At 43.4% G+C, this 144,179-nt stretch overlaps 1 protein-coding gene across 1 annotated transcript; it reads left to right on the plus strand.

Moving 5' to 3' along the window:
* The first annotated feature begins 4,071 nt into the window (after window positions 1-4,071).
* On the plus strand, window positions 4,072-67,748 carry MKX (mohawk homeobox). The gene is made up of 6 exons (XM_012769817.3): window positions 4,072-4,329; window positions 5,780-5,939; window positions 13,195-13,348; window positions 13,782-14,117; window positions 64,574-64,607; window positions 64,713-67,748. The coding sequence occupies exons 1-6, from the start codon at window positions 4,142-4,144 to the stop codon at window positions 64,897-64,899; spliced, it is 1,059 nt and encodes a 352-aa protein (XP_012625271.1). The 5' UTR covers window positions 4,072-4,141; the 3' UTR covers window positions 64,900-67,748.
* Window positions 67,749-144,179: the final 76,431 nt, after the last annotated feature.

Genomic DNA, 144,179 nt, shown 5'->3' on the forward strand with positions numbered 1-144,179 from the left:
AAGGATACTCCCCACCATTTCATTTCTAGAATAAATCTTCCATTGTTCTTTCATTTTAAAATGGACTCTAATTATTAAACCATAGGCTAAAGTAATTATTATATATTAATTTTTCAGGGATTTAACCTGAGATTTACCAACTCAGGTGTAATTACTGTATCAAATGAAATTATTTTTGCTATATATCATATTTCAGACTTTAGTAAAACAAATTTTACATGTAAATGTATCTTAAATCAAAGTCCTCTAAATGCATTTTAAAATTGTGTAAATTTTTCATACAGTTAAGTATGAAAACAACAAAATTTATTTGTCCTGTACTAGCATATACTACAGCATGCAGCTCAATAAATCAGCAGAATATTGTGAAACTGCGAGCAACTACATACATGCCTGTTGCTTTACCTGGGACGGCTGACCAAAAAATGTCAGAGGCGTGTGTTACAGCTGACTGCATTGTAATGTCTGGTGACCAACATCACTCATAGAGACCAGATAAGAGAACGCGACTCTTTCCTCCAATGAAATACCAATTAGATCTGCTTCTGCTGTGAAACGCACTCGCTGAAAATCGGTGGCTGGAGCCGCGTGGTGGATCCGCACACGGAAGCCTGCAGTGAGCCCGCAGCCACGCGCAGCGCCAAGGACACGATGTGAGCCCCGCAAAGGCAAGTTACATAATCAGAGACAGCCGAGGCCATGGGGAAAGGCGATCAAAGGATAGTGCGTACCTGCCTGGTGCGCAGATGTAAACCTGCATTCCTCTCGGCTTTAGATTGTACCATCACCTGGTTTGCTACGCGCATTTTGGGAGATAACATATCTGAAAACTCGAGGGTGTGATTAGTCTTGGAAATAATAGCTCTAGCATGTATATATATATTAACCATTTCTAGGCCACATAAAAGGAAGATGCTTAGGTGGGCCGCTGCCCCGGCACTGGCCAGCCACCTTTAGAGAGAAAAAGGACAAATGATGCTATAGCTTAGGGCTTGGGGAACCCTAAAATCACTCTTTAAAAAAGATGAAAGGTCGCTGGGGCGGCAGGGCCCGGCTTGGTGCCCGGCGCTTTAGGGAGAAGCTCTGCGCTTCCGTTGCACCAAACCTCGGCTTTCGCTTCTCTAATATTTAGGGGGAGCAAAGCATCATCGATAAGAATCTGGCTGTCTCCTCGCACGGGGCCCAGCTCGGGATTCTTCCAAGTTCCGTCCCCTTCGCTGCGTGCAGATCCCTGGCTCTGGGCGCGCCGTCGCTGCCACACCTGGGTTACGGTGGGCTGGGCACCTGGGCTCACCTCGCTCCATTCTTGCCTTCACCCATCCCTATGCCCGGCAGGAAAGCTGCCTCGCCAGCGCCTGCCCGGGAGGAGAGTGTGTGCCTGGCCTTGACTGCGACCCGCAGGACCTCAGAAGCCCAGTGACACCTAAAACGAGGCTCCCAGGCGCAAGCACCTCCCGCAAAACGCTCCGGCGTTGTCGGCGCAAACCCGAGCTCTCACTAACTTCACTCCAGCTAATCGCCAGGAAAGCGTAGGGCGCGCCACAGCGGCCTCTCCCGCCTCGCCCCGCGTGCTGAAACTCCCCGCACTCGGGCCAGCTGGGACGCGGGGCTAGCGCCGCAGCCTCTGAGCTCCCGGAGCCGAGCCGAGCGCTCCCCGCGGCCTCTCCGACTTCTCCCCTAAGGGCGAGGAAACGGCCCCTGCGGCTCCGCGCCGGCGAGGCCAGCGGCTCCGGGCGCCGCGCCGGGCTGGGAGGGCGAGCGGGCCGGGGCTGCCCGGCGAGGGTTAATGGCAGCCCCCGCGGCCCGGTGGGCGCGGACGCTTCCTCTGCGGCGGCCCGGGAACGTGGATGCGGCGCCCGCAGGATGTTCGCCGGCTGGGCCCGGCAGCCAGGAAACATGAGAAGGCCGCGGCATTCCTGTTCCCGGGCCGCGCGCGCCGGGCTGGGTAAATAAAGCCGGGACGGCGGCGGCGGGCGGGGAGCGCGCCGGAGCCCGCGCGGAGAGCATGCGGCGGGGATGGGAGTGCGCCTAGCCTCGACGCGGGACAGCCAGCCGCCGCCCGCCCCGCCGCCGCAGGTACAGCCGCGCGTCGCGCGGACCCCGCGGCCAGGGAGGCTCGGTCTGGCCCCCGCGCCGCACCTTCCTTCTGCCCCGGGCGGCTCGGCTCCCCCGCCCTTCCCCCACCCCGCCGAGGTCCGGTAAGGACGCGCGGGTGGCGGCCAAGGCTGGCCCCAGGGTCCGCGAGGAGCCTGGGAGCCCACCTGGCCGCGCCTCCTTCGCGTTAAAATTACTCGCGGGCGCTGGGCGGCTCAGTTCCGCAGCGAGTGGGCTCCCCGGCCAGTCTGGAGTGAACCGGGTAAGTGGCTCGGGAAGAGGGGCGGGGGACCACGCGCGGGCGCCCCGGGAGCGGTAAGAGCTGCGGTTCACATGTCCCCAGACCTCTTGCGACAGGCTCGCGCTCTCGGACCTTTGCCACCGTCTGCCACTGCGCCTGCTGCCCCAGACTGTGCCTAGTGTCGGCAGTGCGAGCTCGGTGGGTTCGGCACAGCCGGGGGAGGGTCCGAGCCGGCAAACCTCGGCGTGGCTTTCGCTGGGAAACGCGTTGTCGCACGTAGAACTGCGCCGGGTCGGGGCAGAAACGGGCTGGGAAGGGCGTCTGGCGCAACCAACGCGGCGCGAATGCACATCTCCAAGCGCGCTGACTTAAGAAGCAAACGCGGCGGCCTGGCTGCAGAACAGGGCCGAGAGCACGGAAACTGCTCGGCCACTTCCCGCCGGGCTGTGCGCACACCCCGCACGTACCTGTCCGCGCGCGGCACGCAGTCCTAGGGGACACTCGGCGGCCAACAGAGGTCCGACTTCCCTACCCCACGAATCACTGACGGTAGCGTGGTTTATTAGCATCGGCCACAGTCCTAATGTCGCGCGTGGCCGCTGCGGCGGTGGCCGGAGGGCGGGGCGAGTGGGGCGCTTGTCTAGGCGCGCGTGTGTGCGGTGGGGGGCGGCCCGCGCTGTGCGGGCCGGGCGGGGACGCGCTGGCGGCGACCGAGGCCGCTCGGAGGAAACGGGAGACGGGGCGGGGGAGGTGGCCGCCCCGGGGCGGTAACTGGGCGGCTGGGGGCGGCGCGGACTTGCTCCCCACGCCCGCGCGTGGTGGGCACAGGCCTCTGGCCGCCGCGCCCCTGGAGGTGAGCTGCAGGGTCTCTGGGACGGTGGCAGCCGCTGGCCGGGAGGTGGGCGGACCGCGCTGCCCCTGCCGGACCTTCCGCTTCCGACATCTCTACAGACCCCGAAATGTCGCTGGAGCCCCCAGAGAGGGGCCGGTGTGCAGGGATTCGAGCTCGTGTCTGGCCCCCGCGCTGCAGAAGAGCACAAGCTCGGCCGCAGGCTCCGGCGGCCTGGGTCCCAGCGCCTTGGACCCGCCGGATCCTGCGCGTCCCAGGGCGGGCGGATAATGGGAAAACTTGGGGAGAGAAGAGGGAAATGTGGGGCATTTGTCCTGATGCCACTTAACTTTCCTTGTCCTCAGCCCCACTCCAATCCCGGGGCATCTTAGCCGAAAGAAGATGCAGGGGTTTCGGCCAAACCATCCAGGATCTAGGAAACATGAAAATTCCCAAAATCCCGGTATGGCCCAGGACTCATTACTGGGCCTCCGGGTGCGGTAGTTCACAACCCCAAATCTTCCCTTCCGCCCGTGCCCTCCCGGCGCCCCGAGTGAGGGCTCCGAGAGCCTTTAATCCTCTGATGTGACTGAAGGACCACGCCTGCCCGCTCCGCTACCCCAGTCCGCGCCCAGGTTCAAAGCCAGACTCGTGGGGTCATTTGGGAATTTCTTTCCTTCGCTTTCGGGGTGAATCATTACCAGTTGAAGATCTTGGGGCGGGGCTGGAGGACCGGGCTGCATCGCGGGGACCAGAACGAGGGCAGGTGCCTGTCCCGGGAGTGTGCCCGGAGGCGCGAAGCGGCGAAACTTCTCTCCCCTGCTTGGCAGCGGGCGCGGGCCCGGAGCGGGGACGCAGGTCCGAGTTGTGCGGGCGAGTGAGTAACGTGCTGCGCTTTCCTCCCTAGAACCCGAGCCCTGCCGCGGAGCTCCGGGCGGCCCGGGCCCCAGGCGCGCGCGCCGCCGCCAGCCGGCAGCATGAACACCATCGTCTTCAACAAGCTCGGCGGCGCCGTGCTCTTTGAGGACCGAGGCGCTCCGGAGCGGGAGCGGGGCGGCCGGCCCTACGGCGGCGTCCTGGACGGTCCCCACGCCCGCCCCGAAGTGGGCATTCCCGACGGGCCGCCCCTCAAGGACAACCTCGGCCTGAGACACCGGAGGACCGGGTATGCACACGCCTGGGCCCGCCCGAGCGGTGGGGGCGGCGAGCGGCGTGGGGTCAAGTGCACCGGCCGCCGGGGTCAGGGGCACGGACTGCCGAGCGCGGGTCTGCGCCTCCAGGGCTCGCGCGCGTTCTCGGTTTAAGGATCCGTTTATCAAAACACGAGGGGTCAGTTCGTCAGGACGGCTCCAGAAAGGCTGATTGCAAGCCGAGGGCACGGGTACTGCCCCTCGGTCCCCGCTACCTGGAGCCCTGCGGGTCGCGGGCGAGGGCGAGGCCGAAGGACTGACCCGGGTGCGGAGAGACCGGGCAAGGCCAAGCAGTCGGGGCTTCCCGGGTCGGGCCCCGCGACCTTCCCCTTTGTCACTAGAGCCCTCGCCGCCACCGGCTGCTCGCCAGGCCCGGCCCAAGGTGTCGGGGAGGTCGGCTCCCCGCGGGTGTCCCCGGCGCGCGGCTCCGCGGGGCCGGCCGCTGTCGGTTTATGGAGGGGCCGGGCGGGAACTCGCGGGGGCAGCGTCTGCCCGGCCTGTCCCGGCGGCTGCCGGAGCGCCCCACCGGGACGGCTGCGTCAGCCGCTCGCTCCGCGGCGTGCGCTCGGCAAGCCGAGCCGAGGCTTCGTCCCCGCGGCGCTCGGCCGGCCCGGGCGGGACCGCACCTCGCAGCGGTCAGAGGCGGAAGCCCCGCAGGCTCCGGCGCAGGCGCGTGGGCCTCCCGAGCGGCGCGGGCGGCAGCGCGGCGACACCTCCCGGAGCCGCGGGGGAGCGCACCGCGCGCCGCCCGCCCTGCGAGCGAGCTTCCCGCTTCCCGGAGGGCGTCTCGGTGCACCTGACGGGGCGCGGCGCCCTAACCCCCAGTCGGAAACTGCGCCCGCAGCGCTCTCGGGGTTGGCATCTTTCGTCCGCAACCCTGTGGCAGTCTCCCCCCTTTTCTAGAAGAGCCGCGGACACGGCTGCCGCTTTGCTTTGCTCCCGCTGTCCAGGGGCAGCCTGCCCTTTGACACAGGCCACGGGAACCAGGTGACGGGCAGGAGCTCCCCGGGAGGAAGCCCAGGGCCGGCGGCAGACCCGCCTGGGGTCCCGCCACTCCCGGGAGGGACGGTGTCAGCGGGCAGGGGGAGGGTAACCAGTTAGCGCTGCCCGCATCTGCAGCTACCTTAGCAGTTCCCCTCAAATAGCCGTCCCCTCCTAGACCTCTCTCCTGGGGTTACGGGGTTCAGGTGTCCCCCTTTCAGGATGAGCCAGCGTCCTGCAATGCCACGTGGCGCCCCGCGACAAGCAGGCCTTTGCAAGGAGGCGCCGAAAGCGCTGTCCCCACCCAGAAACCGGGCTTCCACCGCTGTGTCGCCCCACCTCGGGGCTCCCGGAGCGAGGGCGCACGCGGGGCTGGTGCGGCGGCTCGGCCCACGTGCAGGCCCCCGACGGCGCGGCTCAGGGCCCCTCTCTCCCGCGTCCCAGGGCCCGGCAGAACGGCGGGAAGGTGCGGCACAAGCGGCAGGCCCTGCAGGACATGGCGCGGCCCCTCAAGCAGTGGCTTTACAAGCACCGCGACAACCCGTACCCCACCAAGACCGAGAAGATCCTCCTGGCCCTCGGCTCGCAGATGACGCTGGTGCAGGTAACCGGCCGCGAGGCCCGACCCGCCGGGGAGGCCGAGGGGCGCGCACCTGGCGCGGGTGGGCCCGCCCGCGGGGAGGGTGGGCCAGCGCGGAAGAGAGTTCCCGAGTTCCTCTCACCCTCAGCTGTCGCTTCGGTGCAGCTGCAGAGTTTGGGAAGAAGGTAGCTGGCAGTTGGACTCAGGAGCCTTCATTGATGCCTCGAGGGTGCCACGGCCGCGATTTTCAAACTTAGCATCAGCATCGCCTGCAGGGTTTCTTAAAGCGCTGATTGCTGGGCCCCACGACCCGAGTTTCTGATTCAGTGGACTGGGGTGGGGCTGATAATTTACCTTTCCCGCAGGTTCCCAAGTGATGCCTAAACTGCAGGACCCCACTTTGAGAACCACACCGCGTGGCGTCCCATGTTAGGGCCCCTTACAAAGCTCAGGTCTAGGGTAACTTTCAAAGTCACCTTTACAGACAGCGCTAGAAGTGGGGAGTAGAAAGGCAGTGAGTGGCTTTGGATACTTTCTGTTTTTAATAGGAGCATCATGGGCATTACCTGGAACCACAGCACTTTGTTGGTACTTTCCTGAAGGTCGTACGGGGAAGAGGCAGATTTCCGATGGTTGGGTTGCTTTGCCAAGTGCAGAGAAACGGTGCAAGTTTGTTCTCTAGTGAACACACCACGACTTCATATTTGACTAGCTTTTCCAAACATAATCTTATTTGCTATTTGCAAGAACACGATGATGTGGAGCAGTTATTATCAGCATTTTACATAGGACATAACCAAGGCACGCGGAAGTGTCAGTAAGAGGCAGAAGCAGGCCTGGAAATAAAAATAACGTAATTCCAGATCAAATGCCCTTTTCATCACACCAGAATCTTCTTTAATAAATATGGCGGCATGAACTTTTATACATTCCAACCGGCAAATTTATTCAGAAAGAAGAGGAGGACATGGAGCTAGATCAGCTAAAATGTAATTTTATACATTACAGTGGCACCACATAACTGCTTTGGGGAAAATTTGGCCATTCCATTAAAGTTACAGTAAGGGGAACCCCAAAATTTAAAAATTAGATAAAATGAAAATTGCTTTCCAGAATATTTTAAATTGTTCTTTGGGAATTACTGGAAAGTTTGACAAAGCATGAAAGTTGACTTGTAGTCAGGCTTATCAAAACTCTAATATGTATTTTCTGCTGATTTTCAGAATACAATTATAGGGGAAAATATGTGTTTTCTTTCATATTCTCAGGCAATAGTATTAATAGTGATTTGTTGCAGCACTGGATGGGAAAAGTAATTTAATGTTTTTGGCTTGATACCTGTTTAACATAAAATGACGGACCTTTAAGTAATTTACCAAAATAGTTTCTCAATAAATTATTCCAGTCAGAAAAACTTGACTTGTGAAAATGAATGCATATGTTCAAATTTCAGTTTAAACACATATCCTGTTTATTTTGAAAATACATTAATTTATAGTTATTTGAATATTTCATAGTGATGTCAGTGACAAAACAGTAGATTATTTTGGTGGATTATATAGCTTCATATTCAGTGGTGGACATTCATACAGAAGGCAAAAAACATTTTTGACATATTTTTAAACATCTTTTAATTATGAAAAGTAGGACTTGTCATTAGGAGAGCCACTTAAACTTTCTCATGCAGTAGTTTTGTTGAGCTACAATACAAATAGTTATCATTTTAAGTTTTTTTACCCGTAATGAAGTTAAAGTACAAATAATAATCCTTTTTGCACTTATATCTTGGTAAGACTATTACTTTTTTTTTAAATTTACATGAAATTTTCATTGAAAACCCTTTTTTTCTTACACTAGTCCTCAGAAAATAAAAATGCAAAAACTATGTAATTTTTAAATGGGGTAGAGATAGTTATTTATAATAATAAGTGATACCTATATAATGATTTTCTAATTTTACTATAACTGAGGTTGGTTTCTGGAACTTTAAAATGATAAATGGAAAAAATCAAAATGTATAGAATTACCTAGGGACCTTCTATAATCCATTTTGAGGCCAGTTATTTTCGATTAGGCACAAAGGGTTATCTATGTAAAATATGTGTGTATATATGTATACTCACACACATATCTATCTATATGTTTTTACATATGGGGGTTTGTATAAGTCAGACTTAGACATCCAAAGCAGTTTGAGTCTATGGGAAACCAAACTAATATGTAAATACTTTACACTTGTGGGGGGAAAAAATATAAAGCTGAGATTTGAATAAAGTTGTTGGTCCCTGCAACTTGGATCCCTGTGTAATGAGTCAGATTCTCTCCGTGGAGAATTTCTCCTGTGGAGTCAGGCCTCCTGAGAAGTGATCGTGTCTTACTCATCTTCATGTGCCATATCACCCCTGACAGGGCTTTCCAAATAGTAAACTATCTGGACATGTTTTTAGAGTGAATAGGTTCCTTCTGGGAAATAACACTGTGATCATGTGGCTTTCCAAAATACCTTTCTGACAACAAGAGAATGTCTTGACATCTAAGATGTTCTCATTTTAACATCTATACCATCGTAGGAAGTATACAGAGGGCAGCTTGTTATCTTTAATGCAGTATGATTGTTATGCAAATGCAAGTATAACTCATTTTATTATTTCAGAATGTCCTAAAATGTCATATATTAGTGTCTATAGACAAATATGGAGTGTTTCCCTTATTTCTGTCCAAAGTCCTTTTTCTTATTCATTGTGATACTGTCCCTTATGTCTCATGGTTTATATTAACAAGTGGTCAGCATAACTGTTTTATTCCTTACCTACAAGAATGTCTTATATTTTGAGAATTTCTTACACCCTTCACATTTTCATTTTGGTTGTATGTCAGACTTTTCATACAAAGTGATTTTACCTTCTTTTGCTACTGTTAAATTGATAAGGAAGGTGCAAAACCCATAGTCAGCAATCTCCCTTGAAGCCTAAAAATAAAAAGCTGAAACTTTAATGGAGGAAATATTTTTTTAAGACCTCAAAAGGTACTTTTTCTGATGAATAGAAACTCTGAGGACATTGATCAGCTCCAACATTTTTTTCATCCCTGAAAAATGAAGCAAAAAATTATTTATGCAACTTTCATTTATTTCTGTTCAGTAAACTAGGCAACTTGTGTAACTGTGTTTGACTCATTTCCATTATTAATCTGGCATCTTCCTAATGAGATACAAACACTTTTTATTTTTACAGGGAGATGATTGTGCGTGTGTGTGTGTGTGTGTGTGTGCGCTTTGATTTTTAACCAAGCAAAATATTCTTCTGTGCTTGATTCCTCTGGCTGATCATTGTTCAAATATTATAAAAATGTACTCTGTATTCTCCTTATTGTGGAGTGATGTAAAACGTGGTATGTGCTTGGGGTTTGTGTTCTTGAAGGATTTGGAGCTTACCAAGAAATAATGATTGGATGTTAATGCTTCTAATAGAAATCTCAAATGCCTGTGATATGTCCACTTACCATTGGTTAAAACTGCTATGTTGCAAGATTCTGCCCCCTGTGTTGACGAAGCTAGCTCTGTTTTTGGTTGGTATTGAGTGCTTCTGCTGAGATATGTATACCATTATCAACTACAAAGCTTAGAGCAACTGTTCAGTATTCAACTACAAAGCTTATAGCAACTGTTAAATGTTCGACAGACTCGCAGATTGGTCCTTTACAGTATTCCAAGTGTTACACTACATGGCATGGAAATAAGGTGCTCAGTATTTCAGTTGAATAACTCAGAATAAGTTTGTTAATTCAGTATGTTCAAAGGTGGACAGATGCCAGTTTATCCCTTTGGGTTTACTCTAATGATTGCTCTGTCAATATGATGAATGTAAACACCTCCATTAGAGTAGGATGAAAATTTAGTTTTCTCTTCCAGCTTCTAGATATTTGATTCTCTAAGCCTTCACTATAAAATATGGGTTATATATATAATAAAGCACTGAGTTTGACATTAAAATGTTGTTCCAAAACCTACCTTGGTAAGGAGGCCTGTTCCATGTAAAATACAATTTAAAGATAACATAAATGACAGCCTGAAGGGATCTGTAGTAGGTTAAAGGTAGAAAACTTGAACTGGTATTTTTGCCTTCAGTGAAACAGATGGAGTTTGCATGAATTCATCAAGAAAAAATTGCAAAAAAATTTATGCAAATTCATTAACCAGCTATTTGTCTGCTGTTTGCAGGACTTAACTGCAAATAGATATTAAATACCTCACACTGAGTCCAGCTGTTTGGTTGTACTGTAAATTTCTGGGAATAAAATACTGGCAGGGTAAATATTTTAGCAGACTGGTGGCCAGTCAAAATTATGAAATCAGTTTAGAAACGGCCTATATTAGACATCAGCAAACCTTTCTGGAAAATCTCTTAATGTGTAACTATTATAATATGATAAAAACTGTGAGTATATAAAACATAAAAAAGGATATGACTTCTTTACATGAAAAGCTAGCTAATTCTCCATGACATATAAAGGTTGCCCATTCTTTTCTGTTAGAATTATAGTGTATTTTTTTAAAATAGAAAGCCATTGCATTTTTATTACATGAAGAGTTTTGTGAGAATTGGATTTTACACTATACTATGTGGCTGTTGTGTTAAGCTTTAAAGTTAGTTAAGATTTAAGGTTAGTCTGAATTATATGCTGTTTAAGTAAAGAAGGTAACACAGAAAAGTTTTGGGGTTGAATTCTAATAGATACGGGTGCTATAGGGGAAGTTGCAGGCTGTGAGCAGAGCAGTGTGAGCAGAGCAGAGAATTGGTTGCTAGAGAGAGTACCAGCCAAGGGCAAAAAAGAGATTAATACCGACTAGAAAGGAAATTAACGTTGTTGTAGGGGAGTTTGGGCTGTATCCACAGATCTTAGCTTTTAGAGTGGGCAGGCATATTAGGAGCCACCAAATCCATTTTATAGATGAAGGATTTGAGGTTCAGAAAAGTTGAATGACTTATCCACATTCCCACAGCATGTTTTTGGGAAATTCAGAAGAGGAAACCAGGTCCCTCTCCATTCTACCATAGTTCCAAGATAACAGGACATTTATGAGGCTTTGAAAAAGTGGGGTGATTAAATCAAAATGGTGCATCAACAGCTGAAATTGATGATGGTGGTTATGAACCATTTAAGAGGACAGAATGGAAGAGAGGGATGTTAGAAAAATGTTCTAAAGTTCCTAGTTGGTGGTAATGGTTGGCCAAAGTAGTTGGACGAAAACGTTGTTGGTGAGTTGTAGAATCAGAGGGAGGTTTCAGAGATGTAATGAAGAAAGGGCCAGGCACTCTATGCTTCCATGGAGCAGTGGTCCCCAGACTTTTTGGCACCAGGGACTGTTTTCATGGAAGACAATTTTTCCACGGACCAGGCTGGGGGTAGGGGGTTGGTTCCAGGATGATTCAAGTGCATTACATTTATTGTGTACTTTATTTCTATTACTATTCCATTGTGATATATAATGAAATAATTATATAACTCACCGTAGGTTGGAGACCCCTGCCATGGCGAACAGGTACCTGGGTATCCCAGTGAATCATGTCTACTGCTTCACTGCTAGTGCACTTAGCACTTAATACCATGGCCGAAGTATAATAGCTACGCAATAATATTTGTACATTATTTGTATGAATGGTCCTAGAAATTGTCTGTCTGTAGGGAATGGAAAAGACTGAGAATGTGAAGTCAGACCGAATCACAATAATGGTAGCACAGCTTGACAGGAAGAGAAATTGATGAGACTAAGACTATGAAATGCCGGTGAGATAATACACATCATTGCGCATAAATTTGAAAGGATAATTATCATTGCTCAAGGCACAAAGGAGATAATATTGAATATATATGGAAAACTCACCATGTGTTTTCCCATGGCGACAAGGAGGAAAAAAATGTTATTTTGAGTTTTTTTAAAGTAGAATTTACCACAGTTCCATCCGATAATTAGGGCTTGAGCAATGTGCAAAAACATGTGTATTTATAGTATAAATCTAAAAAAAAAAAAAAAAGAAACTTCCAGTGCAAACATTGCCACACAAACCATTATAGTAATGTGGGGGTCATGTTCTGGAGCAAATTCGCAGAAAAGACTTAATTCTCTTCTCATGTTTCATTCTTTTAAAGGCAAATATCGCCCTTTCAGGTTTTAAAAAATCTATATATTGATAGCCTTATATTTTGGAAGAAATTTCAAGTACCATTTTAGCCTCCAGGAATCCAATAATAGCTTTACAAAATGGAAGTAACTTTTCTTTGTTTTGGAATGTTCGTTTCTTTGCCTTTATCTATTTGCCTAAGAAACCCTTGACTTTCTGCTTAAAGCAGGGCGTCTTTTGGCTTTTTTCCTCCCCCCTTGTCTGATTGCTCTACCCCTGATTGTTTTGCTGGCTCCTCTTCTTATGGACCTAGCTCTTTCATCACTGGTAGTTTCCAAAGCTTGGTCCTTCACCTGTTTTAATTCTGCCCACTCTCACATCTCCCGCTACACCCCCGTGCATTTGCTTTTGAACCTGATCTTCCCCTCCCTGAGGTCTCAAATAGCACTTTATTTTCTTGCCAGTTATCTCCTCTGTATGCTTTTCTAGTACCTCGAACGAGACAGTCCTCAAACCAAACATCATTTCATCCTCAAAAAGTTATGCTGTCTTTTTCAAAATGGCACTACCCTTCTCTTGGTCGCACAGGTTTGATAATTCAAGGTCATCTTTAACTCTTCCTTCCTCCACACTGCCTCCCAGTGTTTCTGGAATGTGACTTGGATTTGTTCCCATGTCCTTCTTACTGGGAATACACTGCCCTTCCCACTCTACCTGACATAGTCTGGCCTTCCTTCGAAGCCTAGCCGAGCTTGAATTCTCATGAATTCATGAAGTCTTGAGTCACATACGAAGTAACACCTCTTTCCTTTGGACTCTTGTATTACTTTATTTTAGTGTCTTGTATGCCATGTGTCTTATATTAGTTATTTCTTAATATACACTTTTCTACCTGTCTTACTAGACTTTTCTCTTACTGAATTGTTTCTTGATGGCAAAGCCGCTTCATTTTTCTTATTCCCAGAACACAATAATTACCCAATCTCTGTGGTAAGGGCTGAGCATGTTTGTCGAATAAATGAATGTGCCATACTCATACATCCTGAGAATATTTAGTGATCAGAGCTGAGAAAGGCTGAGATCCTTTGTGAGAAAGTAATTGCACAACGGCTAATGTTTTTTAATGTTTTGCTAATTGAAAAATAATGCTGTTTTAGGTGTCAAATTGGTTTGCTAATGCAAGACGTCGGCTTAAGAATACTGTTCGACAGCCAGATTTAAGCTGGGCTTTAAGAATAAAGTTATACAACAAGTATGTTCAAGGAAACGCTGAGCGGCTCAGCGTAAGCAGTGATGATTCGTGTTCCGAAGGTTTGTTAATATTTTTATTTTGTTTTCTTTTCCTCTGCAATAAGTTTACCTCAATTGCTATCTTAAGGTTGGTCCCACAAAATATGATGGTGCCATAACGGTTCTTTTTTATTCCATGAGGTAACTTTATGTTTACAATACTATAAATGACCAACAGAATTAGGGCTGTTTCCTCTCATTCATAGATTTGTCATGTGTCAAAATAATATTTTCAGTGAAATTCATTAAAATTAAAATACCATAAGCAAGAGATTACATAAATCCCTGCTTTCTTTTGCCTAAAAATTAATCTTGAATATATAATTGCCTAATGTATAATTTTATACACTCTAAATATTCTTCCTTTACGTATATTTTTATTATTAAATATAACAGTTGGGCGGTTGGGAGAAAGTATGCATAAATACTACTCAGTGCTGTTTTTCCCTCTTAGATGGAGAAAACCCTCCAAGAAACCACATGAATGAAGGAAGCTATAATACTCCAGTTCACCATCCTGTGATTAAAAGTGAGAGCTCCGTCATAAAAGCTGGAGTGAGGCCAGAGTCACAGGCCAGCGAGGACTACGTGTCACCCCCCAAGTACAAGAGCAGCTTGTTGAACCGTTACCTTAACGACTCTTTGCGACATGTTATGGCCACAAACACTGCCATGATGGGGAAAACCAGGCAAAGAAACCATTCGGGATCTTTTAGCTCCAATGAGTTTGAGGAAGAACTGGTGTCTCCGTCGTCGTCAGAAACCGAAGGCAACTTCGTCTACCGCACAGGTAAGCCTGTGCGTTTTGCAGTAGTGACCATGATACCTTGTGTAAAGCAGAATTAAAACTGCAGCAGAGGAGTTTATTTTGACGGGTCTAAAGGCATCAGACTATTTATGTGCTGCCTATAATTCAGTTTTAACGGCTTTTGTTTTGTTTTTAATTGCCAGCTGATAAATTTGTTGGTAGATGATGGTCTTACAGATTACTGAGAAATTTTCAATTTTAATATTAAGAATAAGAATTTTCATTCTTAACAATAATTTTAATCTCGATGATGATAATAAAGGAGGTATATATATTGGCCTTTATGAATAATTTATAATGGAGGAATATGCTAGGTTACAGCCCGTTGTACAAATACTTTGTACTCCATCTTTTCTCTTAAATGCTTCGATTGCTAAGTTATGGGAAAGGAACACAAATGAACGTGGGTGCCAAGCTTTCGAGAAGGAAAAGCATAGGTCTGGTTTCAATTGCTTTGGAAATTTTGCTATCATTCCAGGAAAGCACAGATAGGGCTGATGAACAGCTTTGACAATTTTACTTCCATTCCAGAAATAGTGAATCGATTTCTACCTGTCCAAGTCTTTCAGATGTAATGGTAGGTTTGGTAGAATTTTCTATATGGACTTCAGTTCCCAGAGAGATTTGTTCTTAAGGAGTGTTGGAGCAGGTCACTTTGGAACAAGGGATATCTGTGACCTAATCTGGTATAAGTAGAGCCTGATCCTGAAAAGGCCAACAGATGAGATTTAGAATGTTAGGGCTGGAAATAACCTCAGAAAGCATCTAGTCTGGCCACATTGTGTCACAGACAAGAAATCTCAGGCCAAGAGCACATAGTAGTTATTCTTCTCCAGACCAGTAGTAGAGCTCAGGCTGCACAAGAGGTAGCAAGAGCATCACTACTACTAACCAACTATTACTATTGTTGTACCTACGACCAACAGTCATCTATGGAGTACCCTGGGCCCTATGATAAATACTGTATAAATGTTACTGCATCCAGTATTTATAGTATTGAGGATTTTGATATGTGTAGGGCTTTATACAGGAATCTAAATTTGTTTTGTGTAATATACCATTCAGATCATTTAGCCAGAAATCTGATTTTTCAAGTGCCTGCAAATGTGCACAAGATATATGATCCAAGAGGATTTGAGACAATTATCAATACATTTTTAAAGACTTAAATCAACTTTATTTTCTGTTTGCATCTCCAACTGCAACAATAAAAACAAATTCCAGATACTCAGAAATAGTCTTGTAAGGAATAATTGGGTCTAGGAAGAAGTGCAAGTAAAAGGCTATTTAGCCAATAATTAAAATGAAGAAACTACATATTAACATCTAACTAATGTGACCAGAGCAGAACTTGAAAGTATTTCAGAGCTTTATGAGTGTTGATTTTCACAGAAAGGAAAAGAAATCAAGTCATTCAAATATAGATAATTGAAAAACATAAGAATAAAACAAAAAAAAGGTAAAATGGAAAGCTGGAAAAAGATAAATAAGAGTTGACTCTTTGAAAGCAATAATAAAATAGGCAAAAAATTAAACAAATTAAAGTTGAAAATCACAAAGGAGATGTAGCAATCAATGCAGTTATTAAACAAATAAGATTTTAAAAATTATGATAAAGTACTACATATGTTTGATAATATACTGGGTGTAATGTGTTTGTGAAATGATATTATCCACATTCATTAAATTATAAATTTATAAATAAAAGTTTTTAATGACTAATAACTCAGGAAAAATTAAGATTTTTAGTAAACACATGATTTGATAGATCCATTTTTTTCAAATTTTGAATAAATCATTCATTCCCATGTTTTATACATTTTTCTGGAACATAGAAAAATATGGGAAGTATCTCAGTTTTTAAAAATGTAAATGTTATCCTAATCCCAAATCTAATTAAGAGAACATAAAAGTCAAAGTTTTTCTATAATATTGATAATGACTTTGAAACATGAGAAATATTTATCATGTTAATATTGAATGAAAAGCAATTCAAAATTGTAGAAACATCAAATACAATTATGACAGTACAAATGTGCATAGACGAAAACAAACGATTTTTGGAAAAATGAAATTAACTTTAATGAGACAGAGTGATTGGTAATTGGTAATCTGTTAAAAAGAATTTTTTCTTATAAATTTTTTCATATTGCCTAATAAAAGCAGCATCTTATGCCTATGAAATTTATCCGGTATGGTGAGTCTTCTGAAAATGCATGCTTTTTTCAAAGGTGACAAAATAACAGCTCAGAAGGAAAAGCGTGCCTGTATAGTTGATTTTTTTCATAGTTAAATATCTTGGCTGTTTATTTTTATTAAAGCATTCCAAATGCACTTGGTCCACTTTAAAGACTATTCATTTGCCAAGTTATATTTTTAAATAAAAGTATATATATATATATATTATTTTTTTCTTTAGTTATCCAAGCAGTGAGAAACCAACCTAGGTGTGTAAACTTCTGGTTTTTCATGCACGTGTGTAAATGTAAAAAGAGCAGACTACATTTTGTTGCTTTTATGGATGGAGAATTAAGAAAGACAGGTGGCCTAAGGCTGATCTGCGAGGTCGCAGATCAGACAGTACATGGCTGTATCTGTGGGAACGCAGGACAGTGTTGCTGCAGCCGTAGCGGGTTACCATGCGTGTGTTAATGGTAGAACAGGGGATTTCAAGAAATACTTTCAGAGCAACTGCTATGGTTTTCTCTGGCATACAGGCTTATTCTAAATTCCTTCCATTCCATCTGGTTGTATCTTTCTTTCCTCACCTAAATAGACATTTTCTAAGTCTGCTATTAACACTCCCTCCCCCGGGGCTACAGTAGTGAAAAGACTTTTTTAACTTTCAAATTTTTCTCCATGATACCTTTAAATACAATTTATTGGTTTATCTCTGCTAAGGCATTTTATCCATTTATCCATCATCCATTTTTGTTCAAGAGTGGCTGTCTCATGATGCATTTTATTAAATATATGGACTCAAAAAGCCAAATGAAAGTTGGTATGTGGAAGGATAATGTATCACTGAATTTTATTTCTCTTATTCGTACTAAATTCTAAGAGGGAGAAGCCTTTTAGATTATGAAGTATTATAGTAATCCTAATTGAAGCTATTCCTAGAAACCATCAAAGCAAATACAAGATGTTTTCACTGATTTTTATATAGGCATTATTTCTCTGCAATATCTGCAGTCTTTGGCATCATGCCAGGGCATAGTAGTCTCTCAATAAATACTGATTGAAACAGCTCTAACAGCAGTAGTCATGCCATTACAACTGATCAGAACTATTAAGTAATACTCAAAGGAAATTTAGTCAGTCAGTGTGATCTGTTGAATTAAGTCATCTAAATTAAAATTATAATCCAATTTCATCATATCAGATTAACAAATGGTAATTTGCAGATGTTTGATGGAGTGAATTCCCATCACGAACTGAAATCCAGGCCTCTAGCCCCTAGGGGGTGTCTGCTCCCTGCACTGTCTGATAAGGACGTCTCCATGCTCTCGAATCAGGGCTCATATTCTCCAGATGGGACCATTTTGCCACCTTACAGAGTGCGTCCTCACTGGAATCTTAACTAACTCGAATTAGTTTGACTTCACCCTCAAAACCAAGCCTATTGAATTTCTGTCTCCCTTCAAGGAGGGAAGAGAGGTTGCTAAGTATACTCGACAAGGGGACACCAGGCAAGTCTTGACCTAAAATGCATGAACTTCCCCTATGCTCAGCTTGAGAGAAAGTTCCTATCACATTTTTTCTTTTCACAGCTCACACATGAACAATTATAAATGCCCAGGACCTTCAGATGGTTGCTGTCTGAGCCCCACTGCTCTGTCAGTGTGTAATTCATAAATTTATCCTGCTCCCAAGAGGCTGAATGTTGAAACTTCATTTTGTTAAACTCTCTAAAATCCCTCTTAATTAGACACATCTGGTGTAGCCACAACATCTAGGCGATGAGTCTTTTCTATGTTATGTGACTTAATCAGGCTGAATATCCAAGAAGAAATGAAGATTTTGATGGAGAGAAAAAAGGAGATTTGGTGCATGGGAGACTCTGCCTGGGAGGTAGGGTTTGTAGGGTTCGTTTGGATGGCCTGCCACAGTTGGACAATTGGAACAAGATGAGAGAACAAGGCTTTTCGGTTACTAAGGAAAGAGGAACCTAGACATAGAAAGGTTGAGAGGATGACAGGTCAGCTGCCATCTCCAAACCTTTTTTATGGACTAAGAATGACCCTCAAGGAGAGAACATGTTTTTATTGTCTTTTTTTCTCTCTCTTCCTACACACTGTGCTCTTTAGCATTTAAGCTTGTATCAGCAGCAAAATCTAGATGTGCTCACGACTTCAGTAAACCATGGGACCAGCCTGGGATTTCACCTTAGTTTACAGCGAGTTCCCTTGTAGAAACGCACTCTCAGCTCCAGACACGGATGCAACCAGTATTCCCCCGGGACACAGTCCGAGTGTAGGGGAGGCGCTCCCGCGGGCCTGCATGCCTGCAGCCTACACACACGTGTGTGTGAGGAGCCGCTCCATGCAGCCCCTCCCGTGTTCGGCTCATCGGAGCCCTGTGCTGTGTGCGAGGCCACTTGTCAGTGAGACCATATTCAGATGAACCAGAAGAAAGATGTCAAGAGATGTCTTGGCGGGTCTTTGAGAACGGTGGATAATCACCCTTGATATATCTGTTTCATCGATTTCAGGTTTTGTATTTGGGCAGCCCAGAGAAAGCCTCGGAGCAGCCAGGATGGGGCCACATGGAGGGCCGTGTGCCTGTAAGCGTGTGCACTCACAGTGCACAAGTGGCACCTGCACACATGCCAGGCTCCTCTTTGGGGTCTTGTTGACCAGTAAATCTACCTCGGACACCTTTTTCTTATTTTATTTCCCTTTTTGTGCTGTCACTTTCTTGTTTTCAGTGAAAGAATTCAGCCTTGCCATTTTGGATTATTCCAGACATTCTTTTCCTGGCATGCAAATGACTGTTGATGGGCTCCAGCAGAGAATAATAAAACCCTCTGTCACCAGTCCAGCCAGTGACATTTAAAGGATACTTGAAAGGTTATCCAATTTCTTGTCTTGTACCTCACCTAACAAAGGCCATCTGGGAATGAGGTATTTCACATAAGTCATATTTCCAGATAGCAAAAAGTTAAGTCCTAATTAAAAAAATAGAGAATATTCTGTTCTCCTACACTGATAACATTAAGCACAGCTTCTAGGGTGGTGCTTTAACAATCATCTCTTCTCTAAACTTCCTCCTCCTTCTTACTTGCTATTCCTCATCTTTAAATCAATAACCTTAGGGTAACCAGATCTTCGAAAACTTGCTCCTAATTCCTTTGCATAAGGAACAATTGTCTTTCTGATAGCCTTTTTAAAAAGGGAACTTTCCTAATTACTTATTTCAAAGCAGTAATCTGTTAAATGAGATTTATACAAAAGCTGACCTTTGGGTACTCCGGGACTACTATAGAATTGCAAAAACTCGAGCACTAATCTGAACACCACAGGTCCTTAATAATTATTTGTCAGTAATGATGATGGTAGAACACATTTATACAGATTATTTCTGAAGTTCAAATTAATTTGATTTTTGAAAATTACATTTTCTGTATGGATTCACTTGCAACATTAAATGAAATTGCACCAGTGTCCGACCCTCCCATAAAAAAGAAAGAAAGAAAAAGAGCATTGGCAACATGGGAAGTTTGCTGTCTCCTTCAGTGGTGGCCTTTCGTTCAATTTTCTTTGTTATTTGCTGTCACATGAGAGCCTGCAAAAGCCTAAACGTACACAAATGCTCAGACTTGCAGCCCTGTACAACATGGCCTACAAACAAATCGAAAGTATGAGGCAGCTTAGTTAGGAAACTGCAGACTTTTTAGGGTTGTGTTTGATCCAAACATCCTTGTCCTTGTACATTGTGGTACCTAAAAAGATAACAACACTGATTTCATATTTGTTTGAATGTAGGAAACCTGTTTTCTGAAGTGCAGCCACATGCAACCTCTTCCTTAGTACTGATGGTCAGTGCCTTGTATGTACTAAGAACTCCTTGAGGCCTAGAAATGGCATGGTTCGCCTAGCACTGGTACAGTGTCTTTCACATATTTGCTCCATAAATGTTTCTTAAATGAATGAGTTTTTTAGTGATTTAGTCTGTCTGCTCCTTAAATCATAAAAGACATTTTAATCTGCATATGTTGATCTGTGTCTGTGAACTGTATAAAAGAAAAACAAAAAGAAAAATGATCCTAAATAAGTTTAAATTGGTTAAAAAAATTTTTTTAAAGAAGAAAAAATGTAAAATAAAAGAAGAGGAAAAAAATTAAACAAAATGAAGCTTAAGACAACTAAATGTTTAAGAGATGCAAAATAAAAATGTAGAAAGTATAAAATGAAACTAAATCGATTTTCAAATAGAGTGACTTCCAGGGAAATGCAAGGATGAAAAGTGGAAAAGTTTAGGTAGTCTAGAGAAAATCCGCCAAAGAATAAAAGGCATAGCAGATAGACAAGTAAAACCAAATGGCGTTTTAACAAATTTGACTTCACTAAGTAATGGCGTTTATTGTTTACCGATTGTAGATAGACTTAAGAAACAAAGCACAGATGTAGACCCACTCATTTAAACTCTTCTGCCACACTGGCAAGAACCCTGAGCCAAAGCTGTCACTTTTTAAGAATGATTATTTTTTAATCACATGTAGCATAAGAGAAAGTCTATGCAGAGATTTTACATTTTCTTCTTCTTCCATGTGTAAGAATAAAGACCCATACATGTTTTGTATTTTCCTGTTAAAAACCAGCTTACCAACATGAAATTTTGATTCCGTCGAGGCATTCTCTATATTTTGGCATTACTGTTCTACTGGACTTTATCAGCAAATCAGTCGTAATTGACTTTCTGATTCTCAGTGCACTTCAGACTTGCTACAGTGGTCGGTCACATCGTGGTGCAGCTCCATAGAAGTGCTTGTTCATGTCACTATATTTAAGACTGTGTCAGTATTTCCATTAAGAGACTTTTTCATTCCCTGGGGCTTCTAAATAAGTCATAAAAAATCAAGCCAAACTCAAAGCTGGCATTAAAGGGTCTTTTTTTTTTCTTCTCCTATGTACAAGCACTATAAGTGCATAACTCCCACTAGTTCTAATTTTAGTTAGGTTTGTAAACTCTTCACACTGAGGAGACCAAATAAGATCCATGAACACCCTTCTGTAGCCTGAGACTAAAGAGGATGTTAAACAGTTTTTTACTGTCTGTGAAAGTAACAAGACATTCTATTTAATGAATATGGAAGCAGTTTCTTTTCTTTCTTTTTCTTCTTCTTTTTTTTTCCTTTTTTCGTTAGTTGCAGTTAGTTTTTCCCTTCTGCCTCCCTACTTTGTTTCTAAAATAAAACAGGTATTTTTCTATGTCAAAATCTGTCTTGTTGATGTAACAGAATTTTTACTCAGGATAAATATGTGTTTTCTTCCAGTCAAAAATTTTGGTGCTTTCAAATTTTGGAAGCCTGTGTTCTTGTTTTCTATTATAAATGACATCATTTATAATTGTGAGTTTTGAGGAAGCAAAGAAGAGTAATAATAAACTTGTTCACCTTGCCCAATTTTTTTCACAAAATTTGATTTTTTTTCTTGGTTTTCAGTTTAAATGAAGGATGGCTTGTTTAAGTAACAGTTGCATAAGGAACCTTTTCTCTCTTTCCTCGTTGACAGTTTTGTTACCCAGTTTCTCTCAGTTTCATTGTACTAAACAGGTAATAGTCAGGGATTTTTGTAAATCCAGTAGTCAACGTTGAAAGGGTCCTCCAGTTCAATCTCTTACTTTGCAGATTAGGAAACTGCTTTAGGTGCTACAGAAGGCACTGAAAGTGTTCGCTTTTTGGATGTGAGTTGCTCTGTTGCTTAGAGATGTGATCCTGGTCCTTTATGCAGCAACTCTAATTGCTTTTGGCGATTTCAGGTACTTAATTGACTTTCACTTAAAAAATACTTAAATCATTAGCATTGAACTTTTGAGAACTTGGGGTAGGGATGTGTGCATTTCTGAAAATTTCTCTGTTTTCATGGCTACAGTGGAAAAGTTTATACACATGTGGATATTATAAATTGGGGGGTTGTTGTAGCCATGCAGGACCTAGGGATCATCCTTTGGTTATTAAGGAAAATGGGAATGGTTGGCAGAAGATCCCTAACAGTTAATGCTCATGGCCAGAGGTCTCTGGGGTGTGTGTGTGTGTGTGTGTGTGTGTGTGTGTGTGTATGTGTGTGTGTCAGTAGCAGTAACAAATTGAACTTAGTTGGAAAAACAGAGTAGCTTTTGGAAATGACTGGTAGCGTCTTCCCTCTGCCTTGCGCATACACTGGAGACATTGAAGTCATTACCAGGAAGTGGTCAGAAAAATCTGAGTGATAATAACCCAATTGGAAAGTGGTTTGGGGAGATGGATTAGTCTCAGCTTTAAGCAACACCACCACTCATCTCCTTCCAACAGTTTTGAGTCTTCCCAGTCAAGAAAGTGAGTCATGAGCTATGTTTCCCAGCCCAGTAGGAGGTGCTGCAGGGTGGAATTCACTAACATTTCCTCGGGTCAGGCACCTAGAAAAACCAAAATTGAAATTTAAACTTCACAGTCTCACAGATTTGGGCAGCACCTTAGCGACTGGCACAGGGGCCTTGATGCTCTTAAGTGCAATTCATGTCTCCAAAATCTCTAGGCTGCAAATAGGGGTGAAAACTGCCTCTTGTTTGCACCCCTATTTGCAATGCTCCAGAATATCTTTGATACAGCGATCAAGATGTACATCTTCAACAGAAAGAATGTGCTCCTTTCTGGTGCTGTCATACACACACACACACACACACACACACACACACTGCACATAAATTTTCCCTTTGATCAGTTTTCACTGAAATAAAGAGAACAAAAATTTTTACAATAGCGATTTAGAGAGGAATATTTTGGAAATATAAAATGAAAATGGAAAAAACAACTCAGATGAAAACGAAATCTTTTAAAACACTGAAAGGTGGTCAGAGATAACCATTCATAAAGTGAGATTTCCGAGAAACGATTTGCTCTTTACGTTTCCACATAGTTGCCTGTGTATTAAGAACGGAGAGTACCTTCGGTCGTGCCAGACTCAGGTGATGGGGGACAGATCTCTCGGTATGGCAGAGACATTTCAAGTAAGAATCCCTTGTCCTGCCAAGATTGTCATTACGATACTAAAATGTACCCTTTTGCTAAGGGCCAGGATTAGAGTCTCTCCTCCCAGTTTCTACACTGATGTAGGCAACAGATGCACGAAAAGGCAAAGTGGTATGTCATATGGCTTCGGGGCAAGAGGATGGTGTCTGGCAAAGGAGAGAATTCCTGAAATGTTACTGGGTCTTACATTTCTAAACGTAAAATCCCCGGCCAGAAGCTGTATGGTGCCAAGTGCCTTTGCCGTGATGCCCGAGCCCAGCACGAAGCTGGATGGGCGCAATACCGTGGCCGCCGGAGAAGCCACACGGCCTTTGCTCATTTGCAGCCGAGGCTGAGTGACATTGTTGTTTTCCTTTTCTCTTATCGTTGTTTTGGTTGCATCTGTTCTTGCCATATTTTTTTTTATCTCCTAGAATTCTCTTCTGACCACTAAGTCTAGCCAGCTGTATCAAGGAGTTTTTTCATAACCTTGTCAGTAGTGCAGTTGTGGTCTTGTTTGAGTTTTTATTGTGTCTCCGGGGTTCCCTTACTGTAGACCTTTTCAGAAATATGGCACCAGTTCATATTTGCTCAGTAACCCATGGGCCGCCAGCTTATCTAACCTGTGTACATTTTTCTTTCAGAAGATTTTTTATGTATATTTTTTCTTAAAATGTGCTTGGAGAAGTATAAACATAAATCATCTGGAATAGTAATTCTCAACTATCTTGAAAGGTGTTCGAGGACTATTTCATGGTTACTATGATTGAGGCAGTAAAATTTAGTTTATAGTTACAATAACTTTCCTCTCATTAGGAAAATATAAAAAAGCTCAACTTTATGATTTCATGACATATTACCAACCCCCAAATTCCATTCCTAATCCCCACCCACTAACACACACAGACTCGGTGAAATGCTAATAGAAAGCTCAGGAAGAACCAGAGAGGCACGTGATCTGTCTGTGCCGTATTTGACCTCACTGTGTCTCTCAGCTGCTTTCATTAAAATGATAGTATAAAGGTCTTGGTGGAGGCTGGGTTGAAGCAATACACATCTAATCTATATTTTGACTATAGTTTAATTCCTACTGCTTCAGCTGTGCTTTAGAAAACGACTTTGCTGGGCTCCAATTTTTTCTCTAGTCAGCCTCTTTACCTGGCATGAAATTACCCACCTGTAGGTGAGGCCGCAGGAAGTTATGATGTGCAACAGAGCAGAGAGCAGTGCCTGAGAAATCAGGAGCTGTGTATTCAGCCACATCTGCTAGCAGTTGAGCATGTGTTCTAAGGCAAGTCCCATTTTAAAATCATGGCTTTGATTCCTTTAGTGGTAAAATGAATGTGTGTGATAAGATAATCCATAAGCACCTTGCACCTCTGACGATCTGCCACTCTGTGTAATGCATAGGGAGAGAAGGAAGCCCACGGTTTACAGGAAGTCACAGTTAAATGCATTTTGTGATATCTCTATTAGAAACAGAACTTGAGCTCCGAGCAACAGGATGGGAATATTCCCAAGGCACACTAGGGACCATGGCAAGAGTAAACCTCCCTGGTGACAGATAAAGGATTCTGCCCAGGGTGGGTGTTGGGCCCTGTGGTATGGCGGAGGAGGCCAAGGGGGTAGATGGGTGTGGTTAAATCTGTCATTGTAGTATTCATGTTGTATGTCGTTTTTAGGAAGACCTGTGCCAAGATTATAGAAGTATGCTTCTATATTTTTTCTAATATTTTTATTATCTTTATTATATATTTATGATATACCTACAGTTATAAATTGTCTATTTCTAAACTCTATTGTATTTCATCAAACTTAAAAAATTTTTTTAAATTTTTTATATTAATAGTATACCGTTTTCATGACTGTAGTTGCATTTTGACATATGGCAGGGTATGTCCACTTTCAGTTTTTTTAAAATATTCTCATCCATGCTCTTAAATTTACTTTTCCAGTTGAACTTAGAATAAGTTTGAAAAGTTTCATTTTTAAAAATCCTGTTATATACAGAACAAGTGGGGTTAAAAAGAAAGTTCATGCCTAAGTCAAAAAGACAGAAAGATCACAAATCAACAACCTAATGTTACACCTCAAGGAACTAGAAAAAGAACAAACCAAACCCAAAGCTACCTGAAGAAAAGAAATAACAAAGAACACAACAGAACTAGATGAAATTGAAACAAACAAAAATGCAAAGGATCAATGTAATGAAAAGTTGGTTCTTTGAAAAGATAAGCAAAATCATAGACTACTTGATTAACCAGATTAACCAGGAATAAAAGAGAAAGGATTCAAATAAGCTCAATCAGAAATGAAAAAGGAGATATTGTAACTGATACCACAGAAATAGAAAGTATCATCCAAGACTAATAAGAAAACCTCTATGCATGCAAACTAAAAGATCGAGGAAATCAATAAATCTTTGGAAACACACAACCTCCCAAGCTTGAATCAGGAAGAAGTAGAAATTGTGACCAGATCAATAATGAGTAGCAAGATTGAAACAGTAATAAACATCTCCCAACAAAAAAAGCACAGGACCAGATAGATTCACAGCCAAGTTCTGTCGGACCTACAGTGAAGAACTTGTATCTATCCTACTGAAACTGTTCCAGGGCAGTTGAGAAGGAGGGAATTGCCCCTAACTCATTTTACAAAGCTAGTATCACCCTGATACCAAAACCAGGAAAGGTCACAACAACAACAAAAAACTATAGACCAATATCCCTTATGAACATAGATGTAAAAATTCTCAACAAAATACTGGCAAACTGAATCAAAAAGGACAACAAAAAGATAATGCACCATGATCAAGTGGGTTTCATCCCGAGGATGCAAGGATGGTTCAACATATGCAAATCAATAAATGTGATTCACCACATAGAATTAAAAACAGAAACCATATGGTCATCTCAACAGATGCAACAAAAGCATTTGGTAAAATATGGCACCCCTTTATGATAAAACCCCCAACAAACTAGGCATAGAAGGAATATACCTCAAAATAATAAAAGCCATATATGACAGATCCACAGCTAACATACTGAATGGGACAAAGTTGAAAATATTCCCCATAAGAACTGGAACAAGACAATGATGCCCATGGTCACAACTTCTATTCAACATAGTACTGGAAGTCCTAGCCAGAGCAGTCAGGCAAGAGAAAGAAGTAAAAGGGCTTCCAAATCAAAAAAGAGGTGGTCGGACTATACGTATACTATTTGCTGAAGATATGATCTTATAGCTAGAATATGCTATAGATGCCTCCAGAAGATTCCTAGAATTGATAAATAAATTCAATAAAGTCTCAGGTTACAAAATTAATGTACACAAATCAGAAGAATTTCTGTACACTAATAACAGGCAAGCTGAGAGTGAAATCAAGAACTCAGTACCATTTACAATAGCTACAAAGAAAATAAAATACCTAAGAATACACTTAATGAAGGAGGTAAAAAATCTCCACAAGGAGAACTATAAAACACTGATGAAAGAAATCATGGAAGACAAATAAATGGGAAAATGTCCCATGCTCATGGATTGTAAGAATCATTATCTCTAAAATGTCCATACTGACCAAAGTGATTTACAGATTCAATGCAATTCCTATGAAAATACCAATGTCATTTCTCACAGAACTAGAAAAAAACCATCCTAAATTTTATATGAAATCAAAAAAGAGCCCAAACAGCCAAAACAATCCTAAGCAAAAAGAACAAATCTGGAGGCATCACATTACGAGACTTCAGATTAATACAAGTCTTTAATAGGAACCCAAACAGCATGGTATTGGTATAAAGGTAGACACATAGATCAATGGAACAGAATAGAGAACACAGAAATAAAACCATATAGCTACAACCAACTGATTTTCAACAAAGCAGACAAAAACATACACTGGGGAAAGGGCACCCTTATTCAATAAATGGTGCTAGGAAAACTGGATAGCCATATTCAAGAAGAATGAAACTGGATCCCTGTCTCTCACCACATATAAAAATTAACTCAAGAGGGATTAAAGATTTAAATGTTAAGACCTAACACCATAGAAGAAAACACAGGAAAACCTATACATTGGCCTAGGCAAAGAATTTATGACTAAGATCTCAAAAGCAAATACAGCATCAACAAAAATAAGTAAATGCGACTTAATTAAACTAAAAAGTTTCTGCACAGCAAAAGAAATAATAAACAGAGTAAGTAGACAACCTACAGAATGGGAGACAATATTTGCAAACTATACGTCTGACAGACAGTCGACTAATATCCAGAATCTACAAAGAACTCAAAACAAATCAGCAAGAAAAAAACAAATAACTCCATTAAAAAGTGGGCAAAAGACATGAACAGATTTTTTTCAAAAGAAGATATATAAATGGCCAAAAAACATGAAAAAATACTCAACATCTCTAATCATAAGGGAAATGCAAATTAAAACCACGATGAGATACTACCTTACCCCTATCAGAATGACCTTTATTAATAAATCTAAAAACAATCAATGTTGGCACAGATGCAGTGAAAAGGGGATGCTTATACACTGTTGGTGGGAATATAAATTAGTATAACCTCTACGGAAAACATCATGGAGATTTCTCAAAGAACTAAAAGTAGACCTACCATTCAATCCAGCAATCACACTACTGGGTCTCTACCTAAAGAAAAAGAAGTATTTTTTATCAAAAAGACACCTGTACTTGAATGCTTACTGCAGCACAATTCACAATTACAAAGATATGGAATCAACCTAAGTGCCCATCAGCTGATGAGTGGATAAAGAAAATGTGGTGCATATAAACCATGGAGTACTACTCAGCCATAAAAAGGAATGAGATAACATCTTTTATAGCACCTTGGATGGAACTGGAGACTATTATCCTAAGTGAAGTATCCCAGGAATGGAAAACCAAATACCACGTGTTCTCACTTGTAAGTGGGAGCTAAACGAGGGGTGTGTATGGTGGTAAAGTGGTGTAGTGCAGCAGTCCCCAACCTTTTTGGCACCAAGGACCAGTTTCATGGAAGACAGTTTTTCCACGGGTGGGGGAGGCGGAGCTCAGGCAGTGATGCAGGGATTGGGGAGCAACTGTAAATGAAGCTTCACTCACTCGCCTGCTGCTCACCTCCTGCTGTGCACCCCCCAAATTACATGGAAGACAATTTTTCCATGGGGTGGGGGAGGCAGCAGTGGCAGGGAGGAGTATGGCAGCAGAGCTCTGCGGCCAGGTCCTTAGCAGGCTATGGACCAGGGGTTGGGGACTGCAGGTGTAGGAGACATTGGAAACTAAGAAGGGGAGAGAGGGTAGAGTGTGTGAGGTATAAAATTTACCTGTTGGGTACAAGGTAGACTATTCAGGTGACGGGTACACTAAAAGTCCTAATGTCTGCATTATACATTTCATCCATGTAAGAAAAAACATTTGTATCCTCTAAATCTATTGAAATGTTAAAAAAAAAAAACCCTGTTAGAAATTAATTTAGTGGGGAGGCTGGGCATGATGGCTCACACCTATAGTCCCAACAGTTTGGGAGGCTGAGGTGGGAGGATTGCTTGAGGCCAGGAGTTCAAGACCAGCCTGAGCAACATAGCAAGACCCCCCCCATCTCTACTAAAAATTTTAAAAATTGACCAGGCGTGGTGGTGCATGCCTATAGTTACAGCTGCTGGGGAGGCTGAGGCAGGAGGATCACTTGAGTCCAGAAGTTCAGTGTTGCAGTGAGCTGTGATGATGCCACTGTACTCCAGCCTGGACAACAGAGCGAGACCCTGTCTCAGAAACAAAAACAAGCAAGCAAACAAAAAACAAATAAATTTGGGATTATTTGTATATTACTTTGGGGCAAATATTTTTGTCCTTATTATATCAGGACAAAAATATTTCCCACTCAGGAACATGGTAGATTTCTCCATTTATTCTGGTCATCTGTCATCACTTTTAATAAGTTTTTATAGTTTTATAGTTTTCTTTATATAGGGCTTATATTTTTCTCATTAAGTTAATTACTATTTTATTTGTTCTTATTGCATCTTTTGTGGATGAGTTCTTATGAATTACATATTATAATTGGTTTCACTGATGATAGGAAAGCTGTTGCCTTTTGTACATTTTTCTTGTATCCATTTAGACTGTCAAAGTACACGAGTGTATCATCTTCAGATAGTAACAGTTTTGTGTATTTGTTCTCATTCTCTTTCCCTTCCTTCCTCCATTTATTGCATCATATTTGCCAGTTTCTACAAAAGGACATTGAATAATAGCGGTGAGAGCAAACATTAAAGAGAATTTCTTGTATTTTCCCATTAAGGATAATGTTTGTAGACAGTTTCTGGTGTAATCACTTTATCAGCTTAAGGGATTCCCCTTCTAGTCCTAGATTATTTAATCAGAGATCTCCCCCAACAAATACATACATAACTGAATAGGTTATTGCATTTATAAAATGCTATTTTAGTAATTTTTAAGATTATTGTCTAGTCCACTTTTAGTCTATTTATGCAGTGATTCACATAAGTAGATTTCCTATTTACATAAGTAGATTAACTCTCCTTGAATTCTTGAGAGAAATTTTATTCCATCCCAATATATCATTCTTTTAATATATTTCTGGATTCTCTTTACTAATATTTAGTAGTTTTACATCAAAATCCTAAAGATTTGTCTTTAATTTTCTTTTTTTCTAATTCTTTCCTTGTACTTATTTAGTATTAGTTATGCTGGTCTTGTAGAATGAGCTGGAAAGTATTTCATCTTTTCTAGTCTGGAAAAATTTAAATGAAATAAGGAGCACCTCTTCCCGATACCTTGAAAGTTTGAAAGAATTCACCTGTGCAATGATCTTGGCCTGGGCCTGCTTGGTTCTCCACTTGTCTCTTCTCTCTCTTCCATGCTGTGAACGGTTTCCTCAACTTTACCTTCCAGATTACTAGTGTGCTCTTCAAATTCTCCCCATCCATTCTATCAGTCAACTTTTCTATTGAGGTTTTTCTAAGTCTGGCACCTTGTTTTTATTCTCCAAGATTTTCTTTTTACCTTATTGCTCCCTTTGCAGCCATGATCCCTGCAGAGACGAGAAGTGACCTGAGTCTCACCTCTGCATCCCTTTAGCCCTCACGCCTCTGCGAGGAGCCCTCCTTAAACAGGTCCCCCAGCTGTTTGAAGAGCATTTTTAGCAGCTTTGTTAGATGACGAAGGCTCCCCACACTCAGGGGGGAAGGAAGTGTGTGGCCTGGCTCCGTGGTGGCCGTCCTTTCACCAGTAACCGTCATCATCCCCCTCACGCCGCATGTTCCCTCTGACTGTGAGCTGCTGGCTTGGAAAGCCAGCCTTCTGTGCCCGGCCCGGAGAAACCACTCGCGCTCCGCCATGGCCTTGCCCTCCACCTGTTTCCAGTTGTGGTTCTCTGTTTAGATTTCTCCACCAACCTGATGCCATCTGTGTTTCGTCTTTAGTGAATTTCTCAACTTTCGTGATCTGGCCGTGGTACCCTTCATTGTTTCTGAGCGCTGTTATGCATGTATTTGTTTGCAGATTTACATTCTGTAGTTTTAATGGGATTTTGAGAGAAAAACAAATAAAGCGTATTCAGTGCACCATCTTAAAGGGTAACTCTGTAAATATAGACTTCTAGTAAATGATTTTATCATAAAGGATGTTTCCCTTGTTTTTAATAGTTTTTAGTGAGAATTTGCACATATTCAAAATTATGCGTAGAGATATATGTAACCTAAACCTTTGTATGCCCGTTAAATGCTGAAATTAAAAAAAAATTATACATAGATTCCGAATATCAAGGAATAATAGAGTAACTGTACAAAGAATGGAGCGGTAGGAACTCCTGCAAAATTCCTGATAGCATTTATGTACGTAAACATGACACGTTATGGTAGGTAAGACTTCCTAAACTCCAGTGCTTGAAATAAAGAGCTGAATATAATTTAATTAAATAAAAATACTTATAACTATAATAATATGACATAGTATTACTTGGCAGCTGTACACCTAATAAATACTGTACTTTTGAAATGTGACTGGAACCCAAATGGATGATGCTATTTTTATTCCATAGTTAAGCACGTAGCGGGGCATGCTAGAACTTTTCTTTTTGTCTTTCCAGTGGAAAATGTAGGTTCTTTGTTCAAGTGAGTACCATTGGGAATTTTTTAGTAAAAACAAGAAGCTAAGAATTCCACTCCTCTTTGCCAGTCTTCCCTTCAAGCAAAATTATTGATTAATGGAGCATTAAATATCGTATGCTTCATTTTTTTTTACCCTTTTGTACTTGGGTTACTTTAATAATTTTTAGCTAGTGCTACAAATGTAGTGGATTAAAACTATACATCAAAATAAAAAGAAACTATGGGAAGGGAAAGATTGTCATATTTTAAAAACATTATAATAAAATTTACATATTTGCCTTATTTTGAAAATGTTAAAATATCTTTGCTTTTCCCTAATCATCATTTGCTTCCTCTTCTTCGTCTTCCTTCTTCCTTATTCTCCTCCTCCTCCTCTTCCTCCTCCTTTGCCACAGTAACGTGCATTGTCTTTGCTTAAGTCACTCCTGGTCAGACTCTTCCTTGGTTTATTGGACTGTGGCTGAGCTGACTGAATATTTCACCATACTTCTATGTCCTTGGGCAGTGGTGGAATGACCACAGAATATTTTTCTGTGAGTTTTCTCTCTTCCTTCAGGAATAAGCTCGAGGGTCCATCTGTCAACAGGTGGAAACTGGGCTGCTTATAACAGTCGTAAATTTAAAATAGGCCACTGTTCCCTAGATCTTTCCAAGAGCACCAGTCTTTTTTATTGGAACAACTAACATTTCTAGACTCTTTTGCTTACAGTGAATTCATTGTCATTGTGTTAGGCAGTATCTGTTATATTGGTTGCATCTTTCCCTGGATTATATAGCTAATGCTTTGGTACATCCTTTACTAGAATCAGTCTGATGAGGTCAAGGGATTTACATATTATTACATAGTATATAGCTGATGTCACCATTGGGCAGAAAGCGTAAACAGTAAGTCTGCAGACCTAATTATTAGCTAACAACACAGTATGCCCCTCTGCAAGGCTTTCCACGGGAACACGGGGATTCCCATACGGGCAGCAGCATATCGAAGTACTTATTCTAAGAGAATATTAAGTGAAGCCCCGGCAACTAAGAAGGGCAAGAGAAGTCCAGCAGTCCAGTCTGAGATCATGGCCACACATTGCCAGGATCAGCTTGTGTGCCGCAGTCAGGAGTGCAGTATGTTGTTTTTGAATTCTGTATCAGTGTCAGGCTCAGAATCGATGACTATAGTTACAAATCAAAGAACAGTTTTATGCATATGGATTAGTCTTCTCTTGCTGCATAACCACAAATCTCATAGCTTGAAATAGACCTGTTTATTTTCTCACAGTACTGGAGGTCAGAAGTTTCTGGTCCTGGAGGTCAGAAGTTTCTGGCACGGCACAGCCAGGGTCTCGCTAGGCTGCAGGTGTCTGTCTCCCAGGGCTCTTACCTGGCAGCAGTGGGAGAGAACCACATATAAGCTTATTCAGGCAGTTGGCATAACTCATTTCCTTGTGGTTATAGGACCGAGGTCCTCATTTTCTTGCCTCCCGCCTCGCAGAGGCTGCCCCGTCCCTTCTCTCTGGCCCTGGCAATTTCCACAGCAACTGAATTTTTCAGATGTTTAAATCTCTCTGGCTTTTCCCTCTGCCTTCAACCAGGAGAAAGCTCTGCATTTAAGGGCTCCTGTAATTACATTAAACTCACCCAGATAATCTAGGATAATGTCCCTATTTTAAGGTCAGCGGACTGGTAATCTTAAATACACTTGCAAAGTCCCTTTTAACTGGTAACATAACATATTCACACGTGTCACGCCAGGGGGAAAAGTCAGGGGGCAAAAATCTGCCTACCCCAGCGCAGATCTGGTAGCAGGGGCGTTGGGGTAAGGTTTTACCCACTCAACCTCAAATGTTTACATAATAAATATCATCATTAGTGTGATCTTTTAATTATAAAGTATAAAATAGGTACTGCTTAAATGCTTTTGGTATTGATAAGCTATACACTGAGTAATCAAACCCTGTCTAAATAAGTTGGTCGAAATTTACAGTTATTTACACATAGGCACAAAAAGCACACGTGTCTTCTCTTTATACATTCAGTGAATCTGACTTTCCTCAGGGTTACAGATATTTTATCTCGTGACACAAAGCAGGCATCTTAACATGGAGACAAGCCTCGGGACTGCTGGTGTACTTCTAAGGCTGCTGGCTAGATGGCTCCCAGCGGTGTGGCGACTGTTCACCGCACACGCTGCACTTCCTGTGTGCCTGGCATTGTGCTCAGTGCTTTGCCTGCATGTGTTACTTTATTTGGTCCTTGCAATAGCTCTGTGATGTGCGTGTTACAGCCCTTACTGTAAGGATGAGACGACAGACCAGCAGAATGTGGCCACATAAGCTATGATGTTGTACAGCCACGATTCAAACTCAGATCTGTTTGACTCTAAAACCTTGCTCTTGGCCACAATCATTTACTTTTTCCCTGGCAAAAATTATGAAGATGGTAGCTTATCTTCGAGAGACCCTTTCACCACCTCCTTTTCTAGGTCTTCCTCTCCCTCCTAGCTCTGTCCCCTGTGTCCTTACGTGATGCTCAATGGCCAGCCCGTCACCACAGGTCCCTGTCTGCCCTGCCGCCCCCAGAGTCCCTGGTTATCCACGTACCAGTCAAGAACTGCCGGTCCTCGCCTCAGGCCGGCCGGGGTCAGCGAGGCTTGAGAACAGCACCGTCACAGCGGCTCACACGAGGGGCCACAGCGACAGGAATCGCCGGTAAGCACTGAGCACTGCAGTGCAGGCGCTGTGCTAGACACTTCACGCATTTTCTAGCCCAGTCCTCACAACATACCCCATGAAGTAGCTCCCGTTATTACCCTCGTCTCCCACAGGGTATTTCCAGAGCAGAACTCAGAGATCTCTGGAGGATTAACTGTGAGAGAGTTTGAAGAGGGACTCGCTGGCTACTCTGGGCCAAAACTATCCTTTCCTCATTCCGGAAGAGTAGGATCAGCCACGCGGCCCCTCATTTGGTAACAACCTTCAGTCTAAGACTTATTCCATCCCTCCTCTGTCTGACTTCAGACCCTGTCTTTCCGAGTCCCACTGTGAGCATTTGACACTGGAGATGAGACCCTTAGGACCGGGCCTTCCCTGTAGGACAGGCCAGTGGTGCTCTGGTCGTGGAATCCCAGGAGGGGCACGCAGCATCTCTGCAGAGAGGACAGGGGTTCCGGGGACGTGACACAGTGGCCGAGACGCGTCTGTAAATCCACAGAAAACAAAATTGTGCCTTGATTTCAGAATAGATGTATTCCAAAAGCATAAAATTTGAACCGAATCAAGTTTTAAGGATAGCACAGACACTTGGTGTTTAAAAATAATCATGCAATGAATCCTTTTGTTGGAGAAACAGTTTAACTCCACTTTTGTGTTTCATAAGTTTAGATTCTAAGATAGAGGATTTTTCTTACATTTCAGGTTACCCAACACTATCAACTGCCTTTTGTTAAGTCAGTCATTGTATCAGCAGGAACGCCTATTAAAATATTGCATTCTGGTCGTAAAATGTAACTGAAATCACTGGAAAATATAATACTAAGTGGATGACTGTGAATATCATAGTTTGAAAACCACAAAAATGTTGCCTTTATGTGTGAGTGCATACTCTCAGTTTTTGATCTTCCTATATTAATGAAGATTGTTACTAAGAGAAGAATTCCTTTTTTAAAAAATTTCAAATTCTTTCCTCCAACAGTGTGACTCAACAGCATTCCTTTAAACAACTTTCACTTTTAATCTATAATTAAAACCCAAGTTTTCTTTAAATTTTAAAAGCTTGTCCTTGAACTAAAATAACACGGAACATTTTAAAACATGGCTCCAAGCTGCTATAGATACATTTTATTTAAACCACAGAGACTGCAGTTAGATTTCTCAGTGCCAGACAGACTACAAATTATAACTGCTGCAAAAGTGACTGTGAATTTCAGGATGTTGTAGTACCAGCAAGGCTGGTTGTTTTTTGGAGCTATTCCTCCCTTTGGGCTCTACTCATGAATGACTTAATCCCTGTGTAAGATCAAATGTCACGCCAGTTACCATGCAGAGAGAAAGCGAGCAAAGCCTCTTTTGCCTTTGCACAAATGCCATGCACTCGCGTACAGAGAGGGTGACAGGCAGGAAAAGTCACAAAATAGAAGTTGTAAGGCGAGGCTAGACCACAGTGAAACTCCAAATGTTGGACGCACAATAAAAATATCATTTAAAGCAGAATGCCATTGTTTATTATGGCAAGAAACAGAGGGTAATGTCCATGATTGAATTGTAAAAATATTTCTACTAAGCTCCTTTTTTTTAACTTACTATTCTGGTATTAGATTAGCAAATCTAATGCCAGATTAGATCTAATAATATATTATATTGTGTTATAGTATATACTGTAGAAAGTACGTGAACATCTGTTATTTTATTTCATCCTCATTACGACTCTGTGAGGCAAAAATAAGAATAATTATTCCTGCGTTCACGCAGGGTGGCAGGAGTGACCCTCGCCTGCACAGCTACTAGTGGCAGAGCCAGAAAGAAAAGTTAAGTCCTTCAGCTCCTGGTTTAGTCTCTTTCCACTCGCTTTTACAGTGCTTTCCATCTTGGTTAAGTGTACTCAAAATAAAAAATCATTTACAGCAGCAGTCCCCAACCATTTTGGCGCCAGGGACTGGTTTCATGGAAGGCAGCTCTTCCGCGCGCTGGCGGGCGTTGGGGAGTTGGGGGAGGCGGAGCCGGGCGGTGATGCCAGCCTGGGGAGCAGCTGCAAGCACAGAGCAAGCTTCCCTCGCCCACCCGTCTCCTCCCACCCCTAAGGTCCATGGAAGACAACTTTTCCGTGGACCGGATGGTGGAGGGAGGTGGGGGTGGCAGAGCTCTGCAGCCTGGTCCCCAATAGGCCTCGGCTGGCCCCAGACCCCAGCCCGGGCTTGGCGAACAGATTTACAGAACAGAACTCGCTAAAGCAGTGACTCTTAACTATTGAGAGCTGTTCCTCCTTTTGTACACAGACTGCTTTAAAAATTGGCTAAAACGCTTGGGATCCTTCTCCAGAAAAATGCTCATCTCTGCCCCCAGCACGCACACATTTTTGCATAACCGAGATGGCAGTAAGGGTATCTGTGACCCTTTAGCTCTAAACAGGATTCCCTTGGATACTACATTGCATGTTGTGGAAGTCAGGCGCTTCCGAAGATTTCCGCGGACGCGGGGGGGGGGGGGGGGGGGGGGCTCAGTCTTCAGCACGTCCCAGGGCGCGTGCACGTCCCAGGGCGCGTGCACGTCCCAGGGCGCGTGCAACGCAGGGGTTGTGTCGCCTGTCCACACACGTGCTCCCTGCTTTGTGTCGCTTTGATTCAGATATGAAATGCACTCCCTCCCTCAAATGCTGAAGACACCCCCAGCCCGCACACTCTCAGAGAGCCAGTGTGCGCGGCAGACCAGGTGGAAAATTCGCAGGGACTGAGGAGGGCCTTCCATCGCGGCACCTCGCGTGACCTCACACGGGGCGCCACTTGTCCTTGTTCTTCGCCCTGGAGCCACCCCGGGCTGGACTCTTCCCTGCCTGCCCCCCCCCCCCCCGACGTGGCCCCAGCCTCACGGCATCCCCCGCCCCCTCCCCACCTCCGCGCTTTCCTGGCGCCTCCTGGTCTCTCCTGCCTCGAATCTCCCAGTTCCTCCCGCAGTGGGTGTCACCGGCGCTCTGCTCCAGCTCCCAAACTGCTCCAGGGCCACCTGTGCGAGCTCCAGCCACCTGCCAGGATGCCGAGAGAACCCTAAGGGCCTCGTGGTTCAGAGCCTTCGCTGCCCTATAAGGCATTTGTGACATTAAGTGGTAGTTTATTTTCTTCGTCTACACCTGTTCATAATTTTGAAAGCCTCAGGGATTCCCTAAAGCATCACCCCCAACCGCACACCAGTTTTAGAACTGTACTTGGAGATAGCACTGGGGTTCTGGGTCTCCTTGTGTCTGTGTGAGTTTAGGACTGTTCGGGTTCCTCTGTGGGGCAGAGTGGATGATTAGGGACAGAGCACTCTTGACCGTGCCAGGGTTGCGTGCGAATTAGGACAGCTGGTGTGAGGTCCACGGAGGCCCATGCTCATGAACTGGCCCATTCCCTTCACCGGGCCAGTCTAGAAATGGGATGGTATGGAAGCTTCTAGACAAAAAGAAAAATCAATTAATCCAACAAAAACAACTTTGGTTCATGCTTCTCAGTCTACCTGGTTCTTGTCCCTTATAGAAATGATACATGCATTATAAGAAATAATGAACAACATGATATAAGAATAGATCAGGGCATAAAATGGTACAAAAAGTGGATGGTACTTTTAGGAAAAGGAGCCTTTAAAGTAATCTCTTCAGTGTGATTCAAATTTGAAACTACATTATCCTGAGAGATGCATTCTTTTCCCCCGTGATGGGGCTTCTCTCCTAGGTGCTACTCTGTGATCTCAAAGCACTATTGCCTGGCTCCATCTCTGTTTCCAGGGTATTCCAGCACATGTTGTTTTGTTCTTACCTGGGATTAGACAGTAGAGAAAGATTATTGTCATCTTACTTAAAAAATCAGTGTTATGCTTGGGCTAAAACCTATCACATTTCTGAAGGAACTCCATTCAGTCCCATGTGTGACTTAGAAATATCACTGGAAAGCACAGATGTTTCTGAGCAGAAGTGAGGATGATTTTCCTGAGGTTACAGGTTACATCACCAAGGCTGGATGGAAACTGGCATCTCTGTACTTTCAAAGCTTCCTCCGAATTCACTGTGTCGCTGTGAGACTTAAGGAGCGAGAGCCCTTAGGGCTGTGCTGTCCAGCGTGGTAGCTGATCGCCACAGGAGGCCACTGAGCGCTGGAAATATCACCAGCCCGACCTGAAATGCGCTTACACACATGGCAAAAGAAAGCATGGACAATATCTCATTGATAATTTTTATATTGATTACATGTGAAAATGATAATAGTTTGGATATGTTGGGTTAAAAAATAATAAAAATAATTTTGCCTTTTTTGTCCCTACTTTAAGTGCATCCACTAGACAATTTTCAATTCCTGATGTGGCTTACATGTGGCTCACATTATGATCCTGTTGGACAGCACTGCCTTGGAGAAACGGGGCCCCCAAAACAGTGGTCGTGGGAAGTGATAACGGGAAGAGCTCCCGTTGCAACTCACAGATGTGGAAGAAGAGGTATCGAGGAGAGTGAAGTCAGAGTTTCACATGGCTGAAAACAGGAAGCGTGGGTTCAGTCCCACTGCAGGGAAGCACAGAATCTTAATCGTAAGGAAGCTGTGCTGTGTCCATGGCCGTTCGTGCATGCGGCATAGACCCACGTCTTGGTATCAGCCCACTGCTGTTTTGTTATTGTTCCCAGACCTACAAGAAATCAGTGTGAGGAAAAGAACTAGTTTGATGCCCTCGTTAGATTACGACTCCCCTATGATGCAGTCATCCCTTGATATCATGGAGGGTTGTTCCAGGACCCCTAGCCCCCACATAACAAAATCCACAGATGCTTAAGTCCCTGATACAAAATGGTGGTGTGATTTTTGCATATAACCCATGCACACCCTCCTATATGCTTTAAATCAACTCTCGGTTACTTATACCTAACAAAATGTAAATGCTACATAAATAGTTGTTATACTATATTTTTATTGGTATTATTTTTTATTGCTGTATTGTTATTTTCTATTATTATTTTCCCTAAACATTTCCAATTCATGGTTGGCAGAACCCACGATACAGAGGTCTGACTGCGTAGGTTCTTAGTCGTCCCAGCACCCAGCATGTTATTAGTGTGTGGCCAGTGTTTTGTGTGTTACTGGGACAGGAAATATACAGATGAATGAATGGACAAATAAATTAATGGCAGAGAAGAAACTACTACAGATTTGTGTGAGCTCAGGTATAAGGTTAAAGGCCTTGTGATGGTCACTGAGCTAACGGCTAGATATTGGCCAGTGTGCACCAGTGGTCCCTGTAAGTTCTTTATGGCCACACTGGGTGCTGGACATGCCATGGTGGCTGTTAAATATTTCAGTATTCTCTGGTTGGAAGTATTTCTTATTTTTAAAAAATATTTTTTAAAATCAATGAAAAGAGATAATAGTTTCTTATTTAGAAAATCTAAAAAGGGCGGGACACAGTGGCTCACACCTATAATCCCAGCACTTTGAGAGGCCAAGGAGGGAGGATCTCTTGAGGCCAGGAGTTCAAGACTAGCCTGGGCAAGGCAGAGAGAGCCCATCTCTACAAAAAATTAACCAGACCTGGTGGCACACGCTCCTAGTCCTAGCTAATCGGGAGACTGAGGCAGGAGGATTGCTTGAGCCTGGGAGTTGGAGGTTTCAGTGAGCTATGATGGCGCTATTACACTCCAGTCTGGGTGACAGAGTGAGACCCTGTCTCTGAAAGAAAGAAAACATCTATAAAGGCTAGCATTACTCACACCCCTATTTTTTCTATTATATCAAGTTGGCTTTGGTTTAACCTATTCATTTCTGATAGAATAATGCAGAGGCAAGTTTAATTTAATCTGCACGTGTATGACATGATTCACTGTACTTTCAAACAGAATTATTTTGTTTACAGGATATAAGCTTCCCTTGAGAAAAACATGCTTTTAAAACACAAACTTCCCTTAAAAATCCAAGTGGATTAACTGGAGGAACATTTAGGGGAGAGTGGGAGGAAAGTTCTATTTTATTTTCATTTTTCTTTGAAATTCAAAACTTGGTAAATTAGCTTTGCAGAATTAGCCCATACTTGGTGCCAGCAGATGCCAAGCGTCTCAGCCAGGGGTTGCCAGGGGCACAGTGGTGTGGGCGCAGGGTGGCGCGCCGCCAGGCGCTGCAGTTTGTATGTTGCTTTAACCTCCCTTTGCCACGTGCGTGTGTCCTCACATGGCCTCCGCGTCTCCCGGGACAACCCCGTTATCAGCTGCTTTCTTTAAGAGATCACTCACACCCGCTACCTTTCCCCGCGTCACCTCGCCCGCCCAGGGCCAGCTTCCCCGTGGGCTCTGAGCACAGTGCGTTCCCAGTTTAATTTTTTTTAAGATCAAAGGAAAAATGAACACAAGCATAACGATACATAATAAGCCTGGATTATATACATCTTTATGCTGATGCAGTTGTAAAATATAACTTAAAATTTTTTTTATGGAGGAAAGAGCCCACCAAGACAGAAAGTACCGAGAGCCCACGCAAGTCACATGCAGCCCTGACTCCACCATTTACTCCCGGGGACGCCTTCCTTCTGCCTCCCAAAGCGACTGCTGCTGTGTAATCTGACAGTTTAGCATCCGGGTAGCATGATGTGTTCTGAAGTGTTAAATTAATCTCTCTCCATCAGGTAGTCAATCTGTAACAAATAATGATCAAGAATCCTTTCTGCTGCATGGCGGGCCTGACGCTGTGACAGTGGCAGGCAGTACATTGTGGAAGACAAGCATCAAACGAAGAAGCCTGCCACATGCCACGCAGAAATACAGCGCGCCCTGAAGCATACAACAGATCAGTCTCCTCTAAGTACATCTTTAAAATATTTGACTTTGAGTGTATCCTTATGGAAATTCTTGTTTTCCCCACATTTTTTATAAAAGGTACACTATTCAACTCAACGACAACAAAAAAATACAACTGAATTAAAATGAGCAAAGGACTTGAATAGACATTTTTCCAAAGAAGACATATAGATAGTCAATAAGAACATGAAAAGAGGCTCAACATTATTAATTAGAGAAATGCAAATCAAAACCACAATGAGTTACTACTTCACACACATTAGAATGGCTACTATTAAAAGAAAAGAAATGAATCAGTGTTGGTAAGGATGTGGAAAAATAGGGACTTTTGTACACTGCTGGTAGGATTGTAAAATGGTGCAGCTATGGAAAACAGGATGGTGGTTTTGACAAAATTAAAAATAGAATTGCCACATGATTTAGCAATTCCATTTCTGGGGATATTCCCGAAAAAGTTGAAGGCAGGGACTCGAACTAATGTTGTACACCCATGTTCAGAGCAGCATTATTTACAGTACCCAAAGGGTGGAAGCAAACCTAACGTCCTTTGACAGATGAGTGGGCGGACAAAATGGAGTGCACACAGACAAGGAATATTATTTAGTCTTGAAAAGGAAGGAATTTCTGACACATGCTACAACATGGATGCACCTTGAAGATATAGTGATCAGTGGAAAAGGGCAGTCACGGAAGGACAAATACTATATGATTCTACTTAAATGAGGTATCCAGAGTAGTCATTTTCATAGAAACAGAAAACGGTGGATATAAAGGGGGCAGGGAATGGGGAGCTATTGCTTCATGAGTGCAGAAGTTCCGTTTAGAAGATGAAAAAGCTTTTGGAGACAGACCGTGATGATGATGTGAATGTACTTAATGCCACAGAACTGCACACTTAGTGGTTAAAATGATAAATTTTATGTTATGTATCTTTTACCATAATTTTTTTAAAAGCCGTCATCAAAACTATTTCAGAGCATACAGGCTGCTTATGAGCTAGAATTATTTATGCCTTTGATTTGGACTGTGATTACCAGTGTATTTATTTCATAGCCAGAAACAAAAAAATAGTGATAGTCACAGTTGGTATTGTGTCCAGATACTAGTAACAATAATAATAATAAATTATTTTGTTTCACATAGAAAGGAGGCTTATTTTATATATATACATGTATATATATATATATATATATACTCTTCACCTTGAATAATTCATTTCATAATGTATATTGGAGATCTTTCCATAATAGCCCATGAAGAGTGTTACTATTCTCTTTCTTTTTATAGCTGCAAAGCATTCAGTCTCAGTTCCAATTGCCCTCATTAGGGTCGGTACCAGTTGTACTCTCACTGACAGTGATGAGAGTTCCTGTTTCCTCTCAGCGTCCACACTCATTAATGATTTTATCCATCTAATTGATTGGATGGATTTTATCCATCTAATAACTCTAAACATCTTTATATGTTTAGGAACCATTCATAATTCCATTTTTCTGTGTGTATATATTCATATTTCTTTTGTTGTGGACTTGCTTGTGGAATGTTTTATTAATTTGAGGAGTTCTTTATAGAGGGAGATGAGCCTGTAATATTTGTGAGTAACAAATCTGTTGTCTCAATTAGTTACATATAGTTATATATTTTTTTAATTTTAATTGAGATTTTTCTCCATGTAGGCTTTTTAAAAATTTGATTACATTTATCAGTTTTCAATAGCTTCTACTTTTTAAGTGATCCTGAGAATTTCCTCATTTTAAAACTTAAAGGGGAGTATTCCAGATTTTCCTCTAGGATTTCTATGGTCTCAGCTTTACCTTAAATTTTTTATCAATTTGGAATATATCTTAGTTTGAGGTATAGTATATATGGTTCGACAAAAATATCCAACTTTGTTTTTTTCCATATAGTTACACAGTTTTCCTAACATCATTTATTGATCAGTCTTTTTCCTACTTCTCTGGTTGGAAACACAATTGAGTCTATCTTGTCTTTATGTTCTCTTATATTGGTTTTTATTTTTGCTCAGGTTTCTATCCTATACTGTTTTAATTATTGAAGCTTTAGGATATATTCGATATCTGGTTTTGCTTATTCTCCCTCACTGTTTTTTTTTCATAATTCTTCTAGCTATTCTTGCTTATTTTTCCATATTAACTTTAAGATCAGTTTGTATACTAAAAAAAAAACCCTTTTGTTATTTTTGGTGGGATTGTGTTATATTTATAAATTAATTATGGAAAATCAATATTTTTAGGATGCAGAATCATCTTTTCCAAAAGCTTAGGATGTCTGTCATGTCTTCTTGTGTGGCCAATAATAGTTTCTTAAGATGTTCTAAATTGGTCTTGCACATTTCTTTTTAACTTATTCCAAGGCGTTTTATCTTTTTGCTGTTTTATTGTCATAAGTAGGGTCCTTTCTTCCATTACATTTTCTAGCTGTTTTTTTTATATAACAAAACCATAAATTTCTGTATATTAATATTGTACTCTGCTACTATGATAAATTTGCTTGTCATTTTTGGTAGTCTTTTAGTTGATTTTTTGTGTTTTCTAGTAATAATACAATCATATTATTTGCAAACAGTGATGGTTTTACCTCTCTGTTAATTTTTTTTGCCATGGGTATCTTTCTCCGGCTTACTGCATTGAATTATACCTCCAGTGACCTTGGTGGCAATGCTTCTAGTGTTTTCCTGTAAGATGCTGGCCTTGGGGTTTCAATCAATGCCTGCTCAGATTGTTATGGTTTTAGACTTTGAAGATAGGGGTTCCAGTTTTTTTCCCTGCCACCTACTAGCTGAAAGACATTAGGTAAAATGTCTAAGTGCTGTGATTTATTTCCATGCCTATCCAATGAGGGAAATAAAAATACCTACATCTCACAGGGCTGCTGTGAGATTCTATATGACAATGACAGAGTTCTATATGACGAAGCACTAGGAGAACTGTGCTGCATAAATGCCCCTTGTTATGCCTCTTTCCTCCTGTAGAGATGCTTTTCTACAACCCTTTTAGGAATCCTGAAGCTAGATTTCCCTTTGTGGCTCTGGGCCTTTTTGCAATTCCCTTCACAACACAGTTTCTACATATATTCCAAGGTTGGAGAGAAAAAGTGTGTTTTTGAACGATGAGCAAATTCCTTTGCTGACATTTAACCAAAATGTATTCCAAACCTGAAGCTTTTTGGAAGCCTAAGAAAATGTTGGTCACCTCCTTGTAAAAGAGTGAAATAAAAAATGTTTATGTACCCCAGCACTTCCTGACTGAGCTGGAAGTGAGTGCACTGGGTGTTGTTATTTTGTGGTGTTTCAGTTCTGGGAAAAATGAAACCCAGAAAATATAGGAAATTGTTCAAGATTTTTGGTTGTGAAAGCTTCCGTCCCCCGCCTTCTTGGTTAACTTCGAGAAGGCCACATAAGTTTGATTCAGCTGCAGAAGTTCTGTAGACTAATTCTGGTCAGTGATCCACGCCTGACATTTCCTTCTCTTGAAGTGTTAAATTCCGTGTTTTAGAGAATCAGCTGTCTGTCTAGAGATAGGACGGGCGGTGGTTGTCCTTTCGCCCTTAGACACAGCGTTGCAGCCTGGTAGCCTTCACTGAATGTAAAAGCATTTGCTTATGTAGGATGTTTGTGTTCCTTTTAAGAATAAACTTCCATAACTAGTTTCTGTGCAGAGTTATGTCTTGGTCCAATCTGATAAGATTTGCAAATTTACTTTTCCTGCGTAAGAAACCACCCGGAAAGCAGCTTCACTCCTTACTTGAAGTTTTATGTATCAGTTGCCTCCCCCACTCCGCCCATGCAGTCACCAAGCTTGAAATGCAAAACGCGTGGTCACTGGCCTGTCCCTGTGATTTCTGACAGCGCCTGCCTTGCTGTTAGGCAGCTCTGGGGTCCCACGTGGAAGTCATTTTCCAGCAGCAGCAGTGGCAGCAGTAGCCTTTTCCCTTGGCTTTCTGTCCCACTGGTGTTTTTGGAGATGCCTCTGGCTTTGTCCTGTGGCTGGGCTTCAGAAGAGAGTTTCGTACTCCCTCATTTTCCTGGATTCGGTTCTATGACTGCACTTCAAATAGGAGGAATTTGCCCTTTCTGGAATGATTGTGGAGCAATTCTGCATTAAGAGCTAATGAGACCGTAATGTACTCCCTCGTGGAGACTGGTGAAGGAGGACGCTCTTCTCAGACATGCCGCAGATTTGTTGGCTGGCTTTAAAGGCACACACGTTTCAAAACATACCCCTTCTTTTATGTGTGTGTGTGTGTGTGTGTGTATAAAATCTTTTATATATGTAAAATATTTGAATATGTTTTATAGTATTATAAATGAATATGTATGTAAATAAAATCTTTTGTGAATCTCAAATCAAAAGCATAATGAGATAAAATGCCAAGACATGCTGTAATTCTTTGGAGGAAAGGCTTTTGAAAACCGCTATTGTTCCAACAGTAGCAGTATCATCCTTTATGTTCATTTACAGAGTGCTTATCAAAGCAAATTTAGTAAATTAGAGTAAAAGCCAAAATAGAAAGCATTAAATAAATCTGTCAAAAACGTAACCCCTTTGCAGAGATGGCCTGTACTGCTACAGGGATCTGGCACGGCAAGGTTTTGTGACCCCCTTAACGGACCACCCCCAAATGAAGGGCTTCCTCCCTAAATTAATTCAGTAATAAAACAAGAGCCAGGAAAGGAAATATCTTCGTGTCGGTGGGGAAAACTTTTTATAATTGTACAAATTAAAATAAACGACCTAGAAAAATGACTATGTCTTCAATTTATGCTTTTTCTCATTAGGTAAACTGCAGAGGGTAGAGACTGCCTCCCTCTTGTTCACTACTGTATTACTAGCTGTTAGCAAAATGCAGTGAAAATCTGTTGATTGATTGGTTTATTGATTGATCACTGGGGAATGTATTAAGTACTCCCACCTTTGAAACCAGCTTGGGGAGAAAAGTATGTCTATCTTTTGTTACGTAAATATAACAGCAAGCAAAGTATGGCGGGCCAGAATCAATTCTTAGGTAATTAGGAACAGACTCTATTCAGTGGAAATGGTTTACATTACTCCAAAAGCAAAATTTTGCATTTAGTGTAAGATATGGTGGTAAAACATTGAGCTTTTGCTTTCTACCGATAGTGTAAACATTACTCCAAGATGTAGTCTCTGGAAATAATTTAGTTAACTCTTATTTTTATATGCATGTTCTGTTCTGGAGACTTGTTGCAAAAACTGATGGAAAGTTATTTTCTTTAAGTGACAGTTTGTTTACAGAAATTCCTTGAAATCTTGATGGTTATTGAAAAGACCGAAATAAATGTTGCCTGAAACTGCCTGTTTCGGAGCTACTCCACACCTTCCAAAGTGGTACCATACTCTGTTAGTAAATCACCTCAAATCCGTGAAGGTCATAGAGACTGGCTCCCTTTGTAAAATGAAATATTTTTGTTTCAATCCTAAAAACATATTGTGAATCATTTTTGTGTTTTAGGTTGAGGGTACATAGTAAATTATTCCAAAATTGTGGAGGCCAAATGTCATTCCCTCCAAAAGTTTGTGTAAGATCTATTTATCTGTGGGCAGATGACTGTTCTGCATAATGAGAGGCAGACTTTGTCAAGTTAGGTCTAAGTAAACACAGCTGAACATAAGCAAGTTGGACTACAAGGTTTTTTTGAGCTTTGCCAATAGCATATGACCTTGGAGAATGCTGATTTTTTTTTTTTACTACAGTCTGCTTTCAATGGAAAAAAGAATTCTTTTTGTTTCAAATTAACAAGCGATGATTAGAAGCTTGTTATGTTCTAATTTTTAGATGCAAGACAAATGAACATCACGCACGCACCCAGCAAAAGGCGGTCCTGCCGAGGGAGCTGCTCGCGTGTTAGGGAGCGGAATGTGGACCGGGTGGTAGGTGAGGGTTGAGCCAATGAAATGAGGTTTCTTTCTAAAAGAAAACCTTTTTTTGTTTATTTGTATTTAGTGGGTTTTCTTTTTTCTGTGCCATTTCAACCTATTACAGTTGTGGCTCCAAACGCCACCGGCAAATAACCCTTATTGATTTATCCATTCTTCAAGAAGCATCTGTCGCCAATAGAAATTCTCATTGACTGCTTTATGCTTTCCACAGCTTCCTTTTTTCTTCTCCTTTTCTTTGGAAAATAAATGTTTCTTTTCAGTCATCTAATACCTTCTTCTTTTAGTCGAGTGTGGAGTTCGATATTAAATTTTTTAAGGGCACTTTGTGGCTAAAATAAAGTTCCTATTAAATGTTTCGTGTCAAAGGTAGGACTTTAAGTGAGAACTTTGGTAAAAGATGGGTTAGTAGAGAGTTGCCCTGCTAGATTTCCATCTTTTGTGACTGGCCATCACCAGATAGGCCCCCTCTGCTTTCTGTTCCCTCTTGTAAGGAAATCATTTCTTTCCCCTCTCCCCTTGGGGTACGTTTCCTTCTGAGAGTAAATACAGTATGTATTAAGGGTGTGTGACCAATAAAGATTTTTAAATAATTCATCTTTCAAGACTGTGGAATTTATGCAGTTTTTTTTTTTGAAAATCATATGTTGAATAATATTAGCTGAGCATATGGAAAAATATTAGATCTATATGCTAAGATGTTGTTCTGTAGTTAGATTCATATAAAACCCTTTTATTTGTTTTTTTGCTTATTTGCCTCTTTTTTCTACATGCTACTGAATTTCCATATAAAAAGAAACGTTTGGAGAAGAAAAATATTAAAATTTCCTTATTTCCAAATATGTTGCTAAGTAATCCAGCATCGTAGTTCTCTTTCTTTTATAAACGATGGCATAGTACATCTCCGAGTGCGTCAGCATCCACACTGGAAGGTCCTCGAGACACCCCACACGCTCAACAGGTGCAAATCCAAGCCATCACGTCCTGCCTCCGGCCAGGTGAACCTGGCCCTTCTTCCCCGCTTCCCTGCCCAGAGAGTGCCACGGCCAGCCACCCAGTCACCCAAGGCAGAAATCTGACAAGCACGTCCGCCTCCCCTCCCACCCGTCTAGTCATTGAACAAGTCTGTCGCAGGGCGGAGTTCCCGTTCCTTATCTTGGCACGCAAAGCCAGCCAGCCTCGGTGCCTGCCGCAGCTCACACGCCCCAGCAGGCTCCCAGGTCCCTGCAGCTCTTCCCTGTCCTTGGGATGCTCTTCCCGTCTCTTCAAGGCGGGAACTCCTGCTCATTCCGACCCCAGGCTTGTGCGACCCCAGGCTTGTGCGTTCCCACCTTTTCCACCTCCTGGCGCTGGGACAGTGACAGCCTTGGCCAGGCACACGGGCATGAATGGAGGAGGCTGCTTGCTGCCCGCCAGGGTCGCTGCAGGAGCCCGCTCTGTGACCACAGCCGCCTCCGTTGCAACGATTGCTTCGACCCCCTGTGCCCGCGCAGCGGCCCCTGCAAAGAGCTGTTGTCAGTTACTTACCGCAACGTGAGCTGCTTTGTGATGAGATCCATTTGGAACTCTTATTTGTAGAGCCCGTCGCGGTGCCTGATATACAGCACGCATTCAGTAAATGTTTTCTGCACGGACCAATGAACCCGTGAATACATACATGTATTGGACAGGGAGAAGAGCAAAGACTGCTGCACTTGGAATGAGAAGATCCGGTTTACCGTAGTACTAGCCCTGGTGTTTACTAACAACTGGGCCTTGGACCTGTCAGTTGGTTTTTCTGAGTCTCAATTTCCACATTATAAAGTGGGGACTATTTTGAAAATAATGTAAGTGTGCACAAAAAAGAAATGAGATAAATTGTAGGTTTATGACTTGAAAAATGCTTGATAAATGCTATTATTAAGATGAGTTATATTAGGTAGTCTGGCCCTTAATTATACCAAAAAGGGGGGGGGGCAAAATTCTGTGTGTGAAGTATAGCTTTCTATATGACACACAAAAAATCATTTGGTTTTCACTTGGATAAATTCAGATTTATTGTAATGTGGTTGCACATTCTCTACCAAAGCACCAGGCATCCAAAGATGCCCCCGACAAAAAAATTCCAAGGGAAAGCGATTGTTCCTCCCATTCAGCAAAGCTGTGGGATGAACTTTTGTAATTTTCAGTCTATTTGTAAAATCTCAGAACTATTTGAAATAATCTCAATATTCTTGTACCAGTCAATCTGAGAATTTAAGGATACTGAATACACCGTTTTAGGAGGAAACACTGATACAATTCAAGTCTTCTAGATAACAAAGGTTTTAAGTAGTTATTTTGTCCCTTATGAAAAAGTGAAGTATACCCATTAGTTAGATCTTTATAACAAATTTTTACTAAACCAATTAGAGAAGTAGCTTTTAAAAATTGGGCATGTCCTAAATTCAGATTCTGTACTCGATCTTGAGTAAGGATCCTTACATTCAAAAGTTTCTCTAAGCAATTAAGAGTAAAATACCCTAACGTAACTATGTGATTGAGTGTAAGCTGCTAGTCCAATAGCTGTTACACGTACTGACCCTAAAAGAGAACAGGGCGGACCAGCTGCTGATACGATCCTGCAGTCTGCCTTGGTGTGCTCGTTCTCACTTGCACTGAAGATGCCACCCTAATGCCTTGCATGTCATGGCTACTAACCAACTTAAGTGACCTCCAAGCCACTGCACAACTGAAGCTTCCGTAATACGCAGTCTTGCTCTTTTGGGAATTTTCCACACTGGAGCCGCATAGACATAACATGGCTGCCCTTGCCTCTGCTTGGACAACTTAAATACAAAAACTATTTCAAATTGTTGTGTGCCTTGTTTTCTGCTCCATTTCAAGTAAGTCTTCAACATTCATCAGAAGTTTGCTGCTGCTATAGAAACAGTATTTGCGATTGTGGAATAATTATCACTGCTACTTTTTGAGTGCTACTGGGTGCCTGGTATCTAACAGTGATTATTTCTAATTCTCACAACAGTCCTAACTGTTCGTTATTCTTATATCTATTTTACAGATGAGGGGGGAGAGATGAGAGTTTAGCGAGATTATGAAACTTGTCCCAAACTATATGCAAATAACAGAGTGGAATTCAGATTCTAAACACTCTGTTCCCAAATTTGTTTCCTTTCCAGTGTGCCTTGCTGTTGGAGGAGTAAAGTCTATATTGAATTGAATGTGGTGAACAAGTGCATTCAGTTCAATATAAACCAAAACAGGGCATGATGCCCATCAGAGAGCAGGTTTAGGAATTTGAGTAGCTAAATGGTTATTCGGTTCCTCTGTGACTTAACGATTACTAAAGTTAGCGTGGAATTTCCATTTGAATACTTCTTCAATTAATCATAAACTCTGACTCCCAGTTCTAAAGTAACCTTTTGGTAGATGCTTCCAGCTCTTGTTCCATGCAACTCTTTTCACTTCTCTTCTTCTTTAGTATAAAAATAATCATCATTTTCCAATTCTGGTCCACTTTCTTTCTGCTTTTCCTGTCCCTGCCAATTTTTATTATTGTGCTCAGCTTCCGTGGTGGGCAGTCAGGAGGGAGCATGTCTCCTTCTCTGTCCAGTAGGTGCCTCCAGCTCCCTTGGATGTGGACCAGGTGCCAGCCGTATGCGGTGCAGAGGGTGGCACATCTCTGCTGGCATTATCCAGGGTATGTCTAACTGGATGGCCATCGAAAGTAGTAGAGGATGTCACAGGCATTGGTGCTGGGACAAATTTCAGGGCTCAGGGATTCTCACAGCTCCTGGTTTCTTGCAAGAAGCTATTCTGCCCTGGAGCCCAAGGCTGGCCTCTACTGATCCTCTGGCTTCCACCTTCTCAGTGGTGGAAAAGTAACCAGGACCACCACATCCTAGTAGGGAGGGGGAGAAGGCCACAAGCCTACAAGGGCTTGGGAATCTTGTTGCAAGCAATGTATGATTTTCCTGGCTGTTGTTTTTTTTTTAAGTCAATTTGTTTGTGCTTCTATGACAAAAATATGTAGTCTGTTTACTCCTGTGTATGAGAGCCAGGCTTTTGTATGATATTTTGATCCAAGGCAGTAACTACTATCTGTTTCTCATTGCTTATTCAACGTCTAGTTCTGGATGCCTGGAGAGAATTTAGAATTGGGAGACGGAATTTTTAAAGCACTTTGGAGTATGTGAAGTATATTCCATCACCAAACCCAAAAAGTATAGATAAGTGGATCTAGTTTGTCCTGAAAATGTCATTTTTGCTTCTTTTTTTTGCACAGCTTTCTGCCCATCTCTCTCTCTCTCTCTCTCTCTCTCTCTCTCTCTCTCTCTCTCTCTCTCTCTCTCTCTCTCTCTCTCTCCCGTCGCTGTAGTTTGTTTTTAAATTGGTAAGATTTTAATATTCTGATATTCTTAGTCATTATTACAATATCGCATTTCTCTATGAAGTCACAAAAGATACAACAAATCATATTCAAGATAAGGACGAGCAGAGGATTGCTTTTAATACCCCAAAATTATCAGTATTAGGGCCATTGGTCCTTTCTCAAATCAGTAACTTTTAATGACTAAAACAAATATGTTTTCTTTTTTATTTTTACGTGTCTTACTTACAACAACGTGTGACATCTATAATACAATATGCGCGGCAGAGGCTTGGCAATTAAATACATTTGCATCATGCAAGCATGCCATTCTTTTGTGTTCAGATTTCCATGAAATAGTTTTACAAGAACTATTCTTTCTTCAGTAGTCATTGAGTGCTGGTTTTGGATTTGGTTTTTAATCTAAGATCATAGGGTGCCTTTCTCTCTCTCTATTTCTCTCTCTCTCTCTGCCTCTCCTTCTTCATAATTTGTGATTCACATTTAAGTACTATTTTTGAATGTCTTCTAATGCCCACAGAAATACCTTCCCTTCTTCAGGCTGTGAGGTGGAGCCTTACTGTTTTAGACTTACTCCATCTGATTTTTGGCCGCGGGGAGTGGTGGTCCCAGCACAGGATGGGCTCTGGGGGAGGGACGAGCTCGGCTCACCTCCGAGCAGACGCCCAGCCTCAGTGCCTGGACCTTCGGGTGGCCTTGAGAGGGTCATTGTTAGCAGCTTGGTTCTCTGCAGCCCTTCGGTTCCAGGTGCTATGACATTCTGCTGTTGTCCCGAAGCAAAGCCCTCAGCAGGCCTCAGTGGGGTCTTCTTGAGCCTCCTGCATAACAAAATCCAACATTCTAACCCTCTGCTCTGTTTCGGTGGCCTTGGCCTTGGCAATTGCCAGGCCGCTTGCAGGGTAACTCTCTACCCCCAATCCCTGTTCCTCTTTGGAGACCATATAGCTCCAGCTACCTCTCAGAGCTCCCCTAGAAATAACAGACTAAAAATAACCGAATACTCTGTTTGTTAAACCTCATCACTATGTCAGTGTATAATAAAACAATGCTCTGTTCTTTTCGAGCCCAGCCTGAATAAAATATTCTACTAAGGGCAGCAGAAACTAAGTTTACTTTAGTTTATAAAAGCTGCTTATCCTACCCTAGAAAGAAATTCTATGTTAGGTTGAATAATTAGTTTTTGATGATCCCATGTGGATTACTATTTGTCACCTTATTTTCCCAAAGGAGAGATTAAAAAAAAAACAAAAAAAAAAAAACAGAAGACTTACAAAAATAAAAGGCCCCACCAGCATAGCAATTTAGAACTGGGCCAACATGTTTATTTTCAAAACAGAAAACACAGCTCTTGTAACAGTATATTATTACCATGGCTATTCCAATTAGAAGAAGGAGAGTGATTTGAGAATTCTGAAGTTGTCTGTAATATATTATGATGAAAATCTTGGATTCCTTTATTCTCCAGCTTGTATTAGTAATGACTCCCTGAATTATATATGAATGCATGATAAAAATTGCAATAACTGGGCAGAAGTAATGCAAGTAAAGTGAAGTGTTTTACCCCTAGAAAAGCATCATTAGTGGTATTATATCCATGTGTAAACAAAAACAAACAATAAAAAGTATTTTTGAAGCTGGAGTCACCCATTCCAGGGCAATGTTTTCCTAAAAAGAAGAGTTTATACTGAGGTAGAATCAAGAACTTGGTCCATTCGCCATAGCCTTAAGACTGATATTTGACCCTTGTTTGAATACTAGGAATCCAATAATGAATATATATTTTTAAAGGTACTAAAGAAATACTGCCTTGTGCTGTTACACTGGCATGGACAGCCGGGATTCCCACACGGTTGTTACTAACACAGTCCACTTCCGGTGCCCCACGACGGCTGTCACAGGGCAGCACCATCAGAACCCCAGAGGAGTGGGTTCAGATGCAGGCTCCTGGCCACACCCGTGACCTGTCTAGTCACAGTCCCAGGGATGGGATCGAGGAACCCGCCCTGCGGAGAAGTTTCCCGGTAAATTTCAATCTCTTCTCTACAGCATCCTACGAAAATGGGTTGGAGGTGGCAGGTGTGATAGGAGAAACCTAGTGCCCCCGTGGTACTTGGCGTGGCCTTCTTGACTAGCAAAGGCTGATTGACAGTGTGGCTTCCTCGCGTTGGGAGTGGCGGGGCCTCAGCCCGTGCTGGGTGCCAGGCGCTGTCCTAAGAGCTTGCCACTTATCCTCACAGTGACCCGGGGAGTGGTCGCTACCATTCCCTGCACTTTATAGGTGAGGAAAATTAGGTGCAGTGTGCATACATTCCTTGCCCAATCACAGCCCTATGGAGTCCGCTAACTATCTTCCTACCATCCTACAACAAATCCTGTACTGTAACAAATTATTGCACAAGCAGGTTGTTTTTGATCTAGAAAATGGTTTTGTTTCCCCCCAAAAAAGATCAACTAGTCAGGTTGAAGCACCTTATCCCCAATTTTTTTCTAGAAATATTCTAAATTTAGGTGATATTAGTGGAATAGGATCTGTGTGCCGATTTACCCATTAGCAGGAGCTGTTCCCAGCCATCCACCGTCACCTCCTTCAACCAGAACCTGTTCTCCGTGGCAGGAAATCTGCCACTGGGGTCCAGGAGTGGTTCTGATTTAAATGCAGGTGACTTGTCCCTTCTTGCTCTGCAGGTTCCCTTTCTGCTTGGTTTGGTGTGTACGTCCCTGGGCAAAGTTTAGAGTGGATCCCTCTGGCAAGATTTAAAGTGGAGTTATTTGGTGGTTCTGTTTTGGTCAAAATGTGTCATGGGAGGACCTCCAGCCCAGGATACTCTCAGACCTACAGCTGCAGCCACCTGGCCACAGGCAGGGTGTCCTACCCCATCCTGTGGGTCGTTCCTTTGCAACTTCTCCTGTGCTTCAACTTCAGCAGCAGGAATCTCTCCAATTTTTATTTCCATGTCTACTGCTGCCCCAGTTTAGGCTTCGAATGCTGTTTCTGAATTAAAAGCAGAAAGTTGTAGAACCTTTATATGTAGAAATGTGTGAATGTAGAGCACTGACATGCCAAGCACAGTTTTAAGGTTGAAGTTTATTAAGAACATCGAAGCGTGTTGGCAATGTAGAAGGACTGGTAATAGTATTCATCTTATGTCTCAAATATGGGTTTTTTTCCTACTAATAAATACAGCAGATGAACTGTGAGTAGAGGAACTGTCATTTGCTACTCTTCCGAAAGAGCCAAGAAGTTTGTGAACGTCACCTCTTTTATTGTGTCATTTCTGGTGTTAATGCAGTCAGACAGGTTTAACACCAAGATCTCCTAGTCTGAAGTGTCATTTCTGGAGATGGTAACTTGAAGAATTTGAAAAGCACGGCAATAATGTGAGCCAAGTCAAAGATACACTACAGTTCATATATCAAAGAGAAAATACTTTTTGATGGTTTTTCAGAGATACTGAAGAGTTTGAAAATACATGGATGGAGCCAGACTCCCCAGCCAAATTCTAGATTATTATAAATGCACATTTTTTCCATTTAAAAGGCCTTTTTGCTGAAGAAGGTCATACTGGTCCTTTGTAGCCTAATGTCATTCAGCTGTATGTTTATTAAACAAGTCGACCCTTCTAAAACTGCAGTGTGGCAGCTATACAGTGGATCTCAGGAGAAATAGCCCTTGTGCTGTAGAACTCAGAGGATGAATGTGAGTATTAGGATGTGGGGACACGGTTAAGATTTAGCTGAGAATCAGAGTAAATGCACACTGCCTAGAATCAGAACTAGTAGCCCCACTTGCAATGTAAAAAGATGTGCTTTTATCATACAAACAATTAATGCTCCTTGCAACTCACACACAGGAATTATTCACACGTAGTTAGAAAGTCATTTTCTTAGACGTTGGCTGGAAACCTAGCTTTCATGGATGAAACATGTTGGGTAACATCTCCAGTATTCCCCTGGAGAAAATGAACTAACAAAATCCATTAGACACTTAAAGTTCGTAGATACTCTTTAATGTGGCTCCAGTGCTCTTTGTCTTGGCATGTCATGGCACTTTGGCAAGAAGAGCGTCAGAAAAGCCATTTTGAACATGTCTTTGAAGATGATAGATTCTGCACACTTAATCCATTAATCTGAGCTGATGGGCTTTTGCCCAGAGTTAAATATTGTGTCCTTACATAATGGTTTTTGTATTAAATCACCGAATAATACTAAATTTTCTAGTGACTGCATTCAATTCCATTTTCTAGATGTAGAAAAATAGAGTGAGAGAGGAGGTTAATTTTTTTTTACAAGGGCTTATGTAGTGCTTGGTATATGTGCCCAAGCTTTCTAGTATGTGTTTTATAAAATACCAAGTCGTGTGGTCCTCATAACTCCCCTGTGCCTCTGGTCCTGTTATCCCCATTTCACAGGTGGAAAAGGTGAGGAAGAGAGAAGGCAAGCAGTTGGCCAGTAGGAACATAGACGGGCAGTGGGAGAGCGGGGGTCCAGCTCGTGCTGTCTGGGTCTAGAGCCCAGCCTCTGACCACTGCACACCCAGCCTCTGTGACTGCCCCAAGACCACCCTGTAGTTAATCCAAGGAGCCAGGAATAAAAATGAGAATATTTAACATTTCCAGGCCCCCTTTCTGGTCACCCACCAACACTCACCTCCCCATAGACTGCATCCTGATCTTTGAAGTGAAGTTTCAGGCTGCAAGTTTCAGACTTGGGGAAGGAGGAGCCTTTGAGATCACAGAGGAGCAATCTTGGAAGACAGGACGATGCAGAATAACTTAGCATCAAGAATATTGAATGTGCTTAGTGAAAAAGATTGAAAGTGAATAGAAACATTATCATTGGGTGGTGTTCTGTTTATTCTGAAAAGTGACTTTTTCAGTTACAAATCCCACTTCCTGCACGTTCAGTCCACTAGCCCAGACTGACTTGGCCAGAATAACTGTGCCTTCTACCAGGACCAAGACACAACAGAGAATTAATAAGGAGCCACCAGACCAGCCTCAAGCCCCCTGTGCTCTGCATAATAAGGAAACGCCAAGCGGTGCTTTTACAGGTTTGCCTGCCCGCGGGCATTGGTCCTTCTGGAACAAGAAAGATGTTCTGCTGCTGCTGCCGTCGTTAGTGGAGATGTAACCTCTTCTGAAAGCTCTGAGAGGTTAACAAACCCCACCCTGCCCAGGGAGCTCTTCACTGTCGGTCCAAAATATAGGCATGTGGCTTCGAATTTTTATTTTCTGGCAGAAGCTAGCAGGGGGGGCGATGCGTTGACAGAAAGGCAGCTGGAGGTGTGGGGATCGTGTGGATCCAGGACATCTGGGCGTCATTAGCCTTAGTGAGGGACCAGCCCACGTGAGAGGTAGCAGGGAAAAAAGAATCCTTGGCCAGATGGTGGAAGTCATCGCTGGAGGAAACACTGGCTTAATTTTTGGAAAAGAGGCTTTTCTTTTTCCTTCAGACTCTGAAATGAATTTGGAAGCCACTCATTCTTTAAGCCCCCAGGAAAAGTGATTTTGCTAGTATATTGCAAAAAGAAAACAAAATACTAGATCCATCCAGTTTTATTTTATAGGTCTCACTACTTAGAAAGCTTCCAATGCTCTCCCCTCTCTAGACTCACACAGTCCAGTCTTGTAACACGCCCTGTGTCAGCAGGAGCCTTGATCTTCCCCAAGCTTCACTTGCTGCCTCCTCCTGTCACACCAAGTGCTAAAGTGGAGCTCACTCTTGCTCAGTGGCACTGGTAGAAGCGGAGTAGTCATCGGCAGAAAAGTATTACAGGTTGTGGAGTGGTTTTGTTTCTTCCCTTTTTTTTTTGGCAGATATCACTTAGAATGATTTATCTTTACTCATTCAAAAGCTCTAACTGTCCCAAAGAGGATAACCACAATTTCCTCTACAAGTGAGGCGGCAGCGGCTGTCCAGGGTTTACTCAGCAGCAGTTCACTCTGGGGTATAGAAGAGCGATTATAGGGCTATCACGTCTATGAAAATGTTAGTCTGCTTAAAGTGTGGGGACGAGCTCAAGAGAGCTTATTTATAGTCCCTGTTCTGCAATTTGGACAGATACCTTGATATTACAGATTCAATCATAAGGGGAAAAAAAGTCTTTTCTTTTTGTATCTTTGGGGTCAAAAATTCTAGCAAAAAGTACAGAAAAAAGTTTAATAGATTTTTGATAGGTTCTTCTGCCACAGGCTTTCTGTGTACACGATGCTTTAAGCCTTGCCATGGTGGCTTTGCCAACACAGATCACTCGGGTAAGGGAATGCAGGGGTTAAAACCATGACCTTCGGTGGGTGCCAGCTGCCCAGGAGCCCGGTCTCCCAGCCCCTGTTTCCTGAGTCCTTCGTGATTGCTGCACTCCCTCCTCTAAGCCAGGTGTCGTCTGTAAATATCGGGGTGGGGCTGCCAGGCAGGGCCCCTGCAGGCATTTAACCAGATAGCATTTGTAGAGTCCCTGGCCTAGTGCCCGGCGTAAGAATAAGCATTCAGTAAATATTAGTAATTGCTATTTTAAAGATAACCCCTTCTTTTAACATTTGTGTTTCCCGATGTTCATGTTTAAATTGGATGGAGATGGAGTTTGAATTCTTTCGAGCTGTTTCTATATGACAGACAGGAGTAACTGTCACATCAAAGAAGGCCGAAGGATACATTATTATCTAGTAACAAAGGGTAAAGCAAAAGAGGAAGTTCAGTGAAAAACACAGGTTATAATGCATGTCCAGAATGACCGCATTTTAAAACATACGTATAATCCGTGTTTGGAAGGCCGTATATTCGAATATTAATGTTAATTATCCTTAAATGTCCTTTATTTTCTATTTTACACTTTCTCTCAGATTTTCTACAGTGAACCTATATGCAATTATATCACTTTCTTATTAAAGAAAACAACAAATGCTATTTGTAAAGGAAAAGAAATGTGTAGTCTCGGAGGAGCGGTGTGCAGGCGGTGGGTCGGGCCAGCCTGGGCTCCTGGCGCGGAGAAAGACAGACTGAGGCCGCAGCCGCAGGAGCGGGAAGCCCGGGACGGGCGGTGGGCAGGCACTGCGAATTTGGAGCAATCAGTATTTCAGAACCTTCAGTGAGGTTTTGTGTCTGCCCTACTCACCAGGGTCTTGTTCTTTTCCTCAATTGTTCCAAGTGTGTGAATAGTTCCAGAAACTGATCTGGGTGCCAGGGCTCTCTGGAGCTCTGAGATCAGTAGCACGCTCTGCTCTGCACACCTGCTTTCAGAGTTGCCGCCCCAAACTTACTGAGCGTGCAGAAGTGCGGTTTTCAAGCACACGGAGCTCTGACTTGCTTTGCGTCATTGTCACGGGCCCCCAGATTTTTAATCTCTCTGCAAGAGCATCAGGCCAGGCCTGATAGGCCAGGTGAATACATTCATGTGTCACCTAACGACAGGGATACACTCAAAGAAATGCATCATTAGGCAATTTCGTCGTCATGTGAACATCATTAAAATGTACTTAACACGAACTTAGATGGTAGCCTCCTGTACACCTAGGCTTTATGGTATAGCCTGTTGCTCCTAGATACATAGAAAAGGTACAGTGAAATACATTATGAAAGATAAAACACGGTTCCCCTCTATGCGGCACTGACCAGGAATGGAGCTTGCAAGACTGGAAGCTGCTCTGGGCGAGTCAGTGAGTGGCGAGTGAAATGAAGGCCTGGCATTACGGTACCCCACTGTAGACTTTGTGAACACTGTGTGCTTAGGCAGTGTGCTTAGGCAGCGATAAATTTATTTTTATTTTATTTTATTTTTTGAGACAGAGTCTCTCTTTTGTTGCTGGGACTAGAGTGCCGTGGCGTCACCCTAGCTCATAGCAACCTCCAACTCCTGGGCTCAAGTGATCCTCCTGCCTCAGCCTCCCGAGTAGCTGGGACTTTAGGCAAGCACCACCATGCCCAGCCAATTCTTAATTCTTTATATATATATTTGTTTAGTTGGCCAATTAATTTCTTTCTATTTATAGTAGAGGTGGGGTCTCACTCTTGTTCAGGCTGGTTTTGAACTCCTGGCCTTGAGCAATCCACCTGCCTCGGCCTCCCAGAGTGCTAGGATTACAGGCGTGAGCCACCACGCCGGGCCACGCTAAATTTATTTTTAAAATTCGTCTGTCTTCAAGGATAAATTAACCTTAGCTTATGGTGACTTTTTTACTTTATGAACTTTTTCATTGTTTTTTAACTTTTTGACTCTCTTGTAGTAACACTTAGCTTAAACACAAACACATTGGACAGGTGTACAAAAATATCTTCTTTCTTTATATCCTTACTCTACAAGCTTTTTTTCTGTTTAAAATTTATTTTTTTACTTTCTAAACTTTTCTATTAAGACCTAAGATGCAAACGCACACAGTAGTCTAGGCCCCACTGGGTCAAGATCATCAGTGTCACTGTCTTCCACGTCTTGTCCCACTGGAAGGTCTTCAGGGAGGCATGGAGCTGTCACCCCTACAACAACAGTGCCTTCTTCTGGAACACCTCCTGAAGAACCTGCCTGGGGCTGTTTAACTATATATATGTGTGTAGATAGATAGATAGATAGATAGATAGATAGATAGATAGATAGATAGATAGAGATGTAGATGCAGGAGCACACTGTAAGAATTAAAAGTATAGTAAATACTAGGTGATAAGAATTTTTTAGCTCCATTATAATCTTATGAGACAGCTGAGATATATGTGGTCTGTCATTGACTGAACCGTCATTTATTTGATGCACAAACAATTCTTTGATTGTTTTGCAATACAAGTGGCTTTCTTTTCCACAACTAATCCTAGTGGACTGCCTTTGTTTCCCCTCTCGGAGGAACTGTTTCAGCAATGATTTCTCACTTACTCCTCATTCACCTCCCTTTCCATGGTCCCAAAAGTTTCTTCTCTTCCATTCTTCATTTTAATTTAGGGAAACATGTATTATATGATTTTAGATGATTTAATTTAAAATACTCAATCTTACTTAATTGTATTTACATTTCAGTGGTGTGAGTAGCATATTGTGAAACACTCAGAAACATTCCTAACTTTAGGGCCTATTTATTAAATTTGAAAAAACTATCTCAGAGCAGAAGATTTGGCCATATTTTTGTCCCCTTTTGTGGCTACAAATATTACTTCAGGAATATATATCAAAATTAGCGTGTTCCTACGTTGCATTTATCAAGTTGAAAGGACACTTGGCCCACAGAGCTTTGTGCTTACACGTCCTGAGTTGCAGTAGAACTGGGTTTTCTTTATAATTGTTTCTCTACTTAACTTTATAAGGAAACACATGTCCAAACCGAGGATAGCCCCACTGTAAGTTTCAACATAGTTTGGGTTTTACAGCATCCAAGATTTTCCTAACTACGCACCTCTTTTTTTTTTTTCTTTTCTTTTCTCTTTTGGTCTTAAAACATGCTCTTTTGGCTGGTTCAGTGAGTCGTTCCTGCCAACCAGTTGCTTTTATGGTAATTGACAGCGTAGCTGATTTTTGGAACCTTCGAATCTAAAAATGCCTTTTAGCCCAGACGCTGGGGGACGGGCCAAGCTACTTGCAGAGCAGGAGACAGCTGAGTCGCCTGTGGCCGGCAGCCCCGCGTCCCTGCCTGCGGGTGCAGTCTGCAGCCCCAGCTCGCTCCGCCTTGACATTTCCCTCTTCTCGCAACATCCAGACCCTTCCTTCTCCAGAGCGGCTGTCTGGAGCCTGCTGGGCGCCATTTCTGGAGCAGAGCGGGGAGGGCGCCTGGCAGCAGCTGGCAGAAGGTCAGAGCGCCGTGACCAGCGGTGATGGGCACAACAGCCCCGCTGCTCCTTGAATGCTCGCTACGGGCCGGAAAGACAACACACAACGCCGGGAACCACGCGAGAGCCGCAAGAATAAGAAAGTAACATTACAACATTTAACATGACCCTTGCATATAATGAGAAGATTGTAAATTTTCTGAGTTCCCCTCAGATGACATCAGTTCTCTAAAATAACTGGGACATTTCCCCAGATTTCATCTCAGCATAATGAAGAAAGAAAATCTCCCCAAATTCCCAGATCTTCAGCGTCCTTACTTTCCTACAAAAGCGTGACTATTTCAGGGTACAAGGGCCCTGTTTGCTGTCTTCCTTTTGCTGGTTCTTCTGGGAGCCAGAACACACAACTCCACGGGAGGTGGCTCTCGGATGCATAATACCCGAGCGACAGTGGGCAGCCCACCAGCAACAGCAGTAGGAGCAGCATGCCCTTCTCACGTCAATTTATTTTTTGAACTCAAACCACCCTGGACACAGAGACTCCCCAAAATGGTGGCAGTCAGCGATTTCCTGTCGGTCTCAATCTTTAAGTTTGTTATATACAGTTTGGGCATTGACTATTGATAAAGAAGCAGAATGTTCCTATTCTTCATCATTTGTTGTGAAGACTTTTCTTCTTTTACTGGAAAGGAGCCTAATCCATACTCAGTGGGCACTGACATGCCCACCTACCTTAAAACTAAAATGTAGAATTAGAATTCAGTCTATCGAGTCCTGCTTAGGACAGTGTTGAAATCTGTGAAACTGATGAAGAATGCCCAGAGTCTAGAGTCTATGTCTGTACACTTCTAAGATATTTTCATAGGCACCAGAGTGTCACACACATACACCAAAAGAGTGAGCAGAATTTTATAATTTCACAGTTGGCCGCAGTGAACTTGTTTCTCAGTGGCACAAGTTCAAGGACTCAGCCCCAGGGAGTGCTGGCCACGGCCAGGCGTTCGTGGGGCTGTAAGACGTGCCGGCTCACTCCCCAGGGTGCAGGGAGGTCTCCGTGGAGCTGGCAGTGAGTCACGTGTTCTGCACGCCGGCTGCCTGCATTGGTGTAGCAGGGTCGCCGGGCTCTGTGACCCGCAGCCACGCGGTCCTCTGTTCTGCGCGGTAACCGCGCTCAGGTTGGCGGCTCAGGTGGGGAGTCGGACTCTGGTCCTCGTCGTGTACACGAGCCTGCTTTGTTTGTGAGCCAGAGCTTCGGTTACATGGTCTTTTCCAAATTATGTTTTGTTATTTCCCTAACGTTATTTAAGCTTCATGGAACTTACTCTGCTTTTGCCAAGTCTTTCCATTGAATAAATATCCCCGTAACCTATTGCTTCACTTTGGCAACAGAATTGTTGCAATTTGTGGGCAAAATCGAGCAAAGGCCTAACTCACTTTTTTTGTGCGTGTGTGTAAAATGTCCAATGCTGCTGGCTTTCCTTTTTCCAAAGGCCTTGCCTTGTTCTCTGTTCCGGTAGCGCCTTGTCTCTGTCCTTCCAGAGCAAAGATCTACTCATGACAGTAGTAAGCAAAGGGTGACTTCACGGACGCCAGGGAGACATGCTGTCCACATACACAGTCACTGGCACAAGGCAGTCAAGACACAAACGCACTTGGAGTCGTGCCTGGCACTGTCAGAGTGAGTGATCTGTAAATCAGGATTATCAGAGTTCTGTAAATTAAAAATGATCACTCTTTTCCTCCATGTACCTGAGTAATTTTTATAACTGACAAGTTATCAAAAGCAGCAGAGGGGTAGCTGACCATGCAGACTAGCCCTAGGAAGGGCCAACAGACGCAGGGCACAGGTCACCTCGCGCTGTTCATGGATTCAATTATTTCCCCCAAAGAATCCCTAAAACCTTTTAAATGCTGCTTGCATATTTATTCAATGAAAGAAGACTCAAGGAACTAACATTTGTGGTTCCATTTTGGGTTAGACACACATTATCTCATTTATTCTTCATAAAAACCTTGTCAGTTGTTCATTGAGTGCTTTTGTTTGTTTGCCATTTTTTTTTAAAAAAGTTTCCTGGGATGCCAGGGAAGGCTTGTGAAGAGAGCTCAGATTGACCCATTATTGCCTGGAGGTCTACACTTTAAGGCCAGACTAGGACATGTTAGCAGGTTTTCCCAGTTCCTTTTCTTCAGAGAGTACATCGAAGCTTAGCTGCCTCATCTACATGGTCATGGAATTACTCTCTCTTGACCATCTCTTCCCGGACATTTTTGCCCTGGTTGGACTCTATTATGATCCAGTTGCTGTTCTTCTGCAAACTGTTATAGCTCTCTTAGAGCTCAGGATGGGTTGCATCCTCTAAGTAGCCTTGATTATTGCAGAGGGGGAAACAAAGCACCTTGAGAAATACTGGGTTGGGGGAAATAAAAGGAGGAGAGAAGACTGAGGGCAGGAAAAGACCTAGTGCAGAGGCCACAGAACTAGGAGAGCCCCTTGAGCAAATGTGACATTTTTCCTGTTCCCTGCGCGCACCACAGCGCCCCCTTCTGCAGCGCCTCGGTAATGTCGGCTGTTGCAGAGGATGACGATGAGGGTGACAGTGGCTGAGCCACCGCCTAGTTTGGGATCTCAGGAGCTGATGGGTAGTCCCAGCAGCTCTCCTTTGCCTGCCCTTCTTCCCACACCAGGCGGGTACCCTCTCCACCCCCTATGCATCTTCCCCCCATGTAGGTCAAGTTTGTGTCCCTCGTCCCACATTCTTTTAGCCAGATGCGCTGCCCAGAGAAATTTAATCAAGGTCAAGAACGCATTTTCATCCTTCTTTGCATTCGTGTGGTGTTGGGAGACTTAGTGTTCTGGGAGAGGGCACCGCGCAAAAGCATCCTGGCTCTCATTTCCTGCAGCAGCAGGGGGAGGCGATCTCTCTTTCGGGGAGCCAGGGCTGGTGCTGCTCCTTCTCCCAGACACGCCAGGGAACCCCGTGTGGCTGTCAGCGTCCAGTCTGGCATTCATTCGCTAACTAGCCAGCAGACACTATCTGCCCATCCTTTTCCTGAAACAACGACCGTCAGATAACCATGAAATCATAAAGTGTTGAGGCAGTGGCACCCTCAAGATTTTCTAGGAAGCCCGTATTTTATGGTGGAGGAAACTGGATCCTAGACATTCTGGGGCATTTTAATCTGCCCAATGTGACAGCACAGGTGAGCGGTGGGGCAAGACCAGAGCCTGGCCCCAGGTACAGCCAGTGCCATTACTACGTACCATTTGCCTCCTGATGCAAAGGCACAATTTCTCACAGTGAATTAACCTCAGACTTTTGTATATCTATGAAAGCTACTTTTTTTTCTTTGTTACCTATTCTTTTCTTATTCCTGCTTCTTTGCAGAGAGATTTTTTTTTTTTTGCATCTTAATTCAAATTGCTTTATCTTTATAACCAACTAATTTTCAACCGTATTTCTTGGCGGGTTTTTTTTTATTTCTGGTAATTAGTGCTGAACCTCGTGGGATTAAGGAAAAGAAAGAAAAAAAGAAAAGTAATTGAATGTTTGCTTTTCTTTACAGACACGCTGGACAATGGATCCAATAAAGGTGACAGGTGAGCAGATGTTTCTATTGGCCATTTGTGCTTCGCAGCAGTGGCATTTTCAATGCAAACTGCAGTTGAGTTTGATCATTTTCTTTCTGTTCTGCTTAACTCTAGTGCAGCTAACAGAAAGGGGCCCAGCAAGGATGACACGTACTGGAAGGAGATTAATGCAGCCATGGCCTTAACAAATCTTGCACAGGGAAAAGACAAACTGCAGGGAACTACCAGCTGCATCATCCAGAAGTCGTCCCACATAGCAGAAGTCAAGACTGTCAAGGTGCCGCTGGTGCAGCAGTTTTAAAAGCTAGCTCGTTGCTTTTCAGATCCAACCACAGATGTTCTTTTCAGTGTTTTTCATAAATCCTCATCCTAAGAGCCGAAGCAGTGGTGAGAATGACTCCCTTTCAAACCTCTTCTTATTTTTAATTATCCTAAATAGATCATTTAGTTGCTTCTATAAAAGACGTATAAATTATAAAAAAACTCATTTTAATCAAAAATATTAAGTTATTTTATGTTATTCAAACTATGCATAAAACGTCTGCATTACCATACAGTAAGTGCCTTGCTTCCCGAAAATAAGCTCCAACGTGGGCATAGTCGAACAGCTATGCCTCAAAATGCCAATGCCATATGCTTATTAGTCTGCCTGCATCATTCCAGACGGACCTAACCATTCCAGGACTGAAACCAGAATCGCTGAAAGCCCTTGAATTATATTCAATAATTCACATATTAAAACTTGGAAATCTGTTCAGCTCAAGTGAAATGTTCCTTTAAAAAAAAACAAAACAAACTTCTACAGTATTGAAAATTGTTCAGTGTGCTTTTCAGAGTGACAGTGAGAATTTTATGTATGTATCTTGCCTGCATATCTGCTATGTTCCAAACTTCCAAAATGTAAGGTACAGTGATCCACATAATGTGTACATTTACGAAGTGATTCCTTCAAACTAATTTAAGATTGCAATGTGTTCAGGAAAACTTTTTTCAAACACTGCTGGAAAGCACCACAGTACCCTTTAGAATTCATTTGGGTTTTTTTTTTTTCAAGTTTTGCTGAAGTTTTTAAAAACTTTATTATATAAATAACTCAAAATTTTCCTGTGTAGAACTAAACTTATACTTTAGTCTTAAAACATAATCCTGTTTGCATTAGAGCTCAGTGTTTTTTCGTGATGGAAACTGTTTTCATATGGAATGACTGAAAACCTTTTATTTGGTTCATTTCAAGTTGCAATTGCTGATGGACAATTTGTGTTGCAACGAGAACAAGACAATGAGAGAAATGTATCTCTGTGTGAATATACATATACACGCATAAAGTTGATTTTTAGATTTAAAACATACGGAAAACAAAACATTGAACAGTAAGTCTGGATTTTGCCAAACAGGACATTAAAGTAAAAATTAAGCAAAATCAAGCATTAAAAGAAAACATTTTGTTTCTAAATTAGACTACTATTGAGTGAGAATAATCAATATCAAGAAAGGAGAATATCTTTTTCAATCAAAAACAATATTCTAATCAGCTTGGGAAGACTTGAAACTTGAATAAACAGTGGAAATGCCAAATATAACAGAGTGTATGTGCTACAGAGAAGTAAAAAGATTTGACTTTTATGGTGGGATTTTTTTTCTGGGTATGTAATCTATTTTTTTGTTTTGTTTTGTTTAAACTGGAAAGCATTTTTGTGAGTGAATGAGGGCCAATAGTGCAGCCATGTGGTGACATTTTTCTTTATTTTGCAAAATGCTTTTAAAACCAAAGGCTGCTCTAAGTGATAGACAGTATCAGTCTTGATATAAATTGTACGACACTTTTTCATGTAACATAGCATTTGGGGATTGGGTTTATTTAGTGTAATGAAGATAATTTGGTATAGAAATATTTTGTGTGTGTGTATATATATATGTATATTTTTACTTTGTTTTCTAAATTGCTGTTTGCAGTAACAGTAAGTGCAAAGCAAGATATATAAGTTATGACTGTATGATCAGATGAAGTATAAGTTCTTTTGGTTTATATCCTTAAGGAGTTAGAGATCCCAAATCTTTGGAATCTTTACAAAACAATTTTGCCAAAATGTGAGCATGTCAATGAAAACTAAAGACAAGTACTTCACTGTTTTTCATACTATTATAAGTTATTCTGGTATTAAATGTTTTAATAAAAATGTTTTTGTTTTGACATATTTCAGTTAGATGAATGAATGCTGGTTGTATTTTATTTGAATTAGTCATGACTCATTTTTGCCATCTTTTTTTAAATCAGCAAATTTCTTCTGTATTGTAAACTATAGGTGACAAGCCAAAATAGGACAGCTATTCACATATTTTTTTTTAAATATCAAAGCTTGAAAGATTTTATAATTAACACATCAAGAAGATTTTATAATAAGCACATCCTTGGCAATATCTCCAGTGGCGATTAATTTATTTTTTCTTTTGCTGCTTTAACATTTTCTGGATATTAAAGTTCCCCCTAATCCTTGAAAAAAATCTTGAACAATGTTGAGCCAGCAGCTGAGACTCTAACTCATAATTTATGCTGTAGAGAAATAGAATTACCTCTATTCTTTGTTTTGCCATATGTAATCATTTTAATAAAATTAATAACTGCCAGGAGTTCTTGACAGATTTAAAATAAAAGTTAATTTCTAGACCTCAATGATCATATGAATTTTGTTTTCATTTGAGGGTTGACCAGGTGGAGAAAGCAGTAGAACAGAAGCGTCCATTATGTACGGCAATTCTCTCTAGGTTGGTAAGGGATACGATACGAGAACCCCGCGTTTGGATTAGGTTTGAATTTCATCACCTTAGACAAGCAACCCACCGTTTTAAGCGCCGAGGTAAAAAAGAGTGTGATGCTGACTATTAAAATACATGACTTAAAAATGCACTTTTTCACTAAATGCCTTCTTTCAGACACTAAGACGATAAGCAGTTTACTGGTGTGCTCTGGACTGGAGAGGTTTGAAACCTTGGCCTTGAGGCTGGACAGATGCATGTTTGCATCCCACTGCTGAAGATCAGACTCTCTTCAGTTCCCATCTGCAAAGTGGGAGGAAGGAGCTACACCTTGTAGAGTTTGCTGTAAGGCTGAGATAATATACACTGTATAAAGTGCCTCCCACAATGTCTGACAGATAATAGGTGCTTAGTAAGTGGAATGTATTGTCACATAATTATAATTCCTCTGTGTAGGATTTGTGCACAAGGCAATAGAAATGAAATATAAGATAAGGGTAGTTTAATGGAGCGCTTTAGGAAGGGAAACATGTCTCGCATGAAAGGCTACAGTGAAATGGTGGAAGTTAGCATCAGAGTTAGAAAGTCCTTCAAGGAAGATCATTTTGTCATTGTCACTGTGAACTTCCTGGAGAAAAGCACAACATGGCGTGTGCAGTAGCTTCCTTCTTTGAGATAAACAAGACGTGCTTTTCCTCTGTGTGTGTTCCTTGATGCTGTTCAAGATGACTAAGAAGGGCTCAAGCTGCTATTTTCTGCCCGCTCCAAGAAGCAATGTTTAACAAACAGTGGCAACTGCCATGCTCTGCTTTCAAACTCATCCAGCTCAGTGGCATCACAGTGTGCAAGTAAACACAGGAACAAGAGCAAGCTGACCAGGCTCCCTGGCAGGGGGGCGCGGTCGGGCCATGCCTTGAGCAGCGTGGTCCTGGTGAGGGCCCGGCGGGAGCATTCTAGCTCTGCTGCTTCACTCCCTAATGACTTTGAAGAACAAGCATACGCCTTCTATGCCCAGTGTTTGTGTCTGTAAAACCAGATCTATGAAATTTACCTACTCCAGAGATCTGTCGGGAAGACTGAGTGGCATAGCCTATGTAAAAGCACTTTTGCAAACTTCGGGGCACTGTTTCGATGTTAAGGATTAGCGTTCCCCATAACCCTGCAAGGCCTAATACCCCATACTTTCTGGCAATATAAATCGTGGTTTCCACGAAGCATATAGGACTCCTAGACTTTGTCACATACTTCTTATGGTCGGGCGTCTTTGGGCCCTTCTGAGCGTGAAGAGTCTCTTGGTCCTGTACATCTTTGTAAAAATTGTGATTAGAATTAGATGATTGCCTGTCACGTTGTAGGGACTGAATCCCAACTTCGCCACTTCCTAGCTTTGAGACCAATCTTAGAGGCGGACTAAACTTTGGTTCAGATGGGCGCATTGGCTGTAATGAACTTTTTTTTTAAAGTGACAAAAACAGATTTCTGAGTTTGGAAAAACATGCTGATGTTACATCTGACCTTACATCTTTACACAGATGACTCTGTGGGAATTTATGCCCTGTAAAGACTGTCTCTGTAAATCTTCTAAAACAAATTTTAGCCCAAAGCCAGTTCCCAGAAATTTGACCTGCAGTGAGTCTAATCTGACTGGTATTCTTGACCTTTAAACAAAATTTTAAATTTTAATTTGTGTTTTAAAAAATTGTAAATGTACCTTGTGCTAATTGTAGACAGTATAGAAGGGCACAAGATAAAAAGGCCCATGATGCCAACCCCACATCTCAAAGATAACCCTGGTCCACAATGTCGCTTGTATGCTTCTAGAAGCTAGATGTATATACAAGCTAGTACTTTTCTATCTCGCACTTATTACAACATTCTTACTGGTCTGCAACATTTTTTCATTCCATCATATATATAGATTTCATTGTTTTAAATGAATACATAGGATTTTATTTTTGGATTGACTATAACTTATTAATATTTAGCAAATACCCCATTTGATGTACTTTTGGATCATTTCCAATTTTTAGTTATTATAAACTAGTGCTACTCAAAAGAGCTGTTTCACATTGAGGTAAAGAGCTTGCACCAAAATATAAGTCAATGGACTGTCTCCTTCATCAAGCCAGTCTTTCCATAAGAAATAAAAATGTCAGCTGAACTCACAGTGCTCTTAGAGATGTAGTTGGCTTACATTGAGTAGTAAAACACTGATGCCATGGGCATTCTTGTGCATTTATGTCTTCTGACATTTATACATCTCTGGACTAGATAGCCAGAAGTAGAATTAATGGGTCAAATGATAAGTACATTAAGTTTTTTGATGAATGTTGCCAAGTTACCATTTAAAAATTCTACCAACTTATACTTCCAGCAATATAAGGTGTGTCTATTTGTCCTCAACCTGGCCAAAACATTCAGTATTACTAACCTTTTCACAGTTTGACAATGTGGTCAGTAAAAATTACACCTCAACAGTGTTTTAACTTGCACTTTTTGAAGATGAGTGACACTGCATAAACTTAGAGGCATTTCTTTTTAGTAAACTGCTTGTTCGTGTGTTTCTTTGTTTTGTACTTTTTGTTCATTTATAAGTGATTTGTATGAATTCTTTATATATTTTAAAAATTCAGTACCTTGTCTATGATATATATTGCAAATATTTTCCCAGTTTGTTGTTTTGTTTTTAAACTTTGCTTATATTTTTAAATTCAGCAGCTCAGACATCATCTGTGCACATACATAGGGTGTGTTAGAGGCTGTATCTTATTGCATCTGCCCTCTGACACAGGGCAGCACAGACGCAGGGTACTGCAGTCGTTCAGGGCACAAACTCTGGAGCCAGGCCGCTGAGGTTCAAATCACCTCTCTTCTGCCTATTGGCCTACAACCTTGGACAACACACTTAACCGGTCTATGCCTCAGTTTCCTCATCTGTAAAATACGGATCATAATAATATCTACTTCTTAGATATTGCGAGGATTAGTTATTACATATAAAGTACTTACAGTACTACCTAGTGTACATGTAGTGCCAAGATTGTAAAAAGATTCTTCCATGTTTTCTGTTATCAATTTTATGATTTATTTTTGTTTGTATGTTTAAATCATCTATCCATGGGCAATTTATTTTGGCATAAAATGTAAGCTAGATATCTGGCTGTCTCCCAAATACTCCTCCTAACCCTCCATAAAAGAAAACCTAGCTGGTTGTCTCAAATCTATTTACTAGCTAATCCACTAATTTAAATATTTGCTTCTAAACTCTTCATTCAGTGTCTTACTGTAGCAGTGACTATTGAGTCCTCTGTCACTACTTTTCTTCCTCAGAATTTCCTGGCTCTTTGCTTATCTTTACTTTTATAAATATACATGATAAATATTATCAAATCCCTAATCCCCCCAAAATCATGTTGGTGTTTGCAGTTTGCATAGTTACAGAGATCAGTTTACACCTTGCAATGTTGAGTTTTATTATTCAATTTTCTTCTTCCATTTGATCCTCAGTAGAGTTTTAGTTTCCTGCATGTTTCTTATTAATTTTATTAATAGGTGTTTATTTTTGTGTTGCACCAGTCAATGTGATTTTTCCATTTTATATAATCTTAATTATTACTTGTTTATAGATAAACTATTGATTTTTTATATCACTTTTGTTGGCCAGCCACCTAATAGGATTCTGTTTTTTAAATTAATTTTCCAGGTATTTTCACTTGGATTTCCAGGTTTACAATCATATTTTTCCAAATAATAAAAATCTACTTATCCCTTTCTAGTATTTATACATACTCTATTTCTTTCTTCTAACCTTGTGGTATGGACTAATATTTTCAGAACAAATTTTAATGGTAGAGATGACAGAGAACCCTCTTGTATTTTTACTTACATTGATGGGATCACTTATAGTGTTGAAATATTTATAGGATAACAGATGTTGGTTTCAGAGTCATTCTTTTTTGTATTTTAAGACAATATTCTTTCATTCTGGATTTATTAAGAAATTTTGTTATAAATAGATACTGAATTTTTTCTAAACATTTTTATTAAATTGCAACATAGAAAAATTCACAACCATAAGCACACAATTCAACAAATTCTTACAAAGAGAATAAAATTACGTAACTAACACCCAGATCAAGATTAAGAATGCTATAAGTCAGGCGTCCTCAAACTACGGCCTGAGGGCCACATGCGGCCCACCGAGGACATTTATCCAGCCCGCCAGGTGTTTCTGCAGCCGCTGCCTGTCCTGCTTAGCAGCCAACTTGTCCTGGGCCCACAGTACGCATGTGTGGAATGTGCGCTGCACTCTCCAATGGCCCGCCAACAGTCTGAGGGACAGTGAACTGGCCCCTTGTTTAACAGTTTGAGGACCCCTGCTATAAGTATTCCAGAAGCTCCCATTTTTCTGACTTCTGCCTATATTTGGAATTTAAGTAATGAAATCACAGAGTCACACTTGTATTCTGTCTTTTTGATCAATATTGTGTTTGTAAGATTCATCCATTTTGTTGCACATAGTAGCCATTCATTTTTTATTGCTATATATTATTGTATCATTATGTGAATATACCACAAATTATATATACATCCTACTCTTGTTGGAGCTGTGGGTTGTTTTCTGTTTTTTGGGCTATGTAACCTTTCTATAAACATTCTTGTGTATTTCTTTTGATAAATTCATGTATGCATTTCTGCTGGGTAGGAGCTGGACTTTTTAAGTTATACTCAGTTTTAAGGAATATTATAAAACAGTTTTCCATAGTAGTAGCACCAGTTTACACCCTCAAAGCAAGGTAGGAGAGATCCAGTTGCTCCACAAACTTGCCAATTTTGGTATTTTCAGTTTTTAATGTTTTAGGCATTAGAGTAGATTTGTAGAGAAATCTTGTGGTTTGAATTTGTCCTTAATATTAAAACAAGCTAATACTCACTAAATATATCAATATTATTTAATATAAATATTTGGTTAATATTTAATTTCTGGTTTTAATTTGTACTGACTGTATGGACATTGTGGCAGTGCCTGTTCAAGTTTTTTGCCCATTTGTGTATTGGGTTGTCTGCTGTTTTCTTACTTACATTTAAGCGTTCTTTAGTACATTCTGGACATGAGTCCTTTGCCAGGGGTGTGTGTGTGTGTGTGTGTGTGTGTTTGTGTGTGTGAGAGAGGGAGAGAGAGGAAATATCTTGTATGATGCTACAACTGAATCTCCTAAAATGCATTTGTTTCATTATTTATCGTCAAGTTGTATAGTCCTCCTCGACAGTTCTGTTTCAGTGGGACCTTCCTGCTCCGGCTGTTGAGTTTGTTTTTCCTCTCTCTGGCTGCTCAGTCATCATTTTTCATTTCATGCTGAAGACTTTCTTCAATTTGAAACCCAGCTCTATCTTAAGCAGTGGAAATGAGCTGGGGAGCGGGACAGACACTTCCAGCCCCTGTGATCAGCAGATGGACCAGCTGGCAAGCCGTAGTCTGTTGAGGCACCAGGACCTCATAACTGCAGAGGTAGGAAGCTTGGCCATTGGCTCAGCTCCCCCCAGTGCTCTGAGGGTCAAGCTCTCACACTGTCTAGTCCTGCCTTCTTCTCAGACATCTAGGTATTTTTACAAGCCACATTTTCTCTAGATTGATGCCCACCTTGGGGTTCTCCTCTACAGAAATCCAGGTTCTAGTCTGGACAGAAGGAAACAAACAAATGATCCCTGCCCTTCTCTCCTTCCTCCCCTCCCCCTCCCCCCTCCCCCTCTGTTTTTGTGTGTAGGGCCAAGCCCTTGCTCACCTCCATGGGCTCTGCCTGACAAATTCAAGAGCAGCTTCTGTGGAGTAGTTACACTGGCGCTGGCCTGGGAGGCAGAGCAGCTGAGGCACAGGAGGTGCCCATTTTCCCCATCTTGATTTCTTGACTTACACACTTAAGTACTGTCTGCTGAATCCTCAGTGTGAAGGAACTAGAATTCTTCCACTTCTTCTCATTCTCACAGGTCATTGTTAAAATTTTCTTGTTAATTTTACTTTGTCAGTATATATGCTACTTATTCCCTGAAACCACAACTCTCACAGCTACAGAAATAGAGTGTGCTTCCTGTACATCCTTTCCTATACAACTTCTCCTCACTGAGTTCTTGTCAGGGTTGGGTTTTTGAAAGAAATGTTATGGTTCTTTGGCTCCTTGCTCGGGAGAATTGCAGGCAGGCCGGTGCGATGGAGCGAACACAGACGGGAAGCAATTCTGCACTAACAGCTTTCATCGTAGAAAAGAGGCAAGAAAGAAGAAAGCTACGCAAAGGGAAAATACGTTCCAGAAAGAGGAGCGGGTCAGTCTCCACAACTGGAGAAAGACATTAAGGACTCCTGGTGGTTTCCTTTTATTGGTGTGGTCTGCGGAAGGGCTTATGGGAGTCGTGGGCATTGCCGGATGATTGATATACATAGTTGTCACGTGTTCTGTTTTTTTCCTGCAGTCCCTTCCCCTGATTGGTCCTCCAGCTTCTCCGCCCCAAGGAACCACCCTCATGGTCTATATCGGCCACCTGCAGATTTGATTCTTGTCTAACATCCTCTATTTTGATTTAACTTTTGATTAGCACAATTTTGTCATTAATTTTTTAAGTTGATCTTGTGAATACTGTATTCCCTCAGGTTAAAGCTGTCTTCAGTTCACTTGCACATCCCTGACAGTTTAGCTGGGTATACAAGTTTGCGCTCTTACTTTGCCAGTCTTATATTCCTCCTTGATACATTATCTGCTGGGCTTTGTTTTGTTTTGTTTGCCTAACTACACATACAATTCTTTATTTATACTTAAAGTTCAGTAACTCAGCCAGGATATTCCTGAGGGTGATTCCGGAGCATTCTGGATCTACAGATTGAAATCTATTCAGGAACAAACAATTTTATATCTAAATTATTTCCTAAATTCCCCTTTTCTGTTCTCTTTCTCAAAATTACCAATTTGCCTTATTCAGTTATTCAACTCTTACTTGCCATATACCATATATGCCAGGCACTTTGCTAGGCGTTGGGTATTCAGTCATGTGAATTTAAAAGAGTATAGTAGAATTCTAATTAAATCTCCTGTGTCAGTCAGTCTCTCATACCTATTGTTAGTAGTATCAAGTTTTCTTAGTGTTATTTTCATGTCTCTGGGTTTTCTTTTGTTTTTTGCGTTTTGGGTTTGGTTTTCTTTTTATCTTCCATTTCTTTACTGTTGTTGGGTGGCTCACTTTCCTTATTCTCCTCTCTGTGCTAGTTATATCATTCATTCCTCCTTTGAACTTGCTTTTCAAAATCTATTTCCTCTGTTTTTGAGAAAATAGAGTAATATTTCTCAGAAATTTTCTTATTTTCTTGAACATTGCTTTTCAGCGTGTTCGTTATTTACTTTTTCCTTGTTGTGTTTGTTTATCTCTTTTGAGATTGATGTTCCAGCCCCCTTTTTCGTTTTTTATACTTACTGATACTCTTTGCTCAAGTACAGTGAAGGGACGGTGTCCCTGGCAGCTCCAGTGCAGGTACGTGTTTCAGAACAGCATCATGCTCGTATTCCTCACCACACTCCTCTGCGTCTGCCTGAGGGCAGCGCTGCCCTGCAGGTGGGGCAGGTCTCCTAGGAGGACGGAAGGTGGCCACACTGGAGTGTGGCAGCTCCCACCGATCATTTCTTTGTTCAGCTGGCTCAGGGCAGCAATAGCCAGATTATTGTTTTCTCTCTTTCTTCAGGTCTGTCTCTCACTTCTAGTCTATTTCTTGGTAGAAGAAAATAAATCTTTCAGCCCCGTTGTCCTTTCTAGTTCTACATTATAAATCTAAACTCCCAATGAGACTTAACCCTTTTCCTGTATTCTGCCCAGGACTCAAGTCCTTATCTTGGGATTATCAGTTGGATATTTTAGGATTTTGTTTCACTTACTTTTAGAGCAACCTATACCCTTGTTGAGATGCAGGGAGGTATGTGTCAACCCTCACATTCTCTCTCAAGTGGGTCAGCCTGTTGCATATGGCGGAAATGCAGTTGAGCCCAAGCTAAGTTTCATCAAAAATGGAATTTTTGCCCTCTGGTTTTCTTCTTGTTGGTCCTTGTGGGAGGCTCTAAGGGAATAAAGTATGGCTTTGTGCTACCATATGCTACCAGAAGTCTCAGATGGAATTACATTCTTATGTTTTTTTATTTATCATGGTCTTAAAATTTCCTGTTCTGGTATCCTCTCTCTCTCTGTCTTTCTCTCTCCCTTTCCTTATTTTTTACTTTCTTTTTGCACCATTGTAAGGTTTATGCAACTCTCTAACACCTTCTCTCTCTCCTCTTTCGAAATGTTTTGCCTGGCAATATCGTGTTACCTAGAACTGATCTCTTCGTTGACATGGCCTCGGTCTTGCCTTTCCTCATCTGTCATGAGAACCCCTGAGGTCAGCAGTGAACAGCGTAGCTATGAAGTGATAACCTTGATTTCCTGTTCACTTTCTCACAGGCGATTAAGCTTAAATATGTGCTATAAAATCTCTTCAACCAACAAGCCCAACCATTTATCACTATAGCCTTAACTACCTCTGCTTTTTGGATATCTTAATTCCCCAAAGGACTGTCAATTTAACCATAACTACCTAACAACTGCCAAGCCTCACTTTATGAGCTGCTGTTGAGAGTTTAGCTATTTAAGGCTGATTTTCAAAAAAAAAAAAATTTTATTGGCACTTCATGGCATTTGCTTGATTTACAGTGCCGTAAATAACCACAAATTAGGAAAATTTCTTTTTCTTAAGGTATAGGCAAAGATGAAAGTAAACATGGAATCATCTTTCTCCGCAGAATTGACTCGCTGCCAGGTCATTCTCCCAAGTTCACCCAACCTGAAAAGGTCAGATGCGGTGGGTTCCTGAGGGCGCAGAGAGCTCCTGGGAAAGGAGGAACGGGTCCGTGCAGGCAGCGACTCTCACCGCAGCCTGAGCTGCCAGGGGTCTGCATCTCCACACCCCTGGGGTCTTTTCTTTCAAGACAAAGGTTTCCATTACATTTATGGCTTCATGCATCTCATCAAGTAGTCTGAGTTTTTGCAAAGATATCCAAAGTAGGAGAAATCCAGTGTTTCCAAAAGAGATGTTGAGTATTACTCAGGCCTAAGAAGGAATGAAATTCTGATCTATGTTACAACAGGGCTGAACCTTGAAGACATTGTGCTAAGTGGCATAAGCCAACCACAAAAGGATTCCACCGAGATGAAGTGCCTAGAATAAGCAAATTCATAGAGCCAGAAAGGGGGTTAGAGGTTACCAGGGGATGGGGACGGGGAGTTACTGCTTACTGGTCACGGAGTTTCTGTCTGGGGTAATGAAAAAGTTCTGGATGGTGGTGATGGTTGCACAACATTGTGAATGTAATTAATGCCACTGAATTGCACGCTTAAAATTGGTTAAAATATTTTTTTTAAAGATACATGTTACTTTAATAAAATGTGAAGAAGTAACTTCAGGATTTTCAATTCCTCCAGACTTACCTTTTGAGGGTGCGTGACCAAATGCGCATCCCGAGGGCTCTTCCCTGGGGTCCTTTCTCCTCCCCCAGAAGGCTGAGGCCCTTTGACTCTCTTCCACTCCACCCCCCGCCCGCGGCTCTCTCTCCATCCTGTTATCTTTTTCACCACCCAAGTTTTGCTCCGTTCCCCTCTCAATCCGTGAGCAGTCTGACCCCAAGTTCCTCGGTCTCTGCCTCCTCTTCCTCACTTCTGGGGCTGAATGACAGCAAGCAAGCGGGGCGTGACAGTTGCAAGCAGCCCTTGCTGAGCAGTGACAGAGCGCACTCGCCGGCCTGTGCTGGACCAGGTTGTGGCGGGCGGAGCCCCTGGCTGCACTCGGGGCACCGCCGCTCCAGAAACAGGGCAGCGCCTGGGCCGAGAGGTCGCCACAGCCTCGGCCACAGCCCCGCAGCCCGCGTGCCCGGTCACCAGTTGGACCGGCTGCCACTTTGACCCCGGCCCAACCCGGAATCCCCCAAAGCAGGCAGAAGGGTCTGCCTCAGCGTCGCTGGCGGAAGCAGGAGCAGGGACAGGAACGTGGCGAGGGCAGCTCACGCACAAACCGGCAGAAAGAGAGCAGCCGCTGCGCACGCGCGTGAGGGCCAGGCGGTCCTCTCCCTGGAAACGGGCGACGCGGAGCACCGGCTGCCGAGCACGCCCGCCGGGGCGGGGCTGAGCGCCGGGGGGCGGGGCTGAGCGCGGGGGCGGGGCTGAGTGCCGGGGCGGGGCTGAGCGCCGGGGCGGGGCTGAGCGCGGGGGCGGGGCTGAGCGCCGGGGGCGGGGCTGAGCGCCGGGGGCGGGGCTGAGCGCCGGGGGCGGGGCTGAGCGCCGGGGCGGGGCTGAGCGCGGGCGCAGACGGGCGGCAAGGCCGCGAGCCTCCTGTGGAGCCAGAGGAAGTCGCCCATTTGGGTACTAAATGGCAGCATCAGAGACATGTGCAGAGGCCAAGGCAAAACCAGAAACTTTGGGGGGCATTCGTCACTATTCCGGAAACGGGTCATTAGGTGAACTGATTTTTAGTGCGTTTGCTTTCAGGAAACCGATTTTCGGGAACAGCATTTGTCACACAGATAAGGCAAGAGAGAGCTAACACACCGATATACTTATTAAATATTGAGCTTATTTCACCTGGTCGTGACAATGTCAGGCCCCAGCATCGTGCTCGGGGACCCTGCGCAGCGGGTGGGATCGCATTCATCTGCTCAGATCTGTTAAGAGGCGCGTCCTGTGAGCGGGTGAAGGTGGCAACAGGGTGGCCGAGCTTCGGAGGGGGGACCAGGGGAGCCAGCCGTGCAGCACATGGGGGGTGGGCTGCTTTATTAGCCAAAGAAAAACATCGTTAGGAAGGAAATCCACTACCGAAAACCCGGCCGTCGTATACCATGCACTCCAAAGCCAAATACATTGGAAGGTTTCTGTTTATCCACTGTCTGGAATTTTCCGTACTTTGCCATTGACCAATGGAGACACAGCCTCAGTCCTGAGCGGGCTCATTAAGGCCTTTCGGAATGGAGCCAGTGGATTTAGCGTCTCATCCCAGAGGGAGGACTCCGGATCAGAGCACACCAGCGGGCTGTCTGCTTCCTGCGCTGCACTGTGGGTTGGATGTATAGTAGCACTGCAGGAACTGAGTTACGTGTCACTTTCTTTCCTGCCACTATTGTCCCTATAACATTATTTCCTACCCAAGTACACATTATTTCCCTGCCTGGGTCCCCACACCTTTGGTTTATTTAGTTATTTATTTATTTATTTATTTATTTATTTATTTATTTAGAGACAGGGTGTCACTCTGTTGCCCAGGCTGGAGTGCAATGGTGGCATCATAGCCCAGTGCAATCTGGCACTCCTGGGCTCAAGCGATCCTCCTGCCTCAGCCTCCCAAGTATCTGGGGCTACAGGCACTCACCACCACACCTAGCTAATTTCTCTATTTTCTGTAGTCATAGAATCTCGCTCTTGCTTAGGCTGGTCTTCAACTCCTGGCCTCAAGTGATCCTCCCACCTCAGCCTCCCAAAGTGCTGGGATTACAGGCATGAGCACTGCACCTGGCCTTGTTTTACTTTCTTAAAGTATTTGCCTATTTCTCATTATCTTCTCTTTCTTCTCTCTTCTTTCTCCTCTTTCTGTACCTAGCTACTTGGTAATTTGTCTCCAAGTTGAAGTCAAGCTCTTGTACTAAAAACAAAGAGAAGACACACAAAACAAGCAAAACCAACAGCCCAGGCGTCAAAACTTCTTTATGGAAACTCTTCCTTACTGGATTTGGGTATCCAAATGCCATGAAAACAGGATTGTGTCACATTTCAGCATGGTTTTACTGTGAGGCCACACAGGTCAGACTGCACCCCCACTGGAGGCAGAGTCTCTCTGGAAAGAGGGTGAGACTCCTGGGCCAACTGCTTGGGGAAGGAAGCTCGGGCCCTAAAAAGGAGATTGGAACCAAGAGTGTGGACCTGGGCAGGTGAAAGAGGGCCCTGCTTTTCCTGGTCGGGACATCACAGGCTCTAATGTCGGGGGCACCACTCCTAAAAAATAGGTATGAAATAAGGTATTTTCAAGCTGACACCTGGAAAAGGAAGTCTCGAAACAAGGCCAGCTCTGCTACCCGAATGCCACCTGGACCTGTGACCTTTGGACCGCAAGCTCTACCTTAGATTGCATCCATTTTCAATATTTTCTGCATTCATTTCCCCTCCGGTATCCCCCGTGCAGGATTAAAGAATTTTTCTCCAGAGTCGTGGGAAGAACCTCTTTGCCAATGTTTAGGTGAGAGTGTCTTAAGGACGCAATGAGTCCCCGAGGCCAGCACAGCCCTACAGAGGTGGGACGATGGCGAGGAAAGACTTGAAGTTTCTCTCAAAAAGGAAAAACCCCGTCCAATGCTAACTTTAGAGAGGATCTTGGCTTTATTTCATTATGGAAGTTGGTGTTTCTCTTGCCTTTTCCTACCCAATTCACTTAACGGTCTTATACTTCCTTTCCAAAACATTTGCAGTCAGTTATTAATTTTTGCTCAATAGAATCAACTCAGTTAAAAGAAATCATGAACTATTCTCCCCAGCAAGCCCACCCATCTCTCTCTCTCTCCCTCTCTCTCTCTCTCACTCACACACACACACACACACACACACACACACACACACACACACACACACACTGCGAGTGGGGTATGCTGCCACCAGGTGGCGCAGCACTTTAACTTTGCTGTTGAAACCAGCAGCTCTAGATCCCTGGTCTTAACCGATTGTGTCAAAATGAACTGAGATAATTTTTTAAAATATAGATTCTTAGAACCTGTCCCGGATATACCCTCAATAAAATCGCACCCCCTCCACCCGCGGCCGCTCCCGCCCGCCCGCCTCCGCCTCCAGGCAGCCTCCCCGGGCGGCCGGCCTCGCTCTGCCCGGCCTGGTGCTGCCGCCCGAGAAACTCCACAGTGCCCGCTGGCCACCGCCCGCGGGCTCCAGGCCCACACTCCACCCCGGCCCTTCCTCCTACGACGAGGGCGCGAGGGCCTCTCCTCCAGCGCTGCCGCCGGGTCCCAGGCCCTTCCGGGGCTCCCGTTGTGTGGGCTGTGGGTTGAGCGTCCCCTACAATGGCCGGAATACCCTAAGAGGGCGTCCCTTCTCTGTGTCGCCGTCTGTCCCCGTGCCTGGGCTCAGCAGAGGTTCGTGGAGTTTGAGATCTGCTCTATTTCCTGCAGGGCCACCACAACCGGGGACCCTGCGAGGCCCTGAGGACACAGCAAACAGGACACGTCCCCGGCCCCAAGGAGCACATGGCCCCAGTGGGAAGAAGGCAGCACAGAGGCGCTCCCGGGACAGAGGAGGCCAGGCAGGGGCCGCGGCGGGAGGGGACCCGGCCCAGCCGAGGGCTGCGGTGGCCCGAGGGGCTCCTGTGTTGGGGAGCTCAGGGCAGCCCCGAGGGGAGTGGCGGGGTGAGCGGGCGGATGTCAGGCAAGGGCGCGGGGAGGAAGGGCCTCTGCGGTAGAGGGAGGGCACGACCAGGGCTCTGAAGTTCGAGAAGGCGGGTACAGCCCAGAGCGGCAGGCGGAGGGCGGAGCGGAGCAGCGGGGCTGGGCGCGTCGAGGGCTCGGGCAGCCGCGCGGGGTCACGGAGGGCCGCGCATGCGTGGCGCGGGATCCAGGCCGAAGGAAGAGCGCCTGCGCACACGTGTCGCTGCAGCCCGTTTGTGTTGGAGCGGGAAATCGCGCTGGCTGCGGAAAGCAGAGCGGTGCGGGCGAGGCCAGTCCGGAGCCCGGAGGCCAGGGGAAGGCGCCCAGGCCAGGCAGTGGCGGAGCGGTGGGGACGAGTGGGTGGTGGGGGAATGACAGCACGCAGTGGTTGGCCGGCCGTGGGGGCAGGGAGAGAGCGAGCGTGATGGGAGCCTCTCTGGCTTGGGCATCAAAGGAGCGAGAGGAGGACTGAGGTGACACACATTGGGGGCGAGCCAGGCCAGCGCGGCCGGGAGAATATTTTTGAGCTTAGTGAGTTCGAGACACTGTGACAATCTGCTTGAACTTGGAGTGCAGTGGCTGTCTACAAAATGGAAGGATCCTGGTTGCTACAGAGAACATTGATGCTCAAGCTAACAATCTCACACCACCACATACGCTCCACGACGTGTGAGACGAGCGACAAAGAATGCTGAAAACACTCTACTGTTGACCCTTGTACACGGGTTTGACCTGCACGTGTGCACGCGTGTGGATTCTCTTCTGCCTCTGCCACCCCTGAGACAGCCAGACCCGCCCCTCCTCTTCCTCCTCTTCCTCAACTACTCAACGTGAATATGATGAGGATTTATGATCCACTTCCACTTAATGAACGGCAAATACAGTTTCTCTTCCTTGTGATTTTTCTCAATAGCATTTTCTTTCTTTAGCTTTCTTCATTGTAGGAACACAGCATGTGATACATACAACATACCAAGTATGTGTGCATAGACTGTTCCTGTTACTGGTAAGGCTTCCAGTCGACAGTGGGCAGCGAGCATTAAACTGGGGGAGTCAGAAGCTACAAGCGGACTTTTGGCTGCACAGGATGGGCACCCCAAGCCTGCAGTGCTCGGGGATGGACCGTGTTTGGAAATACTTCCCGACGCTACTTACAAGGCCATGACAGAGGAACGGGCTAGCCTGAAAGACAACAACTTGGGCTAAGGCGTGTGTTGCAGTGACACCACTCAAAGTCTTGCAGGTCAGCAGGTCCTAGGGCCAGAAGAGGGATGACAACCGTCTGAGTCAGGAACTGTGAGACAAGGGCTCCAGCAGAAAAGCCTCCAGAGGGCCTGGAACTCACCTGGGGCGCTTCGCAGAGAACCCGTTCTAGGAACGTGCCCGGCCTCTTACAGCTCCTTTAAAATAACACCTTTCCACGAAGCTGCGAGCACCCAGGAAAGCGTTTCTCAAAGACAAGTTTTAGCCAACTCCCCACGAGCCTGCAACGTGCAGCCCTTGGCGGGGACTCGGCCAGGAGGAGGCCTGGCCCTGCAGACGGCCACCCCGGCTCCCCGCAGCTTTTGCTAGGGCGGCAAGACCGAGGAGGAGTCTCCCCGCCATCGGTAGTGTGAACAAATGGGTCCTTGGCTCTGTTTCACAAAAACACGTGCTAGCCGAGGCTGGCAGATCCTTTGAGCTCAGGAGTTCGAGACCAGCCTGAGCAAGAGCGAGACCTCCTCTCTACTAAAAATAGAAAGAAATTAGCTGGACAACTGAAAATGCATAGAAAATATTAACCGGGCATGGTGGTGCATGCCTGTAGTCCCAGCTACTCGGGAGGCTGAGGCAGGAGGATCGCCTGAGCCCAGGAGTTTGAGGTTGCTGTGAGCTAGGCTGACGCCACGGCACTCACTCTAGCCTGGGCAACAAAGCGAGACTGTGTCTCCAAAAACAAACAGGTACTAGAATAAAAGGCATGATAAGTCAAATATGGATTTCCTACCAAAATTCCATTCTTTCTTTTAGAGAGTAATTACTGAGCACTTACTGGACACCAGGTGTTACTGCAGGCCATGTGGAGACACAACGCTGCATTATAAGGTTTCTCCGTTCTCATGAAGCCTACTCTCTAACGGGGAAAAGAGTGTAAACAAGAAGCTGAAGGAATGAACAGACTGATTTCAGCTTGTGCCGAGGGGCACGAAGACCTCCAAACGCAGCAGGTGCAGGGAAACGGGAGGCGTCAGGGACGCGGAGAGCAAAGTCCCCCTGGGGAGATGTTCGGTCCAGCCCGATAAGAAGGAGCCAGGCGGGAAGGCTGGCGGGCGGGCGTTGCAGGCAGAGGGACCGGCGACGCGCAGACCTGGTGTGCATGTTCTAGAAACCAAAAGAAGATCCAGGTGGGAGGAGCCCAGTGAGCAAGGAGCGAGTGGTAAGATCCGAGGTCCCGGGGGTGGGCAGGTCACGCGCAGCCGCGTAGCCACAGTCAGGGCTGGACGCAGAGCTGGGACACCCCATTCGGCGGTGAGTCTGGACCAGCCGGACCCCACAGGAAGCAAGCAGCCTCTTGGATGAACTTCTGAAGAGAAGGCCGTGAAGGGGTTAGTTAAAAAGCAGGGTTAAGGGAGTTGGCTGGGATTACTGGGGATCTGGAGCCCAGAGAGCAAGAACCCCCTTAAAAAGAGGGGGTGCAGGAGCCGAGCGGGGGCCGAGGGGCGAGGAAGAGCCGCTGGCCGGGGCGGACCGAGGTGGGAGCCGGGCCAGGAGGGCGGGCTGAGGAGGACCCACCTCCCGCCTGCGGAAGGCCCAGCAAAAGGGCAGCCACGTCACGGGTCCCCAGTGGTCATTTGCCCAGGGTCGCACTGGCAGAAAGGGAGGGGCTGGGAGAAAAGGACGATGACCTAGCTCAAATGTTAGCTACTTATCGGTGTGAATCGCTTTTCCCAAACAGTAACACAAGGACAGCACAGGAAACACGCGCCAACGCGCTTAACCCACCCCGTTCCCAGCAGAGGGAAGAGCCAAGGTCGCTGTGCGGGCAGAGCAATGAAAATGTGCGTGGGGTGCCCCACCTCCCGCTGGTGTTACGAAGAGAACGAGGTTTCCTCTGTGAAAAAATTGTTTGGTCTTCTGCGACATTTAACGACATGTATAATTAATCTGCAGATACTTAGTACACACAAAGAACGTCATAAAAATAGATCAGAAAAACGTTCTAATTTACAGGGATTTTTCAAATGCAACCCTGAGAGGACACCATGATCGCGTTGGTGGTGACACTTCGATGACTTACAAGAGGTCCTGTGTTGTTCAGCTTTCTCTGCAAGTTCTTTCCCGATGGCTCCAGGCCCTGTGAGTCTCTGTACGTCCCAGTCCATCTGTGGGATGTTCTTTGCCTGCTCCCTGCAGCAGGGCGGGTGACAGTGAAACCCCTGCCACCAAACGGCTCTGCAAGCACAGGCAAAGACGGAGAAGCATCGCAGCCCAGTGTGTAGGGGCATATGCTTGTCGGCCTGCCCGTGTCCCTGGCTCGGCCACCTCCTCACTGAATGACCTTGGGCACGTTACTTAACCTCTTTGTATCTTGGTTTCCGCCATCTGTAAAACAGGTGATGATACAGTACATGTCTCACCCTGTTGCTATAGAAGGTGAATATCCATAACGATGGAACAGACTGTTGATTGAATGAATTACGATTTCTACAGGTTTCGAGCAGAGCCTGGCCTGTAGGACGCACCAAGGTGCTGTCCCCTGTGTGCACCTAGAAGGCACAACACCCGGGATGACACCTGACCCATGGCTGTGCTCACGTTTGGAAGTCCAATTCCCCCGTGTGGATGGAGAACTGCCACAGGGTAGGAGCTGAGTTCTAGTTATTTCTAAATCCTCAGCACTTCTCTCACTGCCTCCTCTCTTCATTCCACAAATAATTATAGAAAGCTTGCTGTGTACATGACCTTTCTGGGATTCACTCCTAGTGTGGTGAATAAGTGACTTGAATCATTGCATTTTGCTGTCATTGTCCCATGTGTATACTATGTCCCATGTGTATACTATGTCTTATCGCTCCAAATCGATGTGTAATATTCTGGAGGAAAGAGGTAATATCTTAAATTTATCTTAATTATCTTTAAAGATATCTATAAATTTTATTTTTCTTATGCTTTACCCTATTTCATCAAAGCCAGTGAGTGAAAGGAGCTGCAATATGAACAATGTTGTATTTATACCTTCAACGGCTATAGAGGAGATACTATGTGCATATAGACAACTGAATGCCAGGAAGAATACAGGGGATTCAGGAAGGGGCAGAATTACTTTTGGTTGGAAGAACTCATTTAGTTAAGGTTCTTTTGGGGTGTATACAATAGAAAGCACTATGTTAAGCTTAAGCAAAAAAAGAAAGACTTAAGTTGAAAAGTATGGCCCACAGAATTCAAGGACAACTGGGCACTTGAAGTAGGAGTTGGCCAGCTAAAGAAATCCCCCCATCTCAGTACAACTGAAAACAATATGAATCTGATTCATTCCCCTGTTTTTTTCAGGTTACCTTTCTTGTTTCTTTGCCACAATGGCTCTAGAGTTTACATCTTACAATTCTAGCCACAGCCAAAAATAACTGGCCCTCTCTCAGTTGAATTCCAACATTTCATGGGAGAGAAATATTGACAGACCTGATTTAGGGCCAGAGAAGGGGGGCCCGTGAGCTGGTCAGAACTCAGAAAAGCTGTCTCCTCAAGGGCTCACCCTCACTTTGTGGAGCACCTGAGTCTCAAGGAGCGTGTCTGTGCACTAGAAATAAGGCTCGACTCCACCAGCTGAAGTCATTTGAGAGTCCCCAGCGCCAGAGCGTGCTGGAGGCAGCTTCATACTAGCTTGCAAGAACCAATTGTTAATTTTTTAAGGAATCTCATGAGCCAGTTGTTAAACATAGCTATTATCAAAATTTAAACTATATAAATTCATAATTAGAAATTATATTACAAATGGAGGTAATACAATCTTAAAATTCATTACTTTTTAATTTTTTAAATATGTTACTATTATCTATGTTCTTAAGTTTCTTTTTGTCTATTGCATATGTATGGTAGAAAGACTAAAAGACTATGGAATGGGATGCTATTGGGGTGTAACTTCACATTTACTGGCATCACATTAGCAACTTGAAATTGGCCTGGTGGGAGTATTTAGACCATAGAAATGACAAATGCTGCAAATCAGATTTTGATTTGATTTTTTTGGACTATTGGTGATTTTTTTTCAGTGATCTAGATCAACAGTCAACAAACTACGGCCCAAATTCAGCATGCTGCTTATTTTTATAGAACCCATAAGCTAAGATAAATTTTAGTTTTTAATGATTGCGGAAAAATGATATTTTATGACATGCAAAAATCATATGAAATTTAAATTTTAGTATCCATAAATAAGGTTTTATTGAAACTCAGCCATGTTTACATTTTGCCTATTGCTAATTTGTGCTATAATGGCAAAGTTAAGTAGTTGCAACAGACATTGTATGGCCTGCAAAGCCAAAATATTTACTGTGCGGTTCTTTAGAGAAATGGTTTTTCTAATCTGGTCTAGATTTAAGAAAATGAGAAGAAAATGTTAAGAACACAGATTCTTAAATGTTAAAATGAAAAGAGTATTGTGTCTTTTAGTGTTACATTTTTTGTAGCACAAAAAATTGAGGAAATAATCTTTCAGAATTCAAAAACTATTATCAAATTCAATGAAGAAATCTCTCCCACCATTGATAGACAAGTGAAATTCTGACACAATTCTTCATTGCTTCACTTTCTTCTTAATCAAAATGAATGAAAATATCAACCGACATTCATGATGTGAGTGATTTCTTTGCTGAATCAGACAATAATCAAGCATCTATTCGCAACTTGACTTTGTGCCACCGTTACTGGCAATAGTTTTGTGAAAACTGATAGTGGAGAATGACATCAGGGGAGATGGCAGAGCAGGGAGTACCAGGAGTCCATCTCTCCACCTAAACAACAATTGTACTGACAGAATCTCTCTGATGTAACTGATTTGGAACTCTGGAGTCCATTAAAAGGCTTGCAGATTCCAAGGAAGGCTTGTCCTATAAATTACACTTAATTTCAGTCAATAGCAGCAGTTAGCATGGTGGCAGCCACCCAGCTCTCAGCCCCAGCCCCCAGCCCTGTGCCAGTCAGCTGTGCCAATATTCCTGGAGAAACATATAGGAGCTAGGGTAGCCAAGAAAGACCTTGTCCTCTAAATATCTGGAGATGTGTGTTCTGAACACTGGTTGCCGCTTCTGATTATGTAGAGGCAGGCATAGCGGTAAGCTACCATTGTTGCAAGCCCCATCCAGCAGCTAAAATGGCTTCTAGGGAAAGTAAAGAAACAGAGCTTGTTTTTCTCTCTTTATTTCCCCATTTTTCTTTTTGGGGGATAGACATTTAAGGATTAGGACATTGTAAAGCAACAGCCCATGTGGTGGAGTTTAGAACATCACTGCACATACCTAGGAAAACAGACTTAGAGAAGACCTAAGAAGACCCTAAATTTACACCTGGCTGACCCCAGCACAAAGATACCCTATAACAAAAAACAAAATAAAAACAAAAATAGTAAAACAATAAACCCTTGAGAAGGTGTCAAATCTGATTTTCATAGTTACTACATTATAAGATTCAAATGTCCAGTCTTAACATCAACAGTAAAATCACAAAGCATTCAAAGAAACAAGAAAGTAGGTCCTATTCAAAGAAAAAAATAATAAATTGATAGAAAATGTGAGGAAGACGAGATGGTGGACTTATTAGGCAAAGGCACAGAAACAATTGTCTTAAAGATTCCCAAAGAACTAAAGTAAGACATGAACAAACTCAGGAAAATAGTGTGTGAACAAAAATCATAAAAATCAATAAAGAGATAGAAAACAAAACAAAAAGAACTTAGGAATTAGAAATTAAATAACTGAAATAAAAAGTTCATTAGAGATACTCAAAAGTAGATTTTAGCAGACAGCAAAAAGAATCAATAAACTTAAAGACAGAAAATTGAAGTCTTGATCCTAAGGAACACAAAGAAACAATTATTTGTCTATGTTTTTGGGTTCACAATATAAAAAGATGTAATTTGTGACATCAATAACTGAAAGGGGGTAGGAAAAGAACTGTAGTGAAGCATAATTTTTTAATGCTATTGAAGTAGAGCTGGAATAAATTCAAATTAGAGTGCTATAACTTTAGAATATTAAATGTAGTCTCCATGGTAGCCACAAAGAAAACAGTTACAGAATATACACTAAAGAAAATGAGAAAGGAATTAAAACATTTTCCTATGAAAATTCAACTAAATGCAAAAGAAGATATCAATGTAGGAAATGAACAAACAAGTTATGAGGGATATAGAAAACAAAGAAAATGAAGAAATAAGTCTCCTTTATTAGTAATTACTTTAAATATAAATGAATTAAAATCCCTAATCAAAAGGCAGAGATTGACAGAATAGATTAAAAAACACATGATCCAACTATATGCTGTCTACAAGATACTTTATATACAAAAAACACAAATAGGTAGAAAGTGAAAGGATAAGAAAAGATATTCCATGCAAATAATAACCAAAACAGAGCTGAAGTGGCTATAGTAATATCAGACAAAATATACTTTAAATCATAAAGGTTACAAAACACAAAGAAGACACCATATATTAATAAAAGTTTCAATACAACATAAAGATATAATAACAATCATGAGCATATATATACCTATTAACAGACCCTCAAAATATATGAAACAAGAATTGACAAAATTGCTCATCTCTTGCTTCCGAATATTCCCCTGACAAAAATCTCAACCCTGGTTAAATCCAACTCTATCTATTTGGCACCTTCAATAATGCAGCAATCTGAGGGTGACTTTAAGAAAGCACAACTATGTTCACTGATCTAATTTTAATTCATGATCACTAACTTCCAGTGGACACTTAATTCTATCTGTTGGTTATACTATACATTTTTTTCAGTCTTTTCACTCTTCCACTATCCTAGAAAACCACTTCATGCTTCCTTCTCCAACCTCCTTCTCAGCTTATGACCTTACTTTTTATTTCACCAAGAAAATGGAACCAACTAGAAGGATCTTCCATATTTTGATCCTACATTTTCTATTTTCTCTACTATTATGATAGTACACCTACCTTCTCTTGCCTATTAAAAGACATCACTCCAGCAATTTTCCCCCTTTATACTAATTTAACCTCTCTCTGTTGGATCATTTCTATGTAGCATTTCAATAAGGTTTTCGCCCACACCACCCATTGAAATTGCTTTTGTCCACACCACTAATGAACCTCACATTGCTAAATCCAGTTGTCAAATCTTAGTCCTCATTTTACTTGACCTATTGGCAACATTTAACATCTAATCATGCCATCCTTTCTGAAGCACTTTCTTCACTGTGCTTCCAGGACAATCTCTTTCTGGCCACACGTGTTAGTCTCCTTTTCTGGTTCTTCCTCATCTCCTGACTTCTAAATGTTGCTGTACCCCAGTTCCCTGTCTTCCTTATTTTTGCCTATCTATAAACATTGCTTTGATGACCATAAACCATCTCATGGCTTTAAATACCACCCACGTAATGGTAACTCTCTGATCTATTTCTACTGTCCAAACCACTATCCCAAACTCCTCTATACAAGTGCCTACCCAATATCTCCATTTAGATGTCTTATTAAACTTAGTATGTCCAAAACTGATTTCTTGATATTTCCATCCAAGCCTGCTCCATTCACAGTATTCCCTTTCTCAGTTAATAGCAACTCTATCCTACCAAAAACCTAGAATCACCCATGATTCCTCTGTTTCTATCACATCCCATATCCAAATGGTCAGCAAATCACATGAGCCATTCCTTAAAAATAAGCTAGAATTTGGTTTCTCACCACAACCACTGCTACTACCCTGGTTCAAGCCTCCATTGTCTCTCACTGAGATTATCACAAGGCTTCATAGCTGGTCTTCTTGTGTCTTCCCTGGTCTTCAACACAGAAGCCAAAGTGATCCTGCTGAAATTTAAGTCATGCCATGTCCCTTCTCTGCTCACATCCCTCCAATGGCTTCTCATTTCACAGCAAGTAAAGCCCAAGTCCTTACCCTGCCCTACAAGGCCCTACATGATCTACCCTCTCCCCTCATAACCCTTCTGAAGTCCTCCCCCTCGCTCTGTCTTGCCCAGCCACTCCGGCATCACCTTCCCGCTCACAGCCTGCCTTAGTCCTTCCCTCTATTGAAAGACTCCCCTCTTACTTCCTTCAGATCTCTACTCGAATATCACCCTCTCGGTGAGTCCTCCGTCTCCTGGCCACCCCATCTGAAATCTCAGCCATCTTTACCCACAGTGATACTGCCTAGGCTTACCTTGTTTCATTTTTAATTCATAGCATCACCACTATCTACTATCAGATATGCATGTCTCTCCACTAGATTGTAAGCACTATGGCGGCAGGATGTTTATTTTTGTCTGTTTTGTTATATCTGCAGCACGGGAATAGTGTTTGGCAGCAGAGGAAGCATATATGAGGGAACAAGGGCCCAGTATTGACTATTTTGAAAGGAAGGATCATTTCTAAACTCATATTTTTCTCCAGAGACTCCACAAATAAGGACAAAGATGAGGTGGCATTGTTGGTATTTTCAATTGATATTTTTAAAAATTCATCTTCATCTGTACTGGGATTGGAACAGTCAGTGAAGGCAGTGGGCCACAGAGAAGGCCGGTGGGCCAGGAATGGGACATCCCTTCTGTGAGCCAGAAACATGGGAAAAGGCCAAGAGGAAAGTGGGAGAAAGGGAGGCCCAGGAGTGATATGAGCTTTGGCTGTTCGGGTGTAACCCAGATATAATGGGACCCCTACTCCACACCCAGCTTCAGCATTTACGTTTTGATTCAAAGAATCACATTCTGCTGAAAAATATAAATGAAATCCGTTCCAACTTGTACCCAGATGGGGGAACATCGCCGAGAAGCGTGGAGGGAACCACATGGCCCGGCCCGCTCGCTGGGTCTCCGCCACTCCCAGTGCCCCCCGCAGAATCCTCGCTGGCCCCAGAACCTCTGTCTCCCTCCCCTCAACACCCACCCAGTCCACACCCTCCCCACGGCCAAGCCCTGCCGCTCCCCACTCTCACTCCGTCCATCCCCCCTCTTCCTCTCCAGCTTGCTTTCTCATGAAAGATCTCGTCCTTTCCAATGTAAACCCACGGTCCCTTAGTCCCGTCGTGTCCGTCTGACCATTGCCTCAATTCTGCCTCGTCAAACCCCCAGCTCGGAGCTGACACAGCTAGAATTTTCCGTAGCAAGGCCAGAGGGGGGTACGGCAAAGGTTGCAACCACAAAACATTAATAACTTTCTTCCCCATCACAGTAGAATAAAGTCTCTTTTCCCTCCCTGGATTGCGAGTGTCTTAAAATATCTAATTTCAAAAGAAGGAGGAAGAAGAACCCGTTAGAAAGACAGAAATCCTGGTGAAAAGAGAAATCCCTCTTTTTGACCAGGGATTTCAGCCAAGTGAGCTAAAAGGCCAGGATTCTTTTTAACCGTCCATGCCGCAAGATGTAAACGAATCTATTTACTCAGCAAAATATTTCCTTATTACATTTTGAGTAATTTCCCATTGAAAACAAACAGTGCATGTCAAGAAGCTCCACAAGTCCCTCAGGCCCTCGGGGCTTAGAATGGCCCGTCTCAGGCATCTCTGCTCTGCTTTCAAGAGAGGAAGCCGGACGAGTTTATTTTTACTGTTGTCTTGCTATTTTGATTTACCAAATGTCACCGCTCAATTGAGTTTTGAAAAAGGCAAACAAAAGCAACAACCGTCTCCATTTAGATTGACTACAGAACATTTGAGCTGAGAGCGAGCTTAGCAGGCAACTAATTCAACAATATTTTATTTACCAACAGGGAAACCGAGAGTAGCCCCGGATACCGACCGGGACGTGGTATGCGCCCCTCTCATTAATGGCCATCAATTAACCGTTGAAAAAGAAATAAAATCATTCCTTTTTCTACTGACAATCAGCACAGTTCGTTGGACAATCTACTCATTCCCTACCAATGTGAAAGGTGACTTTTCTCATATCCTGGGGTTTCATAGTTAAAGCTGCTCTATCATACTGACCTATGTGCTCTGGAAGGGAAGCCTCGAACATTCCATTTTTGTAAATTTATGATTAATTTTTTATATCTTATATGATACATCCACTTTCATTGCCCTTTAAAAATTACTTTCTTAGTAACTATTAAGCATATGAAAAGGTGCTAATAGGAGAAATGCAATCATCAGGGACCAATGTAGATTAAATAAGATCCTACCAGAATGGCTAAAATTAAAGAATGTGCGTTACCAAGTGGTGGTACAGATTCGAAGCAACTGGAGCTCTCAAACACTGCTGGTGGGAGTAGAAGCTGGTACAGATACTCCAAAACCGCTCTACAGTGTCTGTTTAAGCTAAACATGTGCAATGTGTATTCTGCAACCCCACTTTAGCACTCCTTGCTTTACCCCTGACAGCAATGAGTGTTTACACCGAAAGAAATGACAAGACAAGAATATGATAGCTAAAAACAGAAAACAACCCCAATGTTTATCAACAATAAAATTTATTTTCAAATTTTTGGTATATTCATGAAATGAAGTACTATTAATGCTAAGCAATGAAAAAGAATAATCTACTGCTACATGCATCAATATAGATGACTTACAGGTATAGTGTTGAGTTAAAGTTGTACACAAAAGAGTTAATATTATTTGACTACATTTATAAGAAATTCAAAACAGACAAAGCTAATCCCTGGTAATAAAGATCAAAGTAATTACTACCTTTTGGTGGATCTATTCACCAAAGGAGGTGCAAAGGAGCCTTCTGGAATATTGGCAATGTTCTACAACTTGATCTGGATCGTGGTTATATGAGTGTACACATATAAAAATATTCATTGAACTGTGCACCCACGATTTGTGCATTTCACTACATGTAAGTTATTCCTCAATAAAAGTGTTTCTATTAAATCATTGTCTTTTATCTTTATTATTTTGGGTGAAATATAGGATTATTTTGATTTTGATAAAAAAACCTCTATTACGATTTATATATAAAATTAGGATGCACTGAACATCATTATAATTTTAGTAATTTTTAAAATATTCCTCTTTTAAAGTTATGTTGTTTTCTTCACGTAGGTATAGCCCAGATGCACTCAGCAAATTTTTTGACATTCAAATTAAATTGAACCTTCTTCCAAATGCAGCGAGAAACCCAGAGCGGGTGAGCCAGGAGGGGCTGGGTATCGTTCATAAGCTCCAGCTGATGAGCAGAATGTCGGGACCAGTAGCCTGAGCGCCCACTGGCCTGGCTTGCTGGAATCCCGCCCAAAGCCAGTTGCTTGGGCTCCAAGAACATGGGGCTCTTGTAAGAAAGGATGAAAACAGTCTTTCCATTTGGGCTGGTCAGTTCCCTCAAAAGGAAATCAGCGAATCTTAGCTGGAGAGTAATGCCAGCTGTTATTCTGAGACCCACTGAAGGAAGAGGGCCGGGCTGTCACCTGAGGACCTCAGCTTTCCTTTCATCCCCGTGGTTCCAGTATGGCCCCTCAGGCTCACTTCTCCCTCTGCTGGCGGGGCGTGCCCACGTGCAGACTGCTGAAAATGGGAAGACAGAACGACAGGACAGGGCAGAGTTAGGGAAGACGGCCGGAGTCTAACTGCTCAATGTACGTGCCTTTAACCGACCTGGCTTCAGCCGCCTTGTGCTCTTGTCGTCAGACCCGGCAGAGAGCGTCCCCGGGCTTTGCTGGTGCCGTACATTCACGAGAGGGGACACTGCCGGCCCGCGTCCTGCTGCTTTCTCCGTCCTCGGGCTCAGATTTCAGCTTTCTCTCTGCCTCACGTCAGTCACCATTTTCCTGACTCCGAACTGTTGGTGACACGTCTTGCTTGCTGTCATTTTATATCCTTTTCTTTTTGTCTTATGGATTTAGACCTATGGAATATATTTTATAGTCATTTGGAGGGAGGGGTTCTGGAGACAGTAAAGATAAACTGACAGGTTTGATACACCATGTTTCCATTATTTATTTTTTAAAGGTTTTCTATCAAAAAAGTGTGTCTTTTGAAAAGAGCATATAGTTACATTTTAAAACTCAATTTGAGCCTCTGTCATTTCTTCTTTTTAATTTTTGAGGTATGATTTACAAATGGTAAAGCGCATACATCTTAAATGTAGAAATTGAATGAATTTGTATATAGTGTGCACCTGTGTCTCCAACGCCGGAATGGAATGACAGAACATTCCCGGCATCCCAGTGGCCCACCCCGCGCCGCAGCCGGGTTGTCGCGGCCGCAGACTCCCAGGCAGAGTTTTGTGTCCGGGTCATTCGCTGGGCGGTCGTCTCAGGATCAGTATCTGTGGAAGCCGGGGAAGTGTCAGGGTGAGATGCAGGGCCCGCGGCCTCGGCCACACCCACAGGAAGCTCTGGAGCTGAAAGGACCCACTCGAATTGTTCTGTCCGATGGACAGGTGGCTGTCCAAAATGACCAGCCCTTTGCCGGTAAACTCCCGCCTGGACCAGTTATTGGATGCGGGCTGCCTCTGGAAGAATGCGACCCTGGTCAAGGCAGCTCTCTGCTGCTGATGCAATCCCTGAAGCAATGTTGCATATAGCAGACGGCATTTCTTTTTCACTGCTATATAATATTCCATGGTAAAAGCATACCACAATTTATTCATCCATTCCTCCATTGATGAACGTTTGCACTGTTTCCATTTTGGGTTCTTATGAATAATGTTATTACAAACATTCCTCTACATATCTATCCATGTTCTATATATATCCTCTTTTGGAGCACATAAGAACTCATTTTTCTTGGTATATATCCCAGGAGTAGATTTGCTGGATCATAGAATGTTTGGCATGTTTAGCTTTAACATTTATTGCTAAATACTTTTCTAAAGTGGTTTGTAATTTCAATTTGTTTATTTAGTTTCCATTATATCAGGTCTTTCTCTGCCATTGATTTCTCTTTTAGCTTTATTTTTCCTTCTTTCTATTTGGGTTTAATTTACTCTTCACTTTCTAGTTTCTTGAGAAGAAGGCTTAAATCATTAATTTTAAACTTTTCTTTTCTATTATATTCATTTAAAAGTATAAATTTCTCTTTGGTCAGAAATAATATTCCATAAGTTTTGATATGTCATATTTGTATTATTATTCAGTTCAAAATATCTCGTAACTGCTGTTGTGATTTATTTTTTTTGATACAGTGTTATTGAAGTTGGAAATTTTCTATTTATCTTTCTATTATTGGTTTCAAGTTTATTTCTATTGCTGGTCAAAGAACATTTTCTGGATAATTTTAGTCCTTTGAAATTTTTTGAGACTTTCTCTGTGATCCAGCATTAGGTCTATTTTGGTAAATGTTCCATGGAAACTTCAAAAAAAAGTGTGTTCTGCAATTACTGTATACGATGTGTGAATTATATGTTCTATGTTTTTATTTATATTTTTCTCTATTTATTACTATCCATTACTATCAGTTTCTGAGAATAGTGAATTAATCTCCAACTATAGGCCAGGCGCGGTGGCTCACGCTTGTGATCCCAGCACTCTGGGAGGCTGAAGCAGGAAGATCACTTGAGGTCAGGAGTTTGAGACCAGCCTGAGCAAGAGCGAGACCCCGTCTCTACAAGAAAATAGAAAAAATTAGCCAGGCATGGTGGCGCATGCCTGTAGTCCCAGCTACTCGGGAGGTTGAGGCAGGAGGATTGCTTGAGCCCAGGAGTTTGAGGTTGCTGTGAGCTAGGCTGACACCATGGGCAACAGAGTAAGACTCTGTCTCTAAATAAATAAATAAATAAAATCTCCAACTGTAATTGCTACTTCTAGTAGTGTCAAATTTTGCTTTATATATTTTAACTATGTTAAGCGTATACAAATTTAAAGTTTTTAAGTCTTCTAGAAGAATTGGCTCTTTTATCATTATGAAAATCTCTCTGTCTCTATTAGCATTTCTTGCCTTAAGTCCCATTATTTGGCATTAAGATAGCTATCTTTATCTTTTGTTTAGTGTTTGCATGGCACATCTTTTTTTGTCATTTTAGATTTTTCCATCTTCCTGTATCTTTATAAATAAGTCTTTCATAAAGCATTTTATTTAAAGTGTGTCTCTTGTAAACAGCATATAGTTGGTTTCTTTTTCAAAACCAAATTGGCAAATGGACCCAGCAAAAAAATAGCTGGTAACTGCCAGTCACCTCACAAGTGGAATTCTAACTCATCTAGTCTCTTGTTTCCACAACCCTCCTCTGTCTTTAAATATATAATTTTGGAAAATGTTGGGTTTTTTGAGTTATTACTGCAAAAGCATTGGGATACTATGACCAACTGCACCCTGCCATGAGATCAAGCCTCTGAGTATTTGTCATTTGATGGCAAGTTTAACTATACCCATTTAATGTAAAAAAATGCTTTATTTGCTCTAATTCCTTTTATATTACTTAATGCTTTGTGGCTGTTTTTCATTTTACTTTTTCCTAGATCTATCTTTTTAACTCTCATAGACTCTTCTATATCCCAGATGTCACATGGCTCCTTGATATCTAAAAACGAGACAAAACCATTAACCCTCTTTACCACATTCAATGAGAACCCGAACATCCTCTCCGAGATGTCACTGAGTTTATAGGGGCTTCCGTTTCCATGGAGAATTGTGCTTCCAGCAGTTTCTTCCTGGCCCAGATGCGGTCTGTCCCCTCCCCCTCCACAACCTCCTCCTCACTCCACACCTTCCACCAAGATTTTCATTGCCTCCAACCCTTCTGCAAAGCCTTCACTGAAGACTTCAGGTGTGGATTATAGCCACACAAAAAACATAATATTAAATGAGGTGAATCTCTTCATAAAAGTTCTTTGATCGTCCTGACCTTGGCGATTTCTAACACGTCACCTTTCCCCACCAGTGACTGTTCTCTCGCTGTGTTAACTTGACTTCTTCCTCCCCTCGGATCTTGACTTTTGCACAGGCAACATTTTTGCTCCCCACCTCTGTTCGACTCTACCTCCCTCTGTAAATCCAAAAATGGATTGACGTGCTGTGCCAGAAAAGGGGCATAAGTCTTCAGATCATGTGCTCACTAACACCAAAGTGTGTGCATGTGATTTTAAGTTTTAGTTTTTGCCCCCTGCAATGTCTCTGTATGTTGAAAAGAACCAATAGAAAATCTGCTTTTTTTCTACTAGCTTGATTCATGCTATAATTTTTTTTTCTATCTCTCGTCCCACACTTGTTCTGCAGGAGGCTGCCTTTCAATAAAAGTTGAGCCACAAACATATGAAAAAATGCTCAACATCTCTCATCATCAGGGAAATGCAAATCAAAACCACAATGAGATATCACTTAACCCCAGTGAGAATGGCCTTTATCAAAAAGTCTCCAAATAACACATGCTGGCATGGATGCGGAGAGAGAGGAACACTCCTACACTGCTGGTGGGACTGCAAACTAGTGCAACCTCTGTGGAAAGCAACATGGAGATACCTTAAAGCGATACAAGTGGATCTACCATTTGATCCAGCAATCCCATTGCTGGGCATCTACCCAAAAGATCCAATGACACCCTACAAAAAAGACACCTGCACTCGAATGTTTATAGCAGCACAATTCATAATTGCAAGGCTGTGGAAACAGCCCAAGTGCCCATCAATCCAAGAATGGATTAATAAAATGTAGTATATGTATACCACGGAGTACTATTCAGCTCTAAGAAACAACGGTGATGTAGCACTTATATTTTCCTGGTTAGAGCTAGAACCCATACTATTAAGTGAAGTATCCCAAGAATGGAAAAACAAACACCACATATACTCCCCAGCAAACTGGTATTAACTGAGTAGCACCTAAGTGGACACATAGGTACTACAGTAATAGGGTATTGGGCAGGGGGGAGGGGGGAAGGGGGCGGGTATATACATACATAATGAGTGAGATGTGCACCATCTGGGGGATGGTCATGATGGAGACTCAGACTTGTGGGGGAAGGGAGGGAAAGGGCATCTATTGAAATCTTAAAATTTGTACCCCCATAATATGCCGAAATAAAAAAAAAAAGAAAGAAAAGGAAAAAATAAATAAATAAATAAAAGTTGAGCCTAAGTTCTCGATCCTAATCAAGCAAGAAATCATATCTATTCACTGGCCCTCCTTCCCATGATGTAAAACAAGCCATTTAACAGTCTTTGGGTCCCATTTTCAACTCCCAATTATTTTTGATATAATATAAGCTTTTAGATCCAAATTACTAAATTTTTTTTTACTTTATGGATATTACCTTTTGAGTAACACTTGTCAATAATCCCAGGAGTAACAGCCTGAAATTAGCAGAGTCAGCCTTCTCCCTGCTCTCTGTTCTTCTCTAATTGCTTTTGTGGAAACCAGGTGAGCACTGCTGCAGACTCCTCTGCTGCATATTTATTGGGTTATTTCAATGGGAATTGGGAAAGAGAGAGGAAGTTTCCTGTGTGTTTAAATGCAGGGGAAGTTACCTGCATGTTGAATCAGAAATCTTTTAATTTATTTTCACTGAAGCAAAGTTTCCTATTAAAGTCTGTTTCTTAGATTATTTCAAGTCCAATTTTTAAGGAAAAGCCCATGCTCCCACCCCCAATCCTAATTTATGCCTTCCAGTTTTTCCCCCAACACTGAAGCTCCCGTCACAGTCTTAAGCCACCAACCTTGTACTTGCCTAGCAAAAGTTTGTTCAGGGAATGCAAATTTACTTGAATATTCACCCTAGTCTGTTTTTATTTTAAAATGCCTGCAAGGTTTCCACTGCATAACACAGACTTTATTCCTGAAACTCTGTTTAAAATTGATTTTTTTTTTTTTTGGTAAATTAAATGCACCAACAGAGCTGTTATTTAAAGGAAGCTTTCAGTGACTCGTTTGCAAAGTAAAGAATTTTTTCTTTGCAATATGTATAAACTCCTATCCCAACCATTTCCACCTCCTCTTCCCACTAACAACAATAACAAAACAAAAATCTGTTTTATAAATTTGGATTTCTGAATAGTAAATGGAGCTTACCATATTCATTTAAAAACCAAATGTAAACATTTACAGACCGTGTACCATGGTCCTCTCATATTCGTATAAATAATTATGCATTCTCTCTATTTGAGAACTTACTATTTCTTTTCACTGCTTTCACTTTTTTTTCTTTTTCTTTTTCTTTTTTTTTTTTTCCAGATGCTTAAAAGGACTAAATGAGAGACAAGGAGGATCAAGAGAAATAAGGTTTTTCTTCGTGAATGTTACAAATTTCTTAATTTTTCCTCCTGGGCTTAAAGCTCCTTTAAACTGTGTTTGGCATTATTGGCTCAGAGATAAAGCAAACGTGCTGAGCGGCAGGTACACACTGGCAGATTGTCACGCTTGCTGCGCTTCCAGGCAGCCAAGCCAGCGTCCTAGAAAAATCGATCCATTGCTAGGGTTTTAACTTTCTGGCAAAAACCACCAGTCCGACATGAATGTCCATTCCCATTTCAGGCATTTCTTTGCATGGTTCTTTTCCTGGCTCCGAGCCATTGATGTAGTCAGTAATGACGACTGTTATGAGGACAAAAGTTTCCAAAAATGAGAAAACCTTGCCATGAAAGATAAGCTTTTGCACTGGTCCAAGAAACACAATAGAGCGGTGCTGTTGAGCCGTGGGCTCACTCGCCGACCTGCTTCCGACGGTGAAGGGAGAGCGCGCAGTAGGCTTCATGCTGGAGTAATTAGTGCACTTTTTGATTATATTCTGACAAGTTCAATACCGAGTTGTTTGGCACGTGGACAATACATGTGGCATCGACTGGAGCTTGTTCTACTCCAGAGGTGTTGATAAAATATTTTCTAAGATGCAATTCACAAGCCTGTAACATGCCTCAACCCTGAAGGCTGGAAACCTGCCTCCTAGTCAAAGACACCTTTGCAGAGAACCCCACTGCTGCCAAGCTGTCTCTGGCACCCCAAGCCAGCACCGCCCTGCCGGAGCCCTGACCTCGGCCGCAGCCCCGGGCCATTTGCTGGGACCCGGCTCAGCACAGGAGAGCTCTGCTCTTTGGACAGGGCAGCACCAGGCTGGAGCTTGCTCCCATTCTCTCTCCTTCCAGCGCCTGCAAGGGTTCTGCGTTCCCGGAACCTTAGCAGGCAGTACCTATAGGAATGGCTAAGGAGCATAAAGTAAATAAAGTCACCAAGTCCTTGTGATTTCTCCCTATCAATACTTCTCAATTGTGAATCCATCCGTCACCACCGTCCATGTCCTAACCCTGACGATCACTGTCTCCACCCTGGATTAGTGCAATCATCTCCTCAAACATCTCTTGCCTCCGGTATTATTTTCCTCCAAACAGTCTCCTACTGCAGCCAAAGTCATCTTCCTAAAATGCAGATGTGATCACACGTCTGTCTTCCTCAAAACACTTCATTGGCTCCTTGGACCTTCAGGATTAAGTTCAAATTCCTGGCACGCATTAAATGGGGTTACATGTCATTTGCTATTCAAACCAATCACTATTGAGTGTGAAGGACGAAAGGGGCGACAGTTATTCTGGGGCCATGGGTGTAAATCGGGAGACTATCCCTGGGCAAACAGGGACACATGGTCACCTGCTTCAGGGACTGATCCCAGCTAATCTCTTCCACCGCACCTCCCAGCCCTTTCCCCTTTTTGCACATGCTGTTCTCACTATCCTGAATTCCATTCTCCTTACCACCCATCCCTTCCCCTGGACAGCTCTGAATTCGTCTGTAAGGTCCCTGCTTAGGCTCCTCTTGTGTTAGGAAGCTGTCCTGACCTCTTGAGACGAAGCAAAGCGCTCCACTTTGGGTGCCCTCCCATGTGCTGTGTAGACTCCAGCCTCAGCGACTTCATCGTATTATTATGCTTGTCCGTCTCCTCCAGTAACTTGCCACCATTTGCCTTTCTCCCCCACCCCGATGCAGTGCTAAATTCTTTGAGCATGGAGATCCTGGAATTGGTTGACTCCCAACACATCTAAGATGAGCGAATTGATGAAGTCCAAGCGCCACTGGAATTGAGGAGGGAGCGATCTGGAGAGACTTCAGGGAGCTGGAACGTGAGTTGGCCCTGAAGACCGAGCGGCACAGGCGGCCAAGGCAGGGTGTAGGCACAGCCCGGGAGCAAGGCTGGCGCTGCCACCAAGGAGGACACCGGTCACCCGGCACGCCACGGTGGCGGGGGCTTGGGTTTGCTTTGCCCTGAAGTTCTGGCACAAGATAAATCATCCTTTAGTGGCTGACAAGAAAACCATGTAATGAATTAGGGGGAGAGCGTAGTGCCTGGAAGTCAGGGTGAGACTTCTGGGGTGCTGCTAGTATTCTTTTCTGTGACCTGGGGTGCCAGTTCAGTTTGAGAAAATTCACTGATGCACATCTCTGTATGTATGTTATTAAAAGTTTAAATATAAAACAAATAAATTCTCCCTAAATCGCTTTTCCAAACTGGATAACCGGGGACTCACAGGGTATTAAATATAAAAGGTCCAGTCCTGCATCCTCCCCCCAGCCATCACACGGATCAGGAAAGCCTGCCCTTGGGCTACCAGTGTCTGAAAACAGTCACATGTTCCCCACGGCATCAGGATGGTGATTCGGAACTGCACAACTGAGCAAATCGAAATGAGCCGGCTTGCCCCTTGCTTAGGTGCAAGTTTAATTTTTCTAAGATAGGCTTTCATTGTTGTTAATTGCATGTCTGTTTCCAATGAAAATTCCAAATGTGTATTTGAGCTCTCCACCCTCTCTGGGATAGTCACAAACATGCTACAATATACCGTGTGCACATGCATTAGCATCCAATTTGAAACACACATTGCCAGACGTGCATATTCATGGCTGTGCATGTCTGTGCAGGGGACCTGTGTCCTTTGCTCCCAGCCCCCTCATTTCCATTTGTGTTTTCCTGGATGCTGACTTGCCTTGGGACGGAGGACGCCTGTGATGTTTCCCTGGCCCATCCCTGAGGCTCTGAAGTGACACGGGCTGCTGACATCCAGAGGCTGCCTGGCTTCATTGCAGATGTCTAGTTATGCTGGCTCTCATCCCCGCTGGACGGGAACCCAGAGCTGCACAAGTGACCCTACGCAGACAGAAGGGAACCGCTGCTCCTTTGTGGTCAGCACAGACTCTGCTGTGCCTCGACTGTCCCACGCTGCCAGACTTTGAGGAACAAGTGGGGGGCTCGGCCCAAGCCAGCCTGGTCCCTCCAGGCAGACGACACGGCACGCGCTTATGTTGGGCCTTCCTCCCCCTTCCCGTCCCCTCCACCTCCCCATGCCTTCCTCCACCCTAAAGCCCTAATGGGGAATCATTTCTGCAAGAAAACTTGAATTGTGAAACAGAAGCCATTTTAAAAGAACTCGGCTCCCCATTTTATTATTTTTCCAGGGAAAACAGGTTTTGCCTTTGCCAGGCCTCGGTGCCACGGTAGGATATGACTTGTGACAAGTCTGAAAAGCATTCAGAACAGTAAACACCAGCCCGGCCGCAGCACCCTAATTTAAACCGGGGCGTTCCAGGCAGGCAGCGTTTAGCACTGTGCTGGGAGCACAAGTGGCTTGATTTCAGAGGAAATCATTCCTTTTGAATCGGAGATGGAGGGAGAGAGAGAAAATATAAGAAGGAAAAAGGTTTGGTTTCAATATGTGAAATTGGTTCCCCTGGGGGAAACTTTAATCTTTGTCAAATGTTTAGGGAGAACGCAAAAGGGAAATTTTCCACGTTTGCAGATTTGCATTCCCCAGCGCTGCAGCTCCGAGTTTCTGTGCAAAGCCTGTCGCTGCCATTTGAGGTGCTTTTGGAAGGCACGAGCCCTGGGGTGGCCCGGGAAAGAGGGATTAAGGGATGCCTGGCAAGATGACAGGGTGGCTGTCCAGCCACAGCATGCAAGATGCGTCTTGTCCCAGTTGGGAGAAGGCACCGAGGCAGAGACACGCCGGGAGCAGCTGGGACTGGAGCAGCCCCTGCCCACGCCAGCTGAGAGCAGACACAGACAACCCGGGAAAAGGCCTCTCATAAAACTGCTCTCCACCCTCCTTTCTTCTGGCTGCCCGGGCTCTGCGGTCCTGGACGCCTGCGTGCCGGGACGTGGGCCAGTCCGGGAGACCTTGCCCCCCCCTTGCTCCCCCCAAAGTGGGTTAGGAGCACAGTGCGCCCCATTGATCCTGCCCAGGCGTGTAAACGCTGCCTTGGTTATGGTCGTCAAAAACACATTTCCCGGCCCTCGTTGCTTAAATCCAATGCCCTTGGGATAGAAGTCAGAAAGTCTAATTATAACAGGTGGCGTCGGGGCACTTGTGGGCATAGCTGGTGTTTTGAAGAGGAAGGGGAGACCCAGCCGGCCAGCACCGCGAGGGAAGCTCGGCAGACGCTTTCCCTGCAAAAAATAAATAACGCCGCAGTTAGGTGAATATTCTGCAGACAAACAAAGGCTGCGGAGCCCCAGAGTTTCAATGGAAAAGGGCTAAGAAAGCAGCCCTCACGAGGTCCCCTGTAAGATACAGATGGAGCCCTCAGCCTTGGGAGCATTCAGAAGGGTTTGGGGGGGACATGGCCCTGGGCACGGTCCCCAGGGGTTGCTGGCTCCTCTTAGGCTCTGAGGTGCACCCAGGTGCCCGCCTTCTTATGTCCCCTTCCCCATCGTTGCCCTGACCTCTCGGCAAGCTAAGCCCCCGTCCCACACTGTTGTTTTTATGTGTGTGATTCCTGCCTTCCTCGCGGGGCGGGTCACGCCCCAAAGACAGGCATCGTCCGTGCTGCTCACGTCTTCACGCTGTGTGCACATCTCAGACTGGCACACAGTAGGTGCTTCACAACTCCGGCTGAGTCAGTGAACACGTCGGCCTCCCGCGTGCTGCTAATGAAGACTGTTGGAAACGGCGACGAGAAAAAGAAGAAGAGGCGGAGGCTTTTAGAACCTCAGCTTGGTCTAACTTGGGTGAGCCTGGTTTAGAAAACAGCTTTGAAGGCAAAAATCTCTTGAGAGCATTTCACTGTTGGCTGAAAGAAGCCCGGCCTGGGGACACTGCCGACTCCCATCGCCCAGCAAGCATGCCGTGTTTGCCCAGTTGGAGCGCGGGGTTTGGCGAGGGGCCGCGTGGAGCGCTCAGAGGCCCAGCCAGTGCTCAGTGGGAAAAGAAGAGCCCGCTTCGCAGAGGGGGCAGCCTCTGCAGGAGGCGTGATGACACTGATAAGTGGTGTCACCAGAAGTCCCTTCACTCTTAGGCTAAGGCACCGAGAGCAACCATTAAAATGGAAGCGTCATTTTGGAGAGCAACCTAGCAGGACCTTAGGAAATTAATCAGATAAATTCTTTTATGGTCAACAAAAGGCATCTTTGTACTCTGCTGACGAAAAGGAGCCCCAGAAGGAAACCAAGGAGGATGCCAGCCACAACGGCAGCTAACCTAACAGGTTCACGAGAAGTTTCTTTTCTATTTAGCAAAGAAAGCTGCGACGGGCACTGCCTCGGGGCATCCTATAGATGAGTCTCTCTGTACTAGATTTAGTTGCATGTTTCACAACTTCTCCAGGTTGATGAGGAAATCACAGTGGACATGCTATGCCATGATTTCAGCAAAACGTGTGACAAAATATTTAGCTATATTGTCATAGAAAGTATGGAGAAATAGGAGCTGGATTTGAAATTGGTGAACCGTTGAGTATGAAGAGTGATTAATGGCCTGATAACATCTAGAGAGTAGTTCCTAAGCTTCAACCTTTTAACCAGTGATTTTTTATGAAGACAGAAAATATCCTTGGGGGATTGCTTCCAGGACCACCCCGTCCCCAAATCCAAGGATGCCCAAGTCCCTGGTGTATGAATACAACAGTGAAGCACTTGCATGTAGCCTATGCACATGCTCCTGTATACTTTCCATCATCTCTAATCACTTACAATACCTGATACAATGTAAATGCTAAATAAATAATTGTTATGCTGTATTGTTTTTCTATTTGTATTTTTATTGTTGTATGGTTATTTTTATTGGGTTTTTTTTCCCAAATGTTTCTGATACACGGTTGGTTGAATCTGAAGACAGAGGGCTGGCTGTATCACCATCACAAGTGAAAAACACCAAGACAGCAGCCCGTGCTATAGAACAGACACTCAAGACTCAAAATGCTGCCAGCAATCTCATATACTACTAAAACCGATGGAATGAATCTTAACAGAGGAGAGAGTTAAAGTCTTACATTTAGTCTCCAAAAATGAATTGCAGAAGAACAGGTTAGAGGATACTCAGGTTGACATAAGGTCACATGAACAAGATTGGACGATTAAGAGTAACCGGAATGTATGCACGCAGAGGAGGAGGACTGAATGGGGAATATTCTGAAAAACATGAGAAATGACTGAAAAAGTTGGATGTGTAGCTTAGAAGAAAAGTTTGAGGATATGTGAGTGTTCTCTTCAAATACTAACAGGACTGTCTGTCCAGAGGAAGAAAATACTGTCGCAAAAGGAAGAAGTCAGGAGAGAGAGGAGACAGCTTTGTTCACCCAGAGAGTGAAGACCTTCCCGGCCATCACAGCTATGGAATGACGACATGGTCTGCCTTGTGAAGTAGGAGCAACCCGTGGTGGCAAGATCAGAGTCATCAGATGACAGTCAACATCTGTCAGAGCTGACAGATGTTTTGCAGAAAGAAATTATAGCACTTAATTATCTAGAACACAAAGAGCTTCCACAGACAAGCTTGATAGGAATGCAAATTCCTGGGCGATAGTGACTGGTGAATAAAATGCAAAAACAAAACCCAAGTGAACGGGACATTTTGTGCATGGAATTGGAGGGAAGGCATTTCACACTATGAACAAGGAAAATAAGTAATAGGTTTGAGATAATAATGGGCCCCTGCCAGGAGTTCTCAAGGGGAAAGATGTCTTGGCATCTTAAATGACTTCCAAAGTTCCTCTTCAGCCTTTTCATTCTGGGTCACTTTTTTTTTTTAAATCCCTTTCCATCCCTTGGTCTTGGCAAGGAAGTACATCATTAGGTCGCTGAGTTTTCTTTGTGATTCACTCATAGAACAAGGAGTTACTCTGCCATGTCATAAAATATTTTTCCACTTAAGGACACAAAAGAATTTGTTGTGAACACAGAGAACCATGACACGCTGTCCTCTAGCCAGCAGTCCCTGAGACCGTCTGAGAGTAAAAGAGTCGGAGGAGGGAGGAAAGAAAGGGGTGCTTCTACACTCTAATGCGCAGGGCTCCTCTGGGCAGGTCTGATTCAATCCGTCTGGCTGGTCTCATGAAACATTCTATTTTGTACCTTCTGGGGCTGTTGAAGAAGGCAGAGTAGAGATTTATAACAACAGTTGTTCATTCCAGCCCAACTGGTTTGGCACGGGCAGGAGCTGTGTTTTTCAGAACAGCTTTTCGACATTCCTGCATGAGTTGAAATGCATGAAAATTTCAGCTTGGAAACAACCAGATGTTTTTGTCAGGGAAGAAAGAATGACCTAAAGGAGACTCGAAGGACAAACTTGGGGCTTGGGGGAGGAAAAGGGTTCTGCCGAGAGCTCGAGTCTTTCTTCCAGCTCCAACCAGCCATCACCATGATTAGCCCACTTGCACTGCGGCCAGACCAGGCTCCACTTAGCATTTTCCTTCCCAAGGACCCTACTTGGGCCACAACGCGGCTAGGGGTTTGGGAGGAAAAGAAGAAGCCTACTGTCTTCCACTGGGGACTCTGGGAGGGGACATTCGGTGGCCAGGAGCAGTAACCCCTCATGGCAGAACTGGCCCGGAGGAAGCAGATACACAAGCAGCTGCAGAATGTGGTGGAAATAACACAGGACTAAGAAGCGGGCGCCCTGGGCTTCTCAGCCACAGATTGTGCCATTCGTTAAGGCTGTCACCTCACCTGTCACATGAGGGGCAGGGACAATGATCATGAGTGCTATTCCCAGCCCCCTGCTCCAGGAACCCTCAGCTCCTCTCTTCCTTACAAATAGATCATACATTGAAATTGATCATCAGCAAAATAACTTTTTCATTATCTGTCATCAGAAAAAAGGAAAATAATTTTTTTTCAATACAGGTAACATTTCCTAATTCGAAAATCATAATGACTCCAGTAGATTCATTGAGTCAAACCTATGTTACAGCAACCATAGTCACAGATTTTTCAAAGTAGTTCCCATTTCAAATATTCTGACCCACTCTTGATTACCATGAATTTTGATTTTCAATTGTTAAGAAAATACAGTCAGCAATTTATAACTACGGTGGGAAAATGGAGGGTGGCAGGAGAGTCTAGAGTTTGTATTGCAAGCGATTGTGTTTGTATGGAGTATAGGGTTTTCTTGTCAGTTCCCCATGTCTTTCTGGGTGAGTCTGTTCTGGGGAGTTCTTGAGAAAGAAGAGCCCAGAAGTCGTGTACCATGACCTCCCATGCCCACCTCCAAGCCCCTGAGTCCTTGTCAGCGAGCCTGAGACATGGGGCGATACCAGGCGTCTGCCTGCTGCTGCAGCCAAGCGCCAAGAGCACCAGGCATCCTGACTGGTGCCCCTTGGTGGTCTGGCACCTGCCACCACTTCCACTCTTGCTACCTCTTTCCTCTGTTTTTCAAAACCCTGCTTGGTTATAAGAGGGAAAAGGGGCCTTTGAAAAGTAGATGCAACCGAGAGTGACTTGCACAGAGAGCTTCGACGCTACCTGTCTCCACCTGTACTCGCCGTGTGCCACACGGGCTTGACTTCCAGAGCCACACGTCAGACTCTGGTGCTGCTCTTTGCCTGACAGCCCGCAGCTTCCCAGGCAGCTGCCCGGCTTTCCAAGTGCTACCAGCACCTGGGCGATTTGTTTAACATCACCCTTGTAAAGCTGCTGCCGCTCCTAGAGCCGCGTCAGCACGCCCCCCTCTTCTTCGGAGGGAGCCAAGAGAAACTATTAAAAATGTGTTTGAAATTACACATTCCCCACTCTCCTTGACAGAGGAGCTTTGCAAAGCTCGTTAAGAGAGCTGGAGAAAATTCCACAGCACATTTCTGGGTTTATGGTTATTATTTTGCATGTGCTGCTGAGCTAACAGAATGTGACTTGGGACATCAAGATCCAAGGGAAAATGGCCGCCTAAGTCTAGCGGCTTTAAGACCAGCGCGCAGAGATGGCTACCATTTTGGCCTTCCTCCCCCTCTCGCTCTGCCCGCAGACTTGGTGAGAAAGTTGGAAGCCAAGGGGACAAAGAGGAATACATTAGGCAGACTCTGGAAAGTGTCCTTTCTCCCTTCTCTCTTGTGCCCTTTCAGATGTGGGACAGGCTGATTTAAGCTTATTTTATAGCTTTTCTCCAACTCCGTAAAGCCGTGCTCCACCAGAGCTGGATTCCGAGACTTGTAAATCGTCTCCTAGAAGAGCCTCGCTAAGTGGAAGCAGCCTGTTCAGTCCAATTTTCCCCTCTGGTTCCGTCGGTGACCTGCAGACATCTCAATTGCTCACACGATCCCCGTCGCCCCTGCTGGAAGGAATGTAGCTCCCACCGCCCGCCTGCAGCCCAGAGTGACAAAGGGAACCAGCCCGGCCGGCCAGGGACCACCACGTCTCACCCCAGCAGATGCAGACCTCAGGCTTTTAGGTCTCCTCCCGAAGATTTGCACACTTCCCAAGTAGGGTCCTTGGGAAGGAACGTGTGCCACTGAACAGACACGTTCGCAGTGAAGTGCCCCACCCCCCCACCCCCGCTGAAACTGATCTTTTGCTATAAAAACAGTGGACTCCAGCGACGTTTCCGTTGAGCAAAATGGGAAACAACACCATTGACCTTGGGCCATGTAAATAACCTTAACAAGTAACAGCCAAAACAGTCCATCTAACAAGAAGCATATATATTGAGCAATCTAGTATGTGAACGGCAGTGGAATTTTCTTAAAATCCATTAAGAATGGGAAATGAACAGCTCAAAAATACCTGATTTCCAATGTGTTAGGGATTCTGGAACAGAGTGGAGGACTTCTCCTAGTGCTACCAATAGAACCTCGCCTTGATTGGAGATAGCAGGGCCACGTGGGCCAGCTGCCCCTCCAAGGACGGACACCATAGTTGCCTCTTCATGTCGAATGCAGATTTCTCAAAGAAACTAGAAGACAAAGAAAATATTTTTATCCTAGTAAATCAACTCTTAATTAAATGAATGCTGAATTCTTAACAAGACATTATACAACTAATACTAAAAGGATTCTTTATTCTGCAACATTTTAAGCACAATTTCAGATCAAAGAGTGAACTTCCAAAAAAACAATTCCAAAACTATATCCATCTGTCTAAAAGGACCTCGTTTCCAAAACCTTGTTGTAAGTTTTTTGTTTCTCTTGATATGTTTTTCTTTCCATTTCAATTTTTACCTAAAGCAAGGACTAATCTTGACTTGTAAGAATATCTTGGAAAAAAAATTTATTCCAGAATATTTTCTCTTCTTGACTTCTAAGCACACTTACCCACAAAGTGAGATCTTTCTGTCATAACTGCTGCCTATAAACTGTGAAACTTTCACCTGAAAATTTGCGTTTTCCAGATCAACATCAACTTTATCCTCAAGTAATTGTTCAAAATTCACAGGCTTTAAATATCACTGCCTTGGAGAAGTGAGCACCTAGCATACAACCACACAGATCCTAAGAGGGACATTTGCTCTTTTTTTAAATTTTTATTTTTTTTTTTTTTAGAGACAAGGATTTGCTCTGTCACCCAGGATGGAGTGCGGTGGCACAATCATAGCTCACTGCAGCCTCGAACTCCTGGCCTCAAGAGATCCTCCCACCTCAGCCTCCCAAAGTGCTAGGATATTAGGTGCGAACCACCATGCCTGGCCACTCCTTATTTTAAGAGGTTCACAGGACTCGGTGTCCCGAGAGCTTGGGATGCCTGGTCCGCGCACACAGCGCTTTCTCCAGATGCAGGGCTCCAGCGCTCTGTCCTCTGCCCACCTGCAAGGTCACAGTTGGCAAAGCAGAGCTGTGGGAAACAAACGAGCAACTTAGGTATCCAGTCTAGCAGCTGGACTTTGAACTGTTGGTCCAGAGAACTCACGTTTTCTACCTGCCCGTAACAGAAATCCTTTCCTTGAAATGTACAGGTAATCCCAGCATGAGGGCAGGGACGGTCACCCCGGACGTCATTCACTGGGATGTAGCAATACAGCGAGAAGAAGCACCTCCCTGGCAACAGCAGAGCCTACGAGTGAGGTGAGGAACACTGGGTGTCCCCAAGTGGGAGCACCTGGAACCTCAAGCAACTCTTAAATTTCCAGGTGCCGCTTAACGCTACCTGGCTCTGCTACAGGAAGGTAAGAAGGTGCCGAGAAACTCGCTGAGTTTCACATGGTTCTTGCAGCCACCTTTTTCAGGAACTTATTTAAATGAAGAAGTTTTCCTTTGAAGCACATACAGAATTTAAGGAAAAACAAAAATGTACCTGGCAGAGCCTGGCTGCCAGGCTGACATGGCATGTGACAAATATTATTGCCATGTGACAAATAGAAAAAGATCAGAATGTGTAGAAAAAGACATTTTTTTAAAGTATTAATGTTATAAACATAAACAATTCAGGGGAGCGGGAAAAAAGCAAATGTAGGTTTAAAAAATAAGTTTATTTGGTGAGGTGATTTTTTTTAATCTTTTGCAGAAAAATGAAAAGGAGAAAAACAAGGAAATAAAAGGAGAAAGTCAGTGAATTCAAGGGAAAAAAGACCTGGGAAACTCAAGTCCTCCAGGCGGGCAGAGGACTTGGCAGAGGTGTGGCAGCTACTCGTGGGCCACTCACTCCATGCGTTTCTGCCTCTCAGTGATCTTCTCAAAGCCAGGCTGATAACGAATTAACACCCATTACCAAGATAACAGTCACTGCCCCAGGAAACATTCTAGATCCCTTCAAGTGGACTAGGGCCTCCTGCTAACATCTGTCCCCTGCCCTGAGATTTCCTGGCAGCACTTCCTATACAACAGCAAGTCACTTAGAGGTAGGCAGGTGTCAGGGACCGAGCAGTGAAGACTAGGGACATCCTAACACACAGCCTGCAAAATCACAGCAGCAAGAGCCCTGCGATGGTTAATGGGGTCTTCAAAGAGCTCTTCGTGGCAACTGTTTCCTTGGGGGTCTTTGGAGCAAGCACTGCAGAATTCCTGGGGCTTGGAGCAATCCTTCAGGAACCCGGAATCCAGACTCAGCGGCTCCAGCCTGGGCATTCGAGGGTGTCCCCGCTGCAGCTTGATGTTAACTTAGGACTGCAAATTTAGGGCGAGCAGAAGGAGGAAAGTGGCTTTTTTTAGTTGGGGTTGTTTAATTCACAGCCCTTTTATAAGAATGAATAAAATTTTGTTATTTTCTCCAGCAAAGAAATTTATTTCAACCCTGTCCACCCAACAGGTCCAAGTTGAGGGGTGGCCACAGAAAGTGCTGGAGATCAACGGCCCCAACATTTTTGGCACCAGGGACCGTTTTCGTGGAAGACAATGTTTCCGTAGACTGGAGAGGGGGATGGTTTCAGGATGATTTAAGTGCATTCCACTTACTGTGCACTTCATTTCTATTACTATTACACTGTAATATATAATGAAACAACTATGCAACTCACCATAGGTCGGGGAGCCCTGCATAGACCATTGCTTCTCGGAATTATCCCTGCAAGCCCTCCAGGCCCCAGGGTGGGCAGAGGCGACCCCTAGGAAAGCAGCCTGTTGTTCCCTGTAGGCTCAGACTCCCATGGATTTCACTTCCTTCTCCATAATATAGCTAGATTTGTCTTAAAATTTAGAAATTGTGATGTTTGAAGATATTTGCCCAATTATTTCTCTTTTCCCTCACAATTTTCTGGTTCGAAAAACCAAATCCACCTGGTTTTCGGTGTAAGAGCCTGGGTTCTAGGTCCCCCATCACCACCACCCGGAGCCCCCGGAATCTGGGTCACATGCCCCACAGGAGGGAAATAGAGGCAGAAAGGGAGGAGGCGAGAGTCCTGCCCAGGTTCCAGAACCTGTCTGGATTTTTAGATGAGGCTCGAGTCCTTCATTACACCCCTCTCTGCAGGGTGAGCTCCTACGCTTGCCGCAGGACACGCGGTCCCGGCCGGTGCCAAGCCCGCCACCGCTCTTCCACAGGCGACTTCCTGCTTGCTTAATTATGAAGACACCGCATGAGCTGCGCCTTAGCAGAAGAAAACATAAGGGTCTCACATCTTCCTAAGTCTGCTTGGATGAGTTGTCTGTGAACGTCACGTCAGTTTTTCTGTTTTGCAAAATTGATGCAATTTCCCACTTGCTGAGCCAACAGCAGGATCCCAGCCAATCAGCCATCCTCTGCTATCTTCCCCAACTTCAAATAACGGAGTGCTCTTGTGTTCTGAAATGTCTTGAAAAGGTTATTTCCAGGCTGACACTCTACTTGCCAGCTTTTATTTAGAACACATTTTTATATATTCCCTTCAATTCTCTGGAAGAGAAAAGGGCCAGGAAAGAGTAAATAAAGCCACCGCCAAGGTTACTATCCATCCATCAATCCCGGCCGAGCCTGCAAACACAGCCCTCGTAGGCGGTGGCTGTGGCCAGACCCTTTCTAGAAAGGGCCCTTGTTGCCCTTGAGGGTTTCGAGTTGAAAAGGAAAGCTTTTCAAAGCCATCAGAAAGTGAAAAACCAATCTAAGTGCATCCATGTAGCACAAGAGTGTCAGAATTCATAATTAGGGGTCATAAATCTTTTTGCAATGGAGCAAAAATAAATAAAATCGTGGGAGCACAAACCTAAAGGCAGCAGGCGCATACACACTCCAAGTGTCAGCTCTAATTTATTTCTTCGCTTGGAAAGGGGAGACTTTGAAAGCTGGCTGCCAGTCTGGGGGAGTCTCCTTGACTCTTCTTCTGGCCCGGACAAAGGTCTGAATGTTGTAGGGAGAAATTCAAAGAATAACACAGGAAGCTTGTTGACTTCTTACATTGAAAAAGAGTTCTTGGGAAGAGCCGGGGGATGGGAGGGAAGAGAGAGAACAAACCTCTTCTATAGTAATCTCTTTTGTATAATCCAAATGCTTGGCACATTAAAACCAAATAAAATACCAGCAAACCAAAAAGAAAAAGAAAGAAAGAAAATCTGATGTATAGTATGCCATTGACACATCTGGACGAGATTTAGAAAAGACATTCACAAGCCCTCTGCTAGGACAGCAAAGATGGGTATGTAAATATGTACACAATCATTCACACCATTCAAAGCGTAAAAGTCAGAGCACATAATCGTTTCCGTCGTGCATGGGAACAGCATCATTATAGCATTAAAATCGCAGGGGATTAATAGTCATTGGAATTTCCTGAGAGCTCCACAAGGAAAATCGTCATTGAACACAATACCTGTGGAATCAATTGCTCCTCATTAAATTCAGCAGCCTTAAAATAAACGTTTGCCCCTCTCTCCTGTTGTCACTCACTGTGAGGCATCAAAACAGAAGGCTTCGAATTAGCAAAGTGAAAGAGCCACTCCAGGAAGAGTCTGGGGCTCTGAGATGATGTGTCTGCGGGGACCTTCGCAAGTTAGAGCCACGGCACGGAGTGCAGGAGCTGAGCCAACGCTGCTCCGGCGAGCTTGCCTGTGTGTGGCGTCACTCGGGGATCAGGCCGGGGTAAGTCGCCAGACTCCTGGGTTTTTGTGTTTGAGTTTTTGTGCCTTTGAGTTTTTGTGTCTCCATTTTCTCTGTCTATAAAATAACCTTTCTTTGCTACCCAATCATTTTTGTTTAAGATAAAATGAGATAAGACATTGAAAGCACGTTTCAAGCATGAAGTGGCTTAAATATTGCAAGAAATGGGTTGTCACCAAATTACTCCAGGCCGCCCAAGGGGAGGAGGAAGGAGGCAGGCTAGGCGGCTCCTCTCTAGTAGGGTGCAGGTGTCGCCAGTTTCTCTTGAAAGCCAACATGGATGGAAGGTGGGATGTGGAGAGAGGAGCAGGTGACCCTGTCCTGGATTTGCACGCAGCGGGCTGTCTCGCAGCTGGTTGCCTCGGTGCCCCTACCTGACGGCTATCTGCCATATAGTTTTCTTTCTAGGAAACTCAGAGGAAGGCTGACTTGCCAGAATTGCAACCTTACTTTTCAGTCCCATCTGTCTTCCCTTGCTGAGAGCAGCTAGAGAAGTTGACGAGCATTCGGAATTATTCTTTGTGGAGGAAAATAGATGAGCCTTTCAGCAGACTTTCCATCCTTGCAGAAGACAAAGCCCCTCAGCTTCTCTAAGGGCTGCCTAGAACCCCAACGCCAGCGCACTTGCAACACGCCCTGACCACACTAAGTTGCAGCCACCATGAAAGAGTCTCCCGAGAACCAAGAGTCAGTCGAAAGAACCCCCTTGAACTCTGCAGACACGTCTCGTGAAGCCGGAACAAGGCACATGTATGCAACAAGTCAAGGGCTTAGGTCTGAACCCATCCTCCCTATTGGACCGCCCTTCCCACACATTTGGGCTGCTTCATCAGCCAGCATTTAGCCCTCCTGTGTTTAAGAGCTGTGTTTGAGAGTCTGAGAATCCCAACACGATAACATTTGGAAAATACTGTGGAATAAGCAATCTGCTGTTACAGCACTATATCATTATAAACCGAGCCGGGGGCATGCTGGAATTAGCTAATCCATTTTCTCTGTACGGATGTCATCCTCCTTAGGCTGTCCCCGCTGTCACCTACACCTACCAGGAAGAGAAAATCATTCCCTCTTTTCACAAGGTTTTTTGTTTGTTTGTTTTCATTGAGTTCCCTTATTCCTCCTCTATCCCTTGTTTATTACCACAAAATCTCAGGTGCTTAGAGCAATAAACATTTATCTTTGCTGGCAAATTCTCCAGGTCGATTGGACAGTTAGCTGGGGGGCACCTGGTAGGCGCCGTCTCTGTTCCATGCGGTCTCTCGTGCTCCAGCTCCGGCCTGGGCCGGGTCACTCGGCTTTAGGGCAGGAGACACAAAGCCTCTTCCGGCTTAGACTCAGAACTGGTACATTGTTCTTCTAGAGCGTTCTGTTGTTGGAAACAAGTCACAAGGTTGGCCTGGATTTAAAGGATGGGGAAATAGACTTCACCTCTTGGTAGGAGGAAGTTGCTTCCAAGCCACACTGCAAAGCGTGAGGACCCAGAGAGAGGGGGAGAACTGGGGCCATTTTCATAATCCATCCACCACAACTGTCCCCTAAACGGACAGGACAAACGAGCCTTAGGTCCCTTGTCAGACAAGAATGGCAGCCATTTCCACATTTGCGCCTAAATATTTGTCCTGTCTAAACTCAAAGGTAATACATTTTCAGCTATAAAAGGAAAATTGTTCTATATATATTTTTTTTTTGAGGGGGATTTGGAATATGCCTCCTTCCAACTAAAAATCTGTTCATTAACTGGGGCAGGTTATAGAAGAAAAAGAAAATACATTGACCTTTTGCCTTAATTTCAGGTTTAAAGTTTTGGGCTTTCTCCTATGATGCCTTAAGCAAAAGTGGCTTCACCATTGGCAAGAGTGGGCTCCCCACAGTCTCAGTTCACAGCAGAGGGAGCGTCCCAGCTTCTGGGCAATGTAAGCTGGAACGTTGAAACTTCATACACAGACCCAGTGGGTTTTAATGTAACATATATACCACCTTATTAATGTGCCTGTTTATCTCTTACATGCATCCAATTTGGCAGCCTTTGGGAGTTTATATATCATAACCATCCAGTCACTGACACGATAATTTTAGGAGATTTGAGAGCCAGGATTGGAAACAGTCCTGACAAAGCCAAGGGAAGCCCAAGTCAGAGTAAATCTGGTTTGAGTAAAGAGGTTCACCATGGTCCCCGTGCCAGAAGCTGAGGCCTGGATCACTTCCGATGCCCACGGGAGGTAACTATTTATTTTTATTGGAAGTGAAAAATCAATGGACCAGCCCTGTGGTAAATAGATTATTGGCTATTCCAATATGGAATTGGCTATTCCAATCGTGGCCGGTCCCTTGGCCATGCGGTAGTTCTTCCTTCTAGAAGTGGAATGTTCTTCTCTTCCCCTTGACTTTGGGCTCTGTTATGTGACTTGCTTTGTCCAACAGCATATTGGCAACAGGATGCAAGAGGATGTTCAGCCTCTGTCATGAGAAGAACGTGCCCTGGGTAGCTCAACAATTCCAGAAAAATGAGACATGCCTGGAACGCACTTGAACTGCTGAAATCTTCAGAGCTGCCCCAGTTAGCCTGGAGTTTGAAGCCAACTGCCCCAGCTGACTGGCAGACACGGGTGACCCAGAATAAAAGTTGATTTCTTTATGCCACTGAGTTTTGGGTGGCATGTTACACAGCATTTCATGGCAAGAGTTGACTGATACAAGTCCCCATGGGAAATGGAATAGGTTGTAAATTATAAGTGGAATCTGATGTTTGGTATGTAATACAAGAATTTTTTTTTTACAGTAGCAAAATTTAGTAATTGTATTTATCCATGAGAGACTTGATCAGTTCTCTTTGACATTCATCCAGCATCTCAGATTCCCTCAATAACTGAGACACCAAAACTAGGTGGAAGAAAATTAGATACTTTAAAAATTTTTTTTTCCATTTTTCTACTTTCATACCCCAAAGACAGTAAATTAATGAGCCCTCATACAACCAACACCCAGCTTCAACAATTATAATATCAGCCTCTCACAAACTTTGTTATATCTACCCTACTGTTTTCTTGAAAACTAGATATTTTAAATTCCATATCCACTAGAATATACCTTTGGTGACAATGTGGAGTCAAAGTTAGAAAAGTGTATCTCTCTAGCAGGGGTTTCTTACATTTGAGTTCAGGGGGCTCCATGTATCTTTCAGAAATTTATGCAAAAGTTTGTGTATATAAATGTGTCTGTGGAAGAGGTTCTTAATTCCCATCACATCTGGAAGATCAAATCCACTTTTCCACAAGAACATCAGCCATTCTTGTCTGTTCACGCCCAACCTTGCCGGATGCCAGCATCTTCCACCCTCTGCCGGCAGGAGAAAGTCCAAGAATACGAAGAATGAAATCTCCGCCCAGGAGAACTGGTGACTCTCTGGGTGGCCAGTCATTGATAGGCTTATGTAGGCACAGAAATAAGACAAAATGTCAGCTTTAATTTTAGCAGCACTAGAAGTCACAATCCTACAAATGATCAGGAAGAATGACCCTGCCCCGCAGCGGAAACGTCTTGGATGGCACAAGTCTCAAGGGCCAGATCTCAGCTGCCGAACCATGTCAGGTGTGCCCGCCAGCCTCACTGGCCGGCCTCGTTGGCCCAGAGGACGTACCTGCAACAGGTAGATTGAGCCTAGTGCAATGGTTCTTACATTTTAGAGAACATATTCTACAAATCATCTGGAAGCCTAAAATCCAGTTTCCTGGGCCCCAATCCAGCTCTACTAGATTGGCACGTCTGCAAAATCTGCAATTTTTTTTTTTTTTTTTTTTTTTTGAGACAGAGTCTCGCTTGTTGCCCAGGCTAGAGTGAGTGCCGTGGTGTCAGCCTAGCTCACAGCAACCTCAAACTCCTGGGCTCAAGCAATCCTGCTGCCTCAGCCTCCCGAGTAGCTGGGACTACAGGCATGCGCCACCATGCCCGGCTAATTTTATATATATATACATTAGTTGGCCAATTAATTTCTTTCTATTTAGTAGAGACGGGGTCTCGCTCTTGCTCAGGCTGGTTTCGAACTCCTGACCTCGAGCAATCCGCCCGCCTCGGCCTCCCAGAGTGCTAGGATTACAGGCGTGAGCCACCGCGCCCGGCTCAAAATCTGCAATTTTAACAAGCTCCTAGGTGCAGTTTGACCACAGACCACACTCCAAGAAGCATTGGCCGAGGTGGTGACCAGGCCTAGAGCAACCATCAGAAGCTTAAAGTAAGTCTTCTTTTCTTGGCTTCATATTTCCTTTCAGTCTGGAAAGGAAGGGCAGATAAAAAGAAAAAATTTTTTAAGGAAAAGAAAAAGAAAGAAAAAACAAAAAATCACCTCTAAAGTCTCCACCAGCCTAGAAATCTCCTAATTTGTAGGGCAGTGTTCCATTTGGGCTGGTTTTTAACAGTTTTGGCTCTGGGAGAATTCTCATCGACCCGAGCGAGGGAGACCAAGGCCAGAGCCAGGAGCCACCAGAAGTGACTCAGGCTACACAGGTGGCAGTGGCAGGCACAGAGCATTGACTGAATTTCTAAACCAATTTGCCCCAGGAGACATGTCACATAAGCAATGGGAGCTCCAGCAGTTACCTTCAAAGACAGAGAGGAACAAAAACATAATGAGGAGCCCAGAGCCAAAGGACAGTAATACAGCTACGCCCCCGCCCCCAGGCCAAACATCAAGACCGCTAGTGCCATGCGGGTTTCATTACTGGCTCAAAGACACTATTTCACAGAGTTATAAGTTCAAGATGTTATTGAAAAACCTAGACTGTGTTTTTTTATCCCCACCTACCCCCCCCCAAGGGTTTTCTTAAATCATTTATAAAAAAACCTCTTTCACGTGGTTCCACCCAAACGGTCATATTTCTGAGGGTCTGGGCCCATGTGCACTGGGCCGGCGAAACCCAAAACGGTTGGGTAGAAGAATGATGCAATTTCCTCTGCCTCCCAGGGGAAGAGCGGGGAAAGCTGTGAACCTGCTAAGTACATAAGCAGGATCATGTGGGTGGCCCCAGAGAGGGACACCTGTTTTGCTACTAAATGCAAGATCACAAACACAAGTTTTCCGTAATGCTATCCTATCTGAAGCTCAGCCAGCGCTGCAAAGCCCAGGGAATTTCTGGAGAAATTTAGAGCAAGATCCCACAAGGTCTTAAAGGCATAATCTTGGGAAAGAGCCACTGCATTAAAAAAATAAAAAATTGTGGACATTGTTTTTCACAGATGCACACTATTCTCTAGTAGCAGTGGACATTTAGGTTATTTCTGGTTTTTTCTATTACAAACAGTGCCACAACAGATAAATAAATGTGTGTGTGTATAAAAAATATCTGGAAGATGGGGTCCTACAATTACTGTTGATGGGTTGAGAGTATTTGCAAGCATTCACATTTGACATTTTCATAAATATTGCCATATTATTTTTAAAAAATATATTAACAAAGCTTAATCCCTCCAGCAGTGAATGCAAGCGCCTATTTTCCTACACTTCTGTGAGCACTGGTGGCTGCTGCTTTTTTTCTTTTCTTTCTTTCTTTTTCTCTCGTTCTGTTTTTTTACTACTCTGATGGACATAAAATGATTTTATTGTTATTTTTATTTGCATTTCTGTGTGTGGATTGAGCCTATTTGTACAGTTATTGGTCATTCCACACGCATTTTCTCTTCTGTGAATTCCTATTCACACCCTTTGTGATCTCAGGGTGTCTTTTTCTGATGAATTTGTAGAAGCTGAGTAACATTAACATTTGGTCTTCCCTATATGTTAGCTAAAAAGTATTTTTTTCCCAGATTCATCTTTTAACTTCTTCCTTTGTCTTATCCTTTGACATACAGAGGTTTTTACCCTTTAGGTAGTCAACTCTTTGTAGATTCTGTGTTTCCTAAAGACTTACACTGCCCACGGTCATAAAATATATCTCTTAAATTTTCTTTTCAGTTAAAAAGATCAAGAACTTGGCCAGGCATGCTGGCTCACGCTTATAATCCCAGTACTTTGGAAGGTCAACGTGGGAGGATGGTTTGAGCCCAGGAGTTCAAGACCAGCCCTGGCAATACCGTAAGACCTAGTCTCTACAAAAAAGTTAGAAAATAAGTAAGCTTGGTGTGGTGGAGCACACCTGTAGTCCCTGCTACCAGGGAAGCTGAGGCAAGAGACTCATTTGAACCCAGGAGTTTAAGGCTGTAGTGAACTGTGATCATGCCACTGCACTCCAGTCTGGGTGACAGAGCAGGATCCTGTTTCCAAATATATATATATATATATATATATATATATATATATATATATATATATATATATATATAAAGGACTATAACCCATCTATCTTAAATTCAATTTTGTGTATATCATGTGAAGTTTGTGACTTTGCCACCTATAAAACAGTTCTCCATACCCTCTGGTGAATTGAAATGCCATTGTGGTCATATATCATATCCCCACAGATCTGATTCTAAATTCTCTATTTTTTTATTCCTTTGAACAGTACCACACTGTTGTGTTTACAATACTTTCATAATAAGTTTTAATATTCACTTTTTTCTAAAAATGTTGGGCAATTCTTGCATATCTATTTTTACACAAGAACATTAAAAATAATTTGTCTATTAAAAAAGTACCCATTGGAATTTTGATGGAAATTGCATCTTAAGTATTCCCATCCAGAAACCTGGTAAGTTTCCATTCATTCAGATCTTGTTTAATGTTCTTTAATGATGTTTTAGAAGTGCCTTCATTTGGGCTCTTAGTCCATGATCAAGGTTGTGTTGGTAATATGAATGGAATTTTGCCGAATAATGAAGCTTCATCATTCAAAGATGCTGCATTCACAAATTCTCCTGCTCACTGAAATGTATTTGTAACTCAAATCAGTACTCACTACATGTTTGCAGTCATTCAGGGACATGTGCAGAGTGGGGAAAATGTGAATTACCTGTTGGACGTGTTCTCAAATGAAGTTGAACAAACCAATGCCCTGCCTTTGTGTTTCAGCCCTTGTAACACAAATGTCCTTTTTTATGGTACATTTAGTGCCATGTGTTTTGCACTTTTGTGCTTTCTCTTAGTGATTTTGCTGTTTAACATGGCCCCCAAGCTGGCCAGTGCCCTAAGCACAGGAAGGCTGGGGTACCCCTTACAGAGAAAATACGTGTGTTAGATAAGCTTTGGCCAGGCATGAATTATAGGCATGTATGAACTGTGAACTTAATGTTGATGAATCATCAACATCTATTAAATAAGGCATCTCTAAATAGAAACATACATAAGACAAAGTTAGATATTGATCAGTTAGATATTGATCAGTTAACAAAAGCGTTGTGACCAGAAGCCTGCAGGAACCTAACCCTGCATGTCCCCTAAGAGCCGTGATTCAGTGATTGCCATTTCACTGTTTGTGAAGACTTTATGGAACAAAAGTATTGCAGATAATGAGAACCAACTGTATATCTTTATGTGCTATATTTATATCAGATTGTGACATTAAAATTGTGCTCGCTTCATAACATTAGTTAGTAAGCTTTGCATCTTTTAATATGGTCCGGAATAGTTTAAATATATCAATTCAGTCTATACACAAGGCTAAAAAATTCACTCTATTCTCTTTTCCAACACAATTATATCGAGCCATGTTGTCTGAGGGTCTTCAATCATAGCAAGACACTCCAATAATGTGTTTATATCAAATCCTTTATTATTTAAGTTAAATAGTGAAAGTCCAATAATACAAAGTTGCTACCAATTAGAACACAAAACCCCTCCTATTATGCATTTTGTCCTGAGAAAGTAAGATTTGAAGACTGAATCCCTAAGAGATCCAAATCCAAAATTCTTAAGTAAAAGCCCAAAAGATATAATATCCAAAGCTTTTGCCCATGTGAGTTAAAAATCCAGATGAACTGAAGTTTAATATCCATCCTCCCTAATGTCAGCTCCGCTCAGCGTCACAGGGAACCCTCGGTGCGGTGCGTGGGGGGCGTGAGGCTCACTTGGCGGCTGCAGACTGGGCCGGGCTGCCTGGAAACCCGTCGCTCTTCTGGACCACAGAAGCTAAATTAGTCTCTCATCTGCCCTCCCTTTGAAACGTCCAGCATGGGCAAACAAAGGCAAGAATATCACAACATTGGCTTTACACCTACCAACTTTAGGAAGGAAGCCAATTTGCAGACCCTAAGTGCAATTATCCCAGATAAAACTAGGTTCCCAGAACCCAGTGATTACCGTTGCCAAAAGCCAAACCAAAAACTCACTGGTGTCTGAAAGAAGGAGAGTGTGGAGAAAAATCTTGATTCAATTCACCAGGATACTGATTAGTTTATGTCAGTTGTCCAGAGTCCGCAACCTGGGAATTTGAACGCTATTGGAAGAAATCGCTCATCAAGAAGTTAAATTTGCACCATGTATTAACACATCCAAGGGACAGAGCTACCTACACACATTGCACCCGCTACCAAAAGTGGCATTTTTGAAAATGTCATGTTCTTACTAATATTTCTGTAATGGTGTAGCCTCAGGTACCAGTTTTATTTGAGGAGCCTTCATTTCCCATCCAGAATACTCAATCATCTTAATTTCTAATTTTCCTTTTGGGCCCCGTGTTCCTGGCAGGCAGTGGGGCTTTGAACGTGGCTCTGTCCAGGAACACACTTGGCGTTCTCATGCGAACAGGCGTGTTCAGTGTTGCGCTACAGTGGCTTTTCTACTGAAGCCTGTGAAACTTGCCAGGGATGGTTTCTCTTCCATCCCCATGTCTATTTCAGCTGCAAGATCAAAGCTGCTCTTCATCAAGATGAAGTCTGGGCTCCTCGAGCCCTGATGGAGGCCAAGTCTTCTACCTCGGGCTGCTGGTCAGTATGACATGCAGTGCAACCCGGCCGGGCATCTACAGCTTTGGTAAAAGTGTGTGTAACTGATCAGTCGAGCTTAGGGTAGCCCGGTAAATCACAGCCCACCCAGTTAAATCTAAATTTCAAATAAACAACAAATACTTTTCAGTATATTCCATATGTTGTGTGAGATATACTGATACTAACAAATTTTGTTTGTTTATCTGAAATTCAGATTTAGTTGGGTGTCCAGTGTTTTTATTTGCTCAGTCTGCCAACCCTAAGTTAGTTGGAAACCACATGGCGTGGGTGACTCCGCAGCCTGAGGATGGTCACTTAAATTCAAACCTGATCCCTGCACACTTCTCTCCGGGGCCCTGAATGGCAAATGGCATTGGCAGCAGCTGATGGGGGGCTGCCTGTGCAGGCCCTTCAGCTCATTCACCGGGAACCTCGCTAGCGCTCCGCAGAGCAGGCATGATGCAGCCTTGAAGTTCAACAGCAGTAAATACTGCTGCACCCGCCAATGTCCGGGAAGGGCTAGTCTCACCAGAGTCTTTGCAGAAGACTTCTGCTCCAGGGAGGATCAAAGTGATGGTTCAGCAGCCTTGGTCTCTGCCGGCCCCTCCTTCTCGGCTCACGCACGCTTGGTCCACACCAGTTGGCACTAGGTAATCTCAGCTCTCAAAGACATTGGATAGCTGCTTGTCTGGATACAAATGGTCCCTTTCTGTGGATAAAAACCATTCTAAGCACAGAAACCCGCCGTGGGGTGATGCAGGCTCTTGAAAACTTGAGCTCTAAACATTCCACCCCATCCATCCGTACCAACATTAACCTAACAGGACTTCCAATGTCAGAACTGAAAGGAGGGAGAGGAAGCATCAATTCATTATAGAAGAAATAAAAAGCTAAATAAGTTCAATAGACATACAGAAAAGTGCTCGATTTAATTTATATATATTTCAAACTAAAAGGAAATAGTTTAGGGCCTCTATGTTTGGTAAAAATTAAAAAGATTTACAGCACCTTAGTGTTAGCAAAGGTATAAGAAAACAGGTATACAGTCTTGGTGAGTGTAAATTAGTATATGGCATTGTTGGACAGCAAAAGTGGGGTAACGTGTTATTCTTATAATAAAGGAAAATGGGGATGACCTAAATGTCAGTTCATAGAGAAGAATAGAGGAGTGACATCAGCAAGATAGCAGAATAGGAGGTCCTGCCACTAGGAACCCCCCCACACACAAGCAACAATAATCTGGCAGTCATCCATGGACAAAAGTACCTTTGTGGGAGTTTGGGAATCCAGGTAGGCGATTACAAGACCCCAAGGAAGACCAAGGCTGAGGAGGATCCTTTTGAGACGGCAAACTGGCACCCAGGTGCCTAGATCACTGGCGGTGGTTCCGTTAGAGAAACAGCCCTGGCCCCTGTAGCCTCAGCTACACCACCATCCGGCTTGGCCTTGCCACTAGCACCACCTGCCGAAGGAGCCAGAACGAGCCACGCCGGCTCATGCCTGCAGGACCAGGCCCACTGACCTCAGCTCTCACTGTGGACCCTAAAGGGGCCCCTGACTGGGTTCCAGATTCTTCCAGCCACTGTGTGGAAGTGGTTCTGCCTGTCCAGTGGGAGACCTGCCTGTCCACGCCTTGGCCCAGCTGCAGACTCTGGAACAGCCCTGTAACTTAGCTCCAGCCTTTCTTAGCCACATTTCAGGAGTAGCCTTGCCACCAAAGGAACGAGTGAAATATCCACCCATCTGTGCCCTGCAGGCAGACCTACAGACCTCAGTCCTAGCTGTGGATCCTGAAGCATCCCTATGACTTGGTCCCTTTCAACTATGGTCTGGGGGTGGCCAGTCCTGCCCCCCCAGGGATCCACCCAGTGACCCAGGCAGAGCCACTCTGCATACCGTCTTTGCACACCATCTACGCACTGGTGACAGGCCCACTATCTGCAGACCCACTGCACACACTGAAGCGGTCAGTGTCAGCCCTGCTGACCAAGGTCCTGGAGTGAGTCCTGTTCACCCAGGGACCAGACAGGACCCATGTGTGCCTGAGCCCCTGGTAGTAAACCTGCCAACGGCAGGCTTCAGTGGTAGCCACATGACCTGGCTACAACCCCAAATGTCTGTGATATGTTAATTTAAAAAAAGGAAATTACAGAACTGTATGTAAAATATGCTCCCATTTAAAAAATATTATCTAGATGGTTAGATAACTAGATAGACTGATAGATATTCCAATTGGACTCTGAATTACATGGAATAATAGCAGGTAACAGTTCTCTTTCCCGAATGTCAAACAAATGTGTGTTCCAATCCACTGGGGCCCTCCAAGCCAGTTTCCTAATGATAAAATAGAACGATCTGGGGGTATTGGCCACCGTTCCATTTTAATCTCCCACCGTGGTCCTCCTATGATCGCCATGGGGGACAAGGCCCCTCAGTCTGAGCAGTTCCTCAGAAGAATGGGTAACCACGTTTTGTGATGCCTGAGTGTTTATAATTTGAGAGTCCCTTTTCGTTAAAAAAAGGAAAATATATTACTTATGCAAATGGTGCAAATCATATGAGCATGTAAACCCTTTGCTTGGGCCCTTCCCAAGGACTATGACAGCAAGTGTCCCTGAGTGGCCCAGAGCTGGAGCTCAGGGGTGTGGCTGGTCCCCTCCTGGGTGACAGAGGGCAGAGCCAGTCCCGGAGCCTGGTCCACAGCAGGGCGAAGGCGGGAGGTGGTGGCACTGGACGTCAGTCCCCTCTGTGGGGACAGCGAGAGAGGGCTCCCCGCTCTCAAGCCGGGTGGGGGTGGCTCCATGAAGAAACAGCACAGAGACAAGGACAGTACTTCCCACATGAGAGACTGTGAAGACAGGAAGTGAGTTGGAGCCGTCTACGCGGCACGTTGGAGACAGGTCGCAGGGAGCAGTGTAGCCGTCTGCGTTTCCGCCATGTAGCAGGGACCAGCACGAGTTCCAGGGGCCAAGGGGCCCCGTGGCGCGCAGCTGGGCACGCGCTGCCTTGAAAGGACCGCCAGGGGGCTCCGGATCCGGAGGAGCGCGCAGGGGAAGAAGTCTTTCTTTCCGGTAGTCCCTCCTCCCGCTCTTGCCGGCCCCGCCTGGGAGATCCGCGTGCGGGGCCAGAGCGCGGCAGTAAGGACGGCGCGGACCGTCCCCGCCCGGCGTGCGGGGCCAGAGTGGGGCAGTAAGGACGGCGCGGACCGGCCCGACCCGGCGTGCGGGGCCAGAGCGCGGCAGTAAGGACGGCGAGGACTGTGCAGACCCCGAGTGCGGGGCCGGAGCGCGGCAGTAACGACGGCGTGGACCGTCCCCACCCGGCGTGCGGGGCCAGAGCGCGGCAGTAAGGACGGCGGGGACCGGCCCGACCCGGCGTGCGGGGCCAGAGCGCGGCAGTAACGACGGCGCGGACCGTCCCCACCCGGCGTGCGGGGCCAGAGCGCGGCAGTAAGGACGGCGGGGACCGGCCCGACCCGGCGTGCGGGGCCAGAGCGCGGCAGTAACGACGGCGCGGACCGCCCCCACCCGGCGTGCGGGGCCGGAGCGCGGCAGTAACGACGGCGCGGACCGTCCCCACCCGGCGTGCGGGGCCAGAGCGCGGCAGTAAGGACGGCGCGGACCGGCCCGACCCGGCGTGCGGGGCCAGAGCGCGGCAGTAACGACGGCGCGGACCATCCCGACCCGGCGTGCGGGGCCAGAGCGCGGCAGTAAGGACGGCGCGGACCGTCCCGACCCGGCGTGCGGGGCCAGAGCGCGGCAGTAAGGACGGCGCGGACGTCCCGACCCGGCGTGCGGGGCCAGAGCGCGGCAGTAACGACGGCGCGGACCGGCCCGACCCGGCGTGCGGGGCCAGAGCGCGGCAGTAAGGACGGCGCGGACCGTCCTGGCCCGGCGTGCGGGGCCAGAGCGCGGCAGTAAGGACGGCGGGGACCGTCCCCACCCGGCGTGCGGGGCCAGAGCGCGGCAGTAAGGACGGCGCGGACCGTCCCGACCCGGCGTGCGGGGCCAGAGCGGGGCAGTAAGGACGGCGCGGACCGTCCCCACCCGGCGTGCGGGGCCAGAGCACGGCAGTAAGGACGGCGCGGACCGGCCAGAGACCCGGCGGGCAGACGGGGCGGGAAAGCACCTGCCCAAGGGCAGCCGTCAGAACAAAACGATCCGTTCAGCCCATTAAACAAATCAGCTACTGGAATGTATCTCTCACTCGCTTTTCGTTTTGTTTCGTGCTTTACTTGGTAAGACTTCTCAGAACGCAGGGCCCCGCGCTTCCCAGTGGCACGCGGCTCTACTACTGGTGATTTGCGGTAAAACCCGCAGCTCTCGGGCGTGACGTGACGCGTGACGCGGGACCTCCTTGCCTCGAATGCATGGTCCGGGCAACAGTCGACACAGCATTTTAAATGTTCACTTTCGTTCTATCCCATGATTTCTATCACTTTTGTTTTCCTTATAGAGGCATCCAGAATTTGTAACCATAGTCGGTAACTTTAAGCTGATTTCTTTCTGTTTTGCTTTCAGTTGGCTGCGTGGGGAGGCCTGAAGATCTCCGTGGCAACAGAAATGCAGGGTTGCAACCTTCGGTGCTGGCCAGAACCTCAGCATAAAAGTCTCAAAAAAATTTTATGAATATGTAACATTTCTAAATATCTGTAAACCGTACTTAAAACTGATGAGTAGATTATCCCTTCCTTTGAGTAGAGTTTTCATTAACTTCGTCCTTTTAGTAATGAAGTCATGCCTGGACTCTCTTAAAAATTGTCTGCAGGTTTACTTTTCATATCAATATGGGACATTATTTCACTGCCCACCCAAGAAAATGCTGTTTCCTCAGGCCGACATATTTGTCCCCTTCGGTGCCACTCCCAAAACACACAAACCCATCACCGCTCCCCCAGAAAGATGCTTTCATTCAGCAAGTGGTTGTTTGCACAGTGATGAAGGGCAAGTCTGGACACTGGGGATAGGCAGCAAACAAGACAAAGCCCCTGCCCTTGTGGAGCTTTCAGTCTCTGGTCAGCAAACCAATTAACAAATAAATTGAGAGACTTACAGTCAGGGTTCCCTAGAAACAGAACCGCATGTGTGTGTGTGTGTGTGTGTGTAGATTTATTATAAGAAATTATTCATGCAGTTATGGAGGCTTGCACAATCTAAACCCTGCAGACTGATATTCTAGTTTGATTCCAAAGGCCAGCAGGCTGCGGTGGTGCCAGCTGGAAGGCCGTCAGCCTGGAGAATTCTCTCGCACATTGAGGAGGTCAACCTTTTGGTGCATTCAGGCCTCTACCTGACTGTGCAAGGCCTACTCACATTACGGAGGTCAACCTGCTTCCCTCAGCCTGCCAATGTAAATGTTAATCTCACCTAAAAACACCCAAATGATGTTTGACCAAATATCTGGGCACCCCATGGCCCAGTCAAGTTAACACATAAGATGAACCATCATAAAGAGATCAAAAACAAACAGGTTGAAAATAAATAAGACATTTTATGACCATTAGGCTCAGAGGAAATAAACCCAGTGATTTTATCCTCATAGTGACACAAGAGAAGGTGAATGGGGAATGGAAGAGGCCACTTTAATCCTGTGCTTAAGTTATACTATTATCCCAAACCTTAACTACATCAGTATTAAAATGCCATCTTGTGGTTGATTATTCACATTGGGTCTTATTTATTTGGTGCCAATAATGTCACATCTGTTAAAATGTTTTTTTGAGTCAGTGGAGTTGCCTTCCTAGGGCCCCAGGGTTTTACAGCCCTATTTCAATCATATCATTAGTAGCAATTCCACGCCTGATGGATCTAGGGTGCCGGCAGCTGTGCCAGTTTCACCCCAGGTTCAAATGCCTTCTTTGATTGTGATGGATTTAATTCAAGCACAGCATAAAATAAAATACTCATGGTCAGTCTACATAAGGATGCCATAAGAGAAATATTTACGCATTTAAACTAACATACAGAATCACTTTACAACCCGTGTGTTTGGTACAACAATAACACCATTACATAGAATAAACAGGACTGAACTATTTTCCAAATGCTGGCCTTCCATAAATAGTAGTATGCATTCTTAGCTCAATGTTATAATTTTTCTTGGTGACTTTATGTGGTCTAATAAAAGACTTATTATAAAAAGGCCTCGAGCATGGCCCATAACTCATGCTATATCTTTAATGCATATTGTCATTACTGGGCAGGTCCAGTCTTTACATACTTTCACACATCTGCACTGTTCAGAAGGCCCACTGAGGTCAAGAGACTTAATTGCTGGCTTTCTCTTCTTTTTTAAGAAAAAGTTTGTTAGATAATAAAATCACACCAACGAATATTTGTAACATATGTAAAAGGTAGAGCTACAATAATATAAATACCCACATATATTAATTTCCTATTGCCATGTAGCATATTACTGCACACTCAGCTGCTTAAAGCAACACCCATTTACTAGCTCACAGTTCCATAGCTCAGAAGTCCAGCACGGTGGGCCGGGGCTTCTGCTCAGGGCATCACAAGGCGGAAACTGAAGTGTCAGCTGGGCTGAATTCTCATCCAAGGCTCCTGGGAAGAGTCAGCTTTCAAGTCAGAGTCATCACAACCACTCCTGTGGTTGGCAGGATTCAGCTCCCCACAGTGGTGTGATTTAAGTTCTCATTTCTTTGACATGTGGCCCCTCCATCTTCAAGCCAGCAATGGCACATCAAATCCTTCTCCTGCACTCAGTCTCTGACTTCCTGTTCTGCAACTAGCTGGAGAAAACACTCTGCTTTTAAAGGCTTCACGTGGTTGGGTCTGCCCCAACCCAGATAATCCCTCTTTTGATGAACTCAAAATCAACTGATTAGTGACCTTAATTACACCTGCAAAATTCCTTTTGCAGTATTCCATGATATAATCGCAGGCATAACATCAGCGGGCAGAAATCACCAGTGCTGTCTTAGAATTCTTCTTACCACACTTTCTATCCAGCACCCAGGAAAAAGCTGGAAACACTGGCATACCCCTGTGAGGACTTCCCTGAACTCACCCACTTCCTACTATCCTGAATTCGGAGTCTAGTCTTTCCTTCCCTTTCTGTTCCCTCCTATCACATTTGCATACATCACTAAGCAATATGTCATTTCATAGCACACAATTTCAAACTTAGTTTAGATGAAATAACATGAAAACAACTTTTTGAGATTTGTATCTACATTGATGCATGCCGAGGTTGCAGCATTCATTGCTGATTATAAAATATTCATTGATGATTATAAAAATAGATCACTTTGTTTTTAATCTATCTTCTGCAGGTGAACATTTCTTTCCAAACAAACTGTTTCTGATAGTTTTTTTGTGTTCTGTTTTGTTTTCTATAGAGATGGGGTCTTGCTATGTTACCCAGGCTGGTCTTGAACTCCTGGCCTCAAGTGATCCTCCTGCCTTAACCTCCCAAAGTACTGGGATTATAGGCATGTGCCTGATAGTTTAAAAAAAAAAAAAAAAAAAAAGATGTAGATTCTTTGACATTATTGTACATGTCTCCTGGTTCATTCATGCCAGATTTTCTCAAGGGGGGAAAGTAAACAAGTTCAATCTCAGGGTCATGGGATATGCACATCTTTAGCTTTACTGAATGATGCAAGATGTGTCCTACAGTTTTGGTTTTGATTTCTAACTTCATAACAGAAAACATGATCTATATAACATCAACCCTTAAATTTTCCCTGTGTGTGTTTACTTTATAGCCTAGTGCATAAATATTTTGCATGGGATATAGAACAGTGCTCTACATTAGATGAAGATTGTTTATCCTGCTGTTCAAATCTTCTATGTTCTAACTAATTTTTTGATCATTTGATCTATTTTCAGAATCAAAATTGCTGGAGGGCAGTGATTTTTTTGCCTATTTTATGCACTGTTGCCAGTGCTGGTACATAGTAAGTGTGCTCAATACATATTTGTTGAAGAAATGAATTACTGAGAAATATGTTTCTAGAATCTCCCACTACTGTGGTGGGTTGTTCATTTCTTTGTACTTCTCCATGATATTAAGTGCATAGAAGCACATAGAGTTTTCTATTTTCCTGGTGAATTGAATCTTTATTGTTATGTAGGCACTCTCTTTATCACTAGTAATACACTTAGCCTTAAATATTTTGTACCTGATGTAAACATAGTAACGCCATCTTTCTTTTGGTTAGTATTAGCTTTGCTTAGTGTCTATTTTTTTGTCTTAACCTTTTAATGTTTCTGTATCCTTGTGCTGTAGGTATGTCTCTTTTAAATTGCACAGAGCTGGATTTTTAAATCTTACCTGGCAATCTTTGTCTTTTACCTAACAAGTATAGTATCTTTATTGTATCAATATGTAACATTTAAATGTATTTCTCATATATTATTTTGTGAACCTTATTCTCCAGGCTTTTCTATATTTTTTCATCTCCATTCTGCCCTCTTTTGATCAAGTTTTTCTCTCCACTTGTTTAATGTTTTTTAACAATATCTATGTTTTATAGCTTTCTCTAGATATATTTTGTTTGAGACAGACTCTTGCTTTGTTGCCCAGGCTAGAGTGAGTGCCGTGGCGTCAGCCTAGCTCACAGCAACCTCAAACTCCTGGGCTCAAGTGATCCTCCTGCCTCAGCCTCCCGAGTAGCTGGGACTACAGGCATGCACCACCATGCCTGGCTAATTTTTTCTATATATATTAGTTGGCCAATAAATTTCTTTCTATTTATAGTTGAGACGGGGTCTCGCTCTTGCTCAGGCTGGTTTCGAACTCCTGACCTCGAGCAATCCACCCGCTCGGCCTCCCAGAGTGCTAGGGTTAGGGGCGTGAGCCACCACGCCCGGCCTCTCTAGATATTTTAATATGCATATTTAACAACTCAGTGTTAGTATCTTTCCCTTCATCCTGAGTAATAAGTACCTTATAACATTACTCTGATCATTTTTCTCCCAATTTTTATATTATGTTACTTTATAGCTCAAATTAGACATTATTACTGTTCATATATGTGCTTACCAATGCTTTTCTATTTACTTTTATGTCTCAAACCATCCGTCTTGGATCATTTTCCTTTTGCCCAACAAACTTTTTCCATTAGAATTTCTTCTAATGAGTGCTCTTTTGTTGTTACTCAACTCTCTTGTGCTGGTTCGTCTGAAAATGCTTTATTTTTTTAAAGAAATGCTTATTCTTGAACTATAATTTCTGAGTATTCAACTTGAGTTGACAGTTTATCTTTCTTATCACATTAAAATATTTTATCCCTGTCTCTGGCTTCTAATGTAGCAAAGTAGCTGTTAGGAAGTTAACTGACAGCTAAATTCCATTCGTTTGTAATCACTGTGTTATTTCTCTCTTCCCATTTTCAATTTATTCTCTTATTTTGGCATTCTGCATTTTTCCTATGATGAGTATCTCATCGTATGTAGCTACATATATGTATGTGTGTGTATATGCACACGCATGTAAATTCAAAGCAATGTGTGTGTATCTGCATCTGTACTCCATGAGACTTGTTGGCTTCCAGAAGCAGGATTGGTGTATTTTAACAACTCTTGAAAATGTATAGCCATTATCTCTTTGAAAATTATCTTCCCATTCTTTCTATTATCACCCGTGGAACTCTGCTTAGAATGTTAGACTCTACCCTGCCCTGCCTGCCTTGTGGGTCTCCAGTTACACAGATGGGAGTCTTGGCTCTACTCTTCATTTAACCTATCTTAAAATTTCTATCTCTATCTGCGCAGCATTCTGAATAATCTCTTCAGATCTTTCTTCTCATTCTCTAATACATCTTTTACTACACAGTTTGCTATGCAACACACCTCTGGAGTTTTTTTAATTCAGTTATTCTACTTTTTACATCTAGAAATACTATTTGGTTCTTTTTTCAAATCTGCTTGTCTTTTTTAATAGTCTCTTGATCCTTGCTCATTTTCTTCATCTTCACTTTTTTTTTCTGAATTTGATCATTCTAACACCTAAATATTTTACAGATCTGATTCAGCTGTCTATTATCTATGGGGTTTGTGTGTTTGTGTGTGAGTGTTTTATGATTTTTTTTTAACCTATGTTCTTTGGAATTCTCTTGGAATGCTTCAAAGCTTGAGTTGAAGTTGTGTTTCTTCAGAAAGGATGCAGGTTTGCTTCGGCCAGTTTCCTGAGGTCCTCACTAGCCCTGGACCATTTTAAATTAAATTCTCTGAGGGGTTTCTGGATCACACAGGGAGCAGATTTGGGCTGTACCTCAGGTGAGGCCTGGCTTATGATTAAGAATTCTCAGTAGAGACTTATTTTCCCTCCCATTCAGAGCAAAATTCAAGCCAGATAAAACTTCCCTGCTATTCCTTCAATGTAAAAAGTTAATATAATCCATTCTTACAAGCAAGGTCTAAGAGGTTACTGGAGACAAGATAAATTAAGCCCCTCACCCGCCTCCTGAATACACACTTTTTCTTTTTCTTTTTCTTTTTCTTTTTCTTTTTTGACACAGAGTTTTGCTCTGTTTCCCACGCTAGAGTACAGTGCTGTGATCATAACACTGTAACCTCAAACCCTGGGCTCAAGCGATTTGGGACCACAGGTGTGCGCCACAGCACCTGGCCAACCTTTTCTGTCTTTAGGAAAGATGGGGTCTTGCTCTTGGTCAGGCTGGTCTTGAACTCCTGACCTCAAGTGGTCCTCCCGCCTCAGCCTCCCAGAGTGCTAGGACTACAGGCGTGAACCACCTTGCACGGCCCACACTTTTCAATAAGGAAGTCAGATATCACTAGGTTCTGGCAGACTCCCTCAGAGCAAAAGCTGGCATCAGGGCCTGTTCACTTCCAAAATTCCCACTTTCACTTTATTTGGGAGCTCTGGATTTCTTATTTTCTTGACAGCTCAGCCATATATTTAAAAATATTTACTATATTGTCCAGCATTTTTAGTTATCTTCAGTGGTAGAATTGTTCAAGCTATGTAATTTGCTTGTTGAAAAAGAAGTTTGTCTTCTTTTTTCTTCTGTTTATGTATAACTCTAAACTTTAGGATTATGTATGGACATGAGTGTTGAAAAGGAATATCCAAAAAGTTGGAAACATGTGTCAAGTGATTTTGACATATGTGATACATATGAAGATTATAATCCTGTTTAAACTCCACCTTAATTTGGCAGACTCATGGGCACTGACAATGAGACATTGTCCAAAATGAAAGTTTGGCTAATACATGTTCATAGGTGACATTTTTCCATTGTTTATCTCTTATCCTAGGCCAGGAAATCTATGATTCCCTTTCTTTTCCTCAGGAGTACTGACTGATTGCTTTTCTTTCTGGGATACCTCCTATCTCCTCCCCACCGGCTTGAAAGTGTGGGTGGAGTGGTCTGTAGAAAAAATACCCCATCTAGAAAACAGAGTTTAAACCTGTTACTCTTTAATTTCGAGGTAAGTTCTACATTGTTTCTTCAAATATTTTCCTTTCTCTATTATTTTTCTCTCCTTCTGAAATAATTTATCTGTAGAAGTTAACACTTTTACTTCTGTTCTCTGTGTCACTTAACTTTTCTTTTATGTTTTCTATTTCTTTGTCCTCTCCTATTTTCCAGTCTGTTCTAACTCATCAGTTGACTCCTCACCAGTGTCCATTCTGCTATTTATTCCATATTTTATGCTTCTTATTTCAATTATTTTACTTATTTTATTTTTCACATCTAATATTTGTACTAAGTACTTTTTATGTGCTTCTGTCTCATACTGCCTATATTGTCCATTACATCTTTTAATGTATGTATTCAGTTTATTTAAATATCTTAGTTTGTTCTAATACTTCCAGGGATTTCTGGGTTTTTGTGGGGATTTTTTTAGATAATTATGCCACGTAAATATTTTATTATTTTGGCTAAATAATAAACAGGTTTTATTTGTACCATCTTTGGGTCTTTCTTCCTGGTTTTTGCAGTTTCCAATAATCCCAACGCAAAGAACAGTAGGCAAGAGGTGGATTTTAAAAACTTTTCTTTAACCTCACAAAGCACACCAGATACTCTGCCGCAGGGTAGCCACCATGCACCCCTCCACCAACCACAATCTCCGGATCATTTCAAAGCTTCCTTCCTTTTTCCTTGGAGTTTCTCATTTGTGGGTGTTATTATGTTCTCTGGCATCTACATTTGGCTCTATATTATGCTTTCTCCAATTAATTTTGGAGAAAGGAGCCTGCCCAAGTCAGGTGAAACCACTTCTCATAAATGTCAATGCTAGAAATTTACATTCCCAATCCATAATTATTTCTGAAACTTCTGGGCATTTATAGCCAAATAACCAGCTCCTGACAAATCTATATGTATGTATATGTATGTGGCAATTTCTCTTTCATAAGTCATGTTTCTATTTTTGGAAAGAAAAAAGTTAGCTTTATGTATTTTTATAGTCAAAATACTTGCAGTTTAAAATTTCAAACTAATAAGAATCTCTCATTCTTGGTATCTCTTCCTATTTTTTTTATCTCTTCAAGTATATTTCTATCCTACTATGGGTACCATTACCTCTCATCATCATCCTTTTTGGTAGAAATGAAAAGAGGGTATATTTATAATTAATATCCGTCATCCTTCACTGTCACCCCAAATCTCACTAGTTTTTTTGAAATAGCATTTTAATAGCATTCATTCATCTTTGAAGTTTACTCTATACACTTCCTTATTTTTCTGCAAGTCAACTTAGAATGTTTAGCGTGCAGAGAAAATTTTCTTTTCCCTCAATAAAACTAGTTGCTTCTAAAATCCCCTGCTCCCTTGAAATCATGCATATGCTGGCTGAAAAGCCACATGCTATTATTTCCCGGCCACTTTTCTTCTATGTTTCTCCGCTGCGTAAGAAATGACCACAAACATAGGAGCTTGAATCCACACACATTTATTACAGCACACCTTCTGTGGGCAGATGTCCGGACGCAGCTTACCTGGGTCCTCTGCATGAGGGCTCACAAGGCTGCAGTCGAGCTGTTGGCCAGGACTGGTTTTCCTCTGCAGGCTCACGTAGGCCAGGAACCAGGGCAGGATCTGCTTCCCAATTCCTGTGGGCAGCCATCAGTTCCACGTGGCTTTAGGAGTGCTGGCAGCTTGCTTCTTCTTAGCCAACAAGGGGGAGAAAGAAAGTCTCTAGAGCCAGTGGGCTAGCAAGACAGCCATGTAATGTAACGTAACCACAGGACTGACATGCCATTACTGTCTCCATATTCTTTTGTTTAGAAGCAAGTCATGGGTCTGGCCCACGCTTAACAGAAGAGAACTACACAAAGGCCTGACTACCAAGGGGAAAGGGTCACGTGATCCCCTTTAAAGTTCATCTGCCACACCTCGACCCTATCAATCCCATAAGCCTTCATCTTCCCCAAGCCAGCGGACCTGACTTCCTGGTGTTTTGCAGAAAGTAGCTCTCAGCAGCCTAGTAATGTCTGAGGATTTTCATCCAGTAACCGACAAGGAAGACCACCTTCTGCCTTGATTTCATTCTAATGTGCCGAAAGTTAAGTGCTCAGGATTAGTTAGGATTTAAGTTTGGATTCATGCAACAGAGACTTAAAACAAAATGACTTTACCCAAACTGAGTTTTTTGTTTCCTTTCTCACAGAACAGTCCAGAGTGAAACGGTCCTCGGGCTCTATTCCTGGGGCTAGAAGGCACCGTGGCTTGTCTGTCATTTTGTTCTGCCCTCCACAGAGCACTGTCTTCATCACGTGGTCGCAGAGAGCTTGCGGTCAGGTTCCTAGTTCAAGCAGTAGGGTACAGGAAGGGAGGAAGGAACATACCGGAAATTGCATCTATAACTTCCCTTAGCATCATTGTGACCAGAAATCACTTACGTGGACACACCTGCCCAGAGAGGCCGACGAGTCTGGACTTGATTCTCAGCAGTCATATTTTTGTCCAAAAAAATTCAGGGATTCTATCACCTCAGGACAAAGGGAGAGCATAAACAGAAGACCAGCGGCGTTAGCGCAGTCCACTAAAGTGACTCTTCACTCCACTGACGTATGCTTTTTCTTTCAGTTTTCCCTCAGTTAGCTAAAGAAATTCCTCTCGCCACAGTCTCCTCAGACCTCCTACATGGCCCAATCAAACTGTGCTCTTGAAAATGGGGTATTTAAGAACAAAATAAAATGTTTTATTTTAAAATAAAAATTTAAAAGACATTCATTTATTGGACAAGAGGGTCACAGGAAAAAGGCAGAATGTGTGCCACGGCACTGTTCACAATTTAATATTTTGAGTTTTCCCACCCACTTTTGGCTTCAGAACTGGAAGAATTCTGAATCCCAAGTCTCTCTCCTCCATCGCGTTTCAATCAGAAATAGGGGCTTGCTTCTCACGGGTTATCTAAAACCTACAGAGAAATAGCACTGGGACCTATTTGAAGAAACAAAATAAAATAACATTATGAATTACAATGATTTTTGTGGTCCAGTTAGCAGTGTTGGGTAAGAATTTCACCTTAATTTTTCTCATAGTGTTTGCAATTTGTATGCGTGTGGGACACACGCTCACATGTCCGTGGCTCTTAAAGTGACATCATCACAAATAAAGCTTCCCCTGCAGGGTAAGGGATCTCGATTGCTCTGTGCACCTGTGGGGGACCCCTAAAAGCTTGTGGGAATGTATGTGCACAGCACATCAAAGGCCTTGAAGTATAGCCCTCATGGCCCTAACCGTGAACACTGGCTCCCTCTGGGCACAGGGACGGGGGTCAGTGGGGCAAGCGGAGGAGGTGTCATGTCAAAGGCTGAATAAAGGGCGGGGCGGGGATGTCCGCGTCCTCATGCCGGGCAACTGTGTCTACGTTACCGCATGTGGCAGAAGGGACGTTTCAGCTAGGAATAGGTTAAGGATCTTGAGTTGGGAGACTGTCCCGGCTTATGCAGTGGGCCCTAAGTGTAATCACACGTGCCTTGTAAGAGGTAGGCAGAGGGAAGGTGAGGTGACAAAGGGATCGAGGCGGGAAAGGCGATGTGATGCGGCCACAAGCCAAGGAATGAGGACAGCCCCCAAAGATGGAAAAGCCAAGGAAATGGAGCCTCCCCAAAGCCCCGGAGGGAGCCCTGCCTTGCTGACACTTCGGTTTTCGGCTCAGTGAGGCCCATTGAGGACTTCTGGCCTCCAGAACTGTAACAGAATAAATTCGAGTTGGTTTAAGCCACCAGGTTTGCAGTAATCTGTGACAGCAGCAATAGGAAACTCACACAGCGCAACTTCAGCTTTTTCCCTGGATCGCTCCTGTATGTTGGAGTTTTTTGTTGTTGTTTTTTTTAATAAAAAGCACCTATTATTGTTTGTAATTAAAAAGCAATAAAGAGAATAAAAGATTATTTCTGATTCTTAAAATGATTTCGTACTTAGTGAATCTTTAGACATGTATGTCTATTACGTGCTCAAAACTAATTATTTGCATTAGAAAACCAGCTGACGGAGGCGGGCTTGGCCGTCCAGCAGCCGGGCCCTGGATGGAGGTGCCAGCGGCGCAGGCCAAGCAGTCCCAGGAGCTCTGCCTTTATTTCTGCTGTTGATGTTGTTTGCTTTTCATGTGTTTGGTGTCTTGTAACCATGTTTTTGGTGCCGGGATAGCGTCCTTGCTGTATAATGGCCTACCAAGAAGACAGGATTATGATTTCAATCTGTTTGTCTGCATTGACCAGCTATGTTGCTGACAATATTAATGATTTTAAAAACCCGACCCTTAATGAATATAGGCTTTCTCTTTGATGAGAGTGTGCGTAGCTTCCCTCCTGTTCTTCCCTGTGCTACTGTTGGTCCAAACCTGTGGAAATAGTCCCCAGTGAATCTGACCCAGTTTCCTCCCTGGTGATTTTTTCATCTTAACAACTTGGCCCCTGAAGATTAGGGATATCACCAGGCAGTAAAGAGCCCACATCCTTTGAAAAAATCACCAGATCATAGAAAAATGGTAGGGAAGAGCCACTTGTTTCTCCTTCCATCACCACCATTTGGAGCCGTTGGCTTTTCCATGATCCCCAGCAGGAAGAGGGGACCACAGTATGCCAGCCTCTCCAGTGAGCCCCAACGCTTCCGGCCCCAGCCCCTACTGTGTTGCTCCCCTCCCCCACCATCATAATGTCCTTTTCTTGCTTCCAAAATTGCCGCACTGCTTTCTCAGACAAGGAAAAGACCCGTGACTCTCCCAAGTCTTCCTCCATTTGGTCCAAACTGTAATTTTTTTAAATGTATGCATGAGGAATTCCCAGACATCTGTGCAATGTGGTTGGCATTGTTCCTAAATTGAAGGCTTGTCTTATTTTATCCCCCAAATTTTATTTCTTTGGTCTTTCTTTCAAGAGGAGTTTTGGGGTGAAGAATTAGAATCAGTAATAGGTAAGCTTGCTTTTATACTTCCATTTTCCTTGGTTATCTAAAATTTCTAATTTTCCTAAAATGAATCTATATTATTTGTGTAATTTAAAAATAAATTTGATCTAAATTCACTTAAAAATAAATGTCATTAGAATTTCATTCTAGTATTTTCTAAGCAATCAATTTATTCTTACAACAAATATTTGAATTTAGAGTGTTCCAGGATGATATTAGCCAAGTTGTAATTATCTGTTTAACTTTTACTGTTAGCATGACACTTACATGAGCCAACTGGAATGCACCTCTCCTCAGGAAAATATAGGTGAAAACAATACAATTAATAAGTTTTGATTTTATGCTGAGGCAGTCTCTTTTGAGTCTTTTTGATCCAAAGACTATTATAAACAGGATAAAACATCAGCATTTAGATGAACAGCTGGATGCTGTTAAAAATATTTCCTTAATTATAATCTCTTTAATTTTTTGCAGTTTAAGGGCTTTTTGATGTTATTGTTATTGAAGAAAATCTCTTACTTGTGTTTCTTGTATGACAATCTTGTGTGTCTGGGATGCAGAGCTGGAAAATATGGTGGCAATTGCTCTGGAAAGCTTGTCTTCTTATTTTGCCCTTTTAAAGTTTGCATCCAAGCAATAATTTTCTTTAGGGATAGGTCCTGAAAAAAAGTCAGTCTCACTAAATCATGTAGAAATAGCAGTTGCCAAAACTGGAATAAGCCCAATGAATCATGGGGAAAAGTCACAAAAACCAAGTAAATATGCCTAGTGTGTTTTTACTTCCTCCCCAAACTTAGAAAGACCTGAGTAATATAAAAGCTACATGAGCTCAGGATTCTGGTTTTTCTCACTCCTCTGCCTTTCGAGAGACTGGAGCAAAGCCTAGTTATAACCAGGCTTATAGCAACAGTTCTCAGAGAGCCAGTCCACACATGACTCAGACTAAAAACCTTCAAACTATAGAAATTCAAAAAGAATCCTAGACCTAGGCCCATTTTGACCAAAATAATAATAATAAAGCAGAACAAATAAACTATAGTATCAAGATAAAATACCAATGATAAGGCAATCCTGATGCCCATGTAGTATAAATTAAGAAAAGAAAGAAGAAAAAGAAAACTAGTTACTATGTGCTAAAATTGGGCCTTCCTGGGAAGATGAGTCAGTCCTACCCATATATTTCCAGTAAAATGTTCAAGAGATGCTACTGTCACTGTAAAATCTGTGTTCCTATTTTTCAGGAAGTATTTTGAAGCTGAGATTCTCAGACAAAAGGAGAAAGGAGAAACATAGGAACAAATGAAAACAAAAATATGTAACAACAGATGGGATAAATAGAAAACAAATCACTAAATGTTAGTGCTATGATTTGAATATATCCCCAAAGTTCATGTGTTGGAAACTTTATTCCCAATGCAACAGTGCTGTGAAGTGGGGCCTAAGAGAGGTGATTACGTCATGAGGGCTCTGCTCTCGTGAATGGATTAGTGTCATTATCAAGGGAGTGGATTAGTTATCGAGAGAGTGGGCTTTATATAAGTGATTTGTTCCCCTCTTGCTTTCTCACTCTCACTCTCACTCTCACCCTCTTCCCTTTCTACCTTCCAGCACGGGATGGCACAGCATGAAGGCCCTAATCAGATGCTGGTGCCATGCTTTTGGACTTCCCTGCCTGCAGAGCAGAACCATGAGCCAAATACATTTTTGTTAATTATAAATTGCCCAGTCTGTGGTATTCTGTAGTAGCAACATAAAACAGACTAAGACAGCTAGTTGTAGTAAACGTGAATACACCAAAATATTCTAACTAAAAGGCATAAATTGTCAGACTAATAGTTTTAAAAAAGACAAATTATGTGCTATCTATAAGATACACACTTGAAATATGAAAACCTTGATAAATTGAAAGCAAACAGATGGAAAAAGACATTCCATGCAATAAAAAAGATGGTGTGTCCATGATATCAAAGTAGACTTCAAGAAAAAAAAGAATTACTAGAGATAAAGTATAACATTCCATAATAATAGAATGGTTGATTATTCAACAAGACAAAATCCTAAATACGTATGTGCCTAACTTTAAAATACACAAAGCAAAACTGATAGAACTAGAGGGAAAATTAGAGAAATTCACAATTGTAGTGAGAAACTTTAATCCTATTCTCAGTAATTCACAGAAAAATTAGACAGAAAATCAGTAAGGATAGAAAAGATACCTGAACTATACTATTAATCACATTTACCTAAATTGATATTTATAGAACACAACCCCCAGTACATGGGATGGTCACTAAAATGGACCATATATGCTGAGATATAAAACAAAGTTCAATAAATTTCAAGAGATTGAAATCTTACACAACATGCTCTCTGACCACACAACAGAATTAAATTTGTAACAAAAGTATATCTAAAATTTCTCCAGATATTTGGAAATTAATACACATCTGAATAATTTATGGGCTAAAGATGGATGTTCCCCTTATTCCTCTATCTTTCAGTCATATAGTTCTTTTATGAGACAATCACTGTTGCCAATTTCTCATATGCATATAGAAGTGTAGATATTCTATGCATTTTCAAACACACACACACACACACCTCATAGCCATACAATATATTGTGCACACTGGGACACATTTGAGAGTGAAAAGGGACACAATACTTACAATAAAACAGCAGGTATAAACTGGGACATGTAGTTATACTACACATATCCCACACCCTACACTGTGTCTTCTATCATAACATTATTTAATTAGAAATTAATAATGAAAAGAAATAGTATCTTCCCCTTAAAAAAGTTAACAGCATAAGTTTGAAAGATAAAAAGCAATGTGACAAATAACCACTAATTATAAGATAAAAATCACAATGGAAAATTTGAAATTTTGGAACTAAATCACAGGAAATATATAGCACATCAAAACAGGTGAAAATATACTAAGGTATTATTTAATGATAAAACTTTTTGCCTGAAGAATTAGCAATTTTATTCAAAAGGTTAGGGAAAGATTGATGAAGTAAGTCTGAGAAAAGTAGAAAGTAAAAACTTTTGCAGAAATGAGTAAAATTAGAAAGTAAACACACACATTTTAAAAAAAGAAAGAAAAGCAAAGACTACGATTTTTGCAGCTTTTTATTATTTTACTTTTTTATTTTTATTATTTTACTTTTTTTATTTTTTTTTAAATAGCCAAATATTGGAAACAATTTTAATACCTATTACTAAGACAATAGTTAAGTAAAATGTGGCACATGAATACAATGAAACAGAATGATGCCATTTAAATAAATAAACCAGAGCCACATGCATCCTTTATAGTAAATCTCAAAAGCAAAGTTGAGGGACAAAATCAAGTGGCAAAATTATAGATGCAGTATAATATCATTTATATAAGTTTCAAACACACCAAACAACAATGTTTATTTTTATGATTACATAAAACCTCCTACGAGCCAAAAGTCTGGTTGGCATCTTACTGTCAGGGTGGCAGTGTGCCCTCAGTTCTTGGTGTGCTCTTGGCCAAAGAATGACCAGACACAGGACTATGTCAAGTTCAGGCTAATATCTCAGAAAAATCTCAAGCAGGGCCAATACCATGGAGTAACCCTAGGCAGGAAGCAGTTTCACACAGCAACTCTTTACTGTAGGACAAAATGGGTCTGTCTCCACGAGTGGAGAGAGAATCAGACTGACTCACTGCGTCACTCACCAACCAGCCCACTCTCTGGCTGAATTCTGATTGTTTCCTTTTATTGGCCAACTCTGGGGAAGGGCTTTCAGGAGGTGTGGGATGTTATCAAATGATCAAAATATGTCCTCAAAATTCCACCTGCCTATACGAGCCCCCCCTCGGAAAGCCCACCTGGGGTGGTGAACCACAGTGCAGATTCAAGCTAATGGCATGCTAATTACCCTGAGGTCACTCTAGGTCACTTTCTAAAGCCCATCATTCCTGGGCTGGGACGATCTGGGATGATTCCCAGATCAGTAAAGCGGTCACTCCTTCCCCACGTGTAGCAGCTGCTCAGGACAGGATTAAGGGTGGGGCATCACCAAAAGGGAGTGCCGCCCTTGTCCTTCTTCCCAGATTGGGCAATTACTTAAGAAAGTACCAAAGCAGGGAACCCTTGTCCCAAGAAGAGCCGCAGATCCTAACTGTCTACCTACCATTACCAACTTGAGGAAAGCGGCCAGACCTACAAAGAGATGGAAGAAGATAACACTGTCAGAGAAAGATACAAAGGAGACTTCAAATTTTGTTTAACATCAGAAGTAAACAAGGCAAGTGCTAAATCTGGATCTTAAGTACATAGATGTTTTGCTCTTTATTTTCTATAGGTTGGAAGTATTTCATAATTTTAACAAAATGTTTTAGAAAAGAAAAAATGTTGTTTCAGTCAGGAACATGTATGAAATAATGCTTAGTCTAGCAAATTATTCATCATACAGTGTCTTGTTAAGCGTTGCAAAATTAAAAATGAACTGGCTTCCATCCGTGATGTGTGACTGACGAGTTTGCTAGGACCCGACAGCCGGCCCCATGGCTCCTGTCTCTACCTGGGTCTCGCTTGTATGCCCTTCTTCAGAGCACAATGTCCTGGAGAGAAACTTATGACATGGGAAACTTATGACATATGCCAGACTGACACTGACAATTAAAAAAAAATGTCTGTTTCCAATGCAGAGAAAGGATGGCGTCCTCAGCTGATAGCTCTGCAATCCTACCGAAGGCTCAGGTTGAAGACGTCAACCGTGGGCTCTAGCATCGGATTTCCTAGCCCAGGCGCCCACCCGGGCTGCCGGTCCCCAGAGAGCGGGGAGCCCCGCGTGGGGTCCCCAGCACAGCCTCAAGCAAGCCCTGCGCGTCGTACTCCGGAGAGAGGCCGGGCCGGAACGCAGGCCCGACGCACAGGTTCCGGGCCGGCACGGGCTTCCGGCTGCACCGCGCTCGCAGTCGTTTCCGGCGCACGAGCTGCATTCACGGCCGCGCAGACCGCGCCTCGCTGTGCGCGCAGGGCGGCTGGCGCGCGGCTTCCGCGCCCGGCGAGGACTTCCAGGGCCTGGCCTGGAAACGGGACTTTGCGTAACTGATTCTGTCGAGGATTCTGGATGGAGAGAGGATCCTAGATCCCGGCGGGGTCAAGGTCAGCACGAGGCCCTTGCAGGACAGCGAGACGCGCAGCCTCAGGACGGAGGGGCGGCCCAGGGGACGGAGGGGGCGGTGTCGGGGGACGTACATTCATGACAAATCTCTCAGGAAATGAGAAATAGAAGAAAATTTCCTCAACTTGATAAAAAAAAAAATCTCCAAAAGCCTACAGTTAACATCACACTTAATGGCAAAAAATTAGAAGCTTCACTAAGATCAGAGACAATGGAAGTCTGTTTCTCACCCTCCTTTCCAACATAATCCTGGA

The sequence above is a fragment of the Microcebus murinus genome, chromosome 25, assembly GCF_040939455.1.
Source record: "Microcebus murinus isolate Inina chromosome 25, M.murinus_Inina_mat1.0, whole genome shotgun sequence".
Lineage (NCBI taxonomy): Eukaryota > Metazoa > Chordata > Mammalia > Primates > Cheirogaleidae > Microcebus > Microcebus murinus.

Bases quoted from the DNA above. Each gene is read 5' to 3' on its own strand.
- MKX (XM_012769817.3), top strand. From the start codon at position 4,142: ATGAACACCATCGTCTTCAACAAGCTCGGCGGCGCCGTGCTCTTTGAG. The intron at 4,330-5,779 runs GTATGCACACGC...CCCGCGTCCCAG, and splicing joins CTGAGACACCGGAGGACCGG to GGCCCGGCAGAACGGCGGGA. The intron at 64,608-64,712 runs GTGAGCAGATGT...GCTTAACTCTAG, and splicing joins GGATCCAATAAAGGTGACAG to TGCAGCTAACAGAAAGGGGC.